Source organism: Diadema antillarum, unplaced genomic scaffold, assembly GCF_040938485.1.
Source record: "Diadema antillarum isolate AM-2024a unplaced genomic scaffold, OU_Dant_1.0 scf00000010, whole genome shotgun sequence".
NCBI lineage: Eukaryota > Metazoa > Echinodermata > Echinoidea > Diadematoida > Diadematidae > Diadema > Diadema antillarum.
The window spans coordinates 451,643-595,821 of record NW_027270899.1 but is presented as its reverse complement, the minus strand read 5'-3'; the positions used below and the strand labels follow the sequence as shown (position 1 = coordinate 595,821).

Genomic DNA, 144,179 nt, shown 5'->3' with positions numbered 1-144,179 from the left:
TGAGTCTAAGATAAAATATCAGGACCAAGATAACGGAAATGCCATGATCAAATTAACCAAAACAAAAGAATAACCCAGTCAATGTTGGTCAAAATAAACGCTGAACAAAGTGGGAAAATACCGGAATTAAGATGATAAAATTTGATATAAAGAAAAAACATTCTCATATTTAAGAACAAAGTCAGTATGATTTAAACCAAAAGGAAAACCAGATCTAGGTCAAGGGCGCAATGGACATAGTGATCACTACTTAGTCCAAGCCATTCCTAGATTCCATGGCACAAGGTTGGCAAAGGGCCCATTGTGCCACCTCCGTGTATTTTCTTTCTTTTTCAAGCGATTGCTCTAAAATTTGGCGCAGATGTAAAACAAGTCATGATCTAAATTTGGTTCCATAAGAAATTTTAATGGTATTATGGTGACCTTCAGATATTCATTATCTGAAGGTTGCCACGTGCGGGCGCTATTTCATAAAATGTGCCACAAAGTAGTGAAAATGTAGACCATTTGATTTACATTTTTTTTAATAGTTTTAGCCCAAAAAATAAATAACTGTCAGACAAAAATATACAGGATCTCCATTTCCATCGAAAACCTTTATTTCCACAAGCTCTTCCTTTAAATCACTTTCATAAAATCTCAGGGAATATTTCATTTAAAGTATTTTTTTTATTTGCACTTTATGTCACGTTTTATATCACTAGTAGATTTGATTATAAACTTGTTTGTGTATGAACTCTTTTTTTCAGATATGGATGCCTTTTCACTTAATGTATCCCACCAGCCGGTCAAGCGGTCAGTTGTGAGTGAGAGTACTTCTCCATCTATTCATGATGGACCACCACCTGAAAAGCAAACAACTAGAGCTAGCATTGCTCCAAGAGATCTCAGGAAATGTATCTTTTGTCAAGCAATGACCTATGTCAAGTCACACTCGGGTAGTAGGGTGGCAGAGACTCTTATAACTTGCCAATCTCAGGAGGTTGCCGAAAACATCCAAAGAGCCACAGAAGTCAGAGAAGATGAAGAACTCCTACTAGCCATCAGAGATCTCATGCACATCAGATACCATAAGAGTTGTCACAAACGCTTCATGAAGCGCAAATCCTTGGAACGCTTGACTCAGAAGAACGATGCTCACATTACAAACTCATATGATGCTGCATTTGATGCCTTAAAGGAATACATCAAGACTGAAATAATGAAGGATATGAAGGTAATGCAGATGGCTGATCTTCGTAGGAAGTTCAAAGAGCTCCTCTTTGATGCTGGCACTGAATCTGACTATCGATCAGAAAAACTTAACAGAAGAATAGTGAGCCACTATGGAAATCAGTTGTCTTCTTGGAATCCGAAGAATCGTTCCCAGTCTGAGATGGTATTCCTTGAAGAGGTACCAAAGGGCCAACTTGCTGAGGCAGGTGCGCAGTCTGCATCTACTTCTGTGGAAGAAGAAGCATGGAGCAGCGACATCATCTCAAATGATGAAAGTGAGGGAAAAAGCTTGCAACATGTGGTAGTTATCGTACAACAGGCTCTACTTCAGGTGAATTCAGCGGTCTCCCAACCCATTAGGCCTGAAGATATAGATGAGAACAATGTTCACATTCCGAATTCTGCGTGTATAACCTGCTGGCCTGCATTATTCACGGAAAATGCAAGTTTCAAGTAGATCAATGGGTTTCTGTACCAGCTACCATCCATCGTCAAGTCCTCTCTATCAGTCAAGATCTCATACATGCCATGAGTCGGGGACGAGTAAAAACTCCAAAGCATGTGGCACTTCCTTTCCTTGTAAGAACCCTAGGTGGATCTTCAGAAATGATAACTGTCTTGAACAGAATGGGTCATGGTTTGTCTCACACACAGGTAGAAGAGATGGAAACTTCGCTTGAAGAAAATGTCTCAAAGACTTACTCCAATTTGCCAAGCAACTGACAAAATGGTGTATTTGAGACATTTTGTTGGGATATAACAGTGACCTTCAAGAAGAGACGCTCTCTGGACGTGGAACTACACGCTGCACTAGTGGCATATTACTACAAACTAGACGTCAAGAAACAGGGTTGTCACAGTCTTCCACCAATGCTCGAAACACAAAATCTGACGGCGCCGTCAACAATTGCAGGCGTTCCATTAAGCCCGAGCCAAATGCAGTGATGCCGTACCAATCAGTTCCAAGGAAAGGACCAGCTAGAGAAACTAGTAGTTGATCAAGATCTTCTGACAGCATCGTCTTCTGAAAATGCTGTAGCAAGGAAAAATGATTTTGCTTGGTTCTTGACTAGGTTGGCGCCTGAGGAAGTGATGTTCCAAGAATGTGATGACAAACATCAGAATGTCCCCAGCTGGACTGCTTTTAACAGGCTTATTCAGGAGAGCGTACAAAGTCTGAGCACTATCAGCTATCGCCCGTCAATCGATGCAAGCCTGACGGTTATGTCTACTGTTTACACCTTGTTGAGTAGGGGGTGTGCGTGGCCGCATTGATGAAGAGGATTCATCCCCTATCACGTCGCAACCGGACAGTACCCCCACACCTGATTTCCCATGCCCATGACGTGAGGCCCCTTCCCACTTCCCACTTCCCTCCCCTTCCCGGCAACCGAGGAGAACTGTGTGAGACTTGGAGACTGGCTACTTGCATACTACCGGTCCAGCACTTTCAATGTGTGTGATCACCAGCCCCTACCGATGATGTCTGGTCCCCCTATGCGCCTACTCGTGGAAACGGGAGTCAAACCAGTGGCTCACCATACCCCCATACCCATCCCCATCCGTTGGCAGGATGACGTGAAGAAGGGCCTTGATCAGGACGTCCGACTCGGGTAAGCCCAGGCATACGGTTGACTTCCAGGCACTCAATCGCCATGCTACCCGCGAGACCCACCATACACAATCCCCGTTCCACCAGGCCCGTGTGGTTCCATCTAAAACATGCACAAAACTCTGTTTGATGCATGGAATGGATATCACAGTGTTCCCCTTGATGTGCGGGACCGCCATCTCACCGCCTTTATCACCCCGTGGGGTCGCTATTGGTACCTCGTGGCCCTACAGGGGTACATCGCCTCGGGGGACTGCTATAGCCGCCGGGTTGATGACATCGTGGCAGACTTCCCAGTGAAGACAAAGTGTGTGGATGACACACTCATGTAGTTGGATAGCGTATAGTATTCAGGATGCCTTCTTCCAGGTGGCTTGATGTATGTGGCCGCAACGGCATCACCTTGAACTCATCGAAGTTCGTCTTTGCACAGCAGACCATCGAGTTTGCCAGATTCGAGATAACCCCAGCGACTGTCCGCCCCTGCCCGTGCTTCCTCCAGGCCATCCGCGAATTCCCCGCACCTGAGAACGTCACCGATGTCCGCAGCTGGTTCAGCCTGTAGAACAAGGTGTCCTACACCTTTGCCTCTGCAGACCAGATGCTTCCCTTCAGAAGACTCCTCAAGCCAGGCAGCCATTTTCAATGGACAGACATCCTGCAAAAGCTCTTTGATGAAGCGAAGTCCCTGATCATCGGGGAGATCCAGGAAGGTGTCACTATCTTTGACAAGGGAAGACCCTGAAGACCTGCCTTGCCACGGATTGATCAAAGGACGGGATCGGTTTTTGGCTGCTACGGAAGCACTACCCGTGCCAGAGCACCAAGCCCTTCTGCTGCAAGTCTGGTTGGCGGGTCACCCTCGTCGGCATCCGGTTCACATCTGGGTTCTGGATGTTCTGGATGCCCTCGATAAGGCGCGTCATTTTGTCCTTGGGTGCTCTGACTTGACTGTCGCTGTGGATCACAAGCCTCTGTTGAAGATATGTGGTGATTGCTCTCTTGACACCAGCCCCAACCCCCATTTTCGCAACCTCAAGGAGAGGACCCTGCGATATTGGTTCCGTGTGGTGCACATCCCGGGCCTTTGTCACACTGCGGCTGATGCTCTCTTATGCTATCCAGTTAGTGAGTCCCAGCCGCTACACCTCCCGGATGACATCGCCAACCTCCAGGGACCCACTAGTGAGTCTGGCCACATCGAACTCCCATGTGGCATCCTAGCTGCCACCCGGTGTTGTGTGGAGGGCATGACGGACACTCCATAGGTGTGCGCCCAGGGTACCCCCGATGACAATGCCATCGTTGAGTCGGTCACTTGGGATGACATCCTCTTAGCCACTTCCAGCGACCCCCCCCCCCCCTCTTACTCGACTTGGTGGAGAATGGCTTCCCAGACTGCCACGATGACTTACCTGTTGATCTTCGTCCCAGCCGCTACACCTCCCGGATGATATCGCCAACCTCTAGGGACCCACTAGTGAGTCTGGCCACGTCGAACTCCCACGTGCCATCCTAGCTGCCACCCAGTGTTGTGTGGAGGGCATGGCGGACACTCCACAGGTTTGCGCCCAGGGTACCCCCGATGACAATGCCATCGTTGAGTCAGTCACTTGGGATGACATCCTCTTAGCCACCTCCAGCGACCCCCCCCCCCTTCCCCCTCTTACTCGACTTGATGGAGAATGGCTTCCCAGACTGCCGCGATGACTTACCTGTTGATCTTCGCCGGAATCACCAATTTCACGATGGTCTATCCAGTTTTGATGGGATGGTGCTCTACAACGACCGTATCGTGATTCCCTCCACTCTGCGAGAGAAGGCCCTTCGAGCCCTCCACTCGGGCAACCAAGGGGTTTCTCAAATGTGTTCCAGGGCTGAATTCTCCTTCTTCTGGTCTGGGTTGTCATCTGACATAACGGACCTGCAGGCACGATGTTCAACATGCAACTGCATGGCTCCCTCTCAGCCGTGCGCTTCCCCCCCCCCCCCCCCCCACCCGTCAGCCCTGCATATCCATTCCAGTGCCTCGTGGCCGACTACTTCCACTATCATGGTCGGTCCTTCCTCGTTGTGGTGGACAGATACAGCAATTGGCCGATCATGGAAGAGGCTGCCAACGGGGCCGCCGGGCTGCGATTGCCGCATTTAGAAACATATTCATCACCCACGGCATTAGCGACGAGCTCACCTCTGACGGTGGGCCTGAGTTCACGTCCAACAAGACTAGGACATTTCTCCGGGCTTGGGGGTCCACCATCGCATCTCCTCTGTCGCGTTTCCACACAGTAATTGCAGTGCAGAGGTCGGGGTCAAGACGGTCAAACGTCTCATCGCCGGGAACACCACTGCTGATGGCTCCCTCGACACTGATGAATTCCAGCGTGCCATCCTGCAGTATCGGAACACTCCCGACCGTGACACTTGCCTATCCCCTGCTCAGTGTGCCTTCGGTCGGCCTATCCAGGATTTCATCCCCATCCACCCGGGCAAGTATCGTCCCCACTCAACATGGCGGGACACTCTTTCATCGCGGGAGAAGGCCTTGCGGAATAGGCACATGCACGCTGCCGGACTTCTCTCCGCCCACACACGGGTACTCCCCCCACTTTCCGTTGGTGACGACATCCGCATCCAGAACCAAACAGGCCCCCACCTGACAAAGTGGGACAATTAGACTGGAATAGTGGTTGAAGCGCGCCAGTTCGACCAGTATGTCATCAGGGTGGACAGCTCAGGACGTGTCACACTCCATAACAGGAAGTTCCTCCGCACGTACCAGCCGGTTATCCCTTGGGCGACCCTCACCACATACCCAGGCCCCTCCACGGTCTCGCCTCCACCTCGTGCCATTCACCCCACCACGACGTGTGGGGTGACAGCCCAAGTGATCAGCCCAAGTGATCAGCCCGTTTCCTCCGGCTCACCAGACCACGCCCCTACCTCACAGTTGCCTGTGGGCCTGGAACCACGCTGCCGTCTGCCCTGCTCCGTCTGTGTTCTCTTTCCATTCAATGCCCCGGGACGTAAGGAGGAGCCTCTCCCTGCAGCACCAGACGCTGACCCCTTCCCTCCCACGCTCCGACGCTCTACACGACGGAAGGCTCCATCTGGCTCATCTCCATTACTGATCAGACTTGTCATTGTTCTTTCATCTCGTTAGATAGGTGTTATTTGTTGGTTAACTTTTTGCGCGTTGGACTTCAGTTGACTTTTACTTGTTGCTCAGTTCCTTGTTATTCAGTCTTTCTGGAATCCACGTTTTATTGCTCCAAAAGCCTTGGGCGGCATAGATAATTATTTTTATAACTTGATATATCTTTTTCCTTTTGCAGCCTCCATTGGACTTAGTGTGATTATTGCTTGATTTGAACAATCGGATATTGATAGCAAAGAGCAATACTCATCTATTGTTCTCCTCTATTTTCAAAAAATTTCATTCAAAAGGTATGTTATGTCTTTAATTGGAGTCATAGTTGTCAGTACTTTTTATAATTGTGCAGAACAAACCATATCCATCATCAGGGCAAGGAAACAAACAAAGTATATTTATCCTCTCAAGTTCATGTATATTAAAATCAAGCATGATAATACATTATATATTTTGTAAGATATATATTATTTTGTGCCCCTCCATCTTCATTTTCAGGTACTGAGATAATTTAGAAACAGACTTTCACCTTACGGTAAAGAAACATCCTGCATTTCATCCTCATTGAATACATTGAATGGATTGAATGGATTATCCATATTGAATTAGACATGTATGTAGACTATCCGAGAAGAAGAATCCAAGGAACATTTGTTAATAACAGTATAGATATGCTATTCCATATTATTCTATTCTGTTCTATGTGTTGTTGTCAGTTTGGTGAAATGGCAAATGTTGCAGATCTATGATGAATTAAAATGATGTTATTATACACCCATGTACTTGTACAGCCTTAGAGGAGGCAGTGGAAAACTTTAAGTTTTCACATACAAAACAAGGAAAAGTAGAAATTACGCGGTGCGTAATATATGTCCCCGCCGGAAGTAGCATTTTGTAGCAAAATGTACAATATAGGTCAAAAATCAAGGTCAAAGGTCAAAGAAGTCAAAGGTCAAATTCTGTGTAGAAGTTTTGAAGCCCTCACCTAGTGCCATCACATAAAGCAAAGGTAATCGAAATCGGGTTAGAAATGGCGAAGGAGTAGCATTTTGTAGCAAAATGTACAATACAGGTCAAAAATCAAGGTCAAAGGTCAAAGAAGTCAAAGGTCAAAATTCTGTGTAGAAGTTTTGAAGCCCTCACCTAGTGCCATCACATAAAGCAAACGGAATTGAAATCGGGTTAGAAATGGCGAAGGAGTAGCATTTTGTAGCAAAATGTACAATATAGGTCAAAGGTCAAGGTCAAAGGTCACAACTGAAATTCTGTGTAGAAGTTTCAAAGCTCCCATGTAGTGCTATCATATAAAGCAAACAGAATCAAAATTGGCTCATAAATGACAGAGAAGTAGCAAATTGAATATTTTGATCACACACGGACGCACACACAGACACACGGACGCACGGACACACGGACACACACACGTACGGAGCCCGTTTCATAGTCCCCTGCTCGAACTCGTTCGGCGGGGACAATTACAAGATAAAATGTTATAAACGCCATGACCTTGAAAATGACCTTGAGAATGACCTAGTGTACATGGTTATCCTTCATTGAAAGTCAATATGAAATGTGTGATACTGTTCTATTCAGTTTTGGTTATAGATCATTTTTGCACATAAAGCACTTTACTGTCACATATATGTAGCCTACTATAGGGCCGGAAAGCTATCATGAATCATTTGCACTAAATACCGTTGTTGCCATGGTAACAAAAAGGAGCAATCTTTTCATTTATTTAGAAAAAAACAACAACACACTTTGTAGATTGTGAACTTTAATGATTTGATCATTAGGGATTCTCGCAAAGGAACTGACTTTTATTATATAAATTAAATGCTTTGACCTGGAGTATGACCTTGAGAATGACCTTGAGAATGACCTTGAGAAGGATTTAGAGGGTAAACTAACCAGATACCCTCTATTGAGAATACCTAAAATGCTTAATCACGATAAATAATGAGAAATGATAAGTTGAATGGTCATTATTTCACATTGTTACACATTTTAAACACAAATTTCTATCACGTGGGCCTGTTACAGAGCCAAAAGCTCTTCTTTGCACAAGAGACTCAACTTCCGTTTCCATGGTAATAACTTAGCAGACTGAAGTCATGTGGTAGAGTTAGAGTCAGCTTGCTTCCTAGTTTGTGTAGCGAACTCATAGTAGTATGTACAGTTCCTTGAAGGATTTGACAAAAACTCTATCACAAAAATTGGTGATGAATTTGTATAAATTTTGTGATATTCAATAATTTGACCTTGACGTGACCTTCATATCCTCGAAGAATGAGCCATGTTCATATTTATTGCAAAAATCTTTAGTAAGTTACTTAAGCCTTTATTCCAAGACAAGATTATCCTACTAATTCGATTACTTACAGAAAATTTTAACCTTTAATATATTGTCTCATTCTCTAGAAATGACATTGAATCGGCACATGGTTTAAGAGGTTGTGATATATCAACTGCGTTGCCATGGTAACGATCAAGAGTTGGAACCTAAGATCATCATTTCCGAAAAGTAGAGACTTGTACCTATCCAACGGTACCAAGATATCTTGGGCCCCCTGGGGGTGCTACGAAAATGCAATTTTCAGGCCTTGGCTCATGGACTATAAGTGGAAATTGCTCATTTGAGTGACAGGAAGGAGAATGGGCGTATCATGACCATTCCCCACCATTCCCTTTGTTTTGAAGTATCAAAGTATTAGGAACTGGAAGCACCAACAAAAATTCAACAGGGAGACCATAACAATATGCGCCCCCGCCCCCGCCCCCCCCCCCCCCCCCCCCCCCCCCCCACACACACACACACACACACCCAGCAGGTAGGACTATAAAATCAAACAAATGGAATGGCAGAGATTTCATACACACTGGGGAGATTCAAAGAATTCTAGAGGTTTTCCTTTCTGTTTTGGTTGTCACAAACCAGTGATAGAAGAAGCAACCAAATATTACCTCTCCAAATTAAGATGATTAAGATGAGGTGATGATATCACAGCACCACAAGTCTGCAGCTGACACATATCTTCACTAAATCTTGATTTTTTTAAACAAAAGATACGTCTACCCTTGACATTATTTATTGCTGTTATATTGTAAGAATCTAGTATGCTGGCTGTAGGTGTGGATGGTATAGGCTAAATCACTTCTCAAATACATAATAAACATAATCACAGTCCTTAAATAAACCATAATGACGAACAATAATCTTTAGCACAGCTGGCAGCATCACCTTGTATGGGAGTACAGAGATCTTGACTCAAATATTAATTGGTGCTGTTATTATTTACTAACACAATGTACAGAAGAAAAAGAAATGACAGAGATCATCAGCTAGATCCTGGACTTGGTCCTGGTTGTGATGCATTTGGCCTCTTCATGTAGACCCTGGTGTTGACGGAGTCTGCCACACAGAAGTTCCCATCTCCGGTGATTTCATAACTCCTGGTGAAACCGTTCGTTTGATGACTGCTGCTCGATAGATCAATATCATTTCCTGTCAACAAATGTTCAAATCAAAAAAAAAAATGAAACCAGATAAGGCAAAATCCACAGTGGAATCAAGCATTCACTTGTCTCTTTGTTTGTGTAATCACGTGTAACACAGACTTGAAACAGGTAGACATAGTTACTGAATAGTAGAGTTATGCACAGGGGCACAACAGGGATTGCTGAGCAATTCAAAGTTAGCATAAAGTAATTATAAAGTAAAAATGAAAATATCGTAGTCGCAATTAGTAGCAATAGTAACAGTAGAGTAATATAAGCAGTTGTAGTATTATTATGATAATGTAATAATATGATAACAATAAGGTCAATAACAGAAATAGAATATTGATTCTATGTGTTTTATCATTATCATTGTTACTATTACCAGAATTATTATCACCATCACCATCATCATCATATAAACATTTGTTGTTGTTGTTGTCACTGCTCCCATTACTATGATTACAGGTGTAATCATTAGTTGTCACTATAGGTCTCAATTGGCATTTTTATCATCCTATTTATTTCACATGCATGCATACTACATAAGCGACCCGCTACAACGAAAGGATCCGAAAGTCGGGGGAGGACAATTTTCTGAAAATGGCATGACATTATTCCCTTACTCTTATTTAATTTCATAGCACATCTCATAAAAGTACTCGGTTGCGGAGATATTGATGATTCTATTAGCGCATGTCAAATGGTTGAGGAAATCACAGTTTCGAGAAAAACGCCTTCAAAGTTTTCCTTCCGACACTATCATGATCAAGGGGAGGCATGACAATAGAAGGCATGCTCCTAGCGACCTCCACGATGTTAATTTAAGCTTAGCAACAGCGGTTTACGCAAGACCAATCAGTAATCAGGATGCCACGCACTGACCAATAGGATCACTCCCTCGTTGCTAGGGGCAGAGTTTAGCTGTGGCACTAAATCCAAATCTTCGGACATGTTTCTGTTACGTTGAAAGTCAGAAAATCATGGCCAAAAAAAATGCTGATTTCTTGCCTTTCCTTTGATCATTTAGCTTCGAAATTTTGGCAGATGATAGACAAAACATTAGACTACAAAATTATGCTAAAAACAGAAATCTGATTGTTTTGACCAATTTTGATGATGTGACTTCAAACTCAATTTTTTTCGGCTCAGCCCATCAGCAACTTTAGGATCCTTTTGTTGAAGCGGGTCACATATATGCATCTCTTTCCCTCTGGTTTTTTCCCTTTTTATAATTATTAAATTATCATTATCTTTACTGTTACTTTTATGAATATCATCTTTATTGTCATCATTAGTTATTATATTTATTATTTTATATACACTTTGATATGTTTGATAACTTGCATTTGTTGGTTGACTCTTACTTCAATTTTGTTGCCTCCTCTTTGTACACCAGGTTAGGGCTTGCTGCTTGCTCAGCCCCTCCCCCCCCCCCCCCCCCCCCCCCACTCTTGGGGTTGCTTTTTTCACTCTTTTCCTTTCTTTATCCCCTTTATCCCTCTGTTGTTCCTTATTTTGTTTGATGTTGCCTCCCTACTTACATCCTTATCCTTAACAGTTTGCCCCCATGGTCCTTGGAATCATCACCGACCCTCCTCTGCCTTTTGTCTGTCCACCCTGCTGCTTTAATCCCCCCTCCCTTTACCTATTGGGCTCATTGCCCATGACCTCCAACCCTCCCCTTTTGTTTTCTTTGTTCTGTGTCCCTAGCACTCCCCTGACTGTTCTTGTTGTGTGAAGTCCTTATATGTGATTGCTTTCCCTGCCTGTTTGTCACTTTGCCTCTGACGAAGATTTTGCTAGGATCGAAAGCTCAGGCCCCTTTTGACTCCATCTTATTCATTTTATACTTCGTAACATCTTGGATGGTCCCGAGTTTGAATTTTGCCTTATGAAATTAGCATAGGAGAAGATGTTTCATCCAAAATGTCCCTCTTGACTCAGGTGTATACAGGAGTATCCAACAATGTTCCACGGTAAGAAGAATGACAACGCCTTCTGGTAGAGCAATAGCAACATGTACTGAAGACACTACCGGGTACTCTGGATGAATAAGACCATGCTATATCACATACATTATCACAAGATTGTGATTGATGGCATGTGCACTTTGGGATTGTTATGCAATGAGGAAAATGCTTACCATGATTGGCAGCCAGAAAATTGTCCATTTCCTGAACAATGTATGGGTGTTTGGTTCTCAGAGAGTCACGGAAATGATGGAAGGATGCAGGTCTATCTCGTAGCCATGACAACAACATCTCTGTCTGTTTCTGCGAAGGAAACCAGTCCGAGTCAAACATGTGTACATTGACACCTCACTGTATATGTACATGTACATGAGGCTTACCATATTCATCTATCAATGAATCAACAAATTACTTAAAAAGTGGGGTTTTCTAGTTGTTGTTTTCATGTTTTCGTATACAACTCACTGAACACCATTTATTCCTAGCCTAGCCCCTGTACTCATGTACAGTACATTGTCTTATCTTAATACCTTGTCAATAGGAACCTAGCTGGTGCAATATGAGGCCCATGGGTGCTTCAGAATCTCATATATTTCTCACATTAATTTCAGCCTGTAGTGAATTAAAAGAACTCTGTTTCCTTTATGGTTTAGGTGAATGATGTCTTTGACAATGCACTTTCCTGTCTTTCTTGAAAAGTGCAGTCCACTGTCTGATTTTGATACCTTAAAGGACAAGTTCACCTTCATAAACATAAGGATTGAGAAAATGCAACAATATTAGTAGAACACATCAGTGAAAGTTTGAGGAAAATTGGACAATCGATGCAAAAGTTATGAATTTTTTAAATTTTTGTGTTGGAACCGCTGGATGAGGAGACTACTACAGCTTGTGAGTCATATGCGTACAACAGTATAAAGAAAATATAAAAGAAAATTCAACATATTTTCACTTTTTTCGCATAATAAAAGAGCAATTGACTTGCCTCTTTCTAAGGGCAGGGGGAATAATATTACCCATAACATGTATCGGTAACGAGTCAGGGGAATGTGTACTTTTTTTCAAAAGATGGAATTTTGTGAAATTCTCTTTATATTTTCCTTATATTGTTGTACGCATGTGACATCTAAGTTATTCATACACTGCAGTAGTCTTCTCATCCAGCGGGGTACTGCACAAAAACTTCAAAAAATCATAACTTTTGAACGGATTGTCTGATTTTCCTCAAACTTTCAATGATGTGTTCTACTAATATTGCTACATTCTCTCAATCCTTATGTTTATGAAGGTGAACTTGTCCTTTAAGCATGTATAGTTAAATACAGTGCACTCCCGTTACAACGAACACGGTTATAAAAGAATTTCGTTACAACAAAGTAAAACTTCTGGTCCTAAAATTATCGCCATTAAAGTCTATGGTACAAAATTTGGTTATAACGAACACGGTTACAGCGAAATTTTCGTTATAACAAAGTCTTTTCCGAGCACCACTGACAAAGAAAAGCAAAAGAGATGTGCCCCGTTATATAATAGCGAAATGCTAATCGCTTTCAAAAATATGCAGCGGAACAAGGCATTTACAGCGTCTCTGCATGGGCGAACGCGTTACATCACTGTGTGTTCGCTTGGTGTGTCACGCACAGTTTCCGAGGAAAACTTGCGTTATTGTAATACAATAATCTGAAATTAATTAACTATTTGTTTAATTGTTCACATAGCTTTCCAGTGTATGACAAGTATTCAACAAACAGAATAGCGTACATGCGTGGCTTCCTTGTTTGTTATATCAGGCAAGTTCAACTACAGGTGTTACCCATGTGCTTTGACAAAAGAGAGCATCAATAATCGGGACTAGCGCTCTCACATCTAGAAATACTTGCCCCTACTGCAATTCGCTCTCTCTTTCAATGTGACGGCAACAATGAATTTGTGTACCTTGAATTGGAGCAGCGATTCAAAATGCAGTGTAAAACTTACAATTTTAACAGCAAATAGTTTAAAAGCACGCTGGAACACGCTTAAGCGGAGTACTTTATTTGAAAGATCAAAATATACCAGATTAAACTAGAAATGTCGCTACAGCGACTGGTTATACCCCCACCAAACAACATTTCATAAGCTTTGGTCAAAACAACATTTCATAAGCTTTGGTCAAAAAACTGAGGAAGTAGTTAAATCCGCAAGATCTTTCCTTGATCTTCTGCCATTAATATGCCGTTACCATGGCAACGTACTTTCGGGTACTGTCGAAAAATGCGTCTTGCACATCTACAACCAAAGGCACACATCTGTACCAAGTTTCATGGAAATTGGGCAAAAATTGAGGAAGTAGTTTGCAACACAAAATTTTCCATCATTTTGGCTCATAATATGTGAGCTGTTACCATGGCAACATACTTTTTGTCACTGTCAAGAAATGTGTCATGCTGACCTATATCCTAAGACAAACATTCAATATGAATTCCATGAGAATTGGAAGAACACTGATGAAGCAGTTTTGCCATGAAGCATTTTGCCCTATATTTTACCAATAACATGCCGTTACCATGACAACGCACTTTTTGCCACTGCGGAAATATGTGTCTTGCACATTAACATATTCAGATGAACATCTGTACCTAATTTCATAAAAATTGATCAAAAACTGTGGGAGGAATTCGCGACGCAAGATTTGTACCCATTTTTGCCCATAATATGCCGTTACCATGGCAACGTACTTTTGGGTACTGTCAAAAAATACATCTTGCACATCTACAACCCAAGACACACATCTGTGCCAAGTTTTATGGGAATCGGTTGAAAACTGAGGAAGTAGTTCGCGACGCAAGATTTGCAACGGACCGACCGCCCGACCGCCCGACCGTCCGCTGATTCCTATATACCCCCTTCAAACTTCGTTTGGCGGGGGTATATATATAGAAAACTAACATGCGGAAATGTGCGCATTATAGAAAAATATTAGGTTTTTAAGAGGGCCTAATTTTCATTTCATTTTGATTTGCGCATTACGAAGAAACTAGAATATACATGTTTATAACATTGAATTCTTTCCTAAACTATTCTAAATCAATTTGAGTATTTCATTCAAAATGTTACGGTGAAAATAAAGCTTGTAATTCAACGAAAGGTGAAATGTGTTCTTCGTCTCCGAACTTCGTCTTGCAATTAGAGCGGTGCCGAGCATGACTTCAAAGCGTAGTGGAATGCTAGACATCCCATTGTAACGCCTTGAACCCAAACATGTGTTTGCATGAATTACGAAGAGTTGCCAATCCATCTCTGTAACACCTCCCTGGTTATATATTGTATTTGTTCGGTTATAACGAAATTTCGTTATAACGAAAGAAAACTGCCGGTCCCGAGCACTTCGTTATAATGGGAGTGCACTGTACTACTCTACAAATAACAAACACACAAACTAGAAGAGCACCTGTAGAGCGCAGACCTCTGCCAAGCAGCTCATTTCCACCCATTATTATACATTTGTACATGCATGCTGAAAATCGCCCAATTTCCCCAATATGGAAGCCTTTTGCTTAAGACATTTGCTTCCAGCTATGCAGTGCCTCGCCCGAGCAGAGCATGCGCTTTAGAGCATTAACCTAAAATAGGGCCTATAAGCAGCTTGAACTCCCATGTTCATTGACCCTATCTGCAAAAAGATTTAAAAAGAACTTCAAAATCCATAAAACTTCCCACATCACTTCCAAAATCAAGTCATCTGTTCCTTGTGTCATTGTCAACTTTTCCTGCAAGTTTTATTCAAATCCGTTCACAACTTTTTGAGTTATTTTGCAAACAGACAAACCAACGCCGATGATCACTTAACCTCTTTCTTCCTTGGCGGAGGTAATAAAAACAAATGGCATGTAATGAGTATACACCTACTATACACCAGCTAAACTCATCTTTCCCTCACTACCATATTCAAGCTGGAGAGATTTTAGTCCCTGCCTGAAGAATCAATGGAGGTACCTCCACCTGAAAAGTTCTGTGAGGAGTGCACATATACACTGTAAATATTTTTGTCTTTACCTGTGCATTCATACTTTGAACAAGTTTCCTTTCCCTGAAAATATGAAATACAAAATTAGGACACAGTAAAAGCAATGATAGAAAGCAAACCATATAGTGGGGCAGATATGTGAAAAAAATGCTCACATCCGGCGGAAAGTATGAAATTTTGCACATAGGGGTATTTTGGGGCGCTGATTTCAAAAATTACCGGATCCAAGAGATCTGGCCTCGGGGTCGGCCGCCATTTTGAATTCCAATATGGCCCCCGTCAAAGATCCCTATCTTCAGTTCTGAGTGACATAAGCCATTTGAATTTGATACGTAAACGCATGGTGATATGGTAACTTCAATAACAGACTTATTTGACATGTCTGACAATCTGCACGGCAGCTAATTTGAATTTTCCTACATAGTTACCATGTTGGAATGTTGAAAATCTCTATCTTGGGTTTGTAAATTATGCTACCTGATTGAGCGCGCGTTTGTAACTGATTGAGTGCGTGCTGCTGTATTTACATTGTGACGTCAGCGAAAGGTGCATTCTGCTTCATTTTTGCTGCACCTTTTGGCATGCCCGTGAATGTTAGTCGTGATGTTTGTCTTCGCAACCATATTGGAATTCAAAATAGCGGGCATTGCGTTTGTCAGACACATCACATTAGTCAATTCTTAAACTCAGTATGTTGATATACTTGTTTGCACCTAATTTCAGCGCCACTCACCACTTAGAACTCGAGATAATGATTTTGAACATTTCATCGAGGCGGCCATATTGGAATTCAAAATGGCGGCTATTCGATGTTTGTCAGACATTTCAAATTAATCTGTCATCAAATTCAATATGTCAAAACGCTCTTGTGTACCAAGTTTTGGTACCACACGTCATTCAGAACTGAAGATAGGGATCTTTAAATTTGTTTTGTGATGGCGGCCATATTGGAATTCAAAATGGCGGCCGACCCAGGGGTCAGATCTCTTGGATCCGGCAATATTTGAAATCAGCGCCCCAAAATACCCCTACATGCAAAATTTCATACTTTCCGCCGGATGTGAGCATCTCGACCAATTTTTGTTACATATCTGCCCTACTAATACCTTTGGATTCTTCTCAACATCCAAGGAGATTAGATCATCCAGAGTAAGGACCTCCACCTCAAACAGGTAATCCTGTACATCTCTGACGCAAACATCACGCATGATGGCACTCTGAATCGAGCACAGGCACATCTTCTCACGGTCATTCATGCCTGGACAACTGTCTGTATGGAAGAGAAGATAATTATTGTCAGAAGTATTTATTTTACAGAGTGCACAAAGAATTCACTTTCATAGAGAGCAGTGTTTGTGTCACCTGCTTTAAGACATTCATTTTACCAACTATCACTCTAAGAAATGAAATGCATGCCTATTATTGTATCCCCCAAACAGAGTTCGGAGGATACTATGGATTTGGCCTCGTCGCGCCGCGTCCGCCGCCGCAGAGATTTCCTTGTGAGCGCTCTACCAGCTGCGTTTCTCTTCCGATCATCTTCAGATTTGGCATGAAGGTGTACTATGGTTAGACGAAGACGCCTATTGTTTTTGGTGATGGCGCCCTCGCTTGTTCTGTCATTATACATGAAAAGGTAAATTCAATAGGGTCTGCTTGTGAGTGCTCTACTGGCTGCAGTTCTTCTTTGATCACCTTCAAATTTGGCATGAAGGTGTATTATGGTAAGATGAAGAGGCCTTTTGTTTTTGGTGATGGCACCCTCGCTTGTTCCGTCATTATACATGAAAAGGTAAATTCAATAGGGTCTGCTTTTGAGCACTCTACTGGCTGCAGTTCTTCTTCGATCATCTTCAAATTAGGCATGAAGGTGTATTATGATAAGACAAAGCTGCCTATGGTTTTTGGTGATGGCGCCCTTGCTTGTTCCGTCTTTATACATGAAAAGGTAAATCCAATAGGGTCTGCTTGTGAGCGCTCTACAGGCTGCAGGTCTTCTTCGATCATCTTCAAATTTGGCATGAAGGTGTATATTGTCTTTGGTGTGGGCAGAGACATCGTTGCCATGGTAACAAGAATTTTTGAGGAAAAAGCAGAGATTTCCTTGTGAGCGCTCTACCGGCTGTGTTTCTTCTCCAATCATCTTCAAATTTGGCATGAAGGTCCATTATGGTAAAGCGAAGCCGCCTATTGTTTTTGATGTGGACGGAGACATCATTGCCATGGTAACAAGAATTTTTGTGGAAATAGCAGAAATTTCCTTGTGAGCGCTCTATCGGCTGCATTTCTTCTCCAATCATCTTCAAATTTGGCATAAAGGTCCATTATGGTAAAGCAAGGCCGCCTATTGTTTTTGTTGTGGGCGGAGACATTGTTGCCATGGTAATAAGAATTTTTTTGTGGATATAGCAGAGATTTCCTTGTGAGCACTCTACTGGCTGCATTTCTGCTATGATCATCTTCAAATTTGGCAGAGTTCTGCAGAGTTACACCACTGCATCATATTATTGTCATCAAATTTGGTACCCAGAGGCAAAATGTGGACAGGATCATTGTTGCCATGATAGGACCTAACTATATTTATTTATGGAATTTCTGTGTGAGCTCTATTGCGATGATGTACTGTATGATGCTGTGGGTTCGGGGGATACATGTGCTCGGCTGCGCGACCCGCCGAGCACCGATTTCTAGTTAATAAGTGCAATGAGTCAATGATATCATTAAAAGAAATGAATGTCTATTTCACTAAGAAGCTGATACACTGTATCACAGAGAGAGCTCACTAAATAGAATGAGGTACAGTCAACCTCGCCTAAGTCGAATCTATTGGGACCGGCGAAAACACTTCGACTTACGCGAAATTCGACTTACGCGGAAGTCGAATTTTTCTTCGACTTGTATTTCCAGACGAATTTTCATAATGCAGTGTCTTATCATGTTTTTAGTGGCCGTGAAATTACAGTAGACGGTAGTATTATGTTGTAATTAGTATTTTTGTTTTGTTTACGTTTTAAAAAAGAATCCTGGAGCTCAATTATTGGACTGTGATAATCGAAATGCGTTGCACGTAATTTCTGCAAAAGATCGCGAAACGAACGCGGGAGTTCGGGGCGCCGTTATTTGTTCGGGGATGTTTTTACTTCGGTAAGAATTTAAATTAGATATTTTATATATTTTTTTTTTTTTTTTCCAATGAACTTTTCCTTACAATGCGTCATGATCAGGTCGTGATTTGCTTTTGAAAATGTCTTTACTGTCTCGACAAAGCGCTTGACCTTCGCCAGTGCTAGACGTGCGCGATGTTCGCAAAATCTTCGTGAAATATCGAACAGACCCCGAAGCTTCTTCGGAGAATGTCTCGTGCATGTTTCCCGATATTCTCCGATAAATTTTTAGAATGCGGTGTCTCTTTATGTCTTTATTGGCAGTTGAAATGCAGAAGACGGTATAGCAATACGTATAGTGTTTTTTGTTTTGTTTTGAGTTTTAAAAAATCGAGAAACTTAAGTTATTGGACTGTAATAATCGAAATGCGTTTCATGTACGTCAAAGGGATCATTCGACATTTATTTTAGCATCTTCCCTAGCTGAATGTTATTGCTATTTATTTTCGAACGTAAAAGCAAACATCCGGCATTTATTTTGTCATCGCACGGAGTTGAATACTATTGTTATTCATTTCCGAACGTCAAAGCAAACATCAAACGTTAATTTCCGCTGCACCATCGAACGCATCATTTCGAAATTTAAAAGCAAACTTCCGACAGTTATTTTAGCATCGTATGGAGCAGAATATTACTGCTATTCACTTCCGGACGTAAAATCAATCATCTGACATTTATTTCAGCATCTTCTGCACCCGAATGTAATTGCTATTTACTTTCGAAAGTAAAAACAAGCATCCGACATCTATTCTATTTAATCATGGTACAAATACGGTGTTGAATATTATTGTTATTCATCTCCGGACGTATAAGTGACCATTCGACATTTATTTTAGCATCTTCCGGAGCTGAATGTTATTGCTATATATTTTCGAACATAAAAGCAAACATCCGGCATTTATTTTATCATCGTACGGAGTTGAATACTATTGTTATTCATTTCCGAACGTCAAAGCAAACATCAAACGTTAATTTCACCATCGAACGTATCTAAATGTTACTGTTATTCATTTCAAAATTTGACAGCAAACATCTGACAGTTATTTTAGCATCGTATGGAGCAGAATATTACTGCTATTCATTTCCGAACGTGAAAGCAATCATCTGACATTTATTTCAGCGTCTTCCGGAGCCGAATGTTATTGCTATATTTAATTTCGAAATTAAAAACAAGCATCCGACATTTATTCAATCATGGTACAAATACGGAGTTGAATATTACTGTTATTCATCTCCGAACGTCAAAGTGACCATTCGACATTTATACTTTAGCATCTTCCCGGGCTGAATGTTATTGTTATTTACTTTCGAACGTAAAAGCAAACATCCGGCAGTAATTTTATCATCGTACGGACTTGAATACAGCGTACTATTATTATTCATTTCCGATCGTCAAAGCAAACATTTGACGTTCATTTCAGCATCTTCCGGAGCCGATTGTTATCCTTATTCATTTCCAAACGCAAATTCAAATATCTGACATTAACTTCAGCACCGTACGGAGCTTAATCTTACCGTTATTCATTTCCAAAAGTATGAGCAAAGATCCGACATTCATTTTAGTATCATACGGAGTCGAATATTACCGTTATTCATTTCCAAAATTAAAAGCAAACATCTGACATTTATTTTAGCTTCTTACGGAGCCGATTGTTACCGCTGTTCATTTCCAAAAGTAATGGCAAACATCCGACCTTTTTCGCGGGCCACCAAAATCTTCATTTCTGAAATTTTGGTTTTTATGTTCTTCTCAGCTGGACATCAAGAATACAAGGGATATTAGGGTTAACTTGTTTTCGACCCTTGGGAGTATTTTATTACAAAAGTAGTGGGTTTTTTTTTCCTTCGCTTATTTATCGAAGAATGAAAGAATGCTTCACTCAATGTTTGAATGACGTACGGGGAAAAAAAAACTTCGACTTGTGCGATGAAAATTACATGTAATAATTTTACACAAATCTGGACTCGAAATTATCTTCGACATAGGCGAAATTCGACTTGTAAAACTTCGACTTGTGCAAGATTATTTTAAAGAAATAAGTAAAGAGAAAATCGGGACTTTTCTGGAGCTTCGACTTGGCCGAGTTTTGGACTTATGCGAGGTCGACTTAGGCGAGGTTGACTGTATATACAATTTGTATGTTGTCAGACAAAGTCTAACTTACCACTAGTTAAAGTATCATATCATTGCCAGATAAGAGGGGGTGGGGGATAATGTCATGAGCATATACCGGTATTTCAAGAGATTGCCCTTCTTTATGGATCTTTATTATGGACTTGTACATGTAATTGGCTAATGCTGACATATCAAACTATTTACTTGTCATTCATTTAGACCTTGAGGCCCAAAAAATAACAGTAAATTAGCTATGATCCTTTTCTGTTCAAGATGTAAATCAACCCGAGGGCGCTGTAACCAGTGAAAGTGATGGGGTCGCCAGTGCTGTTAAATGCAATGCCGGTATTTGGAGCATTTGATATTGCCACTTTAGTGCTTGAACGAAAGAACGATCTGTATCTTGTCGATGGGGATGTTCCGCGGAGACTACACTGTCCCATCTGGCTTCATGGAATCCCCTCCTTTGTCTTACAGAGGAGAGCTGTAAATGAGTCAAAGACCCCGTTTACAGTGCAGCCTCAATTGCGGTACTCGGCCCCACAATTCTGTCCGTTTACAGTGCCGGGCTCGGCCGGGCTTTTACTTCAAACCTTTCAAAATGAGGTTTGTCGTAGTGGCGCAGCGCTCTGCATGTAAACAAACACTATTATTGGGAGGGCGTCGGTCACAATTTGGTACTGCATTTGGCCCAGTTTGCGTTTACAGTGAGAAAAGGCCGCGGCCGAGACTAGTCCAGAGCTTGGCCAAATGCGCAGCCGATTTTGGTACCGCATTTGGCCTTTTGCGTGTTTACAGCACTGGGCCTTTTTTACGATCAGTGGTGTAACTTTTGTACTCAGAGGGTCAAAATTTCAAACAAAATATCTTTTCATTATTCTGTTTGATTCCTGTTGGAAAGTATTCAAATTTTTGAAAAAATAACATTTCAGACCTTAAAGCTGAAGAGTTATTGGTGTAATTTAAGGAAAACCCTGGCACCTGAAGTAAATTTAAGCAAAATTTTGTTTTCATGAACTGCACCATAATGACAAAACTCAGTAGTCAAACTTCACCATGCAAAGTTTATATGGTTAACAACAATATATAGTTTGTGAATCAAAACTATTTTGGGGTTGAATATAAAGTGAATTTAAAAAAAGTACATGAGATTTATAAATTTTTGGTAAAAATACCAATTGACATGCAATTTTTGAAGATTTTAACTATTTATTGGAGGGCAAGCCAGGTCAAACTCTATACTATAACAAGTCTTTAAGAAGGGCTACCTTCCTATGTAGGTTAAATGAAATTCCAATCATTTCTTTAAATCTTGGATTTTTTACACATGGATGTTTCGGAGGTGACAGTTAACATAATAGAATGTTTCAGAGGTGACATTAATATTAATGCTCAGTTTTTTTGAGAATAAGTGACAATAACACAAAACTTCTTCTTTTTATCAATGTTTTTAATAATTATAACTCGAGAACAAGAAATTAACTCCTGTTTCAAGCAGATAAACCACACAGAACAAGTGTTTTTTTACACTTCATTAATTAGCATGGGCACCGGTAGTTTGCCTTCCATTTGGACGAAGGTTGTGAGCTAAATATTGTAATCTGAAGAAACATGGCATTCCATTTTCTACCTTAAATTTAGATGAGGGTGTGAGATCATTTTAGTAATGTTTCTTTGCTCTCAGAACATTTTATTCCACAACACCAGGGAAGAATCACTTCGTTTCGGAGGTGACATTCAATGTTAACATTGTGTTGAAATATTCATTTACAGTAAGAATATGACGGACATAAGCTAGATATTGTAACCTGAAGAAACATGGCATTCCATTTTCTACCTTAACTTGAAATGAGGGTGTAAGATCATTTTAGTAATGTTTCTTTGCTCTCAGAACATTTTATTCCACAACACCAGGGAAGAATAACTTTGTTTCGGAGGTGACATTCAATGTTAACATTGTGTTCAAGTATTCACATAGTATGTCCCCCCCCCCCCCCCCAAAAAAAAAAAAAAAAAAAAAAAATTACAATTAGACTTTTGCATTGATAGCATATGATATGATTAAATCAGCTAAAATCTACTTTGGGGTCTTAAATTATAACATCTTAGCTCTATTTTGCAGAAAGCCCCAGTCAATTTGGTTAAGTGGTCTCAAAGAAATGTGGATTGTTATAAAGGATGTCAGGAGTCTGATTCTTCCAAGTTTAGTACTTGGATGCTCTTGGAACTGCATATTAATGTGTAAACACAATATACAGAACTTGGAGGGAAGGGATTCCTGACATGCTCTACAAAAATCCTCATTTCTCTTTGACCTCTGAAGCAAATTGAATGGGGTTTTCTGTAAGGTGTGGGCAATGAGTTATAGTTTCAATCTCTCAAATTGTATTTTAGATTGATTCATTATCTTTAAAATTATCGTTGCGGAGGGTACCATTGTAATTTTTTGGTTGGGACATAGGTTATGAATGCCAAAAGCAAAAATTCTTATTTGACTTGTATTATGTTTTTGTTTGCACATCAGTATAGTATTATAAATAGATTAATTCAAGGATGTTCATGAATTCTTCATCATTCTTGATAGCCACCATACAAATGTTATAATACTGGTGAAAGGTGTTTGGTTCATCTGGGATAAATTTTCTACATGTATATACCAGATTCATTTAAACTGTTGACATTACTAAAATATATTTTATGTATCTTTCTGAATTGCGTGAAAATTACCAGCAAATCATATATATTAGTCACTTTTGAGAGTAAAAAGTATAAGATAAGAAAAAGTCATTTTATTGTTTTGGAGGTGACACAACACAGAGACAACCCAACTTCTCAGGTGTTAACTAATATATTGTGAACATTCATGTCTTTCCTCATGGCTTTAATTTTCAAATATAAGCTCTTTCTTTCAGTTCTTACTTGTTATTTTGTTTCGTTATTCTCTTTCATGATAGTGGATACCAGCTCATATTTTGTTTTAGACTGTAATTCATACTAATCTTTAGCAAGTTTTTACAGTTTGGTTAAGACAACAGTTTATGTTTCCTAGCTGAAGAGAGCAGCATAATGCTTTTGTGTGAACTTATGGGGAAAATTTTTTTTTGTTCAGTAATTTTACCCATCAACTTCACAGAAGGTCCCGGACACAAACTGGTCTCAAATAACCCTCTATATTAAAGGGACCGAAAAAGGACAAGTTCACCTCAATAGACACGAGGGTTGAGTAAATACAGCAATATTAGTAAAACACATCAGTGAGAGTTTGAGGAAAATAAGGCAATCTGTTCCAGAGTTATGAATTTTTGAAGTTTCTGCCCAGTCAAAGCTGAATGAGAAGACTTCTATAGCTTGTGATGTCACACGTGTACAAGGATATAGAGAAAGTATCAAGAAAATTCAACATATTTTCACTTTTCTTGCATAACAAAAGAACACTTGACTTTTCTCTTTTGGAAGGCAGGGTGAATAATATTGCCGTAACATACGTACATCAGTAGCAAAAAGTAAAGTTTTGTGAAATTTACTTATATTTTCTTTATATCGTTGTATGCATGTGACATCATACACTGTCATAGTCGTCTCATCCAGCAGTGATTGCATAGATACAATGTACTTAAAAAAAACCCATAACTTTTGAATGGATTGTCCAATTTCCCAAACTTTCAATGATGTGTTCTACTAATGTTGTTGCATTCACTCAATCCACATGTATATGAAGGTGGACTTGTCCTTTAAGAAACCATTTTCTTTTCCTTGAAATTCCAGTACTTAAAGCCAAATTCTAAGATAAAACATAATAACAAAACAAGGTAAACACGTCATCAAAATTATATTGAGATGGAACTACAAATCTTGTTTTTGGATCTTTCCCTTTCCAGTCTTGGGGACTTGTTCCTCTGTTCACTTTAGTTGTCAGATAACTTCAATAATCTTAAAAAATACAATGTCATAAACAGTTGGTTCAACTTGGAAAATGTAATAATTATTGTCATATTTAAAAAAAAGTCACATAATTTTGTTAATGATTACCACGTTGTACATGGACAAACAACAACTAAGAATTCAAGAACAAGTTGTGCACCAGCTATAGGCATGTGGCCTTTTTGTGGAGTTTGATTATTTTATGATTTTTTTTTAAGATTGTGGACTAGGGCATGCATAAACTGCCACATGTATCACTTTGGTATCAAAGGAATTCTGGTGAGCTAGGTATACAAAAGTCACTTCTATTGTGACGATTTTGTAGATATTAAATTTACTTGAAAATGTTAATAGATAGTGAAAAGGAACTGAAGTCTTGCCTTTCACTATCACATAACAATATGGTGTTAACAAACAATGTCACCTCCGAAACACAAGAAAAAGCAACCTACATGGAAAGCTTTGATTGGTAAATCTTCACAACTAAATTGCTTAAATTGGAAATCAAGCTTCTAAGATGAAAGCATCTACATGTTTACTTAACTAAAGCAGGAGAATTGATCTTGATTACAATATTATATATACAACAGATGGGTGTATTTTGTGCATTCTCTTTGTTAAAAAAGTGAAAAAATGTAAATTTGCCCTAAGACGTACAGTATAGTAATAAAAATAAGAGTGAGAGTGTGTTAGTTGATTTCTCCACTTTGAGACTTATGTTACTAAAATAAATGAAACCATTGGTGTACATGATATGGTTTCTCTTCAATAGAAATGAGCAAAAACTCTTGTTAACAGTGTTTTGTCACCTCCGAAACAGTAATTCTTAGTTTTTATTAGATCTTTTATTAATCTCTAGAAAATTCTCACTTCCTGTTGCCATATTACTATTTTCATCCAAAAGAGATTCCTGTCAATTGGACAGAATCAAACAAAATTGCTTTGTCTTCGAGAAATTATCAAATATAATACGCTTGTTGTTTCGGAGGTGACGATTGTTTCGGAGGTGACAAGTGTTAACGGAAAATTGTAAATTGCTCCGAAATGAAAACAACAGGCTATATTTCTACTACCTTCCTTCAGAGATAATGTGAGGGGATATGTTACATTTTTGTAAATGTAATGTATAACTGATGTCAAGAATAAAAAAATCAAATACATAAATCTGTTGTCTCGGAGGTGACAGAAAAGTTAACGGAAAAGTTGCATAAATTTATAAACACTCACCAAAAAATGATAAGCTATTTGAATCAAATAATCTTTGGATCTAAGTTAAGTCAGATTGATTACTATTCTGTTTTGATGGAAATTAGCAAAGTTGAATTTTATAATTGTGAGCAAGAGCTAACTCAAAAGAGGGGTTAATTGTTAACGGAAAATGTCACCTCCGAAACATAAAGTTTGGACAATTTCAGTCTTTAAAGAAGACAAAGCAGAACCTGGTAAACATAATAGTTCTTAATGTTGGATACCTGTCTATCACCACAACAACAAGAATAATGAAAAGGAATAAACAATTTAATATGCTAGGTCTGACAAAAAAACCATGTCAGAGTGCATACACCAAAAGTGTTGGATTTCAAGCATGTAAGTGCATGCCACATCTGAAAGAAAAAGAGAGGAAAGTTCATTAAGGTACCCAAGGTAGACACTGTGGGTGGTAAGTTTATGAGAAAAAATAATGCATATCTGTCAGTGTATAAGAAAGTTATACACCAATTAGTGCCAAAACCGTGTTTTACACCACTGATTGTAAAAATGGCCAGCTCTGACAAGAGGGCCAGGCTCGGCTGCAAGAAGGCCGGGCTCGGCTGCAGCCGAGCCCGGCCCTTTAACTCACAGTAAACGGGGTCCAAGACATGCTGAGCTATAAGTAGAGTTCTACACCTCACCTGTACGAAAAATGAGTTGTGCATTGCCAATCATATGAGCTCAATAATGGAGGTGGATCTTGAAAGTGTTCTGTCGATCCACCTGCTTTAATAAGGGGGTAATACAGAACTACAATGTAGTAGGTGTAACGTTCTCGAGCTAAATCCTTGGCTTTAATAGAACTCCATTTCTCCAGTAGTCTCCAATTTTGCAGGTCTAGGTTCTACACAAACACCAGTGCAGTACCGCTACCGGTTACACTGTTATACAGAAAACCTAGTCCAGGCTGGTATTTTATAAACTAGTTCACCTGAATTTATTCAAAACTACAATACCAATAGAACAACTACTAACGTTAGATAGCGTCTATAGAATCTAGACCTCTATTTTCTTAGTAACAATGTCTACAATACAATATTGACAATAAAACAGAAAGGACAAAATGTGAATTCTTCCTTTTGTAGTTTAACTTAATTATACTTAATAGTCTTTGCTCGACGATCATGATCATTATCTAGGTATAGTACATGTACATACACGTGATATCTGCTCACCCTTCTCATCTCAGGTCCCAGGACACTGAAATTTCAAGAAGTAACACAATTCACGCAAGTACGACACCACCAACGCAACAGCGACCAAGGTCACTTGAGCCGTGAGATTAGGTGAACCAAGTCGAACACCGCTGTACCCGGCCGCCCCTACTGGCCCTGCTGCCCTCGTCACACACAGAGCTCAGTTGAGCTTGAACCGCTGCCGGAAGCTTCGGCAGCTTCGGCAGAGAGAGTGCTAGGACTGCTGCTAGCTCATAGCTAGGCCGGTGTTGCCGTGTTGCATGGAGAGAGAGGAGCGCACGATACGTCGCATCGTACCCCCACCGTGCATGCATACACACACGAGCACTAATTTCCGCGCGTCGTTATGCACACTGTACACACACGTGCGTGTCGTGCATGCGCTGCCTGCGCCTCAACATGCACCATGTTTTCTTGATGTAAACCCGGAAGCGATTTTTTTTTCCGTAACCCTAACGCGTCGAAATTGCCAATAGTGTCACTTGAGCAAAGACTATCAGTGTACAAGTTGGTTTTTGTACGCATGTGCGTGGACTTCAACAGTTAGGCGTTGGGTTCGTACTGTTACACAGTATACAGAGTACCATTGGCATGGTCGTCTGCTAACCACAGAATCAGATTACAATGTGAGAATGGGACGCCGTCCTTCAAGCAGAAACATAACAACGGGTTTGTGTGTATGGGTATGTGTATGCGCGTGTGTGAGTGTTTGTGTGTGTTTCCACTTCACATGTCATCGCCATCGCGTTCGGCTTTCCCTTAGTAGTCCAGCGGATATAGAGCACATATAGGGTGAATCGTGCACATATGGTAAAAGCACCATACTTGGTACACATGTACATGATGCCAATACAAGTCATTTATGATATGGAAGCCACTCTGATTTTGCCTGTGGCGGCCGTGGCGGCCATTTTTCAAAATGGCCGCCATGTGATATAGCAATGCTGTGTATTTTGGAAACTACAAGTCCGATTGCTGTGATTCTTGTACCAAAGTATAGGTTTTGAGGGTCAAGGATCCCAATAGAATAATTTTTGAGAGGATAAAACCATGGCAACCTACTTATTAGCGGCCATTTTGAAAAAAGCATGGCTGCCGCTCTACATTCTATTCATATATCTTTAAGCAATGGATGCATCTTTATGATTCTGGTACAAAAATATGTTTTTGAGGTTTAATTATTTAAATGGATACATCATTTCGTGTATACAACCATCACATCCTATACGTTTTGGCTGCCATTTAAAACATGGCCACCGCAATATATACTTACTATACTGTACGTCTTTGAAACTAATTGGGGTCAATGATTTTAAACAAGCATTTGCTGATGAATAGAACTAACACATCTCGTTTTCAGGTCCATTTTGATAAATATGACTGCCGCACTACATAGAGTATGCACACACATACACACACACACACACGCACACACACATTATATTATACAGTGTGGCCTTGAATTAATGGAAACGCGAGTTTTCGCAAATAATTTGCACATTTGCATTACTTTATGCAAAAATGAATGACATAAAGTTATAGAGAATTTATCTAGAAGAAAAATGACACCAAAATCATCCGATTTGGTTGAGTATTTTTTATTCTACAGATGTTTGTGTAAAGACGGGTCGAGCGTAAATTTCTTAGCTCAATTCAACAAATTTCAGCATCGAACAAAAGCCACTGCCTTGGGAGACTAACAAAGAATTGAGGCCGCACATCACAATGTGGAATGCTTGAATAGGATTATTGTCGGAAATTCACCTTCAATTGTCGGGTAGTCTCTGCTGCTGAGCTTTGATAAAAAAGTAAGAAATTAATGATCAACAAAAACATGTCTAGAAAGAAAAGTACTCAACCAAATTGGACAATTTCGTTTTGGTTTTGAAAAAAAAAATATTCGTTTCCGTTTTCTGAGGGGCCACTATATATATATATATATATATATATATACACCCTCACTTGCCATATGTAGTGTCCCATTGACAAGAATCGTTCACCTATTATTGGTAAATGAACCTCCTTTGTTGTTGGGGCGTTTAGTTTATTGTTCATTGATTGTTGTTGATTGACCATACCTCTATCACATTCACTATTCAAGTATAGGTATTGAACATCACGCAAGTATAATAATTGTTGCATACCTGGAATACTATAAAGATAATTATGTTGAATATCACTTAGGTAGAGTAAATGGTGAGAATGGAATAGAAGACTTTCCCCCCAATTTTGGATGCATAGACAGGAGAGTACAATAAGTGTAATACTGTCATAGTTTTCAGCCACAAAAACATGATTATTGCAGTCTCATAAGACCTATTGATTTCTAAAGTTCTCAGTTCTTGTTCATTATTTCATAGTATGACCTTGTCAAAACTGTTACACAAAATTATAAGGAATCATATAAAGAAATCGAATGAGCTCTGACAATCCAAACAATTATTGTTCCTGATCATCCATTGATGAGCGGTGATGAACGTTAATGCATAATTATGTAGATGCAGGTGTGCTTTAGAGAACGTCTTCAGTATTTCTACTGGTGCCGGTAAGTAGAAAGATCGATATACTGAATATTTCATTCTGCAGTTTTATCTTCCAATAATTATGAACCCCAAAATTTGTATTTCTTTGAGGTTTTCCTTAAATTCATAAATTAGCATAACTTTTCTTGTAGTTTATATTTTGGATGGCGCTGTTGCGTTATAAAATTGCGTTGAAATGCCCACTGTCCATTTACCTGTAGAAGTTGCTTTTGAATTATGAAACCTTAATCCTTATTCCATATGAGAATGGCAAATGCATCAAATATATATTTGCATAATTTCTTTGGGGTTAGGGTAGGGTGAAATTCAGTTCAAGAGGCTAAAATCATTGATAAAAATTAATGCATAAATCAACTATAACAAGTAATGTATTCAGAGTAGAACTACACACAGAAACAGATAATTTGATTTTTCCTTGTTCTTGTTCTTTACAAATAATTGTACATCGAAAGGTAAAATTCACAACCACAAATCCATTTAACGAAAATGTTTGTCACATTTCTAGAAAAAATGTACACATAAGTTTTTTGCTTTTATTACCTCTGTGAAGCACATTTACATAAAATGTTATCTTTTTAAGTAATTGCTAATTGGGTTTATTTGTAGGATAACATGGCTTCAAAGGCAAAGCTCATTTCAACCGAGAAACCAGCTCCCAGGAAAGAAACAGATTAGACCAAGTATACATCATATTCATATGTCAAGATGATGACACAAAAAAACCTATCATGTCCAGCTTTGTCTAAAAGAAATGATGTTGGTATACTCGCTTAGGATACAAAACTTTGGCAGAAGATCTGATTTGTTTTCATGAGGCCGATTCTTTACCCACTACGCTGCAAGTTACAATTAGATGTAAACCTAGATAAAGATGTATCGTATAATACCTATTATATTTACTTTATCGTTTGATGTATAAGATTCAGTGTAGTTGTAAGTACCAGAACAGCCTGGTCAATCATGGATTTTACAGACGTACATAATTGTAGTGTGTTTACATTTGATGTATGAAAGTGACCCAATAAGTTTTAGAAGTTTTCTCACACTTAGTGTCATATTTCCAAAGCAAACAGACGTACTATATTGGTTGGAAACTATGATTTTCATTCCATGGTCCAGGGACCAGAGAAAGCGAGAGTCTATATTTCTAGAAACTGTATAATCTTGAGAAATATGTACTTCAGACATGAAATTGTGAAGATCATGTTTTTCACATACTGTACACACAGAAATCCTATAAAGGAAGTTGAGCATATTTTCCAAAATGCTTCCAAAGTTAACTATGCCTAGATGTTCCACATTAGAATACTAAAAATAAGTGAACACAAGTAATTGTTGAACTCTAAAACAAACATTTACACCAGAATCAATCCACAATGGGCATCCCACTTTCATAACACTCGTACGCTATATAACTGGAGGGAGGCCATATTTATCAAATTGCCGCCAAAACAAAGGATGTGATGAACCTATTCACTTTGCTAAAACATCATTAAATTGAAAACCTTCACCCCAAAACTACTAGTATACTTTTACACTTGAATCGTGATTATATATCTTTTGAGTTCGAAGATATACAATATTCATTTTCTGTTGTATGGCAGCCATATTCATTAAAATGGCCGCCAAAACGGAGGATGAAGCGATTCATATTCACTTACAGTTGAATTTATGGGAATCCTTGACCCCAAAAACATAGGCCTATAAGTTGGTACCAGAGTCATGACCCTTTGTCCATACGATTTAAGGATATGTTTTTATCTAACATGGTGGCCATATTTTTTCAAAATGGCCGCCAATAAGTAGGTTGCCATGGTTTTATCCTCTCAAAAATTATTTTATTGGAATCCTTGACCCCCAAAACCTATACTTTGGTACAAAAATCACGACAATCGGACTTATAGTTTCCAAAATACACAGCATTGCTATATCACATGGCGGCCATTTTGAAAAATGGCCGCCACGGCCGCCAAAGGGAGAATCAGAGTGGCTTCCATATCAGAAATGACTTGTATTGGCATCATGTACATGTGTACCAAATATGGTGCTTTTACCATAAAGTGCATGATTTTTTCTATATCCGCTGGACTATAGGTGGTATTTCTGTAGTTTTGTTCGCCGTCTGCTGACACTTTTCCTGCTAGTGTCTCGCGAGACTTGCGTTACTAGGATCAGGGACACCTCCCTGCTAGGATCCATGCAAACTCGACGTCGTCATCAATATCTTGCAAAAAGTAAATTGGAAATCTAATTGAAGCTTGGAATAAATCATAATCAAAGTATTATATATACGTATCATAGCGACACGTAGCGGTATATAGGTTAGTGAAGCAACCTTCTTTGTCAAATTTGTAATCTGCTATTTACATGTAGATTAACGTCTATATATCTTTTCATTTTATTTGTATTCCCATATACACTATAATCTTGTATATCTTTTGTGTCATGTGTAATCTTTGAGTATTGTATTCACTGGTTTGTTATATTGTTATTTATACTCTCTGTTTGCTACTCTCATACCCTGAGAGGAGGTTGAAAGAGTCAATAGAATTCACAAAATTCACAAATATTTAGGTCGGCAGCGATTGCTATTGTTAACATTGATCATGTTTATTAAGCCCCACAAAATCAGATTCGAAGAGGGCATTTGGTCTTGGGTAACATGGATGAACTCCTGACTTAATTTGGGTTTATCCTCCAACTTCACAATGCTTCAGAAAGGCGTAGTATAGGCTCCTTTTTAGTTCAGGTTCATTATATATCAACGTATATGATTACATTCTCATGCAATAACATCCATGATGAAGATGGGGGAGGGAAGAGAAACTGCGGGAGGGGGGGGGAGCTAGTAATCATCGATTTTGATCGATGAAATCTCTCTATAAATATTTTAATTTAATCAGCTTTAAAAAGGCATTTTGGATCGACATTTAAAAATCAAAAGATGTGCTATTTCCATCAAAATCAATTCATTTTCCTAGTCCATACATGTGCAAATTGCTCTAGTATCACGATTTGAATTGCTCTATCAATAATTTTTTGATGTTCACTTTATCATTGCCAACCCTAAAGTCCTTCTCATCACTTACCATCGTCACCTCTACCATCACGACCATCAGTGAAGGAAACCAAAACCCAAAAAGAAATGTGGATTGAGTGAAAGCAGCAACATTAGTAGAACACATCGGGCAATCGATGCAAAAGTTATGAATTTTTTAAGTTTGGATGTTGGAACCACTGGATGCATGACATCATGTGTGGGCAACAACATAAAGAAAACCAAAGAAAACAAATATGTTTTCACTTTTCTTGAGTACTGGAAGAGCATTTGATTAACCACTTTCAGAAAGTAAAGGGGGAATGATTACTACCCTTGACATGAATTATGTCAGTATCAATTAAGTTGATGGAATGTATAATTTTATCGATTTTTTTTTTGGGTGGAATTCTCTTCATATTTTCTTTACATTGTTGCCCATCATGGTCTCTAGTAGTCTCTTTATTCAGTGATTACAACACAAAAAAAATATATAAACGAAAAACTTTGCATCGATTGTCCGATTTTCCTCAACTTTCGCTGATGTATAATGCTAATGTTGCTGCGTTCACTCAATCCATATTGGTCTTTGGGTTTTGGTTTCCTTTAATATCAACCAATCACCACTACCATCATTGCTGTTATTAGATTACCATGCACGACCATAAACATCACTACTATCATTTCTTTTCACAACTGGATATCATCTTATCACCACGATTATCACTCGTATTACCATCGTATACAATATCACCACAAGCAATATATCTTCCACCACTATCAATACGTTTTTCCATGTCATCAATCCATCAACAACAACTTCACGAAATCTCTTTCAAAGTTTTCAGCATCATCATTATTATCATCGGTCTAAATAAGCATTGCGACTGGCAATATATTCATACTCGATCCCTCCCTTCAATGCGCACATGGCCTAGCACCCGTAATTGAAATGATGAAGAGAAACGATAGAATATTAAAACATGATTTGTTGGATTGTCTGTTTGTTTGTTTGTAAGAAAACTAGCCGCATTCACACGTACAAAATAGCTGGTTACCGCGCGCGCTCCAAAACTCGAGAGTTCTTGTTATAAACTTCATGATCGATATATTATAGAAACAAACACCAGGCTTTAACTGGTATCAGATTCCCAGGTGGGTTCATGACTTTAAGTGTGTATAAACCATTTGTTGTCGACTGACACCCAAAAAGGGAAGCCATGCGTGATTTGTTGTCTCGAAGTCGTGCAGTATCGTACACTTTAGAGCTGTGATAGAAGTTTGCCAGAATATGAAGTTTATCAATATCAGCATAGCCATATTATGTTTACTATGTGTGAGAGAGAGAAAAAAAATCAAACCCACAGCTCCGATTCTCAAGTAAAACACATTTGTAGAAGAGATTTGAAACGATCGCTTTATAATGTGTTATTTGGCACAAAATAATTTCACTTATTTTTTTATAATATTAATCGATAACCAAATTAAAATCAATTTGCCCGATATTCAGCCAAATTTAAGCTCTTTTCATTAAGTTGGAGCAACGAGCATTAGTTCAGAGTCACAGAGGCTACTTTCGAGTCTTTATGAAATACATCCATAGGAAACTGATAGTTATAAGTTTAAACGATGATAGCACCCAAAATATCATGGTTACAGTTCGTTATTCAGAAGTTCGTTATTCAGAAGGTTCTTTATTCCGAAGGGTCGTTATTCCAAAGATTCGTTATTCCGAAGGTTCGTTATTCCGAACTTTCGTTTTCAAAAGGTTCGTTATTCCGAAGGTTCGTTATGGACCCTATTTCATTGTCGGATCAATGAACCTTCGGAATAACAAACCCTATTTTATTTTCGGATTGGCGAACCTTCGGAATAACGAACCCTTTTTCATTTTCGAATAAACGAGCCTTCAGAAAGCAATCCCTATTTTTTTCGGATAAATGAACCTTCGGAATAACTAACCTGCGAAATAAAGCCACAAATGTTCGGATTAACATACCCTTTTTGATTTTCGGATTAACGAACCTTCCGAATAACGAATATCCGAAACACACAAATTCCCTATACTTAGAGGTTTGTTAACATTAAATTCAAGAAAGGTTCGTTAATCCGAACATTTGTGACGTTATTCCGAAGGTTCGTTATTCCGAAAATAAAATAGGGGTTCTATTCCAAAGGCTCGTTTATTCGAAAATGAAATAGGGTTCGTTATTCCGAAGGTTCGTTAATCCAAAAGTCAAACAGGGTTCTGGAATGGGTCATAAGACTTTTTTTGTTCAAAAGTTATCTGGATGTCTATAACGTACAAACGTTTTTCTGTCGGTCCTTAAAGAATTAGAAAGGTTTCTTGTTATTTTAACGTTTAAAAAAACGTTTTTATAACGTCCAATTGAAACGTTTTGAATACGTCGAAAATCTTCCAGAAAAATGATGTTCTGAAAACGTTTTGACAAAACGTCCAAATAATGAACTTTTAGAAACGTCCAAATGTCAGCTAGGACCCAGATTTGTATCATGGTTGTACTTTGAGGTACTCACATGCGCTATATTAGACCTTAACCGCCCACGATCTAAAAATGACGTCAAAATCACGTCTATTTTCCTTGTTTACATAGTTTTCGTAAAAAAGGCGTCTTTCAGACGTCTTCCTTTTTTTTCTTTTCCAATATACATCAAAAAGGCATGAATTAACGTGTAGATGACGTGCTCGTGACGTTATTCTGACGTAAATCTTGTCTTTAGAATTGTGATTTACACGTCATTTAGACGAATCTAATGACCACCAATGACATCTTCCATTTGAGCAAAAATACGACATATATTGACGTCAGTTTGAAAAATACGACATATTCACGTCAGTTTAAACGTTTATATGATGTCAAGTATCTGTGTTTATTTTCGTCTATGCGACTTTAAATTAGTAATCTACACGTCTTTACAACGTCTTCGTTGTTTGTTTGTTTGTTTTCATTTCCGTCTTCATATAAAAATACACACATTACAAGTTGCATATACATTGCATATACGTACAGAAGAAACGGGGAATTGCCTGTTCAGTCATATTTATCAAAATATGTCTGTTCTTCCACAGGTTCCCTTCGTGTAACCAACCAGGCGTCAGAAAGACGTCACAAATATGACGTCTTTTAGATATGGGTTCAAACAACAATACGACTTATTGGCGTCAGTTTGAGACGTCTTAATAGCGTCTGTTTTCTTTGCTTATTTACCGCAAACAAACGACATTTATTACGCCTTTCTAAAGTCTAGATAATGACGTCTCTCTATGTCTTCCATTTGAGCTAAAAATATCTTATTTTTGACAGTTGACTGACGTGAATTTGTCGTCGTTCTGACGACAGTATATATGTCGCAAACTGATATAACTCTATAAAATTATAATTCCTAGGCCTTATCATATGAATTCACAAAGACGTCACAAAACTGACGTAAATTTAAAGCCACGTCATTAATATGACATGGTAAATAGGTTGCAAAGCAAAGTAAATTTTATTTCACTAATACGTCGCAAATATGAAGTGAATAATGCGTCTCAAAACTGACTTGAATTTTACGTCTTTACCCAGCTAACACAAAGATGTTTTCTAAACGTTCTTGAAACATTGCAAGTTCGTTATTTGAACGTTTTGTCAAAACTTTTTTCAGAACGTCTTCTTGTGGAAGGTTTTCGACGTATTTAAACGTTTCAATTGGACGTTATAAAACGTTGTTTTAAACGGTAAGATAACACTAAATGACTTTCCAAAGTTTTAAGGACCGACAGAAAAACGTTTGGACGTTATAGACATCCAGATAACTTTTGAAAACCCTCTAGAACGTTTAAAAACATTTTAAGAACGTTCAAAAAAAGTCTTATGACCCGTTCCAGAACCTTGTTTGATTTTGGGAATAACGAATCTCGGAATAACAAACCCTATTTCATTTTCGAATAAACGACCTTTTGGAATAGCGAACCCTATTTTATTTTCGGACTGACGAACCTTCGGAATAACGTCACAAATGTTCGGATTAACGAACCTTTCTTGAATTTTGGGTTAATAAACCTCTAAATATATAGGGAATTTGTGTGTTTCGGATATTCGTTATTCCGAAGATTCGTTAATCCGAAAATCAAAAAGGGTATATCATTCCGAACATTTGTGGCGATATTCCGCAGGTTAGTTATTCCGAAGGTTCGTTTATCCGAAAAAATAGGGTTCGCTTTCTGAAGGCTCGTTTATTCGAAAATGAAATAGGGTTCGTTATTCCGAAGGTTCGCTAATCCGAAAATAAAATAGGGTTCGTTATTCCGAAGGTTCATTGATCCGACAATGAACTAGGGTCCGTTACGAACCTTCGAAATAACGAGCTTTGTTTCAGTTTCGGATTAACGAACCTTCGGAAAACGAAACTTCGGAATAACGAACCTTCGGAATAAAGAACCTTCGGAATAACGAATCTTTGGAATAACGAACCTTGGGAATAAAGAACCTTCTGAATAACGAACCTTCTCAATAACGAACTGTAACCTTTCTTTGGTTATCTTTGATCTTCGATCAAAATCTTTGATTTTGTTTCATATATTTGTTTGTAGTTTCATGAAACCATTATTTGCTTTTTATGTATTTCTGAGGGTCCCATATCGTACAAGCTTGGCTTTTTAGTGGGACCCTCCATTTCCATTACCATTCGTGTAATATGCATATGTATATACCTTATAAATGCAATTATATATCGTTACTCATCATCACATGTATCTTGTTGATGTACGTTTATCGAAATTACTACAAATTTGTTTTGTTTCTGTTTATTTAATGGAAATGAAAATAAAGTTGAACTTGAACTTGAACTTGAACTTGAACCATGATATATATATATATATATATATATATATATATATATATATTTGTGTGTGTGTGCTATCATCGTTCAAACTTATAGTTATCAGTTTCCTATGAATGTATTTCATAAAAACTAGAAAGTAGCCTCTGTGACTCTGAACTAATGCTCGTTGCTCCAACTTAATGAAAAGATCTTAAATTTGGCTAATATCGGGCAAATTGATTTTCATTTGGCTATCGATTAATATTGTTAAAAATAGGCCTAAGTAAAATTATTTTGTGCCAAATAACACATTATAAAACGATCGTTTCAAATTTCTTCTACAAATGTGTTTTACTTGAGAATCGGAGCTGTGGGTTTGATTTTTTTTTTCTCTCTCTCACACATAGTAAACATAATATGGCTATGCTGATATTGATAAACTTCATATACTGGTAAACTTCTATCACAGCTCTATGTGTACGATACTGCACGACTTCGAGACAACAAATCACGCATGGCTTCCCTTTTTGGGTGTCAGTCGACAACAAATGGTTTATACACATTTAAAGTCATGAACCCACTGGGAATCTGATACCAGTTAAAGCCTGGTGTTTGTTTCTATAATAATTATATCGATCATGAAGTTTATAAAAAGTTGCGAGTTTAACAAGAACTCTCGAGTTTTGGAGCGCGCTCGGTAACCAGCTATTTTGTACGTGTGAATAGAGCTAGTGTTCTTACAAACAAACAAACCAACAAATCAGTGTTTTAATATTCAATCGTTTCTCTTCATCATGTCAATTACGGGTGCTAGGCCATGTGGGCAATGGAGGGAGGGATCGAGTATAAATATATTGCCAGTCGCAATGCTTATTTAGACTTATGATATGATGATGATGCTGAAAACTTTGAAAGAGATTTCGTGAAGTTGTTGTTGATGGATTGATGACATGGAAAAAAGATTTGATTGTGGTGGAAGATATTGCTTGTGGTGATATGTATACGATGGTACGAGTGATAATCGTGGTGATGATGATAAGATGATATCCAGTTGTGAAATGATAGTAATGATGTCTATGGTCGTGCATGGTAATCTAATAAAAGCAATGATGGTAGTGATGATTGGTTGATATTAAAGGAAACCAAAACCCAAAGACCAATATGGATTGAGTGAACGCAGCAACGTTAGCATTATACATCAGTGAAAGTTTGAGGAAAAATCGGACAATCGATGCAAAGTTTTTCGTTTTTATATTTTTTGTGTTGTAAGAGACCATGATGGGCGACAATGTAAAGAAAATATGAAGAGAATTCCACCAAAAAAATCAATAAAATTATACATTCCATCAACTTGATTGATACTGACTTATGTTAAGGGTATCATTCCCCCTACTTTCTGCAAGTGGTTAATCAAATGCTCTTCCATTACTCAAGAAAAGTGAAAACATGTTTGTTTTCTTTTTTTCTTTATGTTGTTGCCCACACATGATGTCATGCATCCAGTGGTTCCAACATTCAAACTTTAAAAAATTCATAACTTTTGCATCGATTGCCCGATTTTCCTTAAACTTTCACTGCATGTGTTCTACTAATGTTGCTGCTTTCACTCAATCCACATTTCTTTTTGGGTTTTGGTTTCCTTCAATGATGGTCGTGATGGTAGAGGTGACGATGATAAGTGATGAGAATGACTATAGGGTTGGCAATGATAAAGTGAACATCAAAAAATTATTGATAGAGCAATTCAAATCGTGATACTTAGAGCAATTTGCACATGACTAATGTATGGACTAGGAAAATGAATTGATTTTGATGGAAATAGCACATCTTTTGATTTTTAAATGCCGATCCAAAATGCCTTTTTAAAGCTGATTAAATCAAAATATTTATAGAGAGATTTCATCGATCAAAATCGACGATTACTAGCTCCCCCCCCCCCCTCCCGCAGTTTCTCTTCCCTCCCTCATCTTCATCATGGATGTTATTGCATGAGAATGTAATCATATACGTTGATATATATGAACCTGAACTAAAAAGGGAGCCTATATACTACGCCTTTCTGAATCATTGTGAAGTTGGAGGATAAACCCAAATTAACCTAGGAGTTCATCCATGTTACCCAAGACCAAATGCCCTCTTCGAATCTGATTTTGTGGGGCTTAAACATGATCAATGTTAACAATAGCAATCGCTGCAGACCCACATATTTGTGAATTTTGTGAATTCTATTGACTCTTTCAACCTCCTCTCGGGGTATCAGTAGCAAACAAAAACCAACTTGTACAATGATAGTCTTTGCTCAAGTGACACAATGGGCAATTTCGACGCGTTAGGGTTACGGAAAAAAAAAAATCGCGCGCGCCGGAAGCAGTTTTGGATTGGGGGGGGGCAAACATTGGAGGGGGCTCAAGATTAGACCATGCATATGTTACACAATATGCACATACACATACACACACACACACACACACGCACACACATCTATTATATATATATATATATATATATATATATATATATATATATATATATGTGTGTGTGTGTGTGTGTGTGTGTGTGTGTGTAAAGTGGCGTACGGTGGGTCGAAACATGGAACCATAAAGTAATTTTGACGGTCTGTTTGCTTGTGCGTGTGTGCGTGAGCAATAATGGGACTACAATACATTACGGAATGTGATACATTCAACAACGCAGTCATTGAGGAACAATGTAAGTTTTCCTTACATGGATTATGGAATGACGATGTGAAACGAATGACAAATTATATACTGTCAGCAACATAAGGTGAATGGCATAGCAATAAAATGCGAGCGAGAGAAGCGAGCGAGCTTGAAAATTTTGATATTCTATAGTTCCAAAACTGGATTTTTTTGAAAATTTAGACATTTTACCGTCCCAAAACTCCCGTTTGTAGCTATATTTATCATTCGCTTTGGAAATTAAGGGGTGGGGGCATCGGGCGCAACTACTGGCAATTACTGTCAGCAACATTAGGAGAATGGCATAACGATTCAATGCGAGCGAACGAAGCGAGCGAGCTTGAAAATTTTGACATTCTAGAGTCCAACAACTGCCGTCGTAGATATGTTTTTCGCTTTAGAAATTAAGGGGGAGGCGCACCGGGCTCAACTGGTGGATGCGAGCGGACGAAGCGAGCGAGCTTTAAAATTTTGACATTTTACAGTCCAAAAGCTGCCGTTTTTAGCCATATTTTTCCCCTTTTATTCATATATATACATAATTATTTTATTTTCTTTGTTTTTCATTTATTTTTTTCTTCTTTCTTTTTTTTTTGGGGGGGGGGCTTTTGGGGGGGGGGGGGCAAAATGCGTTTTGCCCCCCCCCCCCCCACTTTTTGGATTGGGGGCGGCCGTCCCCCCTGCCCCCCCCCCCCCACTTCCGGCGCCTATGGCCCAAAATAAAGATGATAACAAACCAATTTTTGTGAGTACCCACATCTCCCTTTCTTTCCGAAGTGTCGACGTCACACAGAGATAGAGCGTGCCGTACCGGTCACGAACACGTGTGTTGATGGGTGTACGTGTTGGGGTGCGGGGGGGGGGGGGGATCCAAATCGGAGATCGAACGAGAGAGACTGACAAGGGGGGGGGGGGGTAGGGAATTACAATCTCGACTCTTATTTGGACCCATAGAGGGATGGAGGTGGGGGGCTAAGGCCCCCACACTTTTTTTTAAACATAGGAATACATAGGGTTTCACCACTTAACTTTACCCACCCCCACCCCCATTATCCCGGAAGTGGCACTGTAGAAAAAAATAGAACCTTTGAGCGCGGTAAGGCCTTTTAATTGTTTTACGTGCTGCAAAGACTTTTTTTATTAGTTTGTTTTGTTTTGTTTCAGGTTCTTTTTTTTTTTTTGGTTATTTGGTATTTTGGTTGTTTGCTCATCAGCTGCAGAAGAAGTGGCACCAGAAGTTGCGATGAGGGCCTTTTTTTTTCTTGTTAGCTCATGAAACCCACAAGTGCCATCCACCCCCCCCCCCTTGAAAACGTGGCGCCATTCTCTACCTCTATTCTCTTTCAATTCTATTTAAAACACAGTATTAAACAAGCATTAGTCAATGACTTAATCCTTTTAAAAAAAATAACTGTTCTTATAAACCTGATGAATATAATATGCACAAAATTAATGTGCATCAGATGGTCATGCTTAACTTTTCATAAGATACCTTTGAGCTCATGGAGAAAAATCTCTTTGTGAGATATGAACTAATATTCATTTTTTTTTCAGATCTCAGGTAACAACAGAGAATTAAGATTTGAAGATTTAAATTGATTGTTCCACACCATCAACCACCAAGTTCCATGCAGGATTTTAAATGTTTTTTTCTGAACTATAGCTTGAAATTGATAACTATGCACAAATACATGTCCAAGATGAAAAAAAGAAAAAGAAAAAAAAAAGAAACCGTAAGGGAGGTGTTATATATGTTAGAAAAGGAGTGGAATCCGAAGCAATATGTACACATTTAGTATATGTAGGTTTCGTAGATTCTATGTCATCACAATTATATCCTAAGCATTCCACTGGCTTTGATAGGCCTATTATGTAGGCATATACATATATAGGCCTATGTGTACATATATATATATATATATATATATATATATATATATATATATGCATAAGTAACAAAGCTTCAACAAATTTCATGCTGTATTCACCAACGGTTTATTTCTTCACACAAATTTTCGAGCGTCTCGCCGCCCTTTCTCAAGTGTTGTATCAACTTTGTTGCAGCTTTGTTACTTATCTTTTTATCTTGCCAACACGTGGACTACCTTATCAACATATATATATGTATATATATATATATATATATTTGTAGACATAATATACATAAATTTATATACATATTTATTCATTTGTATTCAGATGTGTTGTTTGCTTGTTTGTTTTTAGCATTGAGGGATCTCCTATGATCATTTTTGAACGTTTTGCTTATTAGCATATAACAAATATAATAAACGAGGGCGGTCCTCGACTAAATATGATAATAAATAATTTAATTCAATCTAACTCATTTCAATTCAATTTGAATCTATTGTCCATTTCTGGAAATCTGTTTTGCTTGCATGCATATGTGATAGAATGCATACTGAACAGATTATAGAAACATAGACATGACAAACATATAAGAGATATAGTATTAATGTCAGAAATATATGATACTGGTGAGAAACTGGACTACTACGGTATCAGGGGGAAAAATCTGAAATGGATTCAAAGTTTTCTCAATGGAAGAAGTCAGAGGGTCGTTTTGGATGGTGTTAAATCTTCTCCAATAGCCTCGGGATCTGGGGTGCCTCAAGGGTTGGTTCTTGGGCCTTGCCTCTTTCTGCTTTACATCAATGACTTGCCTGATGGTCTCGCGTCAAAGGTTCGCCTATGTTTGCCGATGATGCAATTTCCTACATGACCATCGACAATCAACATCATACGCAAAATCTTCAAGAGGACTTAAACAAAATTGGTGACTGGGCGAAAAAATGGATGATGGATTTGAACACAGATAAGTGTAAGGTTTTGACAATATCCAGGAAAAGAAGAAAGGTGCGACACGTGTATCATCTAAATAACGCCCCTCTTGAATCTGTTGAATCCGTGAAGTACTTGGGTGTAACCATCACTTCTGATTTGAAGTGGACCCAACACATCAACCATGTCAACAATACTGTCATTAAAGCAAATAACGTGCTTGCATTTCTAAGACGCAATCTTCGCATAAAATCTTCTGATGTTAAAGCGACAGCTTACAAAACGTTGGTTCGACCAATTGTTGAGTATGCTTCCACAGTTTGGGATCCATCTACTAAGAACCTAAACCACCAAGTGGAAATGGTCCAGAGAAGAGCTGCGCGATTCACTTTAAATCGCTATCATAACACCTCGAGTGTCACCAAAATGCTACAAGAACTTAATTGGACCACTCTGGAACAGCGCAGAGAAAATGACAGGCTAATTATGATGTACAAAATACACAATAATCTTGCACCTCTTTCAGCACAGGACTCAATATTATCAAACAGGCTACTCAGTTGACGAGAGCCTCGCAACCACTACACTCCTATCAGGTACCATATTCGAGAATTGAATCGCATCGCCATTCGTTCTTCCCAAGAACTGTAAGGAACTGGAATTCCCTGTCGTCAGAAATTGTTTCAGCGCCATCAGTGGGATCATTTCGAAACCGTCTAACGGTTGATCACAGTGGCTAGTTATTTTCGTCATATTTTCTATGTGCTTGTAAATATCTGTAAATAAATTGTATTATGATGTAAATAGCACCAGTCTGCAAGAATCTTCAGTCTATTGAAGGAGGCAGACTTAATCAGAAGAAGAAGAAGAAGAAATAACCTATATTTTGCCAAAGACAGAGAATTCTGACAAAAAGACAAAGAATTTGTTTAACTCTTTCAGAAAGTCAAAGGCTCTAGACTTCGTCATTGACATTTGACACTTAAAAAGCTCAAAAGGTGCATGATATCTATTATACTATAGCTGAAAAACAAATTAACAAGCACAAAACATAGGCCGATACCCTAGATCGAGGGTCTGGGGCAATTACTCCGAACCCTTTCCCAGACCCTAATCCTAATAAATCCTGAATCTAATCCTAACCCTACAAGCCCTAATCTTTACTGTAACCATATCAACTACTAAGTAACTAATATTTAGCCGGGAAGGGGGGGGGGGGGGGGGGGGGGTAATTGCCCTGATACGAACCTCGACGATAATAATTTCTTTAAAACAATAAATCTGCTGTTACAGTCCATGGAGCTATAGTGTAGCTCCATGGATAGTCAGCTTTTACTGTAGAGTAACTCTTGACCTACGATGGCGCAATTCATCCTGTTGCGTACCAGGGGGGCGTTTCATCAACGAGTTCGTCGGAGATTTCACCGACAAATTTGCTATCAGCCAATCAGACCAAGGATTTCATTAGCTTTTAACAGTTGTCAGTGTAAATCCTTGCATCTGATTGGCTGATAGCAAATTTGTCGGTGAAAACCTCCGACGAACTCGTTGATGAAATGCCCCCCAGTTTGCAGCTGAATACATACATGCTCTCGTCTTCGAGTCAAATGCCCCAGCCGGCGCCGGTGTCACAGGCGATCCGTTCCGGCCAGTCGATAAGTTCCGCCGGAACTTATTGGCGGACTGTGGCCGGTATATAAGATCCCCCAGATCCAATCGGCGGGATTTTTGCCTCACCGCCGATAAGATCCCCCACCGCCGATTCGATCCGGGTCTCTACCGTACAATGTATACAAAGTGGTAATGGGGAAACACCCCTTCAGTAAAATGTACTCTTCCAGTCTCCCTCTACAGCCAATGAACTTCTCCAAATCTCTCTGACCAGCCAACCGAACAAAGTTGCCAATTTGAAACACGGACTACAAAGCAATTCCTTTTTCCCCCTCCTTTATCTCTTTCGTTGTCATGGTGGCCATGGTGCAGTCACAGAATTCTGCTCTGTAGAGTTCTGCACAATGTGACATTGGACATGCCAACCTCTCTCTGATTTGAATCATTTTGAACAGAATACCGAATGAGTAACTGTAAATGGGATGTTCGGCGTGATTCATGTTAATTACTGTAATACAAGGAGCTTCATATTAAACATACTATGAGCTCAAATAGTCCACCTTCATTTCAATGTCTATTTTCAGGGCACAGAGTCTAATCATTTTAGTGCGATATAACGACCAATATGATCGCCAACGTCATACGACGTACATGCATGTTCGTTTGGTTCATTATTTTTTCAGTTGTAAGAACTGAAAATGACGGGATGAATTTTGTTTTTGTGTGTTCAGTTGTCTTTATTATATGTTGTATCCGTGTGTATGTGCATATGAATGTGTGTGTGTGTGTGTGTTTCTCTTTTGGGGAGGCGGTCTATCTATACACAGAGATTACTTCAAACAGGAAAGGTATTCTAAAGAGATACAGTATGTTTTGGTTGAGATGGGTGATTGAAAATTGAACGTTTTGCAAGAAATATATAAAGCACATTTGAAATAGAGAGCATACGATTCTAAGAGAAATTGAAAATATATCATACCAAATCGGTTTGGACTGAAAAAAAAAAATACATGTGTAGTGGGCAGATGATGGGTCCATCCTTTTATTAGGGTCTCTTTCTTTATGCAGTGCGTATAAAAAAAAAAAAAACGCAACAAGATTTTATTTCAAATTTGTGAAGATTGTGTTAACTTCACACCAAAGTGAGTAGCAACATCTTAAAACCGTATCTCCTCTTCAAAATGATATTTATGCATACACGGTCATGGGTGGCTAAGTAATCATTCTTTTTAGACAATGGGTAAATTGGACTTGGGACCAAGTTTAGACACTGCAAGAATCAACGCACCTTATCAGAAATTAACTTAACAAATGGAATAATGAAATTAATAACCACAACTTACCATTGGTTTTTTTTTTTTCGGAGAACTATTTTTAACATTACAACCCATGCCCCTCAACATGGCCACCATTCCTTCCCACACAGAGATTAGCTCTTTTCTACATCTCACGCACAGCTCTGCGAATCATTGTGGCTTGATGGCGTAGAGCTTCAAATTCATCAGTGATTCTTTGCACTGTCAGATTGAAGGGTAAAGAACACTTTGCTCTTGAGATAACCCCAAAGGGGGAAAAAATCGCAAGAAGCCAGATCCAGAGATTCTGGTGGCCAATCCACATCATGATACAAGGCAATTACCCGATTTCCAAATACCTCAGCAAATCTGTTTCTTACTGCAACTAGTCGATGGGCTTTTGCGCCATCCTGTGCCCACCATAGGCGTCTGAACACACCCCTTTGTCGCACAGGAAAAATTTCCATTAAGTTCTGGAAAAAAATCTCCATCATTATGCTCTTTAAGCGTTATTTATTATCTTTTTGTTAAATTCTGGCTGAGATATTTATTTTGATTACCTATATAGGTTACAGCAAATGAAGATTCATCATCAGTAACACCCTAACGCAATGAAAAAATCACATTATAAAGCAATGAAATTAGGCATTTCGTTTCCATAATTTTTCCACAGCTGCATGCAGTCACCAGCTGCTGTCCGAAATACATCCTCAATCATCAGGCAATAACTGAGCAAACTGAGGCTGGATAGAACACTGATGGTTCTTTTCTACAATTCCTTTATCAAATCTTTATGTATAACTTGATTTGTTTTTATGGCAATCTTACACAAAAGGACAAGGCCATAGAATCGATAGACCGCGAAAGTAGCAAAATATCATTGGGTTGGAATTGCCAGTGGTACAGGATTTACACGTGGAAAGAATGATGGTCAAGGTAAACAAGATAATGACCGATTTAACACACCGTCTGCATACGGTTACTATTGCCTGAACAGATCAGGGATCAGACTCTGTCCTCGCACAAAGCGTACCCGTTTTAGAAGTGCTTTTGTCCCGGATTCCATTCACACGTATAATGCCAGAGTAATTAGATAAGTTGTTATGATTAGTTTTTGGTGTATGTATTATCACTATTATTATTATACTCCCGCATATCCAAAGAGTACAAGAAGGTATACAGGAAATGTGTGTGGTTGGTCGGGCAGTCGGGCGGTTCGTCGCAAAGTTTACGTCGCGAACTTTTCTACAGCTCTGAATTGATTCTGATGAACTGGGGTATATGGTGATATTGAGTGATTATCTTTATAAGTTGAAGTAATTGAGTTCAAATTTGGTGATGATGAAAGTGAGGTGTAGATTTGTAGGATATAATTATGTTTCTCGTGTGTGTTTGATAGAGAAAGCATTGTTGTGGTAATTTTATTATTTTTAGTATTTTTTTTTGTTTTTTATTCCCACAGTATTTGAAGTTTTTGAAGTTTGAAGTTTTTGAAGTTTTATTAGCAACAACAATTGAACATGTACATTCTCAATCATAACATTATTGTATAATTACATACATATGTGAAAAAATACTTATCTATTACTCCTTTACAATAACATAATTAAAGGATGACATTTGAGATTTATATTTAAATATGATACGTGTAGCATAATTCTACAAAGTTGTTGTTGTTAACAAGGGAACCAAAAGTTTAGTAATTTTAAATTTGGAATATGTAATGATTTACAGGTGTACATGCAAGACACATTTGGTGTTATTTTGATAAGGCGCTGCCATGGTAAATATTATTATTATCATTATGGATTTTTTTGTGTGAATTATACTAATATATTGGGATATGTAGGTGATATAACTGTTTGGTGTATAATGATGATGTATATGAAAGGATATTATCAAATAAATTTTATGAGTGGAATACTTATATGAAAGTGATATAAGCCCAAATCAACTATTCTTTAAAATAGCCCTTTGAATTCGGCATCGAGATTATTCAATACATTACCAACAGAAACAAGATCCTTAACTTCAATGACTGCATTTTCAAGAGCAATTTCGCACATTTCCTTTGCTAATCATTCTACCTGATTATATTAAATTTATCAAAGTACACAATGTTTATGTAATTACTATCTCCCAATAACTAAGTTGTCACATGTTTAATTTTCCTTTTTTTTTCTTTTTTTTGTCTGTACTTACACAATGTATACTCAGTGACTTTTTATTTCGTTCATTTTTTTTTCTGGAGTTCGTTTGTAATGATTATTTTGTGTTTTTTGTGTGCATTCTCTTCATTGTATGATTTCTATGTTTTGTAATCATTTCACGGCCTTACTGAAAAACAGCTTATAGCTGATAGCAGGCTTTGTTTTTTTTGTATTTCTGGATTTTATTGATCAGATAAAAAAAAACATCGTGCTTTTTCATAAGTCATATGACCATATACATTTTTGACATTACAAAACAAAACATTTGATAGCAGTCAATGATAGTGAAATTACCAGGCGTCTGATCCTTTTTTGGAGTATAATCTCTAACACACGTTAATACCAATAACTCTAGAATCGTATACACAGAAAACGAGGTGGGAAAAAGGCTTTCTACCGTGGTTAAATAAATAAATAAATTCAATTCAATTCAATTCAATTCATATACAGCTGTATATTAATAGTTTTTGTATACATGTACATGTAGTTGTAAATGTCGGGTTAATGTATCATGTTATTATGGTGCATACGTTACTGTATGTTAATGTGAGTGAGTTTCATTTTGTACTCTATGACATGTCTGATTGTGGTGTACCTGTGATGTATTGAATGTAAATTTTGTTGCGATATCCAATGTATAAAGAATTTCCAGAGTGGGCAACTTAAGTACATTGTAATCAATCAATAAATCTCCTCTTCCGTTTATCCTGTTCAGCGTGTATGCATTCTCTCTCTCTCTCTCTTTCTCTCCTTCTTCCTTTAATTTTGTTTTTGCTCAAATCCTTTCATTCGTATATTCCCCTCAGTTTAGTCATGTCATGTTGTTGTGTCTCTGTTGTTTGTTTCATTTTGTCTTATTTGTTTGCATTATGCATAATTACGTACTTGTAATTATGAAATAAGTATTTTTGAAGATATTTTAGAGTGGTCTAAAATCTACAAGCAATGCTTTTTAGTGGACATCTTAGTTCTCATTTTTACCCTGCAAACATAACTTTGTAACTCCAGTATGTGTGCATATCTTTATTAGTTTGTTAATTACCATTGAATGTCATATTTTGTAATGTATATTTGCTTATGTTTGCATTTTTGATTTACTTTGTGTTATGTTTTGTTGAAAGAAAAATGAGAATAAAATAAATAAATGAAATAAAATCCACATGCATATCGCCATCTTAGTCCCCTGCATACACATTAACAATTTGTTTGCAGACTATTAGACCAACATTCTTTTTTTTTTGAAGTACAGCTGAACAATAATTTTCTTATCAGAACAAAGCTCACCGAAAAAAAAAAACATGTTTATCCTTGCTGTACTTTATACCAGCAAAACCTCCCTCTCTCTTCCTTCCCACTTCAAGCAGTCTCTTATGAATGTAGGACCTATAACTATAGTATTATCATGCTCTTTCGTTGAACTGTTCTTTGAAGTTTTGTCTATAAATAAAGGCTATTCGTACACTGTCTATGCAACGGCTCCAGATGATCGACTCGTACGTATTTGTGCATGCTATTTAGCTAATACATTGTAGTCCCTACATTAATTCATTTCTTCGCGCCACTTGTACGAGGTTATAATATGATTCATTTAAAGGGAAATTATCAGAACGTAAAAATAGGTTTGTCCTTAATATCATTCAAAAAATGAAGAAATAGCTTTCTTAGATTTTTTGGGTTTGGTATAGGCAGCCGCAATAAACAGATATTATTTTGTTTTTAATGAGGCCTACTCGCACAACCCGGATAGGATCGGCGGTTGCGGAACGTTTCTGCGTACTGCCTATTGTGCGGTATATTCGTTCCGCGGAACTAATCGACCGGATTCGGCCGGTATATCGGTTCCCCCGGAACCCGGAACGGATCGACTGTGACACCGGCGGCGGGCGTTTGCGGCGTGCATCGGCCCGCCCCGGCAGCGATTTTTTTTTCGTAACCCTAACGCGTCGAAATTGCCCATTGTGTCACTTGAGCAAAGACTATCATTGTACAAGTTGGTTTTTGTTTGCTACTGATACCCCGAGAGGAGGTTGAAAGAGTCAATAGAATTCACAAAATTCACAAATATGTAGGTCTGCAGCGATTGCTATTGTTAACATTGATCATGTTTAAGCCCCACAAAATCAGATTCGAAGAGGGCATTTGGTCTTGGGTAACATGGATGAACTCCTAGGTTAATTTGGGTTTATCCTCCAACTTCACAATGATTCAGAAAGGCGTAGTATATAGGCTCCCTTTTTAGTTCAGGTTCATATATATCAACGCATATGATTACATTCTCATGCAATAACATCCATGATGAAGATGAGGGAGGGAAGAGAAACTGCGGGAGGGGGGGGGAGCTAGTAATCGTCGATTTTGATCGATGAAATCTCTCTATAAATATTTTGATTTAATCAGCTTTAAAAAGGCATGTTGGATCGGCATTTAAAAATCAAAAGATGTGCTATTTCCATCAAAATCAATTCATTTTGTCCACAGCGCTTAGTCTAATATTCAAGACTGCGAAGGGAATATCCAAAGCTTATAATACAGTGTATATCCCTTTATCTAAAAACTATAACAACAACAAAGCAATTTCTAGTGAATTCTAGCGTATTTTTCAATTATTTATCATTTTCCGCTGAAAACGCTACGGTGAAAACGCTAATACCACGCCAATGTCGCTTTATTTCCATCTAACAATGAAAGATTATGCAAAAACAATGTACCGGTACACTACAATACATTATAATTAATAATGTTGTAAATGAACAGAGTGATTTTTGTTTAAAACTGATGTATTTGTTGAGAGGGTGGTATAAAAACAATATAGATAATCCCTTTTATTAGGAACTTTAGATATGATTAACGGTACATTGTTCTAGATAAAGACTAAGCACACCGCGTGACAGCTGTGGACATCATAACCCTTTGGATATTCCCTTCGCTGCCTTGAATAAAGACTAAGCGCACCGCGTTTACAACAGAACACCTGTGGACATGCAGAAGGCAGTGCTCGTATTTATATTGCAGTTAGTTTCGATTCAGAAGTATAGGGATATAGAAACGAGCCCAAATTGGTTACAAATTCATTTATTATGACTAAGCTACTCATTTGGAAATGCTATCATAGCTTGATAAGCATATCTATGTCCGACAAACAAAATGACACCAAAAAGGTTTTGCCACCTCGGATGGTACCAACAACCCATTTTTCGGCTCTTGGCCCATGGACTAAATCAGCGGTTGTGCGGCGGGAAATCGAGTGATCTTTGACCGAACTGTGGAATGTTAGTGCGCATAAGTCGTAAAACGCGTTCATGTATTCTCGATCAACTCCTCATGCTGCAATAATGCGCATAATAGCAGCATCAAAATAATGCGCACTTTTTTACTCCTCTCCGTTCATGTAATCAAAATTTTACGACTTATTGCTCCTATTATCCGCATCCACGATTACCTGAAAGGGGTATAAGTTCTCTACTCTCGTATAAAATTAAGGCCTGTTCCTACGACGCTTCATTCCTGCTTCGATAACGCTGTTGGCCGCTTTAGCTACGCTGTTCCTATACGCTTTCCCAGACTCAATTATGCATGTCTTCCGCTCTCGCCGCTCTAAAATCGAACGTAGCCGATACGCTGGAAAATGTTTGCCAGAACAGCAAAACTGATGATGAGGAGGAGGACGCGTTGTCGTTGTCGCGAAAATGAAGACGAAGGAGCGCATATTTAAGAAGAAGAAGAGGTGCAAACAATAAAGAGAATAAAGCAAAACACTTTTGAGCTACTGTACGGGGCCCCGTGCAGGATAAAATATCTGACTTTGATATTTTGGATATCCGATGGGTATACTTCCATTGCAAAAGAAATTAGCCGTGCCCCTTTTCGGCTGAATGAAACCAATAGTGTGTGTGTGTGTGTGTGTGTGTGTGTGTGTGTGTGTGTGTGTATGTGTGTGTGTGTGTGTGTAGGGGGCACTTTGGGGCTACTGTCTGGGGCCCCGTACAGGATAAAATAACTGGCTTTAGTGCTTTGGATATCTCTGATGAGTACTACTTCCGATTGCAAAAGAAAGTAGCCGTGACCCTTTTCAGCTGAATAAAATCAATGTGTGTGGTGGGGGGGGGGGGGGGAGGGGGAGGGGGTAAGGGGGCAATTTGGGGCTACTGTCTGGGGCCCCATGCAGGATAAAATAACTGGCTTTGGTATTTTGGATTTCTCTGATGGGTACTAATTCCATTGCAAAAGAAATTAGCCTTGACCCTTTTCAGCTGAATGAAACTATTGTGTGAGTATGTGTGTTGGGGGGGGGGGGGGGGCACTTTGGGGCTACTGTCTGGGGCCCCGTACAGGACAAATAACTGGCTTTGGTGTTTTGTATGTCTCTGATGGGTACTACTTCCATTGCAAATGAAATTAGCCGTTACTCTTATCAGCTGAATAAAGTCAATGTGTGAGTGTGTGTTTGTACGTAGGGCTTATAGGGGGTGGGGCACTTTGGGGCTACTGTCTGGGGCCCCGTGCAGGATGAAATAGCTGGTTTTGGTCTTTTGGATATCTCTGATTGGTACTCCTTCCATTGCAAAAGAAATTAGCCGTGACTCTTTTCAACTGAATAAAATCAATGTTTGTGTGTGTTTGTACGTAGGGCCTATGGGAGGTGGGGCCCTTTGGGGCTACTGTCTGGGGCCCCGTACAGGATAAAATAGTGTTTTGGATATATCTGATGGGAACTACTTCCATTGCAAGAGAAATTAGCCGTGACCCTTTTCAGCTGAATAACACCATATTTGTGGGGCCCTTTGGGGCTACTGTCTGGGGGCCCCGTACAGGATAAAATAGCTGGCATTGCTGTTTTCATGATAAGTACACCCAAAGGAACAATATCCACCAACTTTTGTCCGTGACCCCCTTCGGCTGAATAAATCCATTTTTCGGGGTCCCTTTTTGTGGTCCCTAGGCTTACGGTACAGGATGTGACTTGCCAGCAATTCATTTTATTGACCCTTGGCCACATCCTTATATGATGAGACCATTAAAAAGTGTGACCCTTTTCAGCTGAATAAATGCTCTGGGCCCCCGGTCTATTATGGCAGCCAGCCATAACTGCGGGCTTCCAAAGAAGAACAAAAGCACTTTCAATGGGTTATGAGATGAGTCAGGGCGTTGCAATGTCAGTGCATGAATTATCTTTTATCAGTATACTTGAAGCCCCCGGTTAGAAATTAGCATAAAAACAGTACCCAAACCGAATTGGTCTATACGAGTGCCTCACATACTGGCAACCGAGAATGAGTGAGCATTGATTTCGCATGATATCAAAGAATCTATTCTCAGTATAGAATCTTTTATGACATTCGACATTGCAAGGGTTTATCTGACAGGGGGTTATACCATATACGTGCAGTTTGAGCTGAGTAATGGAAAATCTAACGGAATCTCTGATTTGTTAGCTATTTGAATGAAGCAAGTACAGTAATTAGTCACTTCTATACTATGGAACCATTTATTCAAAACCTTATACACGGTAGTATAAATGGATGAAAAGCAAATGGAAATAAATGGACGAGTAGCAAAATGGATAATTAGAAATGGTGTGCTCGATTCAAATGTTTATTGCTTACTCCTCATGTCTGGAAAAGTACCAAACATAGCATGCTTGTTAGATGTATTAGGCATTATAGATTCAGGAATTCATGCAAGCTGTTGGTATGTATAAGACTGGTACTGGCGCAGATAATGTAGCTGTAAAGATTGGTCGAGATGATGCATCGGCGGAGAGTATGATTTTTTTTTTTTTGTCAGAGGTATTTGGGGGGGGGGGGGGGGGGCGCTAAAAAGAAAAAAAATGCCGGATCCAAAAGACATGACCACTGGGTCGGCCCCTATCCTGAATTCCAATATCATGGCCGCCATGAAGAAACAATCATAGGGCTTAAAAATTCTTGTCATGGCTTCTAAATGACTAATGGCAATAATATTTCGTACACAAGGGCTTTTGGACATGCTAAATTCAAATTCATGTGACGGATGGCTTTGAAATGTCTGACAAATATATCGAATGGCCGCCATTTTGAATTCTTTTTTCAGTATGCCGCCTCGACCAAAATGTTGAAAATCCCTATCTTAAGTTCTAAATTGCGGATGTCGCTGAAATTGGTTGCACATAAATATCATAACACGCTTGGTTAGGAAATGGAATAATATGATCTGTCTGACAAGCAGTTTGCCCGCCATTTTGAATACCAATATGGCTGCTAAGGCTAATATTACGACTAATTACATGAAATATAATAGGAGCGGGGAGGGGGGGGGACTGCTGATTCAATTTGCATTGGTGAAGAAAAGGATTTTGTCATGAGGGCAAGGAGTAGGTCTACACATCTTGCTCCTTTGGTTATGTCTACAGAAGTTGGTCTCAAAGGTAACAGGCGCCGATAATTGCTTGAGTAATCATAGAATTCAATTTTTCACAGTTTGCAGGGTTCATACTATGAAGCACAAGCTGTTTTGATTGCGTAATATAGTGTATGAAATCTGCTGAATCTCTGGTTGTTAGCACTGAAGACGACGAGGAATTTGTCTTGAAGGAAGAGACTTGTTTGTTTGTTTTCCTCCTTTGTAATGCTCGCCGTTGCTTGCCTCACATAGCAACAGGCAGTCAGAGTTTGCATGCATTTGAATAAAATTTAGCTTTTGAAACCATTCACTTAACTAGAAAATGTTATCTGCACTCAGTTTGGTGGCGCAGGCAGGTGGTTACTGGAAAAGAAGTGATATCTCTTCGCTCTTTTGCAAATTTATGCGTAGCCCCTATAGCATGACTATTGAAAAGGTATACATTTCTTCTGGCTTTGGTGTTCCATGTTCCAAACCGCTCTTTAAACGCCTCCTTGTTTTTATCCAGGCAGGTTGTCGGCGGTTATGATGGGATCCAAGTGGGAAAACATGTTTAAAATGTTATTGTACGCTTTTGACAGAATTTAGGCGTTTTCACATCAGCCCGATAAAAATCCAAGCTCCAGATATTTTTCGCGATTGTGAATTAGCGCGCTATTTCATTTCTTATTCACATCCACCCGAAGAGAATTAGCCCGAAAATTTTTCGAGCTAATTCGACAGCTGAGCATGTGCAAACAGCTTTAGTAATGTGTGCACTTTCAAATATTTCTCATGCTTTGTGTGCAGTTTGCCTCGATCGATCGGGTCACACACGCTAGGCATGATGGGATGCATTGCGCTAATTTCTTGAGGCGTTTTCACATTATCAAATAGCGCGCTAGTTCGCCAATTATCCCGCTATTTCAGAAATTTCCCGAGTTGGACTAGAGAAATTTTCTCGACCAGAGAGATACCATAGGCGTTTTCACATCAGCCCGATGTTCCGAAATAGCGCGCTATTTTCTGACTTGGGAATTATCCCGATAGCGAAATAGCGCGCTATTTGATAATGTGAAGACAAATTAGCGCGCTAATTGTATCGCTCTGATCGAGAAAATTTCTCGAGTCCAACTTGGGAAATTTCTAAAATAGCAGGATAGTAGCGCGCTACTTGATAATGTGAAAACGACTCGAGAAATTAGCGCGATGCATCCCATCATGCCTAGCGTGTGTGGCCCGATCGATCGAGGCAAACTGCACACAAATCATGAGGAATTTTCGAGAGGGCACACACATTACTGATGCTGTTTTCGCATACTCAGTTGTCGAATTAGCTCGAAAAAAAAATCGGGCTAATTAGGCGTTTTCACATCAGCCCGATAAAAATCCAAGCTCGAGATATTTTTCGCAAAAAATAGTCAGCAAAATAGCGCGCTATTTCGAAACATCGGGCTGATGTGAAAACGCTTATTCTCTTCGTGCTGATGTGAATAAGAAATGAAATAGCGCGCTAATTCGCAATCGCGAAAAATATCTCGAGCTTGGATTTTTATCGGGCTGATGTGAAAACGCCTATTTAGTGCGCTAATTTGTGTTCACATTATCAAATAGCGCGCTATTTCGTGATCGGGTTAATTTCCCAAGTCAGAAATAGCGTGCTATTTCGAAACATCGGGCTGATGTGACAACGCCTAATGTAATTAACGGGTGATGAATGTCCATGGTCAAAGCAAGTCAGTACATGTATAATACCTACGATAGCGCGTGTAACTTCTAAGCGACACGGAGCAATCTGGGGTATAAAAAAAGAAAGGAGAGATTGTTTAAATATATATTTTTTTTTCTGTAACACCTCTCAGACGGACGTCGTGATAGGCATCTTTCAAGAACGGCTGATTTCGATGGCACCAATAGGCGTTTTCACATCAGCCCGATAAAAATCCAAGCTCGAGATATTTTTCGCAGAAAATAGCAAAATAGCGCGCTATTTCGAAAGATCGGGCTGATGTGAAGCGCGTAAATGAAGACACGGGGAATTGTCCATATAGGGCACCCAGAGGACATTTTGTTCCTTCTGTATTGTTGATAGTGGCTTGCTATGCGTTGATAGTGGCTTGCCTCACATAGCATCAGGTGGAGGGAGTTTGCTGCATTTGAATACGATTCAGATTTCGAAAGGAATCACTTGACTAGAAATGATAACCTCGCCCAGTTTGGATCTTTGGGTGACTTTGAGAAAGTGCTGATTTCGACAGCACTAATGAAGACACAGTATTTTGTTTCATTAGGGCAGCGAGTGATAAAGTTGCCCCTTTTGTAATGTTCGTGGTAGCTTGCCTCACATAGCACCAGGTGGTGGGAGTTTGCATGCATTTGAATAGGATTCAGGTTTTGAAAGGGATCATGATTAGAAATGTTAACCGCACGCAGTTTGGATTCTTGGGCGACTTTGAAAAACTGCTGATTTCGATAGCACTGATGAAGACATGGTATTTTTTTGTCATTAGGGCAGCGAGTGATCAGGTTGCCCCTTTGTACCGTCCGTAGATAGGTCGGGCGGAGCCTGCTTCACATAGCATCAGGCGGCGGGAGTTTCCATGTATTTGAATACGATTCAGGTTTTGAAAGCAAACACATTAATGTTAACATCCCCCAGTTTTGATCCTTGTGCCAGTTTTGTTTTTGTTTTTGTTTTTCAGAAACTGCGTGATTTCGATAGCACCGATGAAGACACTGTATTTTGTTAATGGGGCAGGGATTGGTCACGTTGCCCCTTTTGTGATGTTGGTAGTAGCTTGACGCACATAGCACCAGGTGGTGGGAGTTTGCATGCATTTGAATACGATTCAGGTTTTGAAAGGAATCAACTGACTAAGAATGTTAACCGTACCCAATTTGGGTCGTGTGACAGGCTACGCCTACTTTGAGAAACTGCTGATTTTGTTGGCACCAATGAAAACACGGCATTTTCTCGATAAGGCATCGATCGAGTGGTCAGCTAGGTTGCCTATTTTGTAATGTTCGTAGTAGCGAGAATTCGCATGCATTAGAATATATTTCAGCTTTTGAAAAGAATCATTTGACTAAGAATGTTAACCGCATCCAGTTTGGTTCGTGTGATAGGTAAGGCCTACTCTAAGGCTGCATTCACTGTTATAGAAGTATACTATTCGGGTATTCGGGACTCGTTTTCGAGGGCACGCAAATAGCTTGAATCGAACGATAGGATTTCCTCACACCGGTTCACATAAGAGGGCACTATTCGAAAGTACCGAATAGCTGCGAATAGTATAGCAAAGTGGGAATCGAGCTTGTTCGATTTTCTTGCAGCGTATACCGTCTCTCGTTTATGAAATAATGATAATTTTGATCTGGATTTGCCCTTTGGCAAAAATAAGCATGTAGACTGACATTCTGATGCAGTTTAGAAATTGTTAATAAGATTTGCTGGGATGTAGGAGGAAGAAATCCTCACTGCATGCAAGGGATGGTGAGTTGACGGTGCGGGTGATGGCGTACTCGGTGCCCGAATACCGAATAGCGAATAGCGAATACCGAATACCGAATACCGAATACTTCTATGTGAACGCAGCCTTATAGGCTGGGTTCACATAAGAAGTACACGGTATACGGTATTCGCTATTCGTTATTTGCTATTCGCTATACGCTTTTTGGACACGCGTGTACTAATATGGCGCCGTCAAGTCGATCCAGTACACCATCACCCGCACCATCAACTCCTATCCCATGCAGGGAGGATTTCTTCCTCCTACACAACCATCTTATTAAGAGTTTCTAAACTGAGATTACATTGGAACGTACCATTTTTGTGACAAGAAAGCTATAAATTGAGTATATGACTAAAAAACTGGTCCAACTCCAACCTGGGGTCATTTTGGGTAAATCAACTAAAACTGATTATTTTTAATTGGTTTAATAACATTATTTGATCATGATACACAACACTGCATCAGAATATCAGTCTACATGTTTATTTTTGCTAAAGGGCAAATCCAGACCAAAATTTTCATCATTTTCATAAACGAGAGATTGTATCCCTACGCTGCATGAAAATAGAACAAGCACGATTCCCATTATACCATGCTATACGCAGCTGTACGGCATTTTCGAACATTAGGAAATCCTATCGTTCGATTCAAGCTATTCGTGTGCTCTCGAAAACGTGCACCATATACCCGAATAGTGTACTCCTATGTGAATCCAGCCTAAGGAACAGCTGATTTTGTTCGTAGCACCAATGAAGACACGGTATTTTGTCAATAGAGCAGTCAGTGGACATTTTGCCCCTTTTGTATTGTTCCTAGTATAGTTTGCCCACATAACATCAGTTGGCGGGAATTCGCATGCATTTCAATAAAATTAGACTTCTATGATTGGAATTCCTTGACTAGGAATGTTAACCGCACCCACTTTGGGTCGCGTGACAGGATATATTGAGAAACTGCTGATTTTGTGAGAACCAATGAAAACGAGGGATTATCTTATTTGGGCGTTGAAGAGAGTTTTTACTCCTGTCATTGGCTATAGGGGGTAGATTCAGTGAAAACAGGGAGGTGGAACCATCTCCCTGGTGAAAAGTATTAAAGGGGACAGCGTGGATAGAGACCAGCCTGTATCACCGCTGAAGGAGAGTCTTTGCTTCATGGAGGAGTCGTGCATGCTGACGAACGAGTCACTTTCCCCTGCAGCAAGACATCCGACATCATGCCGGTGAGGAGCGGTGAGGACCACACGGCCGTTTCGTGGACATCATCTCTTCCAGGAGTCGGGCAGCTGTCTCCTGGCTCCTTTGTACCGGCATTCAAAGCTATTATAAGTAAAACACATTTAGCTCTCTATTTATTTATTTATTTATTTATTCATCTATTTATTTGCTTCATGAAATATCTGTAGACTATAAAGATGTATTGTCTTAGTGAGGAAAAACTACACACAATGTGTGCATCCAATGCTTTTTCATGTTTACAAGTTATGTTATGTAACACTGTTTGTGTGGAAACTGTATTAACTGGTTACTTATACTTTTTATACCTGTCGTATCAAAGGTGAATGCTAGTCGACAACCTCACCATGCCGAGTGTTCCTAACAGCCTTTATGGGGGACGTGCAGCCAGTGAGACCAATCCAAGCTCCGGACACCTGCTGGACCGACCACGGAGCCATCACCGGCAGCAGACACCAGTCCACCTGTACCCGCCATGAATGGGCCATTGGTAGTGTAGTGTCTTTTAAATCTTTGCTTGCAATAAGATATAGCGTCACTTGTGTTAAGGTACTCCGAATAGGGAGTGTCCAATATGCCACTTTATCTCTTTTATCTCTTGTACAGGTTCCGTAACCATTTATGAATCTAGCAGTTACCTCAAGTGGACATCATTTTAGCAGAATAAGGTTTTAAGCGGTGATAGTGTATCGGTTGTAAGCTCTCATTGCCTTTGGTTTTTTAATTCCAATTTTGGACAGAAATTGTAGAAATTTGCTATGCTACTACATGCCATGTGCCACCATGTCATCTATATCCTCGTCTTCCGTTTGGTTTTCTTTTTTTTTTTATTTGTAAAAGTAAAACCAAGTGAAAAGTAATACCGATTCTGATCAGTGTAGTGAGATGTAGATTGCGGAAAAGTTTATCGATGTTGTGTTTTATGTCTCTAGTTAATAAGACTTCTACAGGTTACCTGTCAAGTCTACGACCCAGAATGCCGAGCATCCCATCGCCTTTATGGGGCATGCAACCAACGAGACTAATCCACGCTCAAACAACCCATTACTAGAGTAGACCAAATAGAGCCATCTTCGACGGCCGGGGCCTCCACTCCCGAACTTCACATTGGTCAGCACGGTGGGGACGACTTTTACGCCTGGGTAATGCATCTAAAATCTTAATCTTTAAGTAACTTGGCTGTCTTTTTGGGGACTGGCTGCTTACTAGTAGGGCCTATTTGCTTCATTCAAGATAACTTTATTTCTTTATGATAATATTCCTTTATGATAACATTTGAATAATCTTTGAAGGCAAATGACTGCGAACAAGTTTCACTTATTAATTATATACTTTCGAATGGAATTGCAGTTAAAAAAATATTTGTACATCAAGTAAGGTTAGATAATATTTAGATCCACAATCCATTTTGGTATTTCCTGACAGACAATATAAATCTAATATCTTAAACCACAAGACTGGATGGAGGCTCTCCAATAATGAATTTATACCTTTCTTTTGGTTTTAATTCTCTTCCGAAGAAAGCAACAAAATAGCTGGCGACATGCTTTGTATGTCGTATGTACAACAGTATCCACGTTGTCACGAGACATTTAGCTGAATAACATGACTTACCCTAACGACAGCTTCATCTTAAAACTTGAAAATAACTCAAAAAAGACCTGGTCAAGCTTCAAATCTTTGGTATAAATACAGGTTGATGGACTTCTTGTAGATATCTTGTACAGTTGATTGCAAATATCTTGTACAGTTGATTGCAATAAAGAAGAATGTTACGAAATTAGAATAAAAGTTTATTTTCAGAACCTGTTTTCGTCTTTATTTTCAGAGTGCCCAGACTGAAAAGTGACACTACCAATCTCATTTTGTATGCAGAGTATATAAGATAAAATGTCAAAGTGCACAATGTACAGACCCCAGGGGGTGTGCTATCACGGTGCCCACCCAGTCGGCACTGTGATAGCACATCCCCTGGGGTCTGTACCCTATGCTGCACTTTTGATATATTTATCTTATATACTCGGCATACAAAATGAAATGGAAAATAAAAATCATTTGTTCAGGCTTGTAATTTCGGGTGTGCTGTGAAAGTGCATAGCGTGAAATACGACATCCACTTCACTTTGTATACATCACAGTATACAAAATGATTGCAAAATTAAGTGTGTGTGTGTGTGTGTGTGTTGGTGTGTCTGCGTGGCGTGTCCCATATCACGTAGTAAACAAGACTATACAAAAATATATAGAAAAATATAAATTTCTTAAAAGACACAAAATACTCGACCCGACAAGACTCGGTATCATGTGCCACATCGAGGGGGTGGAGTTTAAACAAGATACACTCTTGTTTAAACCCATCCACTAGGTGTGGCACATTCTTTGATACTCGGTCTTGTCTCGTCGAGTGTTTTGTGTCTTTTTAGAAATTATATTTTTCTATATATTTTTGTAGTGCAGTACTTAGCAGAGTGTGCCACACCCAGGGGGGTGGGGTGCAGACCCAGAGTGTGCCACACCCAGGGGGGTGGGGTGCAGACCCAGAGTGTGCCACACCCAGGGGGGTGGGGTGCAGACCCAGAGTGTGCCACACCCAGGGGGGTGGGGTGCAGACCCAGAGTGTGCCACACCCAGGGGGGTGGGGTGCAGACCCAGAGTGTGCCACACCCAGGGGGGTGGGGTGCAGACCCAGAGTGTGCCACACCCAGGGGGGTGGGGTGCAGACCCAGAGTGTGCCACACCCAGGGGGGTGGGGTGCAGACCCAGAGTGTGCCACACCCAGGGGGGTGGGGTGCAGACCCAGAGTGTGCCACACCCAGGGGGGTGGGGTGCAGACCCAGAGTGTGCCACACCCAGGGGGGTGGGGTGCAGACCCAGAGTGTGCCACACCCAGGGGGGTGGGGTGCAGACCCAGAGTGTGCCACACCCAGGGGGGTGGGGTGCAGACCCAGAGTGTGCCACACCCAGGGGGGTGGGGTGCAGACCCAGAGTGTGCCACACCCAGGGGGGTGGGGTGCAGACCCAGAGTGTGCCACACCCAGGGGGGTGGGGTGCAGACCCAGAGTGTGCCACACCCAGGGGGGTGGGGTGCAGACCCAGAGTGTGCCACACCCAGGGGGGTGGGGTGCAGACCCAGAGTGTGCCACACCCAGGGGGGTGGGGTGCAGACCCAGAGTGTGCCACACCCAGGGGGGTGGGGTGCAGACCCAGAGTGTGCCACACCCAGGGGGGTGGGGTGCAGACCCAGAGTGTGCCACACCCAGGGGGGTGGGGTGCAGACCCAGAGTGTGCCACACCCAGGGGGGTGGGGTGCAGACCCAGAGTGTGCCACACCCAGGGGGGTGGGGTGCAGACCCAGAGTGTGCCACACCCAGGGGGGTGGGGGTGCAGACCCAGAGTGTGCCACACCCAGGGGGTGGGGTGCAGACCCAGAGTGTGCCACACCCAGGGGGGTGGGGTGCAGACCCAGAGTGTGCCACACCCAGGGGGGTGGGGTGCAGACCCAGAGTGTGCCACACCCAGGGGGGTGGGGTGCAGACCCAGAGTGTGCCACACCCAGGGGGGTGGGGTGCAGACCCAGAGTGTGCCACACCCAGGGGGGTGGGGTGCAGACCCAGAGTGTGCCACACCCAGGGGGGTGGGGTGCAGACCCAGAGTGTGCCACACCCAGGGGGGTGGGGTGCAGACCCAGAGTGTGCCACACCCAGGGGGGTGGGGTGCAGACCCAGAGTGTGCCACACCCAGGGGGGTGGGGTGCAGACCCAGAGTGTGCCACACCCAGGGGGGTGGGGTGCAGACCCAGAGTGTGCCACACCCAGGGGGGTGGGGTGCAGACCCAGAGTGTGCCACACCCAGGGGGGTGGGGTGCAGACCCAGAGTGTGCCACACCCAGGGGGGTGGGGTGCAGACCCAGAGTGTGCCACACCCAGGGGGGTGGGGTGCAGACCCAGAGTGTGCCACACCCAGGGGGGTGGGGTGCAGACCCAGAGTGTGCCACACCCAGGGGGGTGGGGTGCAGACCCAGAGTGTGCCACACCCAGGGGGGTGGGGTGCAGACCCAGAGTGTGCCACACCCAGGGGGGTGGGGTGCAGACCCAGAGTGTGCCACACCCAGGGGGGTGGGGTGCAGACCCAGAGTGTGCCACACCCAGGGGGGTGGGGTGCAGACCCAGAGTGTGCCACACCCAGGGGGGTGGGGTGCAGACCCAGAGTGTGCCACACCCAGGGGGGTGGGGTGCAGACCCAGAGTGTGCCACACCCAGGGGGGTGGGGTGCAGACCCAGAGTGTGCCACACCCAGGGGGGTGGGGTGCAGACCCAGAGTGTGCCACACCCAGGGGGGTGGGGTGCAGACCCAGAGTGTGCCACACCCAGGGGGGTGGGGTGCAGACCCAGGGTGTGCCACACCCAGGGGGTGGGGTGCAGACCCAGGGTGTGCCACACCCAGGGGGGTGGGGTGCAGACCCAGGGTGTGCCACACCCAGGGGGGTGGGGTGCAGACCCAGGGTGTGCCACACCCAGGGGGGTGGGGTGCAGACCCAGGGTGTGCCACACCCAGGGGGGTGGGGTGCAGACCCAGGGTGTGCCACACCCAGGGGGGTGGGGTGCAGACCCAGGGTGTGCCACACCCAGGGGGGTGGGGTGCAGACCCAGGGTGTGCCACACCCAGGGGGGTGGGGTGCAGACCCAGGGTGTGCCACACCCAGGGGGGTGGGGTGCAGACCCAGGGTGTGCCACACCCAGGGGGGTGGGGTGCAGACCCAGGGTGTGCCACACCCAGGGGGGTGGGGTGCAGACCCAGGGTGTGCCACACCCAGGGGGGTGGGGTGCAGACCCAGGGTGTGCCACACCCAGGGGGGTGGGGTGCAGACCCAGGGTGTGCCACACCCAGGGGGGTGGGGTGCAGACCCAGGGTGTGCCACACCCAGGGGGGTGGGGTGCAGACCCAGGGTGTGCCACACCCAGGGGGGTGGGGTGCAGACCCAGGGTGTGCCACACCCAGGGGGGTGGGGTGCAGACCCAGGGTGTGCCACACCCAGGGGGGTGGGGTGCAGACCCAGGGTGTGCCACACCCAGGGGGGTGGGGTGCAGACCCAGGGTGTGCCACACCCAGGGGGGTGGGGTGCAGACCCAGGGTGTGCCACACCCAGGGGGGTGGGGTGCAGACCCAGGGTGTGCCACACCCAGGGGGGTGGGGTGCAGACCCAGGGTGTGCCACACCCAGGGGGGTGGGGTGCAGACCCAGGGTGTGCCACACCCAGGGGGGTGGGGTGCAGACCCAGGGTGTGCCACACCCAGGGGGGTGGGGTGCAGACCCAGGGTGTGCCACACCCAGGGGGGTGGGGTGCAGACCCAGGGTGTGCCACACCCAGGGGGGTGGGGTGCAGACCCAGGGTGTGCCACACCCAGGGGGGTGGGGTGCAGACCCAGGGTGTGCCACACCCAGGGGGGTGGGGTGCAGACCCAGGGTGTGCCACACCCAGGGGGGTGGGGTGCAGACCCAGGGTGTGCCACACCCAGGGGGTGGGGTGCAGACCCAGGGTGTGCCACACCCAGGGGGTGGGGTGCAGACCCAGGGGTGTGCCACACCCAGGGGGGTGGGGTGCAGACCCAGGGTGTGCCACACCCAGGGGGGTGGGGTGCAGACCCAGGGTGTGCCACACTTTCATCGTGATTGTCATCGACAGCGTAATCGTGATCGCCATTGTCGTCGTCGTCATCGCCACCATTGCCTTCGTGATCGCCAACGACGTCGTCGTCATCTTAAGCACTATCCACATTGACCTCGTTTTCATCTTCGTAATCATCGTCGTCATCATCATAATTGTCTTCATGGTCATTGACGTTGTATTTGTGATTATCATCGACATCGTCGTCGTCATCACTATCATCACCTTCGTGATAATCATCATCATCGATGTCGTCTTCGAGGTCGGCATCGACATCATCTTCGTAATCATCATTGTCATCGACATCGTCTTCGTGTTCGACATTGACATCATCTTCGTAATCATCGTCATCAACGTTGTCTTCATCGTCTTTGTGATCTTCGCCGTCATCGTCGTCATTGTGATCATCATTATAGATATCATCCTCATTGGCATCATCGTGATCATCATTGTCGTTATATATCTTATATTTCAATGATGGGAGTATATTCTGCATTACCACTTGCCCTCAAACTAGAGAAATTGACCTAAAAGAGTCAGCTACTTCTGATACCATATTATGTTATATATGTCGATGTGCTTTCATTTCTCAATAATTCACAAAAGTCAACACTGTAGCAAAAATGTTGCCCTCAGTAACACATTAAAATGCACTGTGTATTTTGTGAAAACCAAAATATTGTACACGCACAAGCAAACAGACCGTCAAAATTACTTTATGGTTCCATGTTTCGACCCACCGTACGCCACTTTACACACATATATATATATATATATATATAATAGATGTGTGTGCGTGTGTGTGTGTGTGTGTGTATGTGTATGTGCATATTGTGTAACATATGCATGGTCTAATCTTGAGCCCCCTCCAATGTTTGCCCCCCCCCCCCCAATCCAAAACTGCTTCCGGCGCGCGATTTTTTTTCCGTAACCCTAACGCGTCGAAATTGCCCATTGTGTCACTTGAGCAAAGACTATCATTGTACAAGTTGGTTTTTGTTTGCTACTGATACCCCGAGAGGAGGTTGAAAGAGTCAATAGAATTCACAAAATTCACAAATATGTAGGTCTGCAGCGATTGCTATTGTTAACATTGATCATGTTTAAGCCCCACAAAATCAGATTCGAAGAGGGCATTTGGTCTTGGGTAACATGGATGAACTCCTAGGTTAATTTGGGTTTATCCTCCAGCTTCACAATGATTCAGAAAGGCGTAGTATATAGGCTCCCTTTTTAGTTCAGGTTCATATATATCAACGTATATGATTACATTCTCATGCAATAACATCCATGATGAAGATGAGGGAGGGAAGAGAAACTGCGGGAGGGGGGGGGAGCTAGTAATCGTCGATTTTGATCGATGAAATCTCTCTATAAATATTTTGATTTAATCAGCTTTAAAAAGGCATTTTGGATCGGCATTTAAAAATCAAAAGATGTGCTATTTCCATCAAAATCAATTCATTTTCCTAGTCCATACATTAGTCATGTGCAAATTGCTCTAGTATCACGAGTTGAATTGCTCTATCAATAATTTTTTGATGTTCACTTTATCATTGCCAACCCTATAGTCATTCTCATCACTTATCATCGTCACCTCTACCATTTCGACCATCATTGAAGGAAACCAAAACCCAAAAAGAAATGTGGATTGAGTGAAAGCAGCAACATTAGTAGAACACATGCAGTGAAAGTTTAAGGAAAATCGGGCAATCGATGCAAAAGTTATGATTTTTTTTTAAGTTTGAATGTTGGAACCACTGGATGCATGACATCATGTGTGGGCAACAACATAAAGAAAATATAAAGAAAACAAACATGTTTTCACTTTTCTTGAGTAATGGAAGAGCATTTGATTAACCACTTGCAGAAAGTAGGGGGAATGATACCCTTAACATAAGTCAGTATCAATCAAGTTGATGGAATGTATAATTTTATTGATTTTTTTTTTGATGGAATTCTCTTCATATTTTCTTTACATTGTCGCCCATCATGGTCTCTTACAACACAAAAAATATAAAAACGAAAAACTTTGCATCGATTGTCCGATTTTTCCTCAAACTTTCACTGATGTATAATGCTAACGTTGCTGCGTTCACTCAATCCATATTGGTCTTTGGGTTTTGGTTTCCTTTAATATCAACCAATCATCACTACCATCATTGCTTTTATTAGATTACCATGCACGACCATAGACATCATTACTATCATTTCACAACTGGATATCATCTTATCATCATCACCACGATTATCACTCGTACCATCGTATACATATCACCACAAGCAGTATCTTCCACCACAATCAATACTTTTTTCCATGTCATCAATCCATCAACAACAACTTCACGAAATCTCTTTCAAAGTTTTCAGCATCATCATCATATCATAAGTCTAAATAAGCATTGCGACTGGCAATATATTTATACTCGATCCCTCCGTCCATTGCCCACATGGCCTAGCACCCGTAATTGAAATGATGAAGAGAAACGATTGAATTATAAACATTGATTTGTTGGTTTGTTTGTTTGTAAGAACACTAGCTCTATTCACACGTACAAAATAGCTGGTTACCGAGCGCGCTCCAAAACTCGAGAGTTCTTGTTAAACTCGCAACTTTTTATAAACTTCATGATCGATATAATTATTATAGAAACAAACACCAGGCTTTAACTGGTATCAGATTCCCAGTGGGTTCATGACTTTAAATGTGTATAAACCATTTGTTGTCGACTGACACCCAAAAAGGGAAGCCATGCGTGATTTGTTGTCTCGAAGTCGTGCAGTATCGTACACATAGAGCTGTGATAGAAGTTTACCAGTATATGAAGTTTATCAATATCAGCATAGCCATATTATGTTTACTATGTGTGAGAGAGAGAAAAAAAAAATCAAACCCACAGCTCCGATTCTCAAGTAAAACACATTTGTAGAAGAAATTTGAAACGATCGTTTTATAATGTGTTATTTGGCACAAAATAATTTTACTTATATTTTAACAATATTAATCGATAGCCAAATGAAAATCAATTTGCCCGATATTAGCCAAATTTAAGATCTTTTCATTAAGTTGGAGCAACGAGCATTAGTTCAGAGTCACAGAGGCTACTTTCTAGTGAAATACATTCATAGGAAACTGATAACTATAAGTTTGAACGATGATAGCACACACACACAAATATATATATATATATATATATATATATATATATATATATCATGGTTCAAGTTCAAGTTCAAGTTCAAGTTCAACTTTATTTTCATTTCCATTAAATAAACAGAAACAAAACAAATTTGTAGTAATTTCGATAAACGTACATCAACAAGATACATGTGATGATGAGTAACGATATATAATTGCATTTATAAGGTATATACATATGCATATTACACGAATGGTAATGGAAATGGAGGGTCCCACTAAAAAGCCAAGCTTGTACGATATGGGACCCTCAGAAATACATAAAAAGCAAATAATGGTTTCATGAAACTACAAACAAATATATGAAACAAAATCAAAGATTTTGATCGAAGATCAAAGATAACCAAGAAAGGTTACAGTTCGTTATTGAGAAGGTTCGTTATTCAGAAGGTTCTTTATTCCCAAGGTTCGTTATTCCAAAGATTCGTTATTCCGAAGGTTCTTTATTCCGAAGGTTCGTTATTCCGAAGTTTCGTTTTCCGAAGGTTCGTTAATCCGAAACTGAAACAAAGCTCGTTATTTCGAAGGTTCGTAACGGACCCTAGTTCATTGTCGGATCAATGAACCTTCGGAATAACGAACCCTATTTTATTTTCGGATTAGCGAACCTTCGGAATAACGAACCCTATTTCATTTTCGAATAAACGAGCCTTCAGAAAGCGCACCCTATTTTTTCGGATAAACGAACCTTCGGAATAACTAACCTGCGGAATATCGCCACAAATGTTCGGAATGATATACCCTTTTTGATTTTCGGATTAACGAATCTTCGGAATAACGAATATCCGAAACACACAAATTCCCTATATATTTAGAGGTTTATTAACCCAAAATTCAAGAAAGGTTCGTTAATCCGAACATTTGTGACGTTATTCCGAAGGTTCGTCAGTCCGAAAATAAATAGGGTTCGCTATTCCAAAAGGTCGTTTATTCGAAAATGAAATAGGGTTTGTTATTCCGAGATTCGTTATTCCCAAAATCAAACAAGGTTCTGGAACGGGTCATAAGACTTTTTTTGAACGTTCTTAAAATGTTTTTAAACGTTCTAGAGGGTTTTCAAAAGTTATCTGGATGTCTATAACGTCCAAACGTTTTTCTGTCGGTCCTTAAAACTTTGGAAAGTCATTTAGTGTTATCTTACCGTTTAAAACAACGTTTTATAACGTCCAATTGAAACGTTTAAATACGTCGAAAACCTTCCACAGGAAGACGTTCTGAAAAAAGTTTGGCAAAACGTTCAAATAACGAACTTGCAATGTTTCAAGAACGTTTAGAAAACATCTTTGTGTTAGCTGGGTAAAGACGTAAAATTCAAGTCAGTTTTGAGACGCATTATTCACTTCATATTTGCGACGTATTAGTGAAATAAAATTTACTTTGCTTTGCAACCTATTTACCACGTCATATTAATGACGTGGCTTTAAATTTACGTCAGTTTTGTGACGTCTTTGTGAATTCATATGATAAGGCCTAGGAATTATAATTTTATAGAGTTATATCAGTTTGCGACATATATACTGTCGTCAGAACGACGACAATTTCACGTCAGTCAACTGTCAAAAATAAGATATTTTTAGCTCAAATGGAAGACATAGAGAGACGTCATTATCTAGACTTTAGAAAGGCGTAATAAATGTCGTTTGTTTGCGGTAAATAAGCAAAGAAAACAGACGCTATTAAGACGTCTCAAACTGACGCCAATAAGTCGTATTGTTGTTTGAACCCATATCTAAAAGACGTCATATTTGTGACGTCTTTCTGACGCCTGGTTGGTTACACGAAGGGAACCTGTGGAAGAACAGACATATTTTGATAAATATGACTGAACAGGCGATTCCCCGTTTCTTCTGTACGTATATGCAATGTATATGCAACTTGTAATGTGTGTATTTTTATATGAAGACGGAAATGAAAACAAACAAACAAACAACGAAGACGTTGTAAAGACGTGTAGATTACTAATTTAAAGTCGCATAGACGAAAATAAACACAGATACTTGACATCATATAAACGTTTAAACTGACGTGAATATGTCGTATTTTTCAAACTGACGTCAATATATGTCGTATTTTTGCTCAAATGGAAGATGTCATTGGTGGTCATTAGATTCGTCTAAATGACGTGTAAATCACAATTCTAAAGACAAGATTTACGTCAGAATAACGTCACGAGCACGTCATCTACACGTTAATTCATGCCTTTTTGATGTATATTGGAAAAGAAAAAAAGGAAGACGTCTGAAAGACGCCTTTTTAACGAAAACTATGTAAGCAAGGAAAATAGACGTGATTTTGACGTCATTTTTAGATCGTGGGCGGTTAAGGTCTAATATAGCGCATGTGAGTACCTCAAAGTACAACCATGATACAAATCTGGGTCCTAGCTGACATTTGGACGTTTCTAAAAGTTCATTATTTGGACGTTTTGTCAAAACGTTTTCAGAACATCATTTTTCTGGAAGATTTTCGACGTATTCAAAACGTTTCAATTGGACGTTATAAAAACGTTTTTTTAAACGTTAAAATAACAAGAAACCTTTCTAATTCTTTAAGGACCGACAGAAAAACGTTTGTACGTTATAGACATCCAGATAACTTTTGAACAAAAAAAGTCTTATGACCCATTCCAGAACCCTGTTTGACTTTTGGATTAACGAACCTTCGGAATAACGAACCCTATTTCATTTTCGAATAAACGAGCCTTTGGAATAGAACCCCTATTTTATTTTCGGAATAACGAACCTTCGGAATAACGTCACAAATGTTCGGATTAACGAACCTTTCTTGAATTTAGGGTTAACAAACCTCTAAGTATAGGGAATTTGTGTGTTTCGGATATTCGTTATTCCGAAGGTTCGTTAATCCGAAAATCAAAAAGGGTATGTTAATCCGAACATTTGTGGCGATATTCCGCAGGTTAGTTATTCCGAAGGTTCATTTATCCGAAAAAAATAGGGATTGCTTTCTGAAGGCTCGTTTATTCGAAAATGAAAAAGGGTTCGTTATTCCGAAGGTTCGCCAATCCGAAAATAAAATAGGGTTTGTTATTCCGAAGGTTCATTGATCCGACAATGAAATAGGGTCCATAACGAACCTTCGGAATAACGAACCTTTTGAAAACGAAAGTTCGGAATAACGAACCTTCGGAATAACGAATCTTTGGAATAACGAACCTTCGGAATAAAGAACCTTCTGAATAACGAACTTCTGATTAACGAACTGTAACCATGATATTTTGGGTGCTATCATCGTTCAAACTTATAACTATCAGTTTCCTATGGATGTATTTCATAAAAACTCGAAAGTAGCCTCTGTGACTCTGAACTAATGCTCGTTGCTCCAACTTAATGAAAAGAGCTTAAATTTGGCTGAATATCGGGCAAATTGATTTTAATTTGGTTATCGATTAATATTATAAAAAAATAAGTGAAATTATTTTGTGCCAAATAACACATTATAAAGCGATCGTTTCAAATCTCTTCTACAAATGTGTTTTACTTGAGAATCGGAGCTGTGGGTTTGATTTTTTTTCTCTCTCTCACACATAGTAAACATAATATGGCTATGCTGATATTGATAAACTTCATATTCTGGTAAACTTCTATCACAGCTCTATGTGTACGATACTGCACGACTTCGAGACAACAAATCACGCATGGCTTCCCTTTTTGGGTGTCAGTCGACAACAAATGGTTTATACACACTTAAAGTCATGAACCCACCTGGGAATCTGATACCAGTTAAAGCCTGGTGTTTGTTTCTATAATATATCGATCATGAAGTTTATAAAAAGTTGCGAGTATAACAAGAACTCTCGAGTTTTGGAGCGCGCGCGGTAACCAGCTATTTTGTACGTGTGAATGCGGCTAGTTTTCTTACAAACAAACAAACAGACAATCCAACAAATCATGTTTTAATATTCTATCGTTTCTCTTCATCATTTCAATTACGGGTGCTAGGCCATGTGCGCATTGAAGGGAGGGATCGAGTATGAATATATTGCCAGTCGCAATGCTTATTTAGACCGATGATAATAATGATGATGCTGAAAACTTTGAAAGAGATTTCGTGAAGTTGTTGTTGATGGATTGATGACATGGAAAAACGTATTGATAGTGGTGGAAGATATATTGCTTGTGGTGATATTGTATACGATGGTAATACGAGTGATAATCGTGGTGATAAGATGATATCCAGTTGTGAAAAGAAATGATAGTAGTGATGTTTATGGTCGTGCATGGTAATCTAATAACAGCAATGATGGTAGTGGTGATTGGTTGATATTAAAGGAAACCAAAACCCAAAGACCAATATGGATTGAGTGAACGCAGCAACATTAGCATTATACATCAGCGAAAGTTGAGGAAAATCGGACAATCGATGCAAAGTTTTTCGTTTATATATTTTTTTGTGTTGTAATCACTGAATAAAGAGACTACTAGAGACCATGATGGGCAACAATGTAAAGAAAATATGAAGAGAATTCCACCAAAAAAAAAGTCGATAAAATTATACATTCCATCAACTTAATTGATACTGACATAATTCATGTCAAGGGTAGTAATCATCCCCCCTTTACTTTCTGAAAGTGGTTAATCAAATGCTCTTCCAGTACTCAAGAAAAGTGAAAACATATTTGTTTTCTTTGGTTTTCTTTATGTTGTTGCCCACACATGATGTCATGCATCCAGTGGTTCCAACATCCAAACTTAAAAAATTCATAACTTTTGCATCGATTGCCCGATGTGTTCTACTAATGTTGCTGCTTTCACTCAATCCACATTTCTTTTTGGGTTTTGGTTTCCTTCAATGATGGTCGTGATGGTAGAGGTGACGATGGTAAGTGATGAGAAGGACTTTAGGGTTGGCAATGATAAAGTGAACATCAAAAAATTATTGATAGAGCAATTCAAATCGTGATACTAGAGCAATTTGCACATGTATGGACTAGGAAAATGAATTGATTTTGATGGAAATAGCACATCTTTTGATTTTTAAATGCCGATCCAAAATGCCTTTGTAAAGCTGATTAAATTAAAATATTTATAGAGAGATTTCATCGATCAAAATCGATGATTACTAGCTCCCCCCCCCCCCTCCCGCAGTTTCTCTTCCCTCCCCCATCTTCATCATGGATGTTATTGCATGAGAATGTAATCAAAAATTAACGTTGATATATAATGAACCTGAACTAAAAAGGAGCCTATACTACGCCTTTCTGAAGCATTGTGAAGTTGGAGAATAAACCCAAATTAAGTCAGGAGTTCATCCATGTTACCCAAGACCAAATGCCCTCTTCAAGTCTGATTTTGTGGGGCTTAATAAACATGATCAATGTTAACAATAGCAATCGCTGCCGACCTAAATATTTGTGAATTTTGTGAATTCTATTGACTCTTTCAACCTCCTCTCAGGGTATGAGAGTAGCAAACAGAGAGTATAAATAACAATATAACAAACCAGTGAATACAATACTCAAAGATTACACATGACACAAAAGATATACAAGATTATAGTGTATATGGGAATACAAATAAAATGAAAAGATATATAGACGTTAATCTACATGTAAATAGCAGATTACAAATTTGACAAAGAAGGTTGCTTCACTAACCTATATACCGCTACGTGTCGCTATGATACGTATATATAATACTTTGATTATGATTTATTCCAAGCTTCAATTAGATTTCCAATTTACTTTTTGCAAGATATTGATGACGACGTCGAGTTTGCATGGATCCTAGCAGGGAGGTGTCCCTGATCCTAGTAACGCAAGTCTCGCGAGACACTAGCAGGAAAAGTGTCAGCAGACGGCGAACAAAACTACAGAAATACCACCTAAGGGAAAGCCGAACGCGATGGCGATGACATGTGAAGTGGAAACACACACAAACACTCACACACGCGCATACACATACCCATACACACAAACCCGTTGTTATGTTTCTGCTTGAAGGACGGCGTCCCATTCTCACATTGTAATCTGATTCTGTGGTTAGCAGACGACCATGCCAATGGTACTCTGTATACTGTGTAACAGTACGAACCCAACGCCTAACCATGGAGGTATACCTCCATGGCCTAACTGTTGAAGTCCACGCACATGCGTACAAAAACCAACTTGTACACTGATAGTCTTTGCTCAAGTGACACTATTGGCAATTTCGACGCGTTAGGGTTACGGAAAAAAAAATCGCAACCCGGAAATAGGGTTACGTTTTGAACGTTACTAATACAGCCAGTGTATACGGTATGCGCTGCGTGTAAAATAGAGGTTTGCTCGAGAAGATCAAGAGGACTGGTATCGACACACATACATTTACATGAGGACTAACTGCGGCAAGAACAACAGCGGAAGAAGTCGCAGGTGCATTTCCTATCGGTATCTCACTGCAATCTCTGAGGATCCTCTCCAAACTTGTAAGTTGATTTGATATTAAAAGTTGGGCAGTGGTATGTGTCGATGCTTGATACTCTCTTGTCTTTTTCGCAAAGTTCTTACTGAGACACTGTCACTGCAGACTCTGGTATTCTCAGTTTCACTCTTGTGTGATGTGCCAAATAAGATCTGTCGTCTAGAGCTCTAATAATATGAAACATACCTAGATTCAGTAAGGACAGTATATAGGGAAGGACTACCAAAGCAGAAGTCGTTGAACTGACCACGGTGTGAATGGCTCGTTAGAATAATTTATGAAAGGTAAGTTAAGTGCGTTTTCGTTTTGACTAAAGTACCATAGTTCAGAGTTTAGCCAGGAACCAGGGAGGGCCGTGGCAAGTAGTAAAAAATCAAGGTGGGGACAAGATTACAAAAGAATATGGCTCAAAATGCACGCCGTTGCTCCCCGCAGCCGGCCGCACGCACAGATCTAGTTAGATACAACCTACTTGTAAAAGCAATTTGTATTAAGTAATTACATTGACTTTCAAGAGCAAATTGTTGTTGCTCATATAGACAGAAAGATCCGTCTGTTCAGAGGAGTCTTTTATTTTTTTGACGTTATTGCTCTCCTCTATAGCAGAGGGGATCCATGAAGCTAGACGCAGTCTCCGCGGAACATATCCTGACGACCAGATACAGACCGATCTTTCAGTCAATTGCTCATACTATTAAAGTTTTACTAGATTACTACTTTTACTAAGTGCACTAAGCATAGACTCCCATGTCCCAGATCGAACAAACAAATCCTCACTTATCAGTTGCTGGTTAAGTTGTGGATCAGATGATACTATTAGTATTCGACAGAGATGAGTTTTTGCGGCATCTTCGTATAAAGTGCACATGAAACTTACACGACAGGAACCCATTTCATAAAAAAAGTTGATATGATAGCAAATATTGCTGGAATGGCAATTGTCATGGTATTGGTAGTGACAAGAATTAATGCTGCTTCCTGATTGGCTGTTGCTATGGGAATTTGCCATTCCAGCAGGAGTTGCTATCCTCACATCTTTTATGAAACGGGGCTCAGATTTCAAGGCCACTTTTCACTTGTGTTTTAAACGACCTTTCTTCTTGTTCTGGCTAAGTCAATAAGTGCATACTCAACAAACAAATCATTTTGTATGTGTGTGTGTTTGTGTGTGTGTGTGTGCATTTTGTTCATTAGTTTCATTTGCTGCTGTGGTATACTGAATTCAATTCAATATACTGTAAAACGAGAAATGTTCGCGTGCATTTTAATTTCGCGAATTTCGCGAGCGCGAAGATTCGCGAAATTAAAATGTACGCGAAAGTTCTTTTCTACACTATATGCATTGAATACCAGTTCCAGTTCGCGAAAATTTCATGCCGCTAAAAAGGCCGTTGGCTCCAATTCGCGAAAAATTCATGCCGCGAATATATCATGTTTTACAGTACTTTGATACCTAGCTTGAAAGCATCCATTAGAACAACAGACAGTGGTCTTATTCACTGAAATGAATAAACACACTTAAACAAGGAAGTCCAATGGCCATGTACAATTGAGTATATGAATATAAGAACGACCCAAGTCCAATGTTTGGCCAAATTCAGTTTGACATGGGAAATTGTAGCTTATGCATGGACTCATCTTGTGTATAAATGATAAATCCTAATTACCCCCGGAAGTGCCTGAAATAAATGATTTAAATCTTATATGAATGTAAGAATGAAGGACTTGGGTCATTCTTACATTCATGTTATAGCGCCCTCTCTCGTCCTTCTCTCATCTCTATAGCAGAATATCATGTATATGAATCAAAGAACCACCCAAGTCCATATGAATCAAAGAACGACCCAAGTCCATCACACAAAATGGCCTCCACAATTAATGTTAATGTTAATTGTCATAATGATATATGTTCTAATTTGTATATACAATGTTGCCATCCCATCATAGTTAAATAGAATATTATTGGACGAACAAAAAAAGATATGAAGTTTTTTTTAGTTTACTCGAAATGGTCTTCCATGGACTTGGGTCGTTCTTATATTCATATACTCAATTGAATCATGCAACTCTGCAAAAACAACGACAACAACAACAACAACATAATTTCATTACAATTTGCAGTTTGATGTTCATTCAAGCTTTGTGGAATCAGGGGGTCGCTTTGATTGGAATATGACTGCTTTTGGTTTTGATTTTTTTTTAAAGATGATACAACAATGTAGGCATATCTGCCTGTATCTCAGGTGCTAATACACTGTATGTATCCATGTAGATATCTTGAATTCTGCACTCCCAAAATTGCTCCAAAATCACTGGAAACACTTGATAGCCTATCCACTCGCTCAGAATTTGAACCAAATGGGTTGCCAGGAAGTGTCAATAATGACTTCAACTTTCATGTTGTAGCTCAAAGGCACAGACACACACACAGACACAGACACACACACACACACACACACACACACACACACACACACACACACACACACATACATACACACACACACAGACACACATATTTCTCAACTAACTTCTTTCAGCATGCCATACTGATCTTTAGCTCCTGGTTATTAGCTGGCTAACTTTCAGATTGTGCATTCAACATACACCATGATCGATCGCGAAGAGTGAGTAGTTTCGAGCGACAACATGACCAACTCAGTCAACAATCATCAATTTTTCCTGACAACCAGTTGGATTCAAATTCATGTTAGTGATTGAAAATAAAATTGATGTTAGGCCACCAGATTTCCTAAAAGGTTATCTTTTGATGGTCTGATCGAGCAACTAGGATTCAAAACTTAATGTTAAATGTTTCTCGTTAATTTTGGCCAATAGTTGCATTTTCTTTTCAGGTCACCACAATTTGAAATTTCAAGATGTTGGTTGCCCAAACAGGCCACCATGGGGGGGGGGGGGGGGGGGGGGGGGGGGAGAGTTAGAGTCGAGCCCAGAATCCAACATACTAGTATACTATACTCTGTCATTCTGTATTCAGTATTGTAAGATTGAGTATTGAAAAACTCACAAAACTTACGCAAAGTAAATACATGTACATGTACAGTAATATCTCAAAGGTTTTGATGCCATGAGTGATGCACTGCATGTGATTTGTAGATTTTATTTTTGTGTTTTCATATTTGTTTCCAAAACAGGTGTCTAACAAACAGCCACAGAGGGGAGCATGGGAAAGAGAACGGTGGTGAATGCGTGTGTCACAGACATCGAGAAAAGGAGAGAACCAAGCAAACATTATGTAAGCTTGCTAATATTTGTTTTATGGTGCATGTTTGACATCAATTGATTAATCATTGATGGTATGTGCAAAGAAATGCTTTGTGTAGGATGCACATTATATGCAGTATAATTGATATTATAGAAAATGTAATTTTGTGGAAATATATCTAGAGCAAGAAAATCTAAACAGCCAGGTACAGTGTGCACTCTTTAGTGTAACCATACAGTTGTAAATACTGACTTGAACTTGTGCAGATGAATAATGGGTAGATGCATTGCAAGTTGGGAGTAGAAGTTGTTCCTGATACAATATTTTCAACTTGGTGCTTTTCTACCCTCCCATTTTCTTTGTTTTCCTATTTTGTTTGTAATCAAGTTGAATACTAAATCAATCTTTGAAGGTACATGGTTTTGTCCTCGTGGCTGACAGATACTTCATTCATACAAATCTTTTGATTATGTTTTTATTTTAGTTTTATCTTAATTCAACGACAGTATTACTTGTTTATTTATAAATGTATATTTCTGTAGGTTTGCTACAGTATTTAAGCTCATTTTTCCCCTCTGTTACTGGTACAACAGACTTCAGTTGAAGACGGACAACTGGGTGAATTTTTACTTTGATTCACACACACACACACACACACACACACACACACATACACACACAAAGCAGCTCCAAACAACTGAAACAGCAATCAGATCAAGATATTGCCCAAAATCCAGTGCTAACAGCTTTTGGCATTTGTACATTATTCCTATTTGTCAGCATTATGATCAGCGTGTGCATGCTGTTAGGGTTTGTTATTACCATGACCAGGAGTAATTCTCACAACACACAACAAATATTACCAATTTGCTATTTTGCTGCCTCAGCTGCTCCATTTGAACCTGTGAGGTCATCGCACTGTGATGTCATATGTGATGCAAACAGGATCTCTTCATCACACAATGTAGTGTCAAAATTGTCTATTGACAGACCCAAGAGAAAACAGCTTACGATAGATGAAGGGTAGTGCCAGGCAAGGACATGTGTCTGCTGTAATGACATGTGGCAGTATATTCCTCTCTTGTGATGAACATATTCATGTTACAACTATTTCCACCTCAAGAATTCCTACTGGCTCCACAGAAGGATGTACTTGTTGGACACTAAAGGGTCTTTGCTTTGAAGATGACTGTCTTTAGTAACAGTACAATGCTGCTCGATGTTCCATGTGTCACAGTCTTCAAGGATTAAGATGATTTCATATCCTCTCAAAAGAGGTGTTGTAGGAAAATAAATCACTTTTTTATTACAATTCTAAACATCTTTTCCCTCTCTTACAAATAAATCATGGACATGGTACAGTATTACCTGTTCAGAACCCCCCTCTCCCCCCCCCCCCCCCCCCACACACACACACAAAATATGACCCAAGGGTGGTTGTAGATGAGTTCATTTTAACTAGATTTTGTGCATGTGTAATGTGAAGAATATGTTTGCCTGATGGGCAGGTGGTCTGACTGTATAAAAAGGTTTGACTGTATGATCATATAATGAAAGAAAATAAAAGGAAACAAGTACGATATAACAAGTGTAGGAGAAAAGTTTGCCTAGGCACGTGCTAGATACTTGGACTGAAATTATGTTTAATGGCTACATTCATTGCTCAGGAAAGCTAGGACCATCAGCACAACATGATGATGCAAAACAGGGAAAAATCCAGCCCATGCACACACACACACACACACACACACCCACACACACACACACCCACACACTCACTCAAACATGAATAATGAACAAAGAGAACCCCAATTTTTCCCCCAAACCCCCAAACTACTGGTAGAGGCAAAAATAAGCATTGTGGTTACAAACGTTACAGTTACACAAGGATATTCACTGTTTGTTTTCTGACAAAGTGTTTTAGAGCTGGCATGTACAGTAGGTGTGACATTTCATAAAAGAATACATCAAACAAGATACAGTATACTGCAGAACCAGAAATATCAGTGGCATGAAATTTTCATGAATTGGAGCTGACTGCCTTTTTCGCGGCAGTAAGTTTTCATGAATTGCCACTGGCATTCTATGCATAATGTTGCCAAGAGCTTTTGCTTGCATTTTGATTTATAGTGAATCTTGGCTCCTCGAGAAATTCACAAAAAATTTCATGCATCCCAAAATTTTTGGTTTTACAGTACTATGTGAAAATGCGATTCAGATTTTATGCTTTCAGCTATTCTAGTTAACTTTCCCAACCTGATTTTCTTTCCAGGTTTACATTATTCATGTCACATGGTCTGATGGGTCTGTTAATGTGATCTACAGGAGGTACAGCACATTCTTTGACCTTCAGGTAAGTAAAGAAAAAAGTGCATTCTGCAGGGATTTGTTATACAACAAGAGAATTTAATGCCTTTAACCCTGTACTGCCCGGCTATTTTACAAATTCTGCATCGAGCCAGGTGGCTAATTTTCCCCCATTCCCAAACCTTGGTCATTTATTGGCCAATTGTGGCCAAACTTGGCATGACATTGTCCCTTCATATATTTTACAAGAATGCATAGTCCAATTCATTCAACTGTACTGCTCATACTGAAGTGCATATTTAGTTGTTTGCTACTGGAGCTAACTGTGCTCGGTATAACTGACAGCACAGTGCCACCTTGTTGTAATGTATCATAATCCCACAAATTATGTCTTGCTGCATATCAGCAAACATTTGAGACAACGCCGTTAGTCTAACTTGGATTTGTTAGAAAATAAAGTTCTTGTGAGGAAATGAAACTCCTCAACTCAACCTCTCAACTGCGTGTTCAGTACTGTTGAGGAACTCATTTCAACACACTCAAGATAACTGTGTATCAACTGCAGTGCTTACCCATGGAACAGTACATGAAAGTAAACACATAACACCCAATATGATGATGTCGCATCAATGTAAAGGAGAGTGCAGAAAAGAAAAATGTAAACATTTTGGAGGGGGGAAGAAGAAATACCCATTGCATAGATACAAATTTCTACATTTGGAAGAGTTGTCACAGGTAGGCCTATGGTACAGCACAGTAATGATAATCCAGTTTTTGCAGGAAGACATGAAGTCTCTATAGACACAGATGTCTCATTGTCTGAAAAGAAGTAATTTGATCCACCAGATATCCTGTCATTGGTCAAAAGCAGAATCCATTTTAGCTCAGAAAGTTGATGATTCCAAAGATCATGCTTCTGGTTCAGTGTGCTGCCAACTTATCAACACCTGGTAACAGGCTGTGTAAGTGTGTGGTGTTTAGCACACTTACATTGCACCCAGGTCCCATACTCAACCCTGCAGATTTTCAGTTTTTACTGAGGTTTCACTGAGATTTGCAAAATGTCGTCTGTAGTACTGCAAAAATGACAAGAGAGAGAATAAAAAACAAAACACGCTTTTTGTCTGTATTCAAGTAAGTAAACTGTCATTACAGTACCTTAGGAGAGATTGTGTGTGTGCTGAAATAGGGATCTCAGAACTCACAAGAAACCAAACAAAAATGAAAATCTCATATCACAGTCACACATCTATGTTTGCTAATGGTAAGGAATTTGATACTGGAAATTTGATCTATTTTTCTATGATTTTAACCTTCTTTTTTTTTTTTACCCCGTTGAGGACAAGTCCCGAGTATACTCAGGCAAGCGTCTATGAAAAATGCATGTTGTAGCAAAATCAGCCTGTCCTCAACAGGTTAATAACAAAAGAGATTGTCAAATGAAAAGACAAATACTGTACACCCTCATTATTCTTACAATTCTCCTCCAAGTACAATTACACAATCAATTAAATAACTAATTATTTATTTACAATTACAAGAACCAGTGTATTGCAGATGTTGGGAACATTGCATGCAGTCCCTCCGATCCTTGAGTGGATGGGGGGCTTGGCTAATTTCCTGAGTAGACCACCATTTTTTTTTTCTTGAACAAAAATATATCAACTGAATTCCCTTCGCCCTTACATAAAAAAAAAATATGACCTTCAAGCACTGGGGAAAAATCTTTTAATCTTTTAGTGTTGTTTTTGACTTGTTAATTTGTACAACAGTTTAGGAAAATTTTACCCCAAACAAGTTAGTACAGACTGCCGGGGTACATCCTGAAGAAAGGTGAATGATGTCTCCATTCTATGAGAGGCACTGGACAATTCATTCTGCCTGGGTCAGTAGCACAAACTGTTGCTTTGTGCTAATATTCAATGGTGTGACACCCCCTTTGCCATTTTCATGCTAGAATCAGTATACAGGGTTCGCCATCAGTTCCCAATATTGCCCTATATGCACAAAGTGATCACTTGATTTTGTAACAGGTCTAATAGTTTTCAAGGCCATGACAAGTTGGTATACATATGATAATTGCCAAGAGAATTGTAAAGACAACTTTACAGTCAACTGATAAAGGGCAATATGTGACCATGCATAACAAAACCAACACAAAGTTGCACGCCTCAATAATACTCATAATATGTGAGGGCTCAGAATAGGTGAATAGGTCAACATGGTCAATAATTGTTAGTTTTTATGTTTTCTGAAATCTGGTTCTTGTACATAAGTTTGGAATCACAAATTGACTGGGAAATTGTGAATTTTGCAGTTTTTCTATCACTTTATTGTGGAGTAGTATGGTTATAAAATGCATGTTTTACTGGTCCCTTCTTAAACACTTAAGCACTTCTTAAACACCCTCTACATGCTCTTCACTTTCAACTCTAATAACTCTTGAAAGGATACTGCTTTGAAAGTTAGTAGTAGTCATGAAGCAAATGTACTTACAGTGCACAACTTTTAAGCCTAATCTGATAATCTTTTCATTGTGGTTACTATGGCATTTTGCATCCTGTATTTTGTCCCATTCAGTGCATAGAGCGTGGCTTGATGAGGATGAATCACTTGCATTTATAAACTCAATATTTAAAAGGCCTTTTCGTCAGTTTAAACACTTATCCAGAGTATGTACTTTTTTTTGTAATTTAGATACAATGTATATAAGAAAATCCATTTGTAATGCTTTAATGCGTCACTAAAGCTTAGAGTCTGCTCTTTCAGAATCTGCCATTAACTAAAAATTCACATGTCTGGTGACTTTTTGGTGGGTTTGTGATGCAGGGTCACATACAGTGTATGATAGCATAGAATAGAACCTAGTTTGTGAGTCCAGTGAGCTGATGATGCCTTTTCCTGCCAGTAATCAAGAGCAATGCTGTTTGCGCAAAACTCATATTCTCTGTAGTTACTCTTTTTGATATCTTTGATTGAAATGAGAGAGCTTGTAAATAGACAGTACTTTCATAAGATTAAGATAGATATACAATCCCCCCGTGGGTCCATACGTGAGATATTCCCTTAAATTTGAATATAGTTTTCTTCTTTATTGTATCTTTGTAAAAGAAGAAAGAAAAGTCAGTTGGACTGCTGAGGTACAGAAGGTGCTGCCAGCAGTGAGAAAAGTGATTGGGACAGTTGCACTCATTTCTGTGTTTTCTGCATTATGAATCCTTTTCTTCTTCTTCTTTTTATCCAGGTCAAGATTCTGGGTCAGTTCCCTGATGAAGCTGGAACAAACAACCCCTCTGCCAGGTGTATTCCATTCCTTCCAGGTAATATTTACTCAAAATACAACAAGATTTTGAAATATATGACACAAGACTTAAATTGTTCCAAGATTTGTTTCTTTCTTTCTTTCTTTTGGTCAACCTGTAATATAATTTACTTCAATAGATAAAGTGAACTTGTTGTGCAGAGGGATGAAAGTTTCACACTGGGGCAAAAGTATTAAAGGCATAATTTACCATTTGCAGATGAAGCAAAAATCCAGCATTAGTGCTTTGAAATAGTTCTCAAATTTGAGTTTGGGATAGAAACAACCACACTGTAAAAATTTGAAACCGTATTTCCATAATCATTGTTAAGCATTGTTAAATAGACAAAATGTGAACAATAATTATAATGAAAATGTTGCCAGAATATTACCATCTACAGTTATGATTTAATGAAAAAAATACTGATATCTCCTTATATCTTAGGCTTTATTGCAAAGATTTTATTTGGTAGGATGTTTTGTGATACAACAGACCTACACATGTATGCGTCAAATGTGATATCTTGAACAGTTTTTTAAATCACTGTTTCCAAAGGTAAACAGGACCTTTAAAGAAAGATTTGAGTTAATGAATGTGGAGTACATATGTTTTCACAAAACAGTTATGTAGTCACTACAGCATAATTTCATTGTATGCTGAGCAGTGTCATTACTCAGCACCTTGCTCATTAGCCAGTACTTAGTGTACATCAAGATATTGTGAAGTTATTCTTTGTATTAAATAGTTACTCAACAGATCTATAGAGCACTATTCCCAATTCAAAGCCATCTTTTTCAAATATTTGCCACTATTTGAGGTTAAGGATATATTTTAATGTTCTTGAATTCATGTAAAAACAAGGAGAAGATCATTTGTGAAGATTGTACGCAAGTAGAATTTGTATGAAACTGCATGAGAGACCTGTGAGTCAACAACATCACCATCACCTCTCCCATGTACAATTATATTTGGTATATATAGCATGTGAGAATGACCACAATCATCGTTTGGGGGGAAACATAAAAAGAAAAAAATCACAGCTCCCTCGTCGTGTTGTCATAGAAATGTACCTGCTCTGTTTGTGGATTTCACTGTATCTATGAAAGTCGATGTGGGCAAGGTGTGGGTTTTCTCGACAGCCTGTCAAGTTGACTCCATTTGCCTAGCTAATATCCCTTTCATGCTTAGTAAATTTCACCCAAGATTTCCCAGGAACTTTGGGATGATGCTGTAGCATGAGAGCATCATGGATAAACTTTCGGATAGGGCTTAAATGCTGGATGACTTTTCAGAAATCTCACCTTGAACCATCCCGTGTGAATTTGACGGTTTCCTCCGCAAATTTCCGGGGTGATGCTGTAGCGTCAAAGGTATCGTGGGTACCTCTTGGTGAAAAGCAAAGGTCAGCATGCAAACAACATCTTGGTGGCCATTTCGTGCATGTACAACATAACATGTACTTGCGCTGCAGAAGAGCAGGCAAGAGAAATTCAAGCAGGAGCTCATTGGCTAACTCTATGATAGAAATGTCTTACAGGTGTTCCCTGTTTGATTCCCACAGGTGATCACCCAAGAGGCTAGTGTGAAGTGGGTATCACGCGTACATGAATACATACTTCCCAGAGACTCCAACTCTCCCGCTTGAAATTTAATTTCTCCCGCTTGAAATGATTCCTTACTTAGTGTCATCGTATGTTGAAAAATAAGCCTTAGATAGCACAAGATAACATCCAGAACCCTAAAGCTGGACACCGGCAACAAGGAACTTCGCGCACATCAAGTTGGAGTCTCCTGTTTGCTAGGGGTTTCAGGCGGGAGAATCTCCAGATCAGAAGGTGCTTGGGGTTGGAGTCTCTGACTTCCTAGTAATCAGCACACAATCTTGTTCCATTCCTGTTGATCATGGCGCAATGTATGGTATGCCTGACTACGTTCATTATTTAACCAATCTCCCAGCATTCTAGTTTTACTTGTTTTGTTTGTTTGTTTGTTTGTTTGTTTGTGTTGCTCCAAGCAGTTTTATTGTGGAAGTCAATGATTCTTATTGCTTCATGTCTCATAAGACTGGTAGTGAAGGATTAGGAACTTTATATATTTTTTGTAAATATTGAACTGTGTGAGTACATATCAGAATTATAATGTAAAACACATCCACCAACAAGATGTTATCGTGTGTACCATTAAATGCTTGAATAGATTACCCCTCCATGTATGAATGCCTTTGTCTCCATGAACTCATGTGAATCCCAGGCCCCTCATCATTGTGGTTTAGTGCAGTATCTGTATATTGTATTTTCGCTTTTCATTGCTGGTGTCTCGTTAGGAAGAGTAAACAAAATCTCTTCACTTTGGAAGCCTCTTTTGTTCAACAAATACCAATTATTTATTTTGGTTGGAATATTTTTGTACTGTAAGTCCCTTCTATTAGTACTTGCTGATTCTCATATTTTGGCGAGACACCTTAGACAAATAAAGTTCCTATTTCTCTCACAAGTCGGAAAAGTTCTGTAATGTTTCTGATATTTGTGCAGATTGAATGAATTTACCCAGTTCCATGTAATCTTTCTCCAATTAAAAGGGATGGTATTGGTTAACATGAGGATTGAGTTTGTAACTTTTTGCAAGATAGAAATCAAAGCAAAATAAAGTGATCCTAATGTAAGTTGGATCCTACCTTTTACTAGGATCCCTTTATCTCAGCTATTTCAAAACCAGTTTTCATCAAATAACCTTTGAATCCCTCATAGAATTACATGCTCTTTCATATTCTATAAGAAGTTTCTCGTTATCTCACAAAAAAAGGTTGAAAACCTGAAGCGGCATCTCAACCAAAACTATACCATCCCCTTTAGACATGCAGAGAAATCCAGAAGTGTTCTGCTGATGATGACGTAATGATTTCAGCAGTAATATTCCCCCAGGACTCAATGGGTTGATCTGATACTCTAAAGTGAAAATTTTCATGCTAGTAGTTTCTCATACTTTGCCTGGTAATAAAAATTTTGAATGTTTTTATCTCCACAGAATCAAAATATTCTACACAGTAATATTATGTTTGGCTAGGTATTTCTTTTTTTTTTTGTATTTTTTTTTGTGTGTGTGTGGCAAAAATCAGCATGCTCCTATTTTGTACTAGTTTCATGAAAATGAAAATAGTTTCACAAAAGTTGCCACATTTACAGTAAATCATACTGTCAAAGTCAAGTAAATTACATCATGTGTAAAATGAAAAAACAAAATAACAACTGAAAAAAGACAGAAACAAAACAAGGAAATAGAACAAAAGATTTGGAGCAAGTTTGTGTCAAACCTAGTGTAGAATTATATTTCTGTTTTCCTCTGTTCATTAAGATGTTTGCCAGAGGAAAATGAATGGCCATAATTCTTGATGAATTGTCGCTTGGCATCTCATGAAAAAGGGGAATGAAGGCAAACCCCCAAGTCGCAATTACCATCCATCATGAAAGGTCATTTGTCTACCATAGACAGTTATTAGTGCATGTGCACTGATTCATGCAACTAAACCATTGTACTGTCAAAAAAGTGATGCATTACAAGGATTGATTATTTCCACACATAGCAGGTATGCAAAAATATCCAGTGAAATAATCTTTGATCAAGAGATTTTATTTAAAAAAAATCTTACAGTGTATGTTGTGCCTCATTGAAAATTGGAGAAGGGTGAAATGAGCAATTTGGGGGTTTCTTTTACCATTATGAGGCACTTTTTCAAGCATGCATTTTTTAAATAGTTTCATTATATTTATTTTTTGTGGGGGGTCTGAGGTAATGATGTGCCAATCATATGAATGTATCCAACGTAACGGATGCTTACTCATTGGATGTACCTAGTGACTCAAGGAGAATGAAAAGAGGAAAAGTCTTGTGTTATATTTGGTGCCTAAGAATACGCAGTCTGTCAATCATACAACTTCTAGATTATCTCTCAGGTTAAGCATGTGGCTATGGACATTAGTTGCCATGAAACTGCTTATCAAACCAGGCGTGAGTAAGTCCATTCTTATTTTATAGTTTGTGTTTTTTTATACAGTCTGTATAGTGAACATGAAGTGAATCTCTTCTTCAGGTAGTGAGGAACATGATTCAAACATCTCATGACTTAAACTTGTAGTCTGAAGTATGGAATGTTAAAGGGTGTGTACAGTTCTGGTCGAGGTAAGGACTTAGCTTTGAACGTTTTGCGAGATATTCAGAAACCACTCTATGAGATGTCAAAGAGCATGCAATTCTAAGGGGTATCAAAAGTTTATTTGATGAAAATCGGTTTTGAAATGGCTGAGATATCCAAAAACAAGGTGAAACAAAGAGATCCTTATAAAAAGCGTGGCCTGTCGCCTTTTATTATTATAATTTTTTTGGATATCTCAGCCATTTGAAAACTAATTTTCATCAAATAAACATTGAATCCTTCTTAGAATTACATGCTCTTTCATATTTCATAGGATGTTTCTCATTATCTCACTTAGGAATGTTCAAAACATGAATCCTCACCTCAACCAGTACTGTACAGTCCCTTTAAGGGCTTTAACTTAGGAGACGTGGTGCTGGGGGCTACTAAAAGCAAGTTTGAGGTCACCAAAATACACAAAACATGATTGTGTTAGCATGCAAATTCACAAGCTTCTGGATTGAAGCATGCGATAAAAAAAGAAAAGAAAGGAAAGGGAGAAATATTGTATTACTGCAGTTTACTTAGAGGAAATTAAATGTTACATTATTATTTCATGGTCCTACTCTGTGTGCCCTGACAATTGTCATCATAACCAGGAAGAAAAACAGCAGGAAAGCTCCTATGGTGCCTCTAGTCACATCCAGCGCTGAACAAAAATGTGCAATTTCTATTTTATGTCTACAATTTCCATTTTATGTGTACAATGTATGTGGAACCCAAAACTCCTGAACTGCTTGTTGTATTCAGTGAGCAATACAAAGTACTGATGCTTTCTGTGCATACTTTCTTTTAAAAAGCAATCACCATTCCTTCTTTAAACCTTGCATCTCGGAAAAAAAAAAAATCAATTATGTTCAGGCAATGGCAGCCCCTAGTAATTTAGATTTGTATCAGATACTTGCTGCATTTTAAATGTACAGTTTTGTCATTATGATTTTTGATATGTTCCTGCAACTGCAACTGTACTTTACTTGAGGGGAAAAGAAGATGAAGGAGGTGAAGAAGGAGGAAAAGAGATCGCAATTAGATGAGAAGAAGAAGAAGAGAAAGAAAGAGAACAAGGAGAAATTGAGGGGAAAGGAAATGCAATAGGAGAAGAAGAAGGAGCAGGAGAAGAAATATAAGAAAGAGAAGGGAAAATGTGAGAGGAAGAGGAAAAGAAGAAAGATAAGGGAAAGAGCAGTAAAGGAAGAAAAATCTTTCAGACAGCTCTCAAGCTGGTTAAATTCCTTCTAAGAATTTGCCAAGTTGAATTAGCCACTGTTGCAAGCTTTGCATTCAAAGTAGCTTGCAGGCCTTGACTCTCACTCAAAAATGTCCCTGGATTGGAAATTTAAGTACTAACCGCCGTGTCAAAAACTATTTGCTCTTGTCAGCGTGTCCCTGTGTGTCATGACTTGTCTTTTTGCCGATGTGGTTTAGCTGTAAAAGATTCCACGAACAGATACGCACCAGGATATCCTCAATTTGATGTTGATACATTAAAGAAAGTGATGAATCATTTTATTAGTAGGAAATAATCAATATTTCATAGGTACTGATCATTTTTTTTTTCCAGAAATACTGTAGAGGCTACAGGCCATGCTGTGGATAATTAACTGAAAGTCCTCCCAAAATGTGCACAAATTTTGTCATTACACTCAGTGGTATTATCTTCTTTTTTAATCTATTTTTATTTCCAGGATGAATAGCATTTTCAGTAAAAGACTGATTTTCAAAGGGGTTTGTACACATTTAAAAAAAATGGTGCAGAGGTACCATAGCAAATTGAAATTACATAAAAGACTATAAACAACAAAACAACGCAATTCAATACAAAATACTAAACATATTACATGTATGCACGACTGCATATCCTATACCGAAGCGTGCAAAGCATCCTAGAAAATCGTGAAATTATAATATATGTGTATTCAAATAATCAATCATGATTATTCAATGGGTAATAACAACCAAAAGATGTCTACTTCAAAACACAATCTAAAACAAATTACATGTTCTGTTAAAAAGTACACATTTTTCATTTGATCAAATGTAATGTGGCAGGTTATGGAATATTCCAACAGAATGTATAAAAGAGAATTTATTTCTTAATAGTTTGTAATTGGTTTGTACTGAGATACATGCCAGATGATAACTGCACAATTCAAATACACTGTTACACTTGGGTATTACTATAGGGGTGACTTTTGTAGTCTTCCATTCAGTTGGAACAATTCCATGTTTTAATGATAAATTCATGACATACGTTTGACATTACACAATGAGTCTGGCTACAAGTTTGATGGCCTTTGGTGGTATATTATCTGAACCAGTAGACTTGTTTATTGAGACATAATGAAAAAAAAAATCATTGGCTCACTTTCTGCAACCTGATTACATTTGAATTTTGATTTTTCAGGCTTGCCAAGATATCTTTCAGATTTATCCTCAAAATTTATGTTGACTCTTTGATTTACCAAATTTGTTGTGGTAAAACATTGATTGAATAAATCAGCAAACTCCCTTTCATCTTTAATTACATTATTTTTAACTTGAACAGAATATACATTTGGATCACGACGTTTGTTTGGAATCACAGACCGTAAGGTTTTCCACATCTTTTCACTGTCACCAGAATTCTTGCATTTCGTAATCCATGCGCCCTCGTTTTGGTTCAAATGCCACAGATAAATACACATTGAATAGTGCATTTCTTTTGTGGAAATGAGTCTACAACACCCAAGCATGCCATGGATAGCTACATCCAAGCTGGGCTAGACAAATCCAGAATTGTGGTTCTTGAGTTATCACATGTGGGTTTGTTAAATATTTCTTTAATCGGTCAGCTTTCATTCTTAACTCACTTACTACGTGTGCCACCTAGGAAACAGCGGGTGTTGACGTATTAGTAGCAGTATGCCTTACTGCCTTTAGTACGTGTACAAGCCTCTCTGGTTGACCCAGAATTGGGAAATACAGGCCTTTCACGGTATGGACTTCGATGGCGTATGGATTGTGAATTGCTTTCAATGCTGCTTTGAATATACACACACTGTACTCTATTTTTAGCTTATGAAGGTTACTGTTAACTTGATTTCTTTATTTGCAATAACTGTCCGAACCACTGGGAATATTGTAAGCATTTAGCTTTCTTTTTCAAAGAATCTCTGTGCTTCATTATATCCTTTTAACCTCTTTGTTTAACCAGGGGATGTCATTACTCTGCTTAACTTGCTTCATTCTCCATGGACCATACATATCTAGAATCGGGTGAAATCTACCTAAGTATAAAATTGTCCTAAACCAATTCAGTATTTTCCTGGTACACACATGGATTGACACTAACTCATTTTTTCTACTAGCCCAATGTGTCCCTGTCAGACACTCAGTATTTCATTTCTTCTTTTTTTTTTTGTCTTTTTGCTGGTCTGAAAAATAAAGAAAAAGTTATAAAAAAGACTTGTGAGCTAATTTAGACTTTTTATTGCTTTGTGTTAATCCCCCTGTGATCAGTAATTCTAACACGACGGTAATCACTACACACCAGCTATGCATACATGCATAGCTGGTGTGTAGTGATTACCGTCGTGTTAAAATTACATGTGCCAATGTGGGAAATTTGTGCTGGTGTTGGCACTTACAAGTTCTACATAATGGGCCAAGTGCTTTTGGTATGGTTATGGTGAATGTTTTGTGTTCGACAAAAAAATCATCATATTTTGTCTTCTATGAGCACAAAACAAATGACTCTTTATCGCCAAATGTTCTAATTAGTAATTTAGTATTCTGAGCAATTGCACAGTTCAGAGGAGAAGTTCCTTCGAATTTCGACAAGTAATATGCAGTTCTGCTGAGCGTGAGACGGCAAGAAGCTTCGATTTGAAATCATCATGGTCACGCTGCCTGGCTGCTCTCACTGTCATACTCCACGTGGCACTGGCCACAGTGTGGCTTAGTAATATTTTTAGTTGCAGCATACGAGACTTTCTTATTCTTCTTGTAGCATGTGATTTGATTTTTGTCATGAAGTGATAAATCAATCCTTCTGTAAGGTTGAGTGAACATTCATGACACACCAATCATCTCTTCAATCTTTGTCTTGTAGGGCAAGGAAAAATAAATAGTATGATGTTTGCAAAGGTTCCTAAAGGTCTTTGACTAACAGACTATTTCCAGACATTGTTGCTGTTTCCAGGCTACTCACATGCTGTTTATGACCTTTTCTGGTGCAGTTGGCTGGTAATGGGGCCAAATTTGTAAATACTAGTTCTGGATATTATGGTTCCTTGTAATGGCAAACTGATTTTTTTCCCCCCTTTTTTGCAGCTCATGTGCCAAAACTAATTAGCGCTACCTTCAAATCATAATTGTATGTGTAATCTCTTCTGATTCTGTCTTAGTCATGCCAACTGAACAAATGATCAGTTTTTATATCAAAATATGAATATATAATGTGAAGGTGGTTTGGCCACATATGTAAACGTGATGTGTGTTGCATTGTAAGTATAGTCATGATGATTGAAAAGGGCTGCTAGCGGACATTGCAGTTGTTCGCTTATTGGCTCATATTGCTGTGAAGCTTTCGACCCTTTTACAGGTCTTTGTCAATGCTTGGGACGTGAACATAACAAAAAGGAACCAATTTGCAAACACTTGAACAGATATATACAATTGTAATAGAATATGTGTATATATTTAACAGCTAAGTTGTACATCAAAGAAGAGTTTTTTGATTGCCATGTAGTATACATGTATGTTAGACTCAAGTTTGAAACATTTTGCAAGTCTAAGCTTGCATAACAAATATAAAGAGAAAAATCAGTGCACCATGATTGTATCAGGTCAGGCTTTTTTTCTTTTCTTTTTTGGTGGTGATATAATTTGAATGTTTATCACAGCATCATGTACTCATGAGTTGATTTATTTAAATATTGAAATGTGATCATTGCATGATCAAATGAGCAATGATATCATCAACAATAATTGCGTCAATCAAGAGGAAAGTACTTAATACATTAGATATGAATTTTCATCACCACTAAATGTGTGGTAATGTATAGTTCACAGATGTTGGTTATTTTATGTGTATTATATGTTTGACGATACAATTCCTTTCTTTTCCCTTTTTTGTATTTGTCATGCTGGTCATCCTCAGGAAAAATTCTGTTTGGGAGAAGCCATGTTCGTGAAGTAGCATTGAAAAGATTAAAACCTTTGGATGAATATTGTCAGGTAAGTTCAGACAACTTCACAGTAGTGTAGCTCTCAAGAAAAGCACTGAAAACGCCCATTACATATGGTAGCCCTGTGGGTACTTGGCCAAGTCTATCTGGAGCCCCAAATCTGGTGTGGAAAAGACTGAATTTAATATTTATACCATGTCAGGAGGCAAGAAAGCTTGTGGGGTACTTGGTTTAAAGTGACCAACTGGAAAAAAAAAGGACATAGATTCAGATAGGCTGATGCAGATTATTTTGGAAGTATATTTGACATTGCAAATGATTGCAAGAAACAAAAAAACAAAAACAAACAAGAGATATAAACTTTTATCTGATATTTTATGTGTTGAAGCCAGCCATCTTCTGACATCATCATATTGTCATTGCCAGGTTTTAAGGAAGTAGTGCAGTCCGTCAACAATGCAGTACGCAAGAGAACAGAATTGTATGAATACTTAAGTAAAGAACCTCAAATGAGCCTCTTATTTTAATGTTTGTTTGTGTAATTGTTTCTTTCCTAAAGAGTTAGTGATTTGAATTAAAAAAAAATACCTGATCCACTAGGCAATTGCTTTAAGAAAGAATTACAACACAGGGACCTGATGATTTCCTTCTTTTCTGCCCTAACCAAATAAGCAAGGTAATTCTGGTTGTTGTTGTTTTATAGCAGAGGAAGGACTGTTTATTATGTTAGTATAATGTTTATGCATGAAGGAAGATCCAGGACTTGTCTTGATACAAGCAACTAAAACATTTGGCATGAGAAGTAAACTACTTGGTGATTTTTTTTTTTTTTAAGCAATGGGTGAACCATGAATGTATATTTCATTATCACAGACAATCTTGTAGAGCAAGGAAGAGACGAAATAAGTTTATTGATCTGAAGGTGGTGGACTGTTGTTGGCATATACTGTAAAACGAGGAATTTTTGCGTGCATTATAATTTCGCGAATTTCGCGAGCACCAAGATTCGTGAAATTAAAATGAACGCGAAAGTTCTTGTCTACACTATATGCATTAAATGCCAGTGGCAGTTCGCGAAATTTTCATGCCGCAAAAAGGGCTGTCGGCTCCAATTCGCGAAAAATTCATGCCGCGAATATATCATGTTTTACAGTATATGGTTCTTTCATGGCAAATTTGACTAACATCATCATCATTCTAATATGCAAGATACAGAAACACACTATTGTGCTAAGGTGTTTAACATGTATTCTTTTGTAATTCTGAACTTTTGTAGGCAAGGATCCTTGTTGTGTAGCATTTTATTTCTATTTCTTCCCAATAGAATGATGCAAATAGAATAAAATGGGTCATAAAATGATTACTGGATATAAAAACAGGAAAACTACACAGACAGTCAAAAAGTCTACATCACTGTGTACCGGTGTCAGAAGTTGAGCAAAAACTGCTAGTAAACCACAGTGTATTCTTTCCTCTATCAAGGTAACAGAGAAGAACTTGTTATGTAATTGCTCGCCTTGTGTATCTAAATGAACTCTGCCCAAAGTTCGGAATCTCATAGCTCACTAGATGACATGTGTAAAGTAGACTTCCTGTTGAGAGAGGGGCAATAACTTGGGGCAAAGGATAAACTCTGAAGGGACACACTGATGAATGCAAAATGGGTGCAATATGAAATCCATCCTTGGCCATATATCTAGAATAAATTTAGAACATGAATGTAATGCAAACATGCAAACATGTCATATTTTGGATTTTACGTATTTTCTCTTCCTTGACTTGCACAAATAGGGGAATTCCCATTGCAGATCATTGGCTTTGTGTACGTGCCTTTGTTTACTGAATTGATTCATGATTACACAGTAATGCATTTGGGGGATTTTTTTTTTTTTTTTTTTGGGGGGGGGGGTTATGTTGCAACTAGGGAATATATTGAAAAAAAAAAAGATATGCAGGCTGATTGTACTTGTGTCAATTTGAATGGTTGAGATGGTACCATTGACTTATCATTTCCTTTTTCTTCTTTTTTAAGGCAATATATGCTTTGACAGTTGAACAAAAAATCCATTTGTCTTCTGTAATAGATAGTAATGATTATGGTAATAATGATAGTACTTAGTAATGATAAATGTAACAATATTCTTATTTTTTATTATTATTATGATGATGATTATGATTATGATTATGTATTGAAATGAAAGACTCTTTCTCATGGCAGACAATGAATGTCTGCTGAGTCAAATAATCCCATGCCTGCAATTTGGGAGAAAAATTTTAGTCAAACTACCCTTAATCTTTACTTTCATTTTAAAGTGTGCTTTTAAAAATTTTTATTTCAAGTACATTGCAGTTCTTCATAGAGAATTCATCCCAACAACCTTGAGAATAGGAATTTTCTGCTGCCCTGTTTTGTCTCCACAATGTTGTGTTTAGGTTTTTTTTTCACTGTTTGTGAGATTGATACGTTGTAGATCAGTCTGTTATGTCGCAATGTCACCCACTTTCTCTAAACTATTATATGCAAACAATACATGCATGTCTCAATCAAATGTTTAGAACTCCATTTGCAAAGGTGATGTCTTTTGTGTACTCTTTATGTTCCTTGTGCTACAACAAAAATGTGTTTTGTCCTTCAGACTTATTGATATGTTCAGAATCTCTTGAAAGACATTTACATTGTATTTACCATTTGCAGATGAAACAAAAACTCATTTTCAGTACTTCAAAATATTAGTTTTAAAATGTGAGTTAGGGATAGAAATGACCATTGTAAAACGATGTTAAGTAAATTATATTCAAAATGTGCACAATAGTTATAATGAAATTGTTTCTAGAAATTGGTAGAATAAACATTCTACAGTGGTTTCTTGAGAAAAATAGTGATCTCTCCTTGTATTTTAGGCTTTATTGTAAAACTCTGGATATGGTAGGATGTTTTGTGATACAACTGACCTATGCATCATATGTAAAAGCCCGGTCACATAGCGCTTTACAGCTTAATCACGGCCAAAACACATCAAAAAGTGGTCTCCCATGAAGCAGACGATGTTGTTCACGTTGATGTCGAGTTTAAGACGAGCTATGGTCAATTTATAGACATGGCAGGACGTGGGGAAAAATTGGAACGTCGTCAGATGCGGTAAAAGGTTTTGAACTGCTCAAAATTTTATTCCGCGGACAACCACGGGCGGCACACGTGGTAAAGACGTGCAACACACGTGAAACACGTGTGATAATCCGTGCTCCGGCAGTGATTAAAACTTGGGGAGATGCGGTAAGACGCGAAAGTTTTATAGCGGTCTGTCATGGGCAGAGCACGGTCATCTGACGCATGTTACGCGTTGGTATCATGGGAAATAGCGTTTGTTTAGCGGCTTATCACTGACACATGGATTTTTCCGCATACATACACGTGGCTAGACATGGTTAGCCTTGCTTAGGCAGTGCTTCAGCAGTGGAACAGCCACCAACGGCCATACCCCGTACAAAGCACGGCCAAACCAAAATTGACCAAAAAATTACCACTTACGACCACGTCCACCAGATTTTCATAACTTTTTGTACGTGATTTAGACGTGGAGTGCTGTGTGACCGGGGCTTAGTAACTCAAGCATTTTTTAAATCACTGCTCCCAGTGGTAAACAGTATCTTTAAGAGTTTGTAATACAATGTGAATCTGCATGTCACCAATGTCTTCATTGCTCTTATTTTGTTTTGTTTTGTTTTGTTTTGCTTGTGGGGGTGGGTGTGGTAGGGTTTACAATACATAAGTGATGATGGTGTCTTTTTTTTCTTCGTCTTCTTTGGTCAAAGAATTCAATGACAAATTGCCAAGATTCTCTGTTATATTATTACTTCTCAGGCCTTGGTCAAACTTCCCAGCAAGATTTCTGACTGTAGCACTGTCATTCAGTTCTTCACTCCATCTCCCGAGGATGTGAGTCCACCGTCTGCAGAGTGAGTTTTTCCATCATTCTCTCCTTTCACATTGCACTCTCTCTCTTCTTAAACTTCTTACCCCCACCACCACCCAATCAACCATGACTTATGTGGTAGATTTGTCTGGAACACATAGTTTACAGTCATAACATGGCTTTTACTTGAAGACGAAAAATGTCTCATTTTATGTCAACCAGAAATTTGGAAAGAAAAGAATTTGAGAAATGTTTATCAGGCTTTGAAGTTTAGGGTCTATTCAAGTGCTTTACCATGCTTTAATAGCATGTTAAACTGTGTAGCACCCACAATGAAGAGATTATCAGATTATAGTAAAATGTGCTACACTCATTGAGCACATTTTATTAATGACTGATACCACCTTTAAATGCAGTAGTGTCATCCTTTCAAAATTTCTTACATTTGAAAGGGAGGAGTGTGTAAAGGGGTTTTAAGAAGTGAAAAGGGACATCTAAGATATACCTAATCACAGTATTCTATTTAAAAAAAAAGTATTCTTGAAAAACTGCAAATGCACAATTAACCCATCTGTGTTTTGTGATCCCAAACTTTAGAATTATGTAGAAGAATTGCTCTTTAAAAAAACTGAAGATTGACTAGGTTGACCCATTTCATCATTTTCAAGTCCTCGCTCACAATTAGGAGTGCGACTTTTTGTTTGTTGTGAGATGCGTGGTCACATTTGTGCACACAACCTCCTTGTGGCCGCAGTACATACCATGGTTCCATCATTCAAAGCAGGTATACTTGTAAAGTATGAAAAGGATGAGATAATGAAGGGAAATTATGTTCACAAAGGACTATAGCATAATCTTGTCAAAGATATGGACGATAAATGGAAAATATATGTAAAGATAGCCATTCCTTGAGAGCAATCTGCCTCTTCACTGTTCATTCTAAGGTGGCGATATGGCTCAGTCGGTAGCATGTCTGCCTCACAATTAACTCTTTATGTGCCACGTTCGCACGTCCGACTCAGTAGACGTGCCAACTTCGTATATTCTGCTCAAATGCACAAACCTGCCCAAACCGATCGATAAATCGCCAAATACATGTACCACAGTAAAATAAAAGCGTTTCTTGCCATTCCATTCCTGTCACATGTAGCTTGCATTTTATGTGGTGAATGACCATCAAGCAGTGTGTCCAACTGGATTTGCAAGTAAATTCAAAGTGTCTGTCACTGTTTTGTTTGCAAAAGTCATGCCTTTACAATGATGTAGCTACTGGTCATTTTAAATGAAAACCAATCACAGATTTGTCAAAAGAATTGACATCAAAGCAATGCTTGGCCTTTTTTCTACATCTTTGCTCATTATATGCCCAGGTAACAAAAATCTATGAAGGTTCCATAGATTTGAAAAAAACAACAACAAAAAAACCAAGAACATCTTCCCAAAGCATGACGTACGTTGCTATTTAGGAATAATGTGGCACACAGAGGTTTACACCATGGCGCATAAAGAGTTAACTGACTCGGGTTTGATTCCCATTTAGCCCAACCTGATATAATGGTCCACCCACATGCCTATTGAACACCAGAAAATGGGCGAATGATGCTGACCCCCCATGGTTCACCCCAGGTGGCTAGTAATAGTCAGCAAGCATTATCAGCTAGGCACATTGTATTATAAGAAGGAGAAGAAAACTCTTCATACTGAACATTGTTCAATAATTTTGTATACTTTATTCTCCCGTTTTACCATCAGTGGAGAGTCAAGGAGAGGAAAAGGTATGTTTTTGCTTTATTGATATAAATATATTTTGTATTGCATTTACATACTAAGCATTTCCTTTTAATATTTTTTCTTTTCCTCTGTCTTAGTTGTCTAAGGAATTGTTTTTGTGTTCTTTTTGCCAATCATGATATATTGTATATACATATAGCATGAAAGTAGAATGACTAGCTGAAGTAACTTTATAAGTATGTTTAAGAAGTAGAATAAAATGTAGTCACTGTGATACAATATTGCACATGACAGTGACCTAGAAATGTTTACATGCATGGATTTGTGTCTCATTTGATGATATTGTAAAGAATCCAATCGAGTATCATTCTTCGGTTCATTTTGCATTGTATACTTTTATCATGACATGTATATCTTTTAATGAATTGGTTGGTTTTGTCATTACTTTGAACCCTCGTGTTGCAACCTTGCTTTAAATTATTTTGGAATTTAGGTGAGCACTTTGCATCTAGACCAAAAATCTACATGTACGAACGTATTTTGGTGCTCTGCATCTTTCTGGTCCTCAGCTGCCTATATTATGGTGGTGAATTGAGAATTTGGCCACTTGCATTGCAGTTTAGTATTTGTTTGTTTGTTTGCTTGTCTTGTGGCAGAGATTGACAGCATCTCAGAGCCGATCCAGGCAGAGCAGTATGTGGTGGTAGCAAACTACAAGAAGCAGCAGAAGAATGAGGTGGACCTGACGGCCGGTGACCTGGTGGAAGTCTTTGAGAAGAACGACAATGGTGAGGAGTACCATCCCAGTTTCTTGTAGACTTTAGCCTTTGGAAATATTGGTTACTCCTTTTTTATTTCTCAAGGGTCAAAGGCCATAAGTCGCCTCATGTGTAAGAGCATTGTCTTGGGCTCTCACGTAATCACAATTTATTTTAGTATAAGTGTGGGAAATTAGCCGAATATGCTTCGTTATGTCCCATTCATCATCACAAGATTTAATGTAAACTTTACACTGGACTCCTGAAACTGCACTCTCAGAATAATGTACTATGTTACAGTGTGTGTACATTCACCACATGTAACATTTACACACAAAAGTTGACAATCAAGTTGTCAGTTAACAAAACATATTTGTTAGGAAAGTCCCCCTATTTAATGAAAACAGGAATAGTTTGATGTGATCTACCCTATGTCATTCAAAACTGTAATTTCCCTCTTCAGTACCAAGGCTATTCATATATTCATGCATACTTAAATGTAATCACAACATATCCCATTGCCATATTTAAAGCGCATGCCGGCCCTTTTAAGCTTGACATTAATGTTGGGTATTGAAGTCATGCCATGTACATTTACAATTGATTGCTCATTACTGCTAGGCAAACAGTGCAGTGGTGAGCTATTTGCTTCCTTCTTCCTCATGGATAGAGCTCCTTTGTTTGCTTGGCATCATAGCGAGACACCACCCTTCTTTTGTATGGTCTTTTGTGGTAGACAGAGAGAAGTGGGAATCATATGCCAACCAGTGCACAAAGCGCCCAGAGGATAACGTACACTGTAGCCCAAATAGGTGCATGATGGGTCACTGCACCTCACTTGAATTTTAGGAAATACTAGTTGTTTTCTTTTGTATGTGTCAACCTCTGCCTCAATGATTCATATTTGTATTTGCGTCTGTGTAATCTGTACAAGTTTCTAATTCTTCTCTTCATGAACTGACTAACTAACTGCACTGTTAATTACCTACCTCTGTCTGTCTGTATGTCTGTCTGTTTGTTTGTCATTCTCTCATTTCTGCTTGTCTCCCAACATTTCAAAAATGGAACACATACCCCCAAAAAATGTGATAATCCCTGTCCTCTCATGATTGTGTAAGATAGTGTGGTGTAGAAAATGATGCCTTAAAGGACAAGTTCACCTTCATAAACATAAGGATTGAGATAATGCAACAATATTAGTTCAACACATCGGTGAAAGTTTGAGGAAAATTGGACAATCGATGCAAAAGTTATGAATTTTTTAAATTTTTGTGTTGGAACCGCTGGATGAGGAGACTACTACAGCTTGTGAGTCATATGCGTACAACAGTACAAAGAAAATGTAAAAGAAAATTCAACATATTTTCACTTTTTTCACATAATAAAAGAGCACTTGACTTGCCTCTTTCTAAAGGCAGGGGGAATAATATTACCCATAACATTTGTCGGTAACGAGTCAGGGGAATGTGTACTTTTTTCAAAAGATGGAATTTTGTGAAATTCTCTTTATATTTTCCTTATATTGTTGTACGCATGTGACATCTAAGTTATTCATACACTGCAGTAGTCTTCTCATCCAGCGGGTACTGCACAAAAACTTCAAAAATTCATAACTTTTGAACGGATTGTCTGATTTTCCTCAAACATTCAATGATGTGTTCTACTAATATTGCTACATTCTCTCAATCCTTATGTTTATGAAGGTGAACTTGTCCTTTAAAGGGGAAGGCTAGTAACTGATCAGTGGGAATCAGTGGAAATGCTTGGAGATGATTGTTCCAATCCTTATGGGATTCATTCAAGAGTTCATTGTATATCTATTGTTGTGTGAAAATGATTTGCTTCAGAATGGTCTCATATTCAAGTAATGTGCAGTTTAATGCTTCCAGGTTAGCGTCCCTGGTCAGTGACGGAGCATTAATCTGCACATTACTTGAATATGAGACCGTTCTGAAGCCAATCATTTTCACACAACAATAGATATACAATGAACTCTTGAATGAATCCCGTAAGGATTGGAACAATCATCTCCCAGCATTTCCACTGATTCCTACTGATCAGTTACTAGCCTTCCCCTTTAAGACCTACCCTTAGGAATGATTACTTATAATGAACCTGTCTTCATCACTGTCAATTTCTTCCATGATGCTTGTGACTTCTGCTGCAAAGAAACACTGTGTCAAACCCCCTTTTAAACTGCTTTTACTGCTACTGTGAGAAAAATTATTACTGCTTCTAGTGCTTTTATAACAACAGCAGTAACTGTGACTATTCTACTATCACCCCTGCCACTGCTAATTGCAATATTCGTACGGCTAGTGCTGCTTGTACTGCTGCTGCTATTTCAGTCAAACCTGTCTGTAGTGCCCACCCAAGGGAGAAGAAACAAGTAACTGTTATAAACAGGTGACCACTTTAGACAAGTTCTTAAACATGCTTTTTCTCTTGGAGGGAATTGTTTTTATTGATTGTATATGGCAGGTGGCTGCTCTAGACAGGTGATCACTACTACAGGTTTAACTGTATTACTTCTATTACTACAACTTCTCCCACTAACTGCTACTTCTAACTTGTTATACCCCCGTATGGAACGCCATTAAGGAAACAATACAAAATTCATTTCACTCCAGCCAATATTCATTTCACTTTTAACAAATACATTTCACTCACAAACATTGATTTTACTTTTTATAAAAATACATTTCACTTTTCACAATAATACATTTCACTTTTAAATTAAAATTCATTTCACTTTTCACAAAAATACATTCCACTTTTGAATTAAACTTCATCTCACTTTTCACAAAAATACATTTCACTTTTCACAAAAATACATTTCACTTTTACATAAAGATTCATTTCACTTTTCACAAAAATACATTTCACTTTTACATAAAGATTCATTTCACTTTTCACAAAAATACATTTCACTTTTAAATACAAATTCATTTCACTCTTCACAAAAATACATTTCACTTTGGCGTACCATATCACTCAGACGAAACCATTTCACTGCGCTAAAACCATTTCACTCTGATAAAACCATTTCACTCTGATACAAAAAAATACGTTCCTCTTTTTTCCCGGCCAAAAGGTGGCGCCAGTCTGAGAGGAGTCACAGTGCCATGGCACTTAGCACTGAGCTGAGGTGAGTGGCCGGCCGGCCAGCTGGCCGGCTGGCTATGCAGTACCTAGATTTAGCGCGCTACGCTGGCGCGGAAGCGACGCGAGGCGAGCTAGCAGTCGACGGTCCTCGCCTCGGCCTCACTCACATGCACGCTCGTGCCGTTACATGCATACTACATCGAGAATTGAATCTACGCCTGACTTGCTGAATGATTAACGTGTGTTTTACAACGCTTTTCAACAGCGATGTTGTGGGGTAAGTTTGATGTCTGACTTCTTGTGATCGACATGCTATTTTTTCCTGTTCAAAATGAGTATTTTTTTGCCGTTTACTAGTATCTCGAAGTTGACATAGTATTTTTCCTCTTTCAAAACATTCCCGTGTTTATAGCTGGCTGCTGACCCATCTAAAAAGGGGATTGATGTGACTTTTTGTTTATCAGGTCGGCAATACTTCGTGCTTTACGCAGTGATCGCATCTAGTGCGGACGGGGACTTTTTCGGACCGTAAATGCACCGTTGTTGACGATCTCTGCGGAGGTGCAGGGTCAGTCCCATATATTGAAATTAGCGTTGTTCATTCGCTCAATTGGAACTTCGTGATATCGTGTGTTGTGTACACTTCTACTTCTACGAAGATACTCAGCAGGATCCATAAGTCAGGATGTAGTGCTAAGGAGTTGAACTTAGGTGCTCATTTGCAGTGCATGCTTGTTGGTGCATTAAAAATATATGGTGCGAGTAAAAATCTTGTTCCTCAGTCTAGATGCTGAGTGGAAGAGCTCCCTTAAAGGCCTCCAATGAAGTGGCTTCAAGGGCGTTTTTAGGAAGCCCATTCCAAGCAGTTACTGTACGTGGAAAAAATGAGTTCCGATAGAGTTGGGTTCGGGTAGGAATTGCCAGCAACTTGTTTGGATGGTACTGTCGTGTGTTGCTAACAATCATGGGTGATGTGTAGTGCTGTGCATTGATGGCTGCCATGTTGTGCTGAATCTTGTACATGAGGAAGAGGCTAGCAGCATTTCTTCTCCTCTCCAGACTTTCCCATTTAAGCTGTTCAATCATGGCAGAGACACTGTCTGGACAGTAATACCTCTGGAGGGTGAATCTTGCCGCTCGCCTTTGGATGGCTTCTATTTGGGAAATGTGTTTGTTTGTATGTGGGTTCCAGACTGAGCTGCAGTATTCTAGGTGTGGTCTCACTAGGGAGAAGTATGCTTGTTGGCGGATCCTTTGCGAGGTCTTTCGTAGGTTTCTGCTGACTAGTCCTAGCATCCGATTGGCCCGGGATGTGATGTTGTTGATGTGACTTTGCCAGGATAGGTTGGATGAAAAAGTTAACCTTAGATACCGGAGATCTGATACAGATGCAAGGGGAGTGTCTCCCAGGGTGTATGTATTTCTGATGGCTTTGTGTCCAGTGTACAGTGAGTCAGTGTAGGCCGGTGGCGGTAGGCCTACAATTGTATGTGGCGATGGCAATTTGTAAATTTGAATTTACAACTTATTCACAAAAATTGTACAGTGTACAATGTGTATGCTGTCTATAATAAACAGGGTCTTAGTCTTCATCTCTTAGCAGTTAATTAATATATGATTTAGGCATCTACTCATCACTTAATACAAACAAGAACAGTATAGATTCAATATTATTATTATTATTAGTTTTTTTCTTTCGCATGGAGAAAGAAGGCACAAGAGCGATTCTAGTATTTGATGTAAACATAATTTTCATGACATGTTTAAGAGTTGACCCGGCTGCAATGTTAACACTAATAGAGTACCAGGCTATTTGAATTTTTCAAGTTGGTATACAGGTTGTCGGTAAATATAGAGATGTATTATTAGTCTTCCGCATCTACAATTTGTAACAATAAAGTTTACGAGGATGTCTGAATGAATGCAATTATTCTCAGAATAATATGAAGAGTTTGTTCGCAAAAACCGATAAGTCCATATTTGCCAAATGGAGATATTTGCGATTAAAGGTCAGGAAAAATAAAGAGAATACTAAGAAAATTTTTGCTTCTTTTGACCATAATTTCAAAAATGCCCTTTTATATGTAGTGACCAATATCTCATTTAAAAGGTGTTATTTTGTACTTTATGACAGAGACCGTACTTGAAAATCTTCAAAAATGGACTTACCGGTTTTTGCGAACAGACTCTTCATATGTTTACCATAGTACAGTGCATGTCTGTAGTTTCTCTCTGCTTGAATTGGGGTTTACTCCAACATAATGTTTTCGGACATGTTATTGTGAATAATGGTTTATAATATCATCTATGATTAATTTTCTCTATTTGTGTCACATTGTATATGTAGGTATCCCCAGTACCTGACATCACACCGATGGAACATGCATATTTAAGGTGATTCTCTTCTCTGTGGCCTCCAGGAAAATCTGCATGACATAAACGAGGAGATCTACACTGTCAGTTCTATAGTGTATTTTGTTTTCTTGGATGCACACGTACCATTCAATCTCTGACAGATTTTTATCAAGGAGAGCACTGCTGTTTTGCAAGCGCTGAGTGACTTCCTCACAAGAATAGAAACAACTGATTAGTACACCTGTCAACTTTTTCATTTCATTGAAAAACCTAGAGCAGTATGTGATCATGATAACCTACCTCAGAAAGGTGCTAAATATGTGATATGATACAATAGGAAGAATGAAGTTGATATACAATTGTAACATATTACAGTATGTTACTGTATATCAACTTCACTCATCTTTACGGTAACATTTTTAGTAAAGAGGATGTACATGTATATTCTTTGAAAAGCACGGTTGTTGTAGTAAATGTGAAGTTCAACCATTACAGATACATCAATGTGTGGAACTATGCAAGATAGTATATGTTAAATTATGTGCATTTAAATTACTTTGGAGTTTGTACAGATGGCAGAATTATGAGCCCTGATTAAACTAAATATTATCCTTCATGATATTCTTGATAAATGTTATGGAAGCAAGTACATTGTACAGTATGAAGTAGTATCTGGACGTTGAAGGTATGAATTTAATTTGTACATCATCACTGAAGCACTATAAGAGGTTTAGTTAGTACATGTATGCATGTTTTATTGCTAATATTTTGGTTGTGACCCATTTCAGAAGAGGTTTCAAAGATGTAAGAATTCTGTTCGATCAGGAAGATACACAAGGTATGTCACCAAAAGGAATTGAACGGTCAAGAAGGGATAAGGAAGATGAAGATTTTGACACAACAGTTAGATAGATGATACATTACATTAGTACTTCTTCCAAATCAACCAAAATTTTGAACATGTTCGCATTGAACGGGCATGCTCTTATTAGATACCTATAAAGAAAAATTGTGGACCTTGTGAAAGGTAAGATGAGCAGATTTTTATAACACCTGGGGGGTTTCATGTTGGCCTGTAGTCTACCCCAGGGTTGTCGAGTGTTGTTACTGGTAAGGGGTTCGAATACACATTTGTATCATTCACTCAGTCATAACCATGAAGAGAGTGACACACGGATATTTTAAATGTGTATGATACTGCTTGTGTACATGTACTGATACATGTGTATTCAGTTGACAGAGATGTTGGGATGATTAGTTTGCCTTTCGACATTTCAGATAAGATTATATACAGTCAATGCTAAAGTTGGGAATGAAAGATTTCTTCACATAGATGTTTTGCAAGATGCAATAAGGCCAAATCTAATCTGTCTGCTTCGATTTCCAGTAATATCGATGTTTTAAAGTTACTTTAATTTTTTTATCTGTTTAGTTTCCAGTAAGTGTACTTCATACATTGGCGGATCCAGTTAGGACCGCAACTGGCACACGCCCCCCTTTATTTTTTGTTTAAACAAAAGAAATTAAAAGAAAAAAATGGGGGCAGGGTGCTTGCACCCCCCTTTAATTTTGTAAACGCGTCCCCTCTTTACGGAATTCCTGGATCCGCCCCTGCTTCATATGTAGTATGTACACTTCTGAATTGTTGATGCAGCTGCCAGTTCATGTGTTTGAAACATTGGCAGTGTGACCAATAGATACATTGTACTTGCCTTCAAAGTATTTAAGGGCATATGGACACCTTCAAAACATTCTCTGCTGTTTGGACTGTCGATGAAGTTTATATATTTTGTACATGTTTCATTTTGTTTCCAGTAAGTACACTTCATATGTATACGTGTACACCTTCAAATTGCTCTTGCAGCTGCCAGTTTACTGTCACCCTCTGTTCATGTGTGTGAAACCTTGGCGATGTGAATACTATAGTAGATACATGTATGTGTACCTGCCTTCAGAGTACTCAAGGGCATTTGTACACCCTCAAACATTCATGCAGTTTGAACTATTAATGAAGTTATATCTGTACATGTATCATTTGAGTGAAACCTTGCCAAAAGTGTAGATGGCATGTAATTTACAGAGTATTGCCTCAAAACATTTGTGGTAGTCTTGCTTGATTTTATTCACTTACATAACATTCAAGCCATATTCACAACTGTTTCATGTTTGTGCAACATCGGTATCAGTGTAGTTTGTTCTTTCAACACTTACATGTAATAAATAAATAAATAAATATATATATATATATATATATATATATATATATATATGGAGATGTATATACATTTATAAAGAAAAAAAACTTGTGGATTGTGCTCCTTTCTCTGTTGTTATTAATGGAAAAAAAGGTATTTTATTAATTGATGAGAATGGCACGTGCAATAATGTATGTAAATTTCTCTGCCTAGTTAGGTAGGCCTATAGTAATAGAGTGAAGTAATGTAGTGAAGTCCTTGGGATCAACAGCTTTCTTTTGTTATATCAAAATGTTAGGTAGGCCTATAGTAATAGAGTGAAGTAATGTAGTGAAGTCCTTGGGATCAACAGCTTTCTTTTGTTATATCAAAATGTTGTTATAACCAAGCATGTAAAAAAAAAGTGGATAATGTAAGCGGAATTTCGATATAATGTAACTGTGTTCACTTTAGCGGAGTGAACGGTATAAGTAGTGGTTATAATGTATTTGAGTGGATGCTTAGGATGCTTTGAATTGAGAGAGAGTGATGTGAATGATTGATGGCAGAATGAAACTGAGAATCAGACACTTCCTGTTGACGAAATCAGAAGGGTGGACAAAAGCAAACAAAACAAACATACATTGTATTATGAATAACAAGAACAAGACATATAATCAAAAAAGAGGGGGAGAGAGAGAGAGAGGCCCAGCAAGAGGCTGTAGACTATTAATTAGTACGTAATGTCTAATGACAGACACAAGTACAGTATATCACAGCTAGACGCTCGAAACTGACCACTTGTATTTACGCTGGGGTCGCTCATACAGTTAGACACACACGTACAAAGGCATCGAGGACACACGTCAATTTCTATATGTGGGACAGTACAGTACTTCGCGATTTCGTGCCGAGAAAAAAAGGAATGGCATCCCTATGATATCAGCTGGCTGCTGACCCATCTACAAATCATCACATTACACTTTTAGGTATCATCTTAAAGCTGAATAAATTTCCTTTTACATGATATAACTTTTGTTGGTGCCCCACGATGAAAAAGAAGACTTTTAGGAGAATTTTAGAAGAATATCTGTATCCATTATTTCCGGAACATCTGCAATTAGTTAGCCACGAAGTTGATAATCTTTCATGTCGTTCTTGGAAAAATCAACAAGATAGCATCCAAGTTTTAACCTTTACCTATCAAATAAAAGAAAAATCATGTGAAAACGTAATTCAGTGACCAAGATATGAGCATTTCAAAACGATTCTCCAATCGCGCTCTCTATGACTTGCGGGGTCAACTCGCGTGCGAGGACTTGGATATTCTAGACGGGTTTTTTCGGGCTTGCCGACTGACTGGCTACTCAGTAAATCTAGGTACTGCATGCATAGCCAGCCGGCCAGCTGGCCGGCTATTCACCTCAGCTCAGCGCTAACAAAGTGCCATGGCACTGTGACTCCTCTCAGACTGGCGCCACCTTTTGGCCGGGAAAAAAGAGGAACGTATTTTTTTGTATCAGAGTGAAATGGTTTCATCAGAGTGAAATGGTTTTATCAGAGTGAAATGGTTTTAGCGCAGTGAAATGGTTTCGTCTGAGTGATATGGTACGCCAACGTGAAATGTATTTTTGTGAAGAGTGAAATGAATTTGTATCTAAAAGTGAAATGTATTTTTATGAAAAGTGAAATGAATCTTTATGTAAAAGTGAAATGTATTTTTGTGAAAAGTGAAATGAATTTTAATTCAAAAGTGAAATGTATTTTTGTGAAAAGTGAGATGAAGTTTAATGCAAAAGTGAAATGTATTTTTGTGAAAAGTGAAATGAATTTTAATTTAAAAGTGAAATGTATTATTGTGAAAAGTGAAATGTATTTTTATAAAAAGTAAAATCAATGTTTGTGAGTGAAATGTATTTGTTAAAAGTGAAATGAATATTGGCTGGAGTGAAATGAATTTTGTATTGTTTCCTTAATGGCGTTCCATACCCCCGCCACTCGTAGTGTGAAGGGGGTATCAATAGGAATCACTGTGATGTTGGTCGGGCGGTCGGTCTATTGCAAAATCTTGCGTCGCGAACTCCTTTTACAGTTTTGAAGCAATTTAAATGAAACTTAGGGTAAATGATGATATTGAGGTTTAGATGTGCAAGACATGTTTTTTGCGTTTGTCGGACAATGCATTGCCATGGTAACCATAATTTTACCAAAACCTTGTAGATTGAATAACTTCCCTAGTATTTAAGCAATCAATTTCAAAATTGGTATCTATGATGATATATAGGTGAAGTTATGCAAGGCACTCTTTGTGTTTGTACTCGACAAAACATTGCCATGGTAACCGCATGTTTTCTTCAAAATCTTGTAGAGTGAACAACTTCCACAGTTTTTAAGCAATTGAAACCAAATTTGGGAGGCATTATGGCCCTGAGGTATAGATGTGGAACACATAATTTTTGTATTTGTCACACAAACCATTGCCATGGTAACCACAATTTTACCAAAACCTTGCAGTTCGAATAACTTTTCTATCATTCAAGCAATTAAAGTCAAATTTAGTAAGTATGTATTATGATCTAGAAGTGTAGTTTTTCCAGACACCAATGTGTTAGTTTAAGGAAAATGTGTTGCCATGGTAACCACTCATTTTTGTATCAAAATAAACCATTCAAGCTATGAAGGTCAAATTTGGTGTGTATGATGGTCTTTAAGTGTAGTTATGCAAAATGTCCCGTGTGTTTGTATCAGACAATGCATTGCCATGGTAACCGCACTTTTTACCCAAACCTTGTGGAACTCAGTGTCAACTCTGTAATTGCACAGTAAACTAAAATTATTGTGTTTCCAATTTGACAAGTGCATTTTGGTATTAACGTCATTGCCCTCATGACATCACATACTATAAACCAACACTAGGGGCGGGGGTATTAATCACCTTCAGTGATAATTCTAGTTACCATTTACTATGGACATTTTTATGACAGTTGACATTATAGTTGCATGTTCATACAGTACAATGTACTTTTACTTTTAGGCAGTACCATTTTGTTTTCATTCAGATATTAACCAGAACATATACCACACTCTGCTTCTTTTCTAGGTTGGTGGTTTGTGACGATAAATGATCAGCACGGATGGGCACCAGGAACATTCCTTCAGAAGCCAGACGGGCAGGAGGAGGAGGAAGAGGAGACCCTGCTGCCGGGAAACAGTGAGTCTTCCCCTACCATTGGTGGTGGTTGCAGTGGTAGTGGTGGTGTAGGTAGTGATGCAGGTGATGGTAGAGGTAATTGTAGTGGATTTGATGGTGGAGTCGATATAGAGGTGATGATGGTGGAGATAATGGCGATAGTGCTGATGGAGGTGGTGGTAGAGACAGTGGGGGAGTTGATGGTAGTGGAAGTGGTGATGGTGATGGCGGAGGCAATCATGGAGACAATGGTGGAGTTAACGATGGTGGTGATGGTGGAGATGATTGTGGAGGTAATGGTGGTAGTGCTGATTGAAGTGATGGTGGAGTTGATGGTGGAGGTGGTGGTGGAAGTGATAGTGGAGGTGATTGTGGAGTTAATTGGGGTGGTGATGGTGGGGGTACTGGTGGAGATGACAATGGTGATGACGGTGATGGTGGAGGTAATGGTGATGGTGGTGGGTAGTGAGAGATGGATACATTTAATGAAATGGATGAATTAAGATATTATCAGCAGCTTCCTTTACAGACCTCAATTTACTTTGAAATTCTGTGTGAAGCAGGCATTTGTTTGCCCATGCCCAATGTACTTGCTTTGTAAGTTTATTGAGCATTTAGTTTCTGTTTCTTTTTTTGCCCTTCAAATTATGACTTCAGAGCAAGACTCTCAATTTCCTGTGATGTTTGCTGTGTCATTCTATTCATACTGTCTAAAAGCCACTGTGAGGGTTTTTGTGAAGACAAATTAATCTGAAGCGAATTCAATGCATAGGTTTTGCTCGTGCTACTCAATTTTACCCTTTTTTTTGTATCTCAGATGAAACGTACATCACCAACAATGCCTACAAGGCCCAGGCGGATGATGAGATCTCCTTCCAAACAGGTGTTGTGGTCAACATCCTTCAAAAGAGCTTAGATGGCTGGTGGAAAATAAGGTATTATACGTGTCTTTGTGTTTCTGTATCAACTTTCTATACTCTCTCTGTGATGCTAAATGAAGACATCTTACATTCACTTTGTCCATTTTCTCTTTTTCTCTTTCTCTGTAATAGTGAAATTGTGAACTTTTTATCATGAAGATGATGGGCAGAAATGTTCCTCAGGAAATGGAAAATTGTGAATGAAACATTTCAATTAGCCTGAAGTGAAACACAAATTAAACCCCTGATTTTTGTGAGTACACTTTTGTATAGAGGGCATGACGAAATCAATGTGTGGTGATGCGGCCGGGACAATGAGCAGTCAATCTGTAGCAACTGTTGGGGATCAAACTACTTCCCAGTTTTCAGGCGATTCAAAAGAACTTTGGCACACATATTGAGCTTGATGTAATATTGTTCCAGACACAGTTTTCAACAGTAGCAGAAAGTGTGTAGCTATGGTGACAGCACATCATGGCCCACAAACTGGGGAAAAGCAGATACAATTTATCCAGTTTTGAAGGGATTTAAGAGAAATTTGGCACACATGTGACTTGATGTGATAATGTGCCACCTCACCCTCACCACATAGCAGGGACCATTATATATAAAGTAATGTTATATTTGATGCCAAAATTATACTGTCCTGATTATGTGAGAACTGTGTTCTGTTGTTAGCTATGCCTCTGGAATCTCAGCAAGACCAGGGCCCCATTTCATACAAAGTTGATACTATAGCAACTCTTGCTGGAATGACGATTGAATTGTCTTAGTAGCCACAAGAATCCAGCTTCCTGATTGGCTGTTGCTATTGGAAGTTGTCATTCCACTAAGAGTTGTCATCCTAACATCTTTTATGAAATGGGGCCCAGGGGCTCATTTCATAAAACTTGTCATCAGTGACAACTGCCACATTTTTATGACACATTTGCTCTCAGCCAATCAAATGCCAGGATTTCAGTAGCTTGTCACATCTACATGTATGAAAAATTGTCACTGATGACAAGTTTTATGATACAGGCCCCAGATGTTATGAGTCTGAATCCTTTGCTGAGCCTACATGTACATCTTTGGTCAAGATCATTTACCCATAATGTCCTGCCTGACATAGTCTTTGTCAAAGGCCCTCCTGTAGCGATTGCAACAGGGGCATCAGAGTGTCGTTGTATGAGACTAGTCAAGTCATCAGTGATAGAGCCTTTTGAGATCTCTTCTGAATTCCTTCACTTATGCTTGTGGTTGTTTGGTAGCAAAAATCACAACCAATCAGCAGAGCACCCTGCAAAGATGCTCATGCGTGACCGTTGAACAAATTGAGCATTTTCATTGGTCAAAGTGACTGACTGAATTTTTTAGTAAGTGAATTATTCAGTAGGAGTAATGCACTGGTGAGGCTTTATCCTAGACATGAATTGGTATCACAATCACCAATCTGAAACGTCCTCATGCTCACATGTACAGCTCTAGCTCCAGTTATCTTGCTCTTTGCTCACAACTGTCAATAGTGTAAAGGCCTTGGAAAAAGCCAGCATTTGACACAGATAACACAAATCGATTTCACAGTGCTGAGTCAGTGATCGCAGCACAGCTGTTGACAAGAAGATTGCATGCACTGAAATGATGATACAGTCATCATCGCTCTTGTTTATATGATTACTAATTATATTATTGGCCATCAGTAATAGTATTAGTAGACTTATTGTTAGTATGAGTATAACGTAGTGGTAAGTAGTAATAGTTGCGTATAGTAGTAGTAGTAGTAGTAGTAGTAGTAGTAGTAGTAGTAGTAGTAGTAGTAGCAGTGGTAGTAGTAATAGCTGTTGTAATAGTGATAGTTGTAGTAATGGTAGTGGTAGTAGTAGTAGTAGTAGTAGTAGTAGTAGTAGTAGTAGTAGTGGCAGTAGTAGTAGCATTAGTTGTAATAGTAGTAATTGTAGTATAAGTAGTTGAAGTAGTAGTAGTAGTAGTAGCAGTTGTTACCGTGATAGTAGTGGTAGTGGTATTGGTCCTTATTACTTAGTATTAGTAGGAGTAGCAGTAGTAAAGATTGGCCTTTATTACTAATATACTGTTGTTTTCCAACCATAGCTACCAGGGCAAACAGGGATGGGCACCTGCCACCTATCTCCAGATCTACAAGGGCCCCACTGGTGTCATGGCCAAGCCTCCTACTCAGAGCATCGGTAATGTGATGTTACTTAAGGGCGACAGCTCCAATGACAGGCAAAGGAACAGGCCCGGGCCAGCATCGGGGTCTGGACCCGGAGTGGGCTTCAGACCTCCAGTGCCAACACCCCAGGAAGAGGAGGACTCCAACAATATCTACCTCAATTGTGAGTTAGCGCCCTCTACCAACCATGTCATCTCAGAGAGTGTAATAATATGTCCTCTCTTTCATTCTGCAGAATTAAAAACATTAAAAATTCATTTCACCCCACAGAGCATGAAAAGATACTCATGAAAATATCTGCCTTTACAGTATCACTGAATACCAATTGACCCTTTAGATGCCCAGCCACTTGACCATGAGTTACCAAACTTTTTGTCAACATTCATTTAATTCCTCTAAACTTTACTTGTTATTAATTGTAAAGTAGCTAGCTCACTCAGACATAACAGTGTTCCTTGGTCCAATAGGAAGGCCCTGATTATACATGACGAATTAGAGGGAATAAAGTGGATGAGGTAGTCTCTATTCCTTGAGGTTTAGTTTCCAGACATCTACACCAATGGGCAAGGAAAACACTCTTGCAAACACTAATCAGCAAGTGGAGCACAGAAGGGTTAAACCTGTAGGATTGGTCAAGCGACACATCTTTATAATTATATCAGTCTGATCTTTGTAATGTTGTAGACCATGCCATAGATGTCTGAAGAGCAAGCTTGAGGATGAAATTTAGATTTCCAATGAAAAGATGTCCATACGACTGGATTCCTAGAAAAGTTACCGGTAATACAGTGGAAACTCGATATAACGAGATGGTCGGGACCGAGTCATTTTCCTCGTTATAGCCGATATCTCGTTATATCAGTAGGCATAGAAGAAGGCATAACATAAAGACATTAATTTGCACATGTGGGACTACCCATCATATTTCAATCAATACTGATAACTTGATATTGTGTGTGAGGGAATTACTCACCTTTATGGGTAAGAAGATGTTTTTCGCCAAGGAAATCCAATATCAAGAATGTGTTTCTTATTAATTGTAGATGTTTGAATTTGTAAATTTGTATAACTTGCGATTGTATCAAGATCGTCTGTGGATTGGTATGTGGTTATCGCATGGGTGTGTGTTGTATGGAAAGCTTGAATATGGTTTGAATATAATGCTGTGTGTGTATGTGACACATTCTGTATGTACATTATGACTGCGTGTGTGTGAAGATGGGGAATTCCCTACGTAGAAAGCCAATCACAGCATCAGATTGCCTCACACCTGCTAAACGTCATGATGATGTCATGTATACATATGGCCGTCCCACCACATTTTCTGCATGTATCAGTGTGCATGCACACACACACACTTACACGTACACCATGCAGTGCTAGCTGGAGTGCACTGAAGAAAATGATGAAGTGTGTACAAGACAGTTTTTGGCGCATCAAGCTTTACAATCTCGGAAGATGATAGCACAGTCGAAGTAAAGCTTTACCGAAGGCAATTTGCTTTACCTCGCTATAGCAGGTTTGATTGGCTATGTTTTTCTTTGTTTGGAAGTCACAAAATTTATCTCGTTATAGCAGTTATTTCGTTATAGCCGATCTCGCTATAAGAGTAGCATTTTACATAGACTTGTGTGGAAGGAAAATTGGGACCGGGAAAATTTCCTCGTTATAACCGATATCTCGTTATAGCAGTGTTCGTTATACCGAGTTTCCCCTGTATAAGCCCTACGTCAGCCAAGATTGGTTGTGATTTGAGTGAAAATGCTTGACATCATCAGCCAAGAATCCATACAACACATTTTCTTTTCCCACCCCATTCCTTGGTTGTAGATGACATGCCCGCAGAATCAAAGCCTACCCCACCAAGGAGAAGTACAGTGAGGGTAAGTCAAGAATTTCACATAAATGTTTATATCAACTATTTTACTTCTTATTTGTTTGTAAACATTGCGTATCCCATGAGTTTGTTCTGTTGGAATATATATATTTATATGAATGATACACTTAACAAACTTAGTGAGAATACTGGAACTCTATTTTCATGAAGGCGTTGTCAACTTTCAGCAGGATCATCAGGATGTACAGAGATTTTGAAACATCAGCAAACTGACAGTGGTTAGTCTCAGAATCATACAGAATCATTATCTATTCATGCATATATGGAGTTACTCTTTAAATTTCTTGGCAAGTGAGATTCTTGAGCAACCTGATCACAAAGTGATCTGTAGTGTTTTCTCTGTAATTCCCAATCTTTTACTCTCTGTTAGTGATTTCACATCAGCGACCATATTAGTGATCTCTATTAACCTGATTAATATCTTTTAATGCTTTCTATCCATAAGCCTAACACACGGTGTACGGATCAATCTAACATACAAGGTTCTCAGGTATATTGTGTGTTGTGCATCTGCTTTCTATCAATTTCAGCTTTTTTTTTGTGCGTGTTTGTGTTTCTCCTTTGTCATCACACACACCTCACACCAATTTTAAACATGAGCTTATCACTGGCTGTGTGGCAGAAAAATTACTTACCCAACCAATTTTTACTTATACTATTCTTTCCTTCATCAGTGTGTATACATGTATGCATGTGTGTGAAAAACTAAATAGATAAAGATCCCTAATTTGATGAGAGAATTTTATGCAAGTATAGGTGCAACTGCAGCATACTAAAAGGAAGAGAATTTCCAGCTTGATGCATATTGATTACAGTGCTGCTCTACATACCCCCAGCAAAAAAAAATAAAACTAACAACAGTAACAAAAGTGAATACACCATCAGTTTAAACCTTGAATGCTACCAGTGTATGCAGAACAATTAAACTTAAAAACAGTTTTCTGTGCATTGATGAGAACAGACAGAGAAGCTGTTCTTGTCTCCTATATATTAAAGTTATATATTATGATGCAATGCTGTTGGAGCATCTGACTTAAATGTATTTTAGACATAAATTCCAGAGTGTTCAATTTAAACTTGTGTGGACACTGATTTCCTTGTATACAGCGAGTACTTTCATGATATTCAATATACGGCTACTGGTATTAATTTTCAAATCAAAGATAGCTGATAAAGTGTTTAGCTGCTAATCTTTATGTATTAAATACACTGCTGATTCAATAATCAAATCCAAAGAACAGAAATAAAGACAACAACATGCAGTGTAAGATTTGCACTCATAATTTTTTTTTTATAGTTATTTTTATTTTATTTGTAATCTGTACTACTGGACGAGTTAAAGTGTATTGCAGTGCTCTTTCACAGTAACTCTTTGGTGCCACAAATACTATTTCATTTCATTGTGTTCGTGGATTTATGTGGTGTGATACTTGAGGTGTATTTTATGTTGATTAATTGAATGCACATGTGGCTCACTATCAAACGGGCATTTCCATATTTTTTGTGGATGACATGGGCCATCAGATGCAACATTGCTTACATTTCCCACATTTCTCCTTGAACAGTTATAAACTGTTGATTTTAAAGAAATTGTGTTTGTCAGTGATCACATCCCCCCAGAAGTTGTCTACATGTTTACTTTTAATGCAGTTGTTGCAGCACCTGTCTTTCTGTGCTCTTCCATAGTCTGCATTTTATGTGTGCAGTGGCTTCTTCTTGTGCATGTGTTGCTTCTTTCCCTCTTTCTCCTTTTCCTTCTCCTGCTTCTCTTCTGCTTCTCCTCATCCTCCCCTTCCTTCTCTTCTTCCCACATCTCCTCCATCTCCTTCTCCTGCATCTCCTTCTCCTCCTCCTCCACATCTCCTTTTCCTTCTTTGCTTCTTCTTCTCCTTCTCCTCCTTCTGCTTTTTATGCCTCCGCCACGAAGTGGTGCCGGAGGCATTATGTTTTCGGGTTGTCCGTCCGTCCTTCCTTCCGTCCATCCATAATGAATTTTGTGGACCACGTAACTAAAAAACTTTTGAGTTATCCTAATGAAACTTGGCATGTATGTGTATTAGGGGGTGAAGTTGTGCCTATCAACTTTTGGGTGCACATGCTCAAGGTCAAAGGTCAAAAGGTCAAGGTCAAATACATAAAATTTCACTATTTCCACCATATCTATGCAATGCCGGAAGATGTTTTCTTGAAACGTAAGGTATACATGTATTACCCAATTAAGATTCTCTGGTGAAAGTTTGGGGTCATGAGGTTGAAGGTCAAAGGTCAAAAGGTCAAATAAGAATATAAAAATTTCACTTTTTTCTCCATACCTTGGAAATTGTTCGAGGTATCTTCATGGAACATAGTATATACACATGTACTGACTGGCAGTGATTATCTAGAAAATTTAGGGTTCATGGGATCAAAGGTCAAGGGCAACACTTCAAAATTTTACTATTTCCCTCATATTTATGCAATGCCAGCAGAATTATCATTTTTTTTTAACACTTGGTGTATACATGCATGTATAACCTAATAAAGATTCTCTGGAAACTTTCTTTTTTTTTTCCTTTTTTTTTTGTTTGCCTCAAAGGTCAAAAGGTCAAAGATCAAGGGAAAGTGCTGAACTAACTTTTTCCTCCATATCTTGGAAGTGCACGGCTCAATTTATCTTGAAACTTGCTACATGCATGTTCTGCCTGACAGTGATTATCCTATGAATTTTAGGGTCAAAGGCCAGATGAAGATGGTAACAATGAACTTTTCAATACAGAAATTGCACTTTTTCTCCATAGCTTGAAAATTACTCAATGCATAAACTTATGAATGGGACAAAGTCAAGTTAAAGTCCTTAAATCCCCAAATACATGCTCTCCTATTCATCCAACTAAACCTAGGTCAAGGAATGTGAACATTCAACACATTTGTGACAGACTTGTCATTTTGTTATTTTGCCAATTTTGTGAAAATGTAATCACACATTGTCCACATGTACTATAGACCTATTAGGAGAATCATGCGTTATGGCGGAGGCATACCAGTCGCCTTAGAGACATTTCTAGTTCACTTCTGCTTCTGCTGCTTCTCATTATCTTCCTCGTCCTTCTTCTCCATCTCCTCCTTCTCCTATTTCCTCTCCTTCTCCTGCTTCTCCTACATCTCCTCCTCATCCCTTTTGCTTCTCCTCCTCCTCCTTTTTCCTCTCCTCATCCTTCTCCTTCTTCTGCTTCCCCTTTTACCCCTTCAACCCCTCCTCCTCCTCCTTCTTCTTCTCCCTGTTCTTTGCCATCTCCTTTTTCTCTGTCTTCTTGTTATTTATCTTTTTCTCATTTTGGCTGATTACATATGACTTTATGGACAAAAAAAGAAATAACATTATACTGTACTTGAGAAAAACAAAAGCCCCTTTTGTTTGTTTCCCGTCCAAAAGAAAATTTGCAATAGAATAAGTATGTTATGCAGATATGCAGACGAGAACTTTTTTCCCCACTGTTAGTGGTAAGGCACTTGATAAGCATTAATAAAAATTGTCTTTATTTAATCCAACATGTCTTGGTCATTCATCATTGCTTACAAAGAATAATTACACACTCAATATCTACAAGAAATTGAGGGTTCCAACATTATCATCTGTCTGTTGTAGTTTGCTTGACTGTTCAATGAAGGTTGAAAGGACTCTTGTCTTAGTTGCTGCTGGTATGTGATTTTGACTCACAGGGCATACATCCTGTAGTTCTTTTCATTTTTGTTCCTGGCAATCAGACTGTAACTGATTTTCACAGCTTTGGCTAAAATTAGTTTGCTAGCACAGTATGTTCCTGTGCATCTTCAGACTGAGTGGTAATCAAGTACCTTCAGGCATGTTCAAGCAAAGTAAAGTTTATTGGTGGATGTGTGTGAAAAGCCAAGGAAGTGTGTTACGTAATGGATGTCATACTGTAAAACATGATATATTCGCAGCACGAAATTTTCACGAATTGGAGCCGACGGCCTTTTTCGTGGCAAGAAATTTTCGCGAATTGCCTCTTGCGTTCAATGCATATAGTGTAGATAAGAAATTTCGCATGCATTTTAATTTCGTGAATCTTGGCGCTTGCGAAATTCGCGAAATTAAAATGCACGCAAACATTCCTCGTTTTACAGTAATCATGAAGAGAAGACCTTGACAAGTCAAAAAACACCGTGTTACTTTATTAATTGGCATTGAAATCATATTGACTTTTAGATTACCTATTACATTGTACCTTTCTGTTTTCAGTCAGGTAGTCACTCCACACCTGATTATATGATTCAGTGGGATAAATGATGAAAAATGTTAAACCAGGCTACTTATATTGTAGACTTTTTAAAACATGTGTGCTGCCCTCTTTCAGCCAACTAGGGACATTAATTTTACAATCACTTTGTGAAACACATTCACACAGTCAAAAATAAAAATGGAAAAGCAACAACATTATGCAAGATCAGACAAATTTGTAATGAGATTAATCTCCACAAGAGGTTGATATACATTGAAAATTTATATGTTCTGTATTGAGGCATTAGATCCTGGCAAGTTTCTTCTGCCCCTCTTTGTCATTTCCTCATAACCATGCTTTCTTGGAAATAGTTTGGCAAGTACGCACATCTGTTAACAAGCCGCTCCAGTGACTTTCACTATATCCTTGAGCTGATCTCTACAGCTTTACATGAAGCAGATGGCTTAAGATCCCTTTCCTCACAAATTGAATTCGATATTACATGTCTACAAAAATAACATGCATCATTTACAATAGCATGTTTAAATCCCCTCTAGTTATTTAATAATTGTTTACTGCATGCCATCATATGCTTAATAGAGAGCATATTAAGCATTTTCACATCAGCCCAATGTTTTGAAATAGCTCTCTAATTGATGGTGAGAAAGTTTCTTGACCCAAACTCTGGAAATTTTTGAAATAGCGGGATGATTTAAATGTAAACTACCATGTTAATAGATATTAATGTGAATTTGCCCCAAGAAATCAGTGAAGTGCGATGCAGCCCATTATGCCTCTATGGGCGTATGTGGCCCAATCGAACAAGGCACACAAATCGCACGTAAGTATTTGATGGTGCGTGCATTCTACCAAATGCTGTTTGCATATGCTCAACTATCGAATTAGCTTGAAAATTTTTGGGCTAATTCTCTTCAGGCTAATGTGAATAGGGAATGAAATAGCAAACTCATTTGCAGTCGTGAAAAAATATCGAACTTGGATTTTCACCTGGCTGGTGTAAAAATGCCTTTTGTCTTGTACATCAGGACTTGAAAGACTTCTCTTGAGTTCACCGTTGAGGATGACAGCAGTGAAATGAGCAATGATTACTATCCTTTTTCATGAAACCAAGTTACTGAGTTTCAGCCTTGGAAAGAGGATGCATTACATTCTTTATGCCATAGGAGGTGATATATTTTTGCATTTGGCTTTTTTGATAAATGGAAGTCAACTGATGAATATTCAGAAAAAAAGACAGCATGACATAAATGTATTTATAGCACAGTGTTCTTTATATTTCTCACTGCCCATGTCTCCATCATTACATGGGGAAAATAGATATACATCTATTTCTGTAGTATTCAGGAGCATAATTATGAGGGATTTTCAGGACTTATGCATGTTTTATTCATCATCACTAATTAAGCATACATAGTATATCTAGTATGTCTGGCCTTGTGTGGACATTCAATAACCATACCATGAATGCAAATCTGTCACATCTTGAAATTCAGCCAGGAATAGGATGATCGAATGGAAGTGATCATCAGACTGGAGAGATAGAGATTTAAGAATTTCCTGACTCAAGTTGATATATAAGATTAAACGAAATGTGGGCGTAAGTTATTGAAACTTGGCAGAAGAATTTAATGCGCATTTATTAACCGACTTGGAGACCAAATCGGACAACAACAGCCAATCAGGGTTTAAATATTATAAACACTATTTGCTATAAAAGATCTGGTTTGTAGGTCATGCCTGCAGCATAGTTTTGATAAGACCATTATTAAGGTTATTTCATTTGATTCTCGAAATGGTGTTGCACTGAGAGTGAAGCTGTGAGGATTGAGCTATTAAACAACAAAGTGCTGAAGAGATTCAAGAGTTAAAATGTTTGTTATTTGAGAAATAAAAGGTGTTGAAGAATAGGATGAGATGCTGTTGTTGTATTAAACAACAAAGTGATAAAGAGATTCATGAGTTAAAATGTTTGTTATTTGAGAAATGAAAGGTGTTGAAGAATAGGATGAGATGCTGAAAATCATTGACAGAAATATTTATATAACAGCAAGATCCTGTGTATCACAACTAGTTCTCTGAGAGGTACCCATGTTTTGAGCTTGAGGAAAGTTAGCTACCAGTAAAACATAATAAACATGTAATGGTGAAAAACAGAAGGATTTATTCAAAGCATCTCAGAAAGATGAATGTAAAACAAAAACACGCTGTGGTGACTTGGAGAGACCAGAGTACATTTGATGCATGCAGCATCAGTTCCTGAGAGACTGATCAGATCACGGCTTGTCTTCACTTTGGATTCACTTTTTGGCCAGGATGAGGAGCCAAAGGAAGGGCTCAGCCTTCGATCGATCATCAGGAGATTGAGCCGAACTAAGAGTGGTGGAGATGGCGAGGGTGTGGAGAGAGTATGTACAGCTTGTGGATTGTGGCTTGAGACTCCTGCTTGTTTGCATGCTCAAACCAATTTTGTTGGCTTTCTGTCTTGTTTTTGAGATTTTTTGACACCCATTGTTAAGGTCCAAGCTAATATTAAAGTCTTAGGCTTCATTTTTTTAAAGTGAATGCCACAATAGAGATTGACAATTGTCTGCATGTATGCAGTGGCAGTGAGGAAGAGTACAAGCTACTAGACATTGGCATATAAACCATTACCAACGCTGCACACTGGCACTGGTCCAACGGTCCAGAACCATTAAAAATCACAGTCGGTCCAGTAACTTTTTCAGGAATCGACCAGTAGAAAATGGAAAAAGTGGGTACGTACAATGTACTGGTCTGACAGACAGGTTGGACCAGTAGAAAAAAAAAATTGCTAGTGTGCAGCCCTTCCATTACCATATGGTAATTACAGTGATTGTTGTTCACAGTCAGTTGCAAATTTCATGAGAAAATGGCTACCAGTAAATTCCTACCAAAGTCATATTCTGATGCAGTAGCCATGGAACTTTAATCATCTGACCCATTGTGATCTGATGACAAGCAGACTCGAGCTTGGATATATGGTAAAAATTGGTCGAGATGAAACTCGGTCATTTTTATCAGGTGACGGAAACTTTGTACTGTCAAGACTCTAGCTTGCAGATTAGCAGAAGGAGCAATTTGGTTGACAGGAGAGGATTGAGGCCTGCTGGAAATTGAGATACAACAATGTGCAGCGCATGAGAGAATGTTATCCTTTCTCCTTGATTTCCCTACATTGTGAGCGCATGAGGATGCATGACGAAAGTGGTGAAGCAGTCAAATGCCAGCATGTCTTGTGTGTTAAGCATCATTGAATCTTGCTTTCTTGCCAGCATGGGTGTCCTTGATATGAACACTACAATGTAAATGCTCACTGTCCAGTTGTCGTCGTTATCAACATTTATGCAGTGAACATCTTCTCCAAGAAGGAAAGAATCCAGTGAGAAAAAAGGAGGGTTTTCTCTCCATGAGCTGATGCTAGTATGCAAAGCATGCCGATAGACTCCTCTGTCATGAATAAATTACATAGTGAATAAGTAGATGAATTGATTAAAATATCTATATATTAAATGTACACAGGAACAGAAATGCACATGCACACTGACACATTTTCATTAGATGGGTAGATACAACTGTATAAAGATGGCAGAGGGGCGATGAAAAACTCTGTGCATGCAAAGTAGGGCATACAGTGTGATGTATTATGTTTGAGCTATTTTAGAACATGGTCAGTATTGATGTTATTACAATATTTAGCTTAGATATGTTTTTTGTTTCTCATGTCCATGAAATAACTGTCCACGGAAACGTAGCAGGAAAAAAAAAAGGAATATGTATGACTGTTTTGTAGGTCTTACACGTTGTATGTTAATGAGTTGTTAAATCAATGAGTTTCTTTTAGAAGGCAGATAAATTGAAGACAACTCATACCTCATGTCTTCACCCTTCTACTTAATAATCTTGTGCTTTCATTTGATATGCCTTGTCCGCCTTGAGCTACTTACATAGCAATGTCAGAATTTTGGAGCTTGGGTATTTGTTCCAAGTTCATTGTGTCACTGCGGGCAACCAGGGATAGCCTGGTGGTAGTGTCGCTGCCCAGAAAGCAGTAGATGGCAGGTTTGATTCCTGCTGGTTCTTTTTCCGACAGGTTTGTTTAAATGTAGATCAGCAGATCTTACAAATTTCATTTGTACAGAGGGTAGACAAATTGAAGAAAACCCATACCTCAATTTATATATATATATATATATATATTTTTTTTTTTTTTTTTTTTGCTCTTCAGTGTGGGATCTTTGTCATGTGTTCAAAGTTTGTGACTGCCAAGTGTTTCTTCTTCTTTTTTTCCCAACTATTAAAAACAAAAAATCTTTGTCAAATACATGGAATTTTATGTATTTGCACATTTTGCGGAATGTTGACTTATGGTCTGTATTCATGGTAATAGCATGAAGTTGTGTGGACAAAATGTGGTGGACTAATGTTCCATTTTGAATCTATTTTTATGCTGGTATTGCATTGTGTTGAATTTGCCAAAAGCTTCTGCACTGAAATATTTCACCTTTGGGTAATGATAGTTGTAATGAGTTATCACATCAGACAGTGTAGTAGCATAAGTGTGAGATACGTTGATCCTATATGATTACTCTATATACTCATATGAGATAAATGTACACATACAAACATACCACACTCACATATCTATATAACGTTAAACCCGTTTAGGACAGACTGATTTTGCTACAACACACATTTCCAATAGACACCTGCCCGAGTATACTCAGGACTCGTCCTCAACGGGTTAACATTTCCAGACAGACAGAAAAAGAAAGTAGCTTATTAGTGTCTGATAGTCCCATAGATATAGTAATTATAACCTCCTCTCTGCAAATACAACTATCTAGTAATCTATGACTGGAGATAACAACTGATGTAGCAAGTACCAAGATAAGGGCAGCTTGATAACATACATATTCATCTTTAATACTTTAATCTGTGATGCTGCTATTTTTAAAGCTGAATCCACTTTAAGACTGCATGCACCAGACTAAGCAGTCAAAAGCAGTTTTGTTTTTGTTTTTTGTTTTTCTGGTTGTGATGGAGACTCTGTTTAAGATGCATTTGGATGAGGAGAGAGGTTGTATGATAGAAACACTTTGGTTGTTTTTGTTTTTGACAGGTGGTAAAGGAGTACTCCCACAGACTGCATTTCATCATAAAATTTTAGACAGTTGTGGCTAATGCAGACACTTTGTTTTATTCTATCTGTATGATTTTTGGGTACAAATATATTTATTAGAGACCATCACCATCACTTTCAGGATGATAATTTTGTTCCAACACACATTTTTCCTATATTGTATGGTGTGCAGTGGCATCATACTTGGGAGTTCGCCTTTACTTGCTGATTTAGGATATGATGGTGATGAGATCATACCATACTTTTGAGATCATACATTACAGGATTTGGCCTTTAAAGGATCAAGCAGGTGTTATAAAAGGTGTTTCATTCATGCAGTGCTTGTAACTTGCACCACTCTTTGCAAATTTGTTTCATTCCCTGATGCAAACGATAGTGTAGTGGGCAAACACTAGTTAGGTGCAACCTCCAAAATGGAATACATATTTGTCTTTATTCCCAAACATAAATTTTAATCTTAAAGGCACTGCCTTGAAGGAATGCACAAATCATTCTGTATGGTTGTTCGGTCAGTGGCACTTATCAATGAAAATTTGAATGGCATGAGAGTGTATGCATGAGAAAGTTATTGTCAAGTGGATTACATGTCAGAGTCTCAGTTACAAGGTCCCTGGTTCAAGGCACTGGTACATGTATCAGTGGGTTTGTCTTCTGGCAAAGGCACTTTACCCTCTTTGTCTTGGCCTTTAAAGGGAACTAAAAGCCATAAGTCCCATGATAGCTTCATCAAAGGCATTCATGTGCTTCGGCTAGATAGTAACAATACAAAAAGTAAAACAAAGTTTTTGTGCATCTGCAGAAACTGTCATATTTTGTGCTAAAATGGGGACATGTACATAAGAAATGTGAGAAATAATGCTGCACATGATAACATGATTTCAATTGGATGACAACAAAAATACACTGCAAAAATAGCAAAACATGAGCCAAAAAGGTACACCAGTTAAACATCATTGCAATCTGAGAGAATATCCAGTTGTGGTTGCTGCATAATGTTTTGCAGCCAATTATCTATAATCAACAAATTGGGCCATAGCAGTAGACTCTATCCATCAGTGTTCCTAGCAAGAGTGAATTGCATGCAGCTTGTTGGGAAATATGATTGGTATTGCACAGTCTACAACCTTTGTAGCATCATGTAACATTATGTGTACCCACTACTGAACAGGGTGGGCTGTTCTGGAATAAAAGTTGTGAACTATGATCAAAATTATTTTACCCTTTTGATCTCATACTCCCAAACAACTCATCATTCTGGCAAATAGCATTAGCCATACATTCAAGTTTAATGGTAGACCTTTGTAACATATTGCAAACAAATTCCAAATGTTTGGAGGTGAATTTTGAGCCCTTCTAAAAACTCTGACTGTTTTGCCTTTAAATAGTTCCAGAACACACAGAAAGAGCCATGTGTTTTGTGTGCCTGTCTTCCAGAGCTCAAAGACTTCAATTATCCCAAAGTTTGCAGTACAGTGTGTATGAATTATGCAACCCATTGCCAAAGCTTTGAGAGTGCCACACAAACAAGCTAGCAAGCTGACTGTGTGTGAAATCTCATCTCACAATTACATTCATTTCGTCTCTTGTAATTTTCTTTATGCTGCAAATATGTTAGAGTGCTACAGAAGAGGAAGATGTGAGCATGTTGCAAGCATGATTTGTAACTGAAAATAAAAAGCTGCATGCAAGGCATAATCTGCTTTACTCCCATTGTTATTAAAGCATATTATGTTGTGATGCATTTACTGTCATGGGATTTTAAAAAACAAACGTGCATGTGGAGTTGCATAGTAACACAACTTAGTAACGAAATAACTTGTTACACAAATGCCTTTCAAATAGCATGTTACTTCGGGGGTCAGTTTATTTCCTTAACCTCTTAGTAGCCATGCACATCTGTAAAAGTAGAATTTTTCGCGCATTTTGCGCAATCAGAAACTAGCACAAAAATAAAAGCATGCGAATGTTTTGGCTTGCTATACGTTCCTGTAGTTGATGTCTTGATACTGCAGAATTAAAAACATGTGAAACTCTTCTTTTCCGGCTGAGCGCGAAAAAATTAGTTAGAAATATCCTCTTTTACAGTAGCTTTCAAGCTATTTGTCATCGGTATTAAGTAATTTATCCAAACTAGATTTGGGCCATTATGACATAATATGGATACGACAGATTAGGTAATTTCTCTTCATTGAGAATTAGACCCCGTTTACAGTGCAGGGCTCTGCTGAGCCGTGGCCGAGCCGCGGCCGAGCCTGGTCTCAATTTGAGGGGCCGAGCCCTGCAATTCTGTCCGTTTACAGTGCCGGGCTCGGCCCGGGCTTTTGATTCAAACCTTTCAATATTTTGTCGTAGTGGCGCTCTGCTTGTAAACAAACGCAATTTGGTATAGTCTGGTTTCCAGACCCTTTGCCAACTGGACTCCACGGTGACGAAGTCGCAGTTTGGCAAAGGCCTTTGCTGCAGGAAAAATCCTTTGCAGGACCAAACCACCTTAAACTATAATAGTTTTCGACGTTGAGGGCTTTAATATCCTGAATAGCGAAATAGTACGGGCAGAAGCCAGACTAAATTTGGTACTGCATTTGGCCCAGTTTGCGTTTACAGTGAGAAAAGGCCGGGCTCGGCCGCGGCTCGGAGACTACCTCCAGAGCTTGGCCAAATGCGCGGCCGATTTTGGCCTCATATTTTTTTATCTTAGTTTCCAGACATCATGCCAATCAACAAAGAAGGTACCCAGATGAAGAAGACAGTCCATCAAGTGTGCCTCTTGAACAAAGCACAGCAAGGATTAAGTAAGAAATTAGTTTATGATATTGCAACTGAAGGCTAATAACAGCTGGAGAAAGAACTTGATTTAGTGCCATGGTACAGAAACTGAATATCATACTTGTCTTCTATGATCAAGCACATAATGACATGGTACTTGTCAATGCAATCATCATTGGTTACTGGTGCCTCTGAAAGTGCTTAGTTATTGATAATGAACCTGTGAGAGCTTAAAAGGTAACTTGAAGGTGCGTTATTGCTGCTTTATGTCATGAATGCTTTGCTACCAATGATGTAAGATCGAAACAGGAAACAAGCTGCAGATCAGAAGCCTCATTTTTTTAATGTCCCAAGCTATAATGACTGTCTGCTCTTTTATCAGCATCCATGTTTTGCCTGTCTATGTATGTGTGGTCTAGTATGTGAGAAATAGAGGGAGTGAGAGAAAAAAGGGGATGGGGACATTCTTTGCATGGTAGGAATGAATCATAGACTGTAGAACACATATCTGCAGAGCTGTCCCTTTTATTTCGCCACTTGACATTCATTAGTTCTGACCATCACAGCATACCACTCCATTTTGTGTATTTGTACCAACAAAAAACAACAACAAAAATCCATGGTAATTCCTTGTAATTCTGTGCATGTCATTACATTTCTCTTCTTGTATTGTTCCCGTGGTAATGCACATTTTTTTAAGACTCGGCAAGTGGCATGATGTGCCACCAGAAAACAGCCTTGTCATTTTTCTTTAAGTGGGCGTTTACTCAGAGAGCATTTCCTCACAGCTAATGATGATAATTGCTCGATTCAAGGCAGTAGGCCTCATTTCCCGGTCACAGCAAGGATTCCTGGAGCAAATGATGTACCACTCTCGTCTTCAGATGAACAGTTTCCCAGCAACATAGAGCAGTATATCTTGGCAGAAGTGAAGTGAAAGTTTCCGACTGAGCATGCCGAAAAAATGGGATGTTGCAACCAGAGTAGTTACGTCATTTCCCCCATTCTGCTTGTTTGTGTGTATGTTCAAAGGTTTTATTTTCACTTCTTTCAACAGAATGTACAAAAAGTATAAATTTGACATGCGTTTGAAGGAATGATACATAGATAGCAAAGAATAACATTTGTCAGTAGTCATTACAAAGTGAGGCATTTTTCATACAAACATATCTATACATTCTGCGAAAAAAAAAAAGGTGGAGGTACCCACTCAAAAGACTGTGCTTGTACTATGTGGGCACCTCACAGGGAAAAATAAATACATGTAGGTGAATAACTTAACTACATGGGTGAATAACTGAACTTGATAACTTAATAGGTGAATAACTTAACTACATATGTTAACATAACATAACTTAAATCTGTGTGTGTGTGTTCACCTGTCTATTTACTTGTTATTTTTGTATAATCCACAAAGGCCTTGAGTATTGTTTTTGTTGTTGTTGTTGTATTTATTGTTTGCATTTCATAAATGAGTAGTCCTTTCCTGTAGATCAGGGGTCACATCACAAGAGAATAGATTATACTGTTGCATTAAAAAAGATTATATATATATATATATATATATATATATATATATATATATAGTCGAGACAATGTAATGATGACAAAAGATGTCGCATGAAGCCAGCTGTTACGAAGCTTTCGACCTTGGTCTTCTTCAGCTTTATTATCTGTTTATTTCATTTCATAAACAGATAATAAAGCTGAAGAAGACCAAGGTCGAAAGCTTCGTAACAGCTGGCTTCATGCGACATCTTTTGTCGTCATTACATTGTCTCGACTATAATTCTTCCTAAGATGACAGAGGCGTACGGTACGAGTATCAGCATCATCGCACTACATATATATATATATATATATATATATATATATATATATATATATATATATATATATATGTGTGTGTGTATTAAGGAAACATGAAGGTATAGGCAATGTCCATGTGTACAAACTGGATAAAGAAGAATTATTTAGGACTTGTGTGTCTCTGATAGAAGGGTGAAGGGATCACTGACATATTCCCATATGCCACTATATTCATCAAACACTTGTATTGGTGTGTACCTGCGTAATGTACCTATGTCAAGATGAGTGATAGTTTGTAGGAGACTATTAAAAGTGGTAGCATACTGTATGTTGCTACCATGGGAACACAACTGCTCTAATGTTTGAAGATAACCAATTCAAGTAGGTTTAGTAGGGAGTGCTGGCACGGATTGTTACATATTAGTTAGAGATGAGGACTAGCGGCAGCCTACCACACACTGTTCTCTCATTCATGTGTTTATTGAAATAATAGAGTAAAACCAGAAGGCATGGCAGGGGCTAGTGAGGGAGCATGGAAAGTTTCAAAGTCACCTTACTTTGTAATCCCATAAATGCATGTCAGCTGAGGTGCCTGGTCAAATGACTTTTGTGATCTGAGTCAATGCAATATTCTTTGTTTATATTTTGCATGAAAAACTTTATTTCATCTCTCTCTGTTTTAAAGGGAGATATAGTTCTCATGCTATCATTTTGTTTTCCTCATCATTCTTCATATGCATCAGAACACTCGAACGTACTTGTGCATGATCATGAATGCAACTCTTTGAAAAATCAGACTCCAACCCAAAAGGTTCATATTCTCTGTTTTTGCCATTAGCATGTTTCATTTGTGGAAGCGGAATGGAGTGCATGAGGCTTATTACTCCTTGTAATATAGAGAAAATGGAATCTAGAGTTTGGGGATCCATTTCTTTAAAGATGAATGCACTAGCTGCAAATTGTGATGATTGCAGTTACCACGTGACAGCAATGATGTAAATCCTCACGTTGATTGGTTGCTTTCTGACTGTTGCTATAGCAACTGCAATTACTGCAACCTGCAGGAATGACAAATCACTTAAATGAAATGGGGACCCCCTGGTCAGAGGGAGGTTGCATAAGCAGCTCTAACAGCTGGAAGTGTGGCCAGGTATCTGTACTCATCAGTTCTGACTCAGAACATATCTATTTTTGTGAATGATTATTCCAGAAATCATCAGCAAGGCGTGGTGCTACGAGGAACACAAAGATGAAGCAGAAGAAAGTGGTGGAGTACTACACCATTGCAGACTTTGAGGGCGCTGCAGGTGAAGGAAGTCTCTCTTTCAAAGAGGGAGAAAAGGCTGAGGTAGGTGTTGCCATGCCTAAATTTCTTCCCTCTGCTCACATGTGGGTCAGGAAGTGTTTGAGTGTGTGGGTGTGTTCATGGTAATGAATGTGAGCATTTGTAAATGCTTCAGTTGTAAATTGCCAAGATGAGGACTCGCACTGTACAGCACATAATCCCATAAGTGGCACATATGTGACCCGCCACAACAAAAGGGTCCGAAATTCGCTGAAGGCTTTGCCGAGGAAATTGAGTGTGAAGTCAGATCATCAAAATTGGTCAAAACAATCAAAATTCTACTTTTGCCATGATTTTGTAGTCTAATGTTTTGTTTATCATCTGCCGAAATTTTGAAGCTAAATGACCAAAGAAAAGGCAAGAAATGAGCATTTTTCTGGGCCATGATTTTCTGACCTTCAACGGAACATCCAGAAATGTGCCTGAAGATTTGGATTTAGCTCTGCAGATAGACTCCACCCCTATCAACGAGGGAGTGATCTTATTTGATCAGTTTGTGGCATCCTGGTTACTGATTGGTCGAGCGTAGACCACTGGTGCTAGGCTTGAATGAACATCACGGAGGTTGCAAGGACACACCTTCTATGTCAAAAGGTGATAACTGTCTTACCTCCCCTTGATCATGATTGCATGGGAAGGAAAACTTTGAAGGCAGTTTTCCTGAAACGCTGATTTCTTAGACCACTCAACATAATCTCATAAGATCGTTGATATCTCCACAACCAAGTATTTTTATGAGTCATGTTATACAATGTATATGAAATTAAAGCGGAAGAGTAAGGGAATAATGTCATGCCAGTTTTAGTAAATTGACCTCCCCTGACTTTCGGATCCTTTTGTTGTAGCGGGTCACATATAGTGGCTGTGTGAGAAGCATTGGCATTCCAGTTGACATCACAGCAGTCCAATTGTTTTAGATTTGTGTTTGTGAATTGGAATTTGATAGAAAATTATTTTCTTCTGTTTCTGAAACTGTGCTGCTGTCAATTATTCTAAAGCTTAAATCTTTTGAATGTGTTTGTTGCATGTAGATGTGTTTCTTCAAGTCTTTGTGATGTAAATGCTTTGCTGAGTAACTCTAAACTGGATTTCAAAACTGTTTATTAAGGATTTAGTCAATTCCTTTGAGAATGTGAAGTTATTTTTGGGCTTGCATTTCTAAAGAGGAGAGTCAAAATTTTTCTAAAGAGTTATCATTAACCCTGCCAAAATGACAATGAATTAATAATATTCCCTTCTATCATTGTTAAAGGTGCGTGAAGAAACAGCTGGTGGATGGTGGTATGTGACCATCAATGGCCAAGAGGGATGGGCGCCCTCAACATATATCGAGAAACGTGAGGTGCCTGCAGGCCGAGGGGGTAGGTCAACCGGCCCATCTGGTCTAGCAAGCCTTGATGAGGAAACAGGAGAGCAGAGTGGCCCTCCAGCCCTTCCTTCAAGGCCAAAATTTGGAGGGGGTGGGGCCTTTAAACCATTGACAAGCTCCAATAAACCCAGTCCACCGCCCATTAATCGTAGCAACAGCCCATCTGCTTCTCGATCCTCTGCTGCTAGCAACGCCAGCTCACCGACGGATGTTGTGTCTGCGCTGAAGAAACAATTTGACAAGTCTTCCGTGAGTGAAAGCCCATCACGCCCCTCAGGGCCAAAACCGCCGAAGCCAGCATCGCAGCCCTATTGCAACCGGGATGCGGTGTACGTGACCACCTCCAGCTATGTCAATGATGAGAATGATGGACTCAGCTTCGAGGCTGGTGAGAAGGTCGAGGTGATCAAGAGGGACGGCAGTGGCTGGTGGCTTGTCCGGATCGGATCACAAGAAGGTTGGGCTCCCAGTACATACATGGAGAAGGCATGATTGTTAGCCCACAGAGGGGATGTTGTCAGTACACCGATGCTACAAATTTGGTTGGTATGGAAACCGACACATAGTTGATGCTGGAGCCAAACTACTGTAACCCTGCTGCCACTGCACATCAAGAACTGTATTCTACGCCGACATGACGTAGTTAACCATGGGTCATGTTGCCATCCAGCCAGCTGTCATCAGGACATCGTTTTTCACCTTTTGCACACGAGATTCATGTCAGCTTATCTTTTGATACAATGAAGCACTGTCTTTCTGGACTCATGTGATAGTGGTGGCATAGATTTGATATGCAAATTGAAATATTTTTCAGTGCATTCAACTCTCTCATGCTTTGACAGGTTATATTGGGAGGATATTTTTGTTTGTTTGTTTGTTTTGTATGATGATGGTTAGAGCAGAGTGCTCTGCTGAATACTAAAGGCTCTTTGTCCTGAAACAGAAGAACCTTGGGTAGATTTCTGCCCGATCATACATCCTTGGAAAAGGTACTGCACACTAATAATTATGTCTATCTTCTCCTAGATATAGAGGATTTTGTGCCTGGCATTGCCAGGATATAATGAAAGATAGATCTATGCTAGTGCAAACACCAGGAAAATTGCGCTTGGTATTACCCTGAAAGTGTTGGTAAACCAGAGAACTAAGGATCAGCAATATTGCATCATTTAAGACATATTCAGGGTCAAATGAGACATCTATGTGAACTGTGTAACACTATCTATGTGAACTGTGTAACACTTTCATGCTCAGAGGCAAGTCTCAGTAGCCATTGTATTTTGGGATTGAGATCCTCAGTGTGAACGAAGGCAGTGATACAAATGGTTGCCCTGTTCACTGTATTGCTAGTTGGCCAATATCACTGTCTCATGCTTTCACTAGTGGATATACAGGAAACACTTCTTATTATTTCTGCCTTTAACATCCTTTGTTTTGTTTTGTTTTTGCTAGCTCCATTTAGATGTGACTGAATTATGATTTGTGTCTTTCAGGCAAAATGCACTTGTACTTAGCAGGGGCTAGAGAAGAGGGTACTGTATTCAGTAAACCCTTGTTGTTATGGACACTTGTGTAACAGAATCTTGTTATCATAGTGATGTGAATGCATTAGTTCCAAAGTTGAAAAAAAAAAAGTTATTTATGCTATTCTGACACAGCTCACTCCCACTTAATGCAACAGTGATAGAAATTATCCTGTTAGTCTGCCAGATGCCCAAAAGTTCAAAAGTTGTTCTCTTTTTTTCACTTGCTTTGTAAAAGCAATATTTTACCACAATAGAGTAATTTCCCTGTTTTCAAAGAGTTTGTTTGAAGGAGAGTCCACTCTATAGGAAAATGTGGAGATGATGCATTCAATGCCCCCCCCTCAAAAAAAAAAAAAAATGGTTTGTTATAATGAGAGTCTATTCAAAGCACATATCAGCCTCTCTCACCCCCTGTACTGTGGCTGCTATGTAATGTATTTGGGCTGTGGATGCCAGCTTGTAAGTTCCTGTGTGTAGAAGGTTTGTTGAATTACAGTCACACTGTAAATGATTCCATGATCTGAAGACCAAACATTGTTTTTGTTTGTATTCTGTCTTGTTTATTTCTTTGTGTATTTGGTTGTCAAAGAAGACATATCCCATGTAGACAAGAGGTATAAGGAAACTTTTTGCACTCATCATTTTCACGTGGACGGGGCAAGCATACGTATTGATTTCATTGTGTAGTGTTGTGCCACAGTCTGTTATGTGCATGTCTCTTCCCTTTTCACACTGCCAATTAACTCTGAGGAACACCACTTCACTGTGCCATTGACATAGTGCATACAAAAAATTGCCTACAGCAGTTAGGGATTTACCTTTACCTTTTACTTGGGAGCCCCCCCCCCCCCCCCCCCCCCGACATTCTGTGCAATATATTGCCATTGCACAAAGCTACCACAATGTTTCATGGCATTTGTCTTGCGAATCTCCTGCATTTTTGACACCAAATTTGCAACACTCGGGTACATGACTTTTAAGTTAAGCAGTTATGTACATGTATGTTGTACCAAAAATTGCTCAAAACATGAATTCAAGTGCAATTTCAATGCAATACATGTATGTGATTTGAGTCAAATTTCATAAGAGCATGATTATTTGTGCTTTTTATTGAGTAAAAATCAATTAATGACATGTTTTCGTACTCAGAACAGTGTCACCGACAAATTTCATTGGAAAAAACAATAAAAACAAAATACAAAAACAGCAAAATACTACAGACATTCTTTTCGATGGCACAATTTCCTCACTTACATTTGCTGAGAATATTAGAAAGAATATGTACACCAAAAATATGTCTTTTTGGAGATTTTTTTAATGATTTATAGCGAAAAGTCTGATTTCACGCATGCATCATGCAAAATAATTGGCATTTGTTGAAAAATCAACTCCACAGTTTTGTAGATTAAGTCGCAGGCAATGTTTGTGCTGATTTTCTTTGCCATAGCGCAGTCAACGGCCAAGATCTGGAGTGGGGCTTTGGAGCCCCCCCCCCCAATGTCTACCTAGATAGCCTGGGGTCTACTTAGGGTTAAGGTATTTGTGTCATTGATGGTAATCCAGTTGAGAAACCATGGTGGAAATGATAGTTGCTTTATCACTCCATGACCAGTCAAGTGCTGGAAGTGAATGGAGAGTTTACATATCAGATGGATTATAAAGAGCTCAAAGTTATAAGCAGCAAGCACAAAACTCAGCCAGAGATATACAGATGAGTCATATGGCTCTCTTGTTAGCAAAGTGCCTCATAATATCATTTAATGAACATGTTTGAGCACTGTGAAACAAACAATATTTTGTTCTCGATAGTATGCAAGTATTTAATACTGATTACGATCAGTATATCAGCAGAGTGCAGTCTTACTGTATGTATTGTTTCTACATGCATATCTGTCATGGCTTGATTATTTACAAATTGTATTATAGATTGTATAAAGTTGATATCTAATGTACAAAACTGTGGATATTTTTAGAAAAAGAATAAAAAGAAGAATTTATTGTGGATTAACCAAGTACAGGGGAAGTATAACAAATACTGATTTAACAAGATATCAGAAGCTATGAGGAAATTTTTGTGGTCCTGATGTTTTCTTCCTGCTGTAAGTCAGTGTATTATACTATCTGGTACTCCTAGAAGGAGATTGGCTGTAACAAAATAACTGCTATAATGACCAGAATCCTATAACTTTTTAACAAAGACAAATGTATGGTAACTACAATGTAATTGAACCTGTTACAGCAGGGAAAATAAATCCATTGCCTACCTGACCGTAATATCTGGAGTCCACATGCGTAGAATATGGTGCATTATTACCATGCCCACATACGCAGTGCTCTTGCTAGCATATGTCACAGAATTGGCTCTGTCTTGTGATTCGGTAAAGTGCCTGTTCACACATGTGCAGCAATTCTCTGCCATGTACTGTGCACTCCCGTTATAATGAACTCGGTTATGACGAAATTCTGGTTAGAACAAAGTAAAGATTCAGGCCACAACATCATCCACTCTTAAGTTTTTTTCTTGCTTATTTGTTCGAATATAACAAAATTTTTGATATACCGAAAGAAAACTGCAGTCTACTGTACAATGCAGAATGCACACTACCCATACAGGCATGCAATATAGCAAGGAAAATGATTTTGTTCTGACCTCTTAATGGTTCTGTGTTTGAAACTTATACCAGCATTAGTTTGTCTTTCAGATGCCTGAAGGGAGAAATACAGTATTGTAGAGCAAATACAGGATAAGGCACAATGTTGTAGTTCATGGTGTCAATGTCTCTTCAGAAAATATTCTTGCATCACCAGACTTTGAGAGAATATACAAAATGTATTATGATTTGTTCTAATTTTCTGTTTAGAGGTAAATCTTGAAGGGTTTGTTGCACTCCATTTTTTTTTATACAACGAAAAATGCTGAAACAAGTATTTTAAAATATTTTATTGTGCTTTTGTAGATCTGGGTAGGGGAGATGTCTGTCCCTATTGTCTTTCTGTACATATGATATTGAGATATTTAACAAAGAAGAAAAATGCATATTTTTCTATTATCAAGAACGGAAAAGTGGGATAGACTTGAGAGCTATGTGTGAGGCATAACTGCTTAATATCCTCATTCATTTGAGGTGAATGGGCTCAAATCAATCACATTTGTTGAAACGTTGAATAAATTAGTTTCAATTTACTTTGTCTGCTATTTAGGGGAAGTCAGAGGACTGTGATCTATCTAGACATGTCTATGTCATAGGTATGTGTTCGTCTACCATACAGAAAATCTTGAATCGTGACAATCCTTTATTATCAACGCATATGCTTACAGCATATATATATTTTTTTTAAGATATTTTGTTAGGCCAATAAATTGATGATTACTAGTTTAGCATAAATATGTCATGTCTAGTGGAAACAAGAACACACACACAAAACAAGTAATAATTTGGCAGTTTGATCTAATGACCCAGTCTACACTCTGTGTGGCTGTCTATGATTGAATGTGGTTTAATTTTGTGCTGACTTTAAGCTGATTTCGTTTTGTTTCTGTGCATAGAAACTGCCTTTGAGAAAAAAAAAATGTAAATTTCAAGGACTGTATGAATCTTAATGTTTACGTCTGAGGTTAGAATCATTGTCATGTAAAGTACAGTACATCCATCAGACACTATTCACTTCATATTTGCAGGATGGTACCTCCCTCTTTGTGGATGTATATTATATGTATCACGACACAAGGTTCCATCTAGAAATGTCACGCTAACTCATAGGGGCAGTCAACCGAAACGAGGTGCTCATTCCATACTCATTGTTAGTTCTTTTTTTTAACACAATATGGTGGAAAAGGTGGAATAAATTATATTTAATTGCACAGCTTCTAGAATTTCATTCGACCCTTCTTTCTGTCTAGCTTACACAACAACCATCAGAGGCGCAGAGTCATACTTCGAGCTGTTGTTATTCAAAGGCCTGCTTTCACTTTTAGCACCGATTGACGCAAGCGTAGAAAGCCGAAGTCGACCAAGTCATAGCCTTTTGCAAAGGCAGCTGGCTACTGTCGCAGCTCGCCGGTCGCGAGCTGCCTTTGCAAAAGGCTAACCAAGTCAGTGCGAGAGCCTTTTGAGATCTCCGAGTGTGTGTCTTATTCGTGAGCTGGCAGAAAGCTTAACTTGCGCTCCCCTTCTACTGAATAATTCAGCATTGAGTAAATCAGCTTAACATTCAGATCTATTGAAACTGCGACATTCGCCCATTGGACATCAGTTCGAAACACACATCTACTCAGTAAAAACATTTGAATAACAATGTTTTATTCATGAGCTTCTGCGAACACAGCTTTGCTGATTGGTTAAGGGTTTTTTTAACTCATGATAGAATTGTTTGGGATTCACCTAACTTCTTTTGAAATTCAAGAAATCCCCGCGCAGTCTTTTTTGCCTTCCATTCTCCGATTTTGATGGACCTCATACTGTCCTCAATCAGTGATGTGTACCCCGTAGATGCAGGGATGTGTTCAATTTTTTTAGCATCAATACAGTGTACTTCCTGCTTTTTTGCAGACACAGCAAAAATACACCATATTAGTCCGGCAATGCATTATTTTGTATATCATATCGTGGATTTATAGATTAGTGGCGGATCCAGGCGGGGGCGCACCGGGCGCGCGCCCCCTCCCCTTTATGTTTTGTTAAAACAAAAGAAATAAAAAGAAAAAATGGGGGGGGGGGGGCGTGCGCCCCTCCCCATTTAATTTTGTAGAGTCGCCCCCCCCCCCCTTTTATGGAATTCCTGGATCCGCCCCTGTCGTACGCATGTATACTCAAACCCGAAGGCCTACCCGTGAACACGCCAATTAGGAGCACTTGCAAACACACACACACACACACACACACACACACACATAGTTCACACTCACGACTACTCCATCCCCAATAGCACGAATTCGAACCAAGGCTCAGCGGCTGTGAGGAGTTCCTAAGGGGAAGAAAAACAAGGGGGGCATTGCTACCTTTGACTAAAAGGGCAACTTTATTTCGTGCAAACATTAAATTTTGCTGGCAAACACAGTTGGTCCTTTTCGTCTTAACGCACCAACAAGTACAAGCTGCTGTCCTCTGTCAATTCTATTGCAGACATAGGAAAACAGAAACGTCTTTTTTCTTCCTGCTTGGAAATTATTTTAGTCTGTTTTCACGACTCCTAACATTAGACAAAATTCATGCTCAAAAAATGGCGGAGGAGTCGGAGTTGTATCTAATGGATATCCTCACCTTCCCTCTCCGCTCCGATACTTTGATCGAAGGGTCCACCGTGGACAATGCGCTGTAGGTGTTTCTGCGGCTCATTGTTATGAGAAAGTACAAATTGTCGAGCTTGTTGACTCCCTTCGCCCGCTTCTATAAACGCCGACTACGTTTCATCATGAATTCCTGAAAAATGTGTTACAGGTTCAAAATGTTGACATGTAGGCCTACATTCTTTACAGATGAGCATGCAAATCTGTAGTTATGCCAAACACTCGCCAATCAGCCTTAACAATTGCATTCGTGTCGAAGCATTGTATTTTGTCAGCCCCTGCTCAAACAAGACTCGCTCACGCTGCAAAGTGGTTTTTTACTTTGGCGAATTTTGTATTCATGTAAACAAAGCAGCCACGCAAGCCACCCCTTCCCCAGTGCGCTACTTGCAATTGGTCATCCGCGGCGATAGAAACCCAACCCACCGCCTTCCCCCCTCCCCCTCCCAACCCCACCCCTTCAGAATCTGTGCCAATGCTTTACTGGTGGCATTAGTCCGATGTCTGTCCTGGCCGTGAAATCCTTCAAGGACGTCTTCCCGATTCTGGTGTTGGACGTGCTAGAGAACCTGGAGCTACAGTTTCTTCAATAATGACGTCATGTCGCAGTCCACGTTCTGGACATGAAATCTAAGAGCCCTTATTGTGGGATGGTCAACATGGGGCTATATACATGTACTGCACTGGTAAACTTCTGACAAGCATAGTTCAGTTGGTAAGATGCGAGTGTGATCCTGGGGTACATTCTGTACATACAAACTGGCTGTTGAATAAAACAACCTCGACCGATCCATTTAAGAATACAGCTTCCGCGTACCCTTCAGATTCTCGTACGGTTAGCAAAGTGACTTCTTGCATATTAGGCAGTGTCGCAAATCCGTTGCAGTCAGCTCACTGTCGGGGTTGAGGTTCCCAAGGTCCTGGGGGCATTTCATGAAGCGTTTTGATCGGATATTTTTCGGACAAACCGAGTTCAATCCCCGTCCAGTGCTTACGTTCTTGGACAAGATGTTTTATCAACAATTTAACTCTCGACCCAGGTGTATAAATGGGCAACTGGCAACGCTACGGTAACAATAATGGCAGGGCCCTCTCGACCCAGGTGTATAAATAGGTACCTACCTGGCAACGCTAGGGTAGTAATAATGGCAGGGCCCTCTGGTAGTGCAGTGGCAACACTGAAGAGGCTACCCTGGATTATGACTAGCCTGCTAGTCGGCCGAGGAGGTTATTGCTGGAGGACACTTAAGCATACAGCGATTAAAGGTGTTGTTTGTACTTTAGCTGCCTATCTTTAATTTCAGTCCGATGACTGCAATGCAGACGATGAAGCAAACCTGGCATATGTCACAGGTTGGCATATAAAGCATCCCTCCATCTAAGCGAAGTCAGAAGAATGTTAGCAAATTCTGAAGGAGTTGGATAATATACTCATCCCAGCTCAATGCAGGCAAGCCGAAGCTAAGAAGAGAACTCTCAAAAGTTTGCCATCTGGGGTTCTACCCCCGCCACAAGGCGCACAGGAGAAACGGTCTATGTGGTAGTCATCAGGAAACATTTGTCGAGCAGAAGTAATGGCCTCCACCTGTACATGGCAGGTGTGCCTTGTCACCATGCAGTCTACCACAAACTTTGGGCTTTTATTACCAGCTACTTGGGTCTGGTGGTAATGGTGGTCTTGGTAATACATAATACCCTCTTACCCTGGGCATAATAGTAACTGTGGTCGATGTGATGAGAAAGATACTAGTGCGAAGAGAAGAGTGAACTGACTGTTTTGATCAGTGGTCAATTACCAGACCAGCCTGCATTCAAACTGATGACCGACCATTGCGTCTAGAGATCTGAGGAGCAAGGGTCATTTTTAATATAATAGACCACACTATAGTCTCCCGAACACGTTGGTTTCAAGAGAGGGTAACTCGGTTGATTGCGCGGATAAAGCTGCTTCTTTGCAACTGCCAGCAGGTTAATTAGGAAGACCTATTTTGGATAAAACGGTGTCATCATAACATCCGACCAAGCTCCTTCACGGCTGATAGTGACGGCTCGTCTTCATGCCCCGTGAACCGACAGTAAACTACCTAAATGTCAGCAAGATCGTGAGATGAGAAGCTAAATATTCGTTTTATTTACGCGTGACGGGCGGGGATACCAGTTTCCATACATCTGTGTAACAGACAGCTTAGTCATTTGCCTGGTGGACAGACTGGGAGCTGCGCCCATTTACTTCCTTGAAACAGTGGATCGTTGAAGTAGCAATGTATATGAATATATCTATGTCGGCCGCCGCGTTCTACACTGATTCAGGCAACCTGTAGGTGCCCGAATGCATTCGAAATGTGTAAACCTGGCACATTTGGTGTTATGGGAATGGCTTCAGCCACTGGTTTGTACACCAACAGACAGAGTTCCGATATTCAGCATGGAATCCTCCCCACCGTCAGTTTAATCGCTCCTACCAATGTGTCTGCTTCCAATACTGTTACTATAGGCAAGACTGTTTGAAATTATGATTGTACACTGTATATATTATATAGACATGATCTTTACGGAGAGTAACAGACTGCCGTGAGTTTCTTGTTACAAGTTGCATGCTCGGTTGGTAAACCTGAGAGTGAGGTAGAACATTTTGACACATAGGATTCAGAAAGCAAGCTGCTCATGGCAGGCATGGATGACGATTGCTTCCATGACAAGAGAGCCTAGCTGTCTCATGCAAAGAAGAGACAAGACGAGCTTCCATGTATGCATGCATGGGGTTCGAAACCTAGTAGTGCAGGTACTTTATCCTCACTGCTAAGCCTTTCGGAGGAGTCGTAAAAAGACGACTGATAGCATTGCTTGAGGTGAAAATTTAGCTCTTAACTTTTTGCGACATACTTAGAAACCACTTTAGGAAATGTTAAAGCGTACAATTCTAGTAGGAATTCAAAGTTTATTTGATGAAAATCAGTTTTGAAATGGACGAGATAATCGAAAACCAAAGTAAAGTAAAGCGGTCGAAATAAAATGTGGGTCCCACATTTTACTAGTATTAGGATCGCATTGTTTTGGATATCTCGGCCATATCAAAACAAATTTTCATCAAAATTTTTCAACAAAAGTTGTGAGGCATGCAGGTGATCGACAATCACTAAATTGACTTTTCGCTGCCCTGGCAGACTACGAGATTGTGAAGGAATCAATGACGAATAATGATGATATCAATTTATTGCTAATAGAAATTACGATAATTCTTATAATCATGATAATAAGTAGTAATGACAGTTATGATAATGAAACATTTCAGCAAAAGGGAATGGCTCAGCTCATGCAAGGAGACTGAAATAATAAGGAGTTTGGTGTAGGACCTATTCAAGCAGAAGGATGTCTGTGGCAACATTCGCAAATTGGTTCCGTAGTATTTGTATTTGTATTTGTATCATGCTGTGCATCTGTCTGTCTGTGTGCGTGTCTTGTCGTGCGTGCTCCCCACCCCCCCCCCTCTCTCTCTCTCTCTCTCTCTCTCTCTCTCTCTCTCTCTGTCGCCACTTGTTGATGTGTAGGTTGGTTTTCTCCCCTAAGCGTGGAATATACACATCAAAACTGGTTTGTATAAAGTATAGTTGCAATATTGCCTCTTGATACATCCAAGTCTTCGTTCCAATTCCAGTATCTTGGCTTCAAATGAGATTTTCAATCCAGTCACCATTAGCAGCTGATTAGTTTACCATGTAGAGGTGGGAAGGGGCGGGTTTGAGCGAAAGAGTCTCTCACCAAAGGACAATCATCACCAAGGCAGCGATGCAAAGTTTGGAATGAGAGGGAGGGCAAAATGCGTCTCAATCTTTGTTTTGTAATTATCTAAAAAGCCAACGGTGTCATCATTTCTAAACTTCCCACTGCTCTGCTGGAGCTATTGCCATCGACGAGCTGATCACGGAAACTGGAATGTGGGAGTGCATGTACAAAGTTAATGACAACCTGCTGACGTCACACCCAGCTCAAGAATGCTGGGACTAACGAAAATCTAGATGTCTATTTGTCTGTCTGTAGGCAAAGAGAAACCATAAAACTCTATGTAATACAGTTGTAGGTCCATTCACAGTCTCCAGCACTGCTGCAACGCACCTTTCACCGAAAAGGTGTGTCGTCATCAGCGAAACATCACCAACATTATTGGTGTATTGTAACAAAGAAGGAAAATTATGTATATATATATATATATATATATATATATATATATATATATATATATATACATAATTATATATATATATACACACACACACACACACATATATATATTATAATAGTAGTATCTAAATGCTGACGGAAACAATATTCATCCTTCACATTTATGGAGGTTGCGCTGTATGCCCAACTCACGTGGATGAGACGTTAGGAATGAAATTGAATGAGAGTATAGTTCTAACAGGGAAAGCAATGGATGGTTTTAGGAAAGTGATGCTGTTTTAAGGTCTCTTGGCTTGCGTTGGTGATGACAAGCCAATCGACAGGATCATGTCGAAAGGAAACAGTGTTTGTGTCAGTCCGAAAATAGTTTGAAGTACTCTTGAGTGGGTATGTATGCCGCTACGCCTGTCAAACGAAAACGTTGGGCATAAACCAGTTTTAGGTCATCGTATCACGCTCTCCGCTGCAAGGAATTGTACTGGACGTACGTATAGGTGGCGACAAACAAATCTGAGCCAAAATTTAACACTGTAATTGAAGTAGCAGAGGCTTCCCTGTATAGCCAAACATGTCGGATCGGTTTCGTGGATACTCGGATGATTTTTTTTTTCTTTCTCTCTTTCTTTTTGTCGGCATCAGGGAAACCTACCCAAATCGTCTTACCGACGACAAAAAGTGCGAAAACAAAATTGAGTAGTAAAATATAACAAGAAACTAGTTAAAAACCGTATAGGCTATAAGGGCAAAAAGCCTAGTGTGATTTTCTTGATACATGATGATCATTTGGAAGCTTACGCGCACCACACGCCGGGATAAATTACGTTCTAGATGGGGGTCATTATTGTATCACCTGCAAATCCACAAAAGTACATACAGTGAATATAAGATGACAAACGCCTACGTACTATCATCCTCCTGCAATCAAGGTTGTTGTCCTGCTTTCGTAAAGCACGCTTGGTTGTTGACTGTAATGCATCTTATTTTTTTTCTTGGTCAATAATTGCAAGAAGAAATACATACGTCACGACGAGAGAGAGAAGAGGGTAATTACAAGTTGAAGGGGGCAATTTTATCTGACCGATAAGATCAACCGAGTCGAGCACAGTTTGACGTCTGACATTAGAGGCTCCCGCTCAGTGGTGTAGAAGGGAATTAACAAAGAATCCAACTCCAATTTCGCAGAGAAATCTGTCTTGATATTTGTTAACGTTCATATTTGTTGAAGTGATCGAACAATGATGATGTCACATGACTGCGAATTATCAAAATAAACAGCAGGTCCCCTACACGAAGGTTCCACATTCTTCATCGGATTTGGAGGCTCAGAAAAAGTAAGCAAAATTGCTAAGTTTCTACAGATTCAGGAAACAATTAGGGTCATTTATACCCCCACCATTTCTTGCTATTGCCTCATTCACCAGCCAAACTGTCTTGATATTTTGACGACTATTAGAGTCCGCCCCCAACAGCCCAACATACTTTGAAACTTATGCTGCAAATGATAAGGTCCTTCACGTCAAATGTAACCTACCACTAACTTGGAACAAATTACTTGGATACTAAATGCGATGAAACTCCA

General features: G+C 39.2%; 2 protein-coding genes across 3 annotated transcripts; one reads left to right on the top strand and one right to left on the bottom strand.

Annotated features, from left to right (window-relative positions):
• Positions 1-8,848: 8,848 nt before the first annotated feature.
• On the bottom strand, positions 8,849-16,663 carry LOC139719916 (uncharacterized). Its single transcript, XM_071631303.1, has 3 exons — positions 16,562-16,663; positions 11,623-11,752; positions 8,849-9,483 (listed from the first exon to the last, which is right to left on the bottom strand). Exons 1-3 carry the CDS (start codon positions 16,661-16,663, stop codon positions 9,317-9,319), a joined length of 399 nt encoding a protein of 132 aa, XP_071487404.1. The 3' UTR covers positions 8,849-9,316.
• A 57,720-nt stretch (positions 16,664-74,383) lies between these two features.
• On the top strand, positions 74,384-133,486 carry LOC139720262 (SH3 and PX domain-containing protein 2A-like). 2 transcript variants are annotated; one of them, XM_071631626.1, is made up of 15 exons: positions 74,384-74,515; positions 77,667-77,767; positions 80,010-80,090; positions 83,289-83,364; positions 92,676-92,752; positions 96,566-96,660; positions 98,370-98,392; positions 99,005-99,136; positions 109,841-109,951; positions 110,748-110,865; positions 112,939-113,183; positions 114,851-114,903; positions 115,363-115,407; positions 130,105-130,242; positions 131,492-133,486. In XM_071631626.1, the coding sequence occupies exons 2-15, from the start codon at positions 77,696-77,698 to the stop codon at positions 132,098-132,100; spliced, it is 1,875 nt and encodes a 624-aa protein (XP_071487727.1). In that variant the 5' UTR covers positions 74,384-74,515; positions 77,667-77,695; the 3' UTR covers positions 132,101-133,486. The 2 variants fall into 2 exon arrangements, with proteins under 2 accessions (XP_071487727.1, XP_071487731.1); XM_071631630.1 differs by lacking the exon at positions 115,363-115,407.
• Positions 133,487-144,179: the final 10,693 nt, after the last annotated feature.

Bases quoted from the DNA above. Each gene is read 5' to 3' on its own strand.
- LOC139719916 (XM_071631303.1), bottom strand. From the start codon at position 16,663: ATGCGTGATGTTTGCGTCAGAGATGTACAGGATTACCTGTTTGAGGTG. The intron at 11,753-16,561 runs GTATTAGTAGGG...TTTCCTTCGCAG, and splicing joins ATGTTGAGAAGAATCCAAAG to AAACAGACAGAGATGTTGTT. The intron at 9,484-11,622 runs GTAAGCATTTTC...ATTTGTTGACAG, and splicing joins TTTTCTGGCTGCCAATCATG to GAAATGATATTGATCTATCG.
- LOC139720262 (XM_071631626.1), top strand. From the start codon at position 77,696: ATGGGAAAGAGAACGGTGGTGAATGCGTGTGTCACAGACATCGAGAAA. The intron at 98,393-99,004 runs GTATGTTTTTGC...GTCTTGTGGCAG, and splicing joins AGAGTCAAGGAGAGGAAAAG to AGATTGACAGCATCTCAGAG. The intron at 99,137-109,840 runs GTGAGGAGTACC...CTTCTTTTCTAG, and splicing joins CTTTGAGAAGAACGACAATG to GTTGGTGGTTTGTGACGATA.